This window comes from Xenopus tropicalis, chromosome 1 (genome assembly GCF_000004195.4).
Source record: "Xenopus tropicalis strain Nigerian chromosome 1, UCB_Xtro_10.0, whole genome shotgun sequence".
NCBI classification, from domain to species: Eukaryota; Metazoa; Chordata; class Amphibia; order Anura; family Pipidae; genus Xenopus; species Xenopus tropicalis.
In genome coordinates, this window is record NC_030677.2 from 179,888,068 (window position 1) to 180,032,246 (window position 144,179).

The 144,179-nt window shown below is 38.4% G+C and overlaps 2 protein-coding genes across 2 annotated transcripts; one reads left to right on the forward strand and one right to left on the reverse strand.

The window, feature by feature from the left end:
* The first annotated feature begins 17,440 nt into the window (after positions 1-17,440).
* On the forward strand, positions 17,441-24,353 carry ccnh (cyclin H). The gene is given in 9 exon segments (NM_001016256.2): positions 17,441-17,558; positions 18,442-18,564; positions 18,908-18,981; positions 19,506-19,716; positions 20,292-20,455; positions 21,110-21,180; positions 21,894-22,005; positions 22,876-22,936; positions 24,013-24,353. Coding segments are annotated over 9 exon segments (972 nt in total). The 5' UTR covers position 17,441; the 3' UTR covers positions 24,052-24,353.
* Positions 24,354-25,649: 1,296 nt separating this feature from the next.
* rasa1 (RAS p21 protein activator (GTPase activating protein) 1) lies at positions 25,650-71,221 on the reverse strand. The gene is given in 25 exon segments (NM_001113831.1): positions 25,650-26,393; positions 27,708-27,842; positions 29,041-29,118; positions 38,258-38,346; positions 39,604-39,671; positions 40,113-40,199; positions 41,483-41,598; positions 43,128-43,270; positions 44,981-45,140; positions 45,285-45,457; positions 46,362-46,438; positions 49,645-49,802; positions 50,312-50,389; positions 51,818-51,905; positions 52,588-52,744; positions 54,388-54,508; positions 54,599-54,677; positions 55,256-55,406; positions 57,074-57,126; positions 59,183-59,214; positions 59,590-59,707; positions 60,248-60,318; positions 60,427-60,562; positions 61,087-61,239; positions 70,927-71,221. Coding segments are annotated over 25 exon segments (2,841 nt in total). The 5' UTR covers positions 71,163-71,221; the 3' UTR covers positions 25,650-26,309.
* Positions 71,222-144,179: the final 72,958 nt, after the last annotated feature.

A 144,179-nucleotide genomic window follows, 5' to 3' on the forward strand; every position in this document is an offset into this window, starting at 1 on the left:
CCACCTCAGTTCCCCCCTTTAAAGCAGAATATACCTGTACTTCTTCCATAGCATATGGCTAGTAAGCATTTGATTCATTTGCACACTGTAACTGCACTGACTTCTGTCTATCACTGAAAAATAAAAGATTCTGGTTCGATTCGCTGTGGCAAACCACACATTTTCAAGATTTATTAAGCAAAAAAAACGAGAAAAAAGCAAATGTAAATCAATCTGAAAACTTACAAGGTGATGTAGAAGTCAATGAGGCTCATTTATTAACACTGGGCAAATTTGCCTGTGGGCAGTAACCTATAGCATCCAATCAGTGATTTGCTTTTTCCAACTATCTTCAAGTAAAACAATGAATGCAACAATTTGATTTGTTGCCAAGGGTTACTGCCCATGGGCAATTTTGCCCAGTATTGATAAATGCCCCCAATGACAGCTGTCCTTGTTGAAATTGTAGCTGTTTAGTCAATTTTTTTTTAGCTTTTATCCTTTTACAATAATAACAGTTATAATGACTCCTTCTATGAAAAGCCTAAATATCTTCATGTAGAAACGCTGATGTTCTCCCATACAGCACTGTTAGATGCAACATTAACATGTAGTGATAAAATAGATTGCAATAACTTCCATACAGATTATGTGCGATTTATGTACTAAATGGTGACATTTATGTGAGCACTATTTACTAACGTCATATTTTTATTTGCATTATGCAAGTGTTCTACATCTCTTCGTGTTTATGATTATGAGTTTTAATTCTGCATTTTGGTAGTTACTCAGACATACAGTACTTCATATCTCAAAGTATTCCTATTATACTAAGCATGACCTAAAGCAACACAGCAGGTGTCAGCTTCCCACATCTTAATCCCACTTAATGCGATTTGCTAATCTGTAACTGTAGATTCTAAAATGTCAGAGTTATTTTTTGCTGAAGTTTTCACAGTAGCCCAGAGCAACACACTTAATTCCCATTCCCCTTTGTTTGACATATGTATATAAAAAATGCACAGCTTGGGCTATACATTTAATTTTCCTGCAGATCATATCATTCAATAATAAAATATTGCAATATCATTTATTCATCAGTGCACAGGTTTTCCAAATTAGAACCTTAGCCATTATTTATTATAAAATGGGGAATATATCTCAGCAGCTGTGGTGCACTTCAGTTTGTCTTGATTTATTTTTTGTTTTATGTATTAAACTATTCTCAAAATCATAAATCCAGAAAACAAAAAAAAAAGAAACAACGTAGTATATTATTACTGTTTGGTACTATGAACAGGATACCCATGTACATTTTTCTAACCTCCAGTATTCCCATGCAGTTTTATTGCTTAATTCTTAAGCAAAATTTCTCACTATGTCCTGTAACAGAGAAAACTTTGGTTTATATGTAGTGAGCAATGTAGTGAGCAAAAATCACAAATTTAAATTTGAGTTTCTGAAATTTGAATTTTTGAGACTTATTATGCGCAAAAAATCTTTATTATAAATATTCTTCATCATGTAGAAGAGTTGTACTAGCAAAATTCAAGCTATCTTTCAGGTTTTTGAGATTAAATTGAAATTTGGCAGACACTGAAAATTATGGGTTTTTCAAATTTCAAAAAAATTGAATTTGATAAATTGACCTCCCTCCAATGCAAAGTGAATTCACAGTTTTTTTTTTTACTTTTTAACTGCAATTGTGGTTTTTGCCTTTTTTAAAACGTGACAATTGCTAAAACTGCCTTGTCAGGGGTCATTTACATCTGCAAGTGTAGTTGCAGTCCCACAAATTTTCTTAAAGCTTCATGTCAAAATGCAATCTGCACTCTGCCCTGCTCAGTCCATCCCGGCTCCTGTTCCGAAATGAGTGCCCCTGCAACTATTGGCACAGAGGAACCCTGGAGCTACCACCACCTCCAGAGTTCCAGAAGTGCCGTGGGTAAATAAGGGCAACACATTTTCACCTAACGAATAGGATGTAGAAGTCACTTGCACATGGAACACCAGAAATTATGTCAACCGGAATTCTGTGCAGTTGTGTCAAATTTGCAACAAATTGCAATTGCTGTAATTTTGATGCATCGGCCACAATTGGATCAGGTGAGAATTCTGGCAGCAGTATTTAAGACAGACTGTAGGGGGGTTATATAGAAGTTAGAGAGGCCCGTTAGTAGCAGGTTACAGTCAGAGCATGCATGAGAAAGGGACAGATATTGGCAAAATTTGGTAAGAAAATGTGACAGTGGTGTTAATATGGACAGAAAAGAAGAGAGAGAAGTCACCCCCAAACAACGTGCTGAGTTGATAGGGTTAATGAGCATGCTATCAATAGAGAAAGGAAAGGGGTGTGGGTTTGAACCCGAGTACATTTGGGCTGCAGGGGTACAAATGAGTCAATGGTGAAGGCTAGTATGTGGTTGTACCGCTAACCAGGGTATCAGGATCTGACATCTACTTAAAGGAGGAAAGACTGCACCTGAAAGAGTGAGCTAATGCCGGGAGGTCTATGTCACGTGGAGGAAGAAGCAGGTCGGAAAGGAGAATGTGAGACAGAAAATGTAACCATATCATGGTCAGAAAGGGGGAAGAGGACACTGTTAAAATCAGAAAGGGAAAGATTTTTAGTAGATTAAACCCAAAAAGTGTCCATCCTTATAAGTTGGAGTGTTTGTCCACTTCTGTAATAAACAGAAATGAGAGATGTCAATTCAACAACTTGTTAAACTGGTTCAGATCATTTGTAAACTTGTAAACAATCACTTTGGAACAAATAACCTTTGCAAATGCTTTCCCGCCGCAAATGCTCTGCTCCCCCAAATGCTCTCCCCTAAGGATATCTTAAATATAGGCAAAGGAAAACTGGGGACTGCTACACACAGATCTGGGGAATCACAACTGATTCTAATTGAACAAACAGCAACCTGACCACCCGGCTGTAACAGAGGGAGCAGAGCAAGAGTGTCATATGTCATAGTTATAGCATTTTGTCAGCAGGAACTAATGGGAATGATGTTTGATCTCTACAAAGAGCTGTGTAATATGTTAGCTGAATATAAAGCAAAATAATCACAATGATCATCATCTTCATATCATGAGAATATTGGCATGTGTATCAACAGTGATTATTTTCACAGAACATACATAAATTCTAAATACAAAACATTTTGAAATAAAATCCTTACCCTATCTATTTAATGTACAAGTAAACACAAGTAGAATTGGTGCCAACAAAAAAGTGCAGTTCATTTAATAAGATACAGGCATATGGCATATACTATAGCAAAATCTAAATGGGTAACATTTATCAAAATGTGAGATTAGAGCTCACCACAGAAAAACTCGCCCCTTTCTATTCATTACTAGGAGATTTTTTAAAGCACATTTATCAAATGGTGAACTGTAACTTTCACCCACTGATAAATACACTTCTAAAGATTCCACAGGAATAAATAGAAAGGGTGAGTTTTTTGTAGAGAACTCAAATCTCATATTTTGATAAATCTACCCCAAAGATATTGTGTTAATATTATTTTTCAAACAGGTTAACCATTGAAATATATTGTAAGTAAGGTAAGCGGTGTCCTCTAGTGGCAAAAGAACCTAAGTACCAAGCTCTCATAGATACGTGCAATTTTTCTTTGGTTGAATAAATACATATTTAATAAGAATATTGTGAATTTACTCTATACTTGATTTACTTTGATATTCTACCCTACAAATTAAACTTGTTTGGTCTGTGTCACAATAATCTCTCTCTTTGTTGTCCTATTCATAATTGGCAATTGGTACCTTACTGGTTTATAAATTATAAATTGTTATCCATTTTACCTGCCAAATACTGGTGTAGTTTCATATCTATTTTTGTTTAATATTTAGATATAGTTTCTCCAGGTACTTATTTTTTATATTATGATCTTTAACGTAAGAACAGGTTTACTGATTCATTTTCTCAGTACAATGATTTTTAGCTGATAATGTTTTGAGTAATAAAATATATTTTTGTACATCTCTCAAACATACCTATTAATTGGAAAAAAAAATAACTTTAAAGGGCCCAATTTTTTAAATTTAAAATTACAATATTTTTGCCAATTACTAAGTGACAAAACTGCGAAAAAAGTGTACAAAAAATACACCATCTAAAAGTTGTCAAGGTCATGTAGAAGTCAATGGGAGCTGGAGCTGTCATAGGCGCTTTTTTGTGGTCCTTTTACTTCAAAGTATTATTTGTATTTTGGGGGGAGCAATTTGTTCTATTTAAGATAAAAAGTTCATAATTCAAGGATTTCTCTTTTTTTTTATGAATTTTGGCATCTATACTACACAAATTGGAATTCTGATAAATGGGTCTCCATGTTACATGAATTTACTTGCATCTACATTTTAATCATTAAAAGATAAAGTTGATGATAAAGTGAGAACAGCCAAGGAGTGGGGGACACGAGTGGACAAGGGCGGGGTGTAGGAGAGTGTAGTGGGTAGGCTGTGTGCCCACCAGTTCCCTGGTTTTGCTCTGATTGTATGATTTTCTGCTGGTTGTATGATATACAGGTTATTACTATGCTTTTTAATGTTATAGGTGTCCACAAACTGGATGGCAAAAGCACTGATTTCTCTTACAGTTAATGTACTTACTGCTCAAATCTTTTAGTTGATTTTGTATGTATGTATATTTTTTTATATAGAGAGCTATTTGTATGCAGCACTGTACAGAGGAACAATAAATTAACAGAACAAACAGGGGTCAATACAATAATAGATACAAAATTCAGTTACATTAAAGATTAAGAGCAAAGTGTCAAAGAGAAAAGAGGAAGGAGATCCCTGCCCCATAAATCTTACAAAGAGCATAACGTACAGACACAAATAGGAGGATATTTAGTGCTGCAGAATACAGAGTCTCTGCACTATAAGTGCCAGAACTGGGTCAGGTGTTATGCAAGTGTTCCAAGAGGGAGTTTATTTCTGAAGAGAATGATGGAGGATTCTCTCTGGAGGAATTCAGGGGGATGGCATTCCAAATGTAAGGAGCAGCAAGGCAGAAAGGTTTAAGGTAGGAAACAGCAATAGTAGTGGGGGGGTGACCAAGCACTTGCAGAGGAGGAGCAGAGGAGTTGGCTAGGAACATATGGAAACACAAGAAAAGAGATGTAGTGAGGTGCAGAGGAATGAAGGACTTTCAAGGTTAGGAAAAGGAGTTATTATTTGCTTTAAAGACAGCTGTGAATAGAATTTCAGCAGGGAAGGGAGAGGAGGGGAATTCTGGCAGCAGCTTTTAATAGACTGTAGTAGGGGAGAGCCTGAGTTAGGGAGAACAATTAGTAACAGGTTACAGTCATCTAAGCAGGATAGGATAAGAGCATGGATGAGCATCTTAGCTGTTGCCTGTGACAGAAAGGGATGGATTTTGACAATATTGTGTAACAAATAATTTTTGACAGTGGTGCTAATATGATCAAAGAAAAAGAGATTTTAACATGCCATCAACAGAGATAGTAAAGAAGGAGAGTAGAAAAAAAACACCCATTGACTCTAATGCATTTGGTGCAAGAAAAAAATTCTTTAAAGAAAAAAAAAACAGCCTTTCACTTCAGTGCAACGGGTGAAAGAAAAATTAAACAAAATTAAGTAAAAGAAAAACACCCCCTGATTTGCAATTTTTTTGCCAAAGTGAAACTGGGCAGTTTTGCTCATCACTAGTATACATCCATTTATTGTACAGTGCTGTGCAATATGTTGATGCTTCAGAAATACATGTTATTAATACTGATAACAGGATGTTGAGTCCACCGCCATCGAATCCAAAATTGCGAGGCCCATGGCCACGATGTGAGACGTGGTGCTGGCATGTTAGTTTGGCACCAAATTCAAAATAAAAGGATGCCAAGGACATTGCCTGAATATAGGTCTGTTTGGGTGCGCCTAAATTACTATTTTTACTTGATATTCTGGTTCCTGACTTTCTGCTTTGATTCTGACCATGCTGATTGCTGTCTTCACCGACTTTTGCCTGAATATGACTGAGCTTTCTTACCCCATTGAATAACATGAATTGTACTATCTGAACCCAGCTTTCCCCTTGGTCCAGAATTCAACCCCAGTAAGGGCAGTTGGGCCTTGACACAGGACTGTAAGACATGCACCTGGGCCGAAATTTTCCTATGCAGAGGGGATTATTATCAACAGCAAATGACAGTTACAAAGGGTGTGTCTGGACAGGTACGTCCAACATTCATTGTGACAGAAAGTGATTAGTTAGTCTAATACTTACAGAAGAACACAATATTTTTGTTCTGAACCTTGACTCACAGTTTGTTTGTTGCAAATGTTCCAGATATATATATAAAACTGTCCCCAATCCCAGTTTTTTTTTTTGAGGATTGCAGACAGGATTCTGGAAGAGAATGAAAACAATGGCTTATCCATGGTATGTAAAGTAAGCCTGAAAAATCATCATCATTTATTTATATAGCTCCAGTAAATTACGCAGCGCTTCACAATACATTTAAACAAACAGGGATCTAAAAAAGTTTAACAAACAAGAGTATACAGAGTAACAATAGAATCAGAGGGCCCTGCTCACAAGAGCTTACAATCTAGCGGGGTTGAGGGTACATTGAAACAAAAGGAATGTGGATACTGATTGAAGCTTTATGATACATATATAAATTGCAGATCTTTCAATGTATGGTCAGCTTAAGTGTAGATTTAGTAAATTACTGCCCATACTGCACAATCCATAAACGCCCTACCCCAGCAACACCTACCTATGTGCCCTGCTAAACAACAACACAGCCAGCCTGTAATTCTCCCCATTTTCTCCTTCATAATAGTCTGATCTGTTATAAATCTGTTATAAAACAGGTACCTAAACTTGGGCTCTATGTAATGTCAACTTGGATGTTTATACTAAATAGAATTTTCAGACAGGGCCTATTCTTATCAGACAGCAATTCATTGTAATGGAATAATAGCCTGCCTTGGATATTAAAACAAACCCTGAGTGTAAAACCTGATTGTTTTCAGTATTTCATTATTACAATTACTAGGTTTAACAGATAAATATAAAGAGTTAGAAATATGATGCAAATAATATCAGTAAACAAAAAAGTAAAGTGTTTATAATTTCTTCTATTAAGTTGTCCAGCATGAGTAAACTGCATACTTACATTCAAATTGGGTTAACAACTTGTTTCATACTGAGACTTCATTAAGGAACCTTCAAAAGTGAACCTGATGGAATATTTATGTCCTGCATTAGCCCCTTCGCTATTGCTCTGTCCAATAAAGATAAAATGTAATTTTTGTAATCAATATAATTTCAAATGAATCTATTTCTAGATCCCTAGTAAAAGGTTGGATTTTCTGTTGTTTTTATTCTTTATTTATAGAGGAAGGTGGTAAAGTTTATCATAGTGAACATTTTAAATGTTAAAACTCTTAAATCGGTATGACTTCTACTTGGGTTAAGTGCTATATAAAGAAAACAGATTGTAATTGCCCCTTATAAATTCAATGTCATTCTAATAGGAAGTAGCTTGAAGACTTCAGGTAGTGGGGAGCAATTTGCTACATAGCTACTCATTTCTACTGTAGCATAAACCTAATCACTGCATTCATAAGACAAATACATATTTACCCAGATTCATAGGCCACTAAAAATGCATTGCAGTTAAAATTTGGGATTTAATTTTAGCATTGTACATCCAATACAAGCATGCAGAGATCAAAAGTTCATAAAATATTATACTTTCTTGGCAAAGACCATAAAAATAATAACAAATTTAATAGAAACTAGCTTAGATAGTATATAAAAACCAGGGGTGCTGCTGCCATGAGGTGAGTTGAGCACCCCTGAAGTTACCTGTAGCAGAAAAAAGCCACTCCTGATAACTTCAAAATTCTGATGTTTGAATCAATATTTTGTCTATCAAAGTGCATAGAGCGCTATTGAGCTCTCTGCATTAGCAATATAGCCCTCCCATGGCCCCCACTGACACAAAAATCTAAGCATGGAGGCGTGGGGGGGCAGCATTCCCTAGGCCGCCTTGGGGCTGCTGTAGGGGCTGAAACATCCCTGATGAAAACTGCACAGCTTAAAGAACACAGAAAGTTAAAATCACTCTTCTCTTTTGTTAAAAAGCCAGTGTTTTGCTTTTTAGTCTACTGCGCATGTACACCTGCCAAGAAGAGGGAAGAAAAAAAAAAAAAAGTCGCTCCATAGTGCCAGTGCAGGTTTATCATACAATAGAAAAATTACACAACCTTAAAAAAAACAAACAGTGATAGCAACTTTACAATTATTTATGTAAGAGACAAAAGAAACCACAAGAACTATAAAAAAATATCCACACTATGAACTAGATAAAATTTTAGCAACTTTTGCTGGAAAAATTCAGATGAGTATGAGCCATATACACTGCGCTGTATATTAAGCAGTGTTGACAGATGTTTTAAAGACAAAAAATATCGACACACCATTATGTTTGGCCCAACAAATGACTTCCCTAGAACAAAAGAATCTTTATCTGCAAAAATGATATTCTTAAATAAAGAAGGAAAAGGAAATCAGCCAAACAAGACAGAAATAAATAAACTGTATGACTCAGGCACAATGTCCCTAGATAATCCAACAAGACTACTCAAACTAGTGTTTTTCAACAATGCAATACATTTTGCACTTTGAAGGCAGGAACAATATGACCTACAATGGGTTTGACATAGTGCTAAAAAAAGACTCAACTGGCAAACAATTCCTTGAGTACAATGAGCGCCAAACAAATACAAGAACCGGAGAGAATAAAAAATACATTTGTCCGATAAAATCACGAATGTACAGGACATCAGAAATCCCCCAGAGAGATACAATAGCTTCATATAAAAAATATAGAGATAACCGCTCCGGAAACCTGTCTAATTCACAGATCTCATCAATAACTTAATAAAACATTAAGAACAAAATATATCTTGTCTTCATTATTCTTAATAAAGTTGTTATATACACATATTAGTAGGGCCTGCAGCCTCGTGCTTTTATATGGTCATGGAACTCTCAGGTGACTTATAATGTCTTCATAAATTACAGTAGTAGGTACATTATCCACTATATATATAACAAAGGACTCAGCACTCACACCCACCTCTCGCTTCAGGAGGAATCCTCTGCTATTAGGGTGCCACCAGGACTTACTGTATGTGAGAGAACCAGGGCAAATGTTCTGGGCAAGCAAGGTCAGGAAAGGCAGCAATCTTCAAAGTCAGGAACAGGCAAGGTCAAACACAGAGAAATCAGACAGGAAACGCATCCAGGAACTTTAGATAAACAGAACCTACGCTAGACGATGAGAATATGCACAACTGCCCATTTGTATATTTGTATTTTTGCCCTACATGACATCATTGTACGCGTGTCAAACATAGAGGGACGCACACCCGAGTTTGATGCAGTGCCAGGGAAGACGGAGGGCATCCCCGCAATCCCACTAGATCACCAGGGCTAGGTACTGTTACACAATGGTTTTACTTGCATAGTAAAAGATACAAGAGAAAGAAGGTATAGCATCTTTGCTGCTTGAAAAAATCCCAGGCCAAGACAGGCTGACTGCAGACTTCTTTAGGGAGCAATTAATACCTGTGCTCCTAAAGGTATTTTTACCAAAGTCCTTAAGGGAGCTTTAATAAATGTTACTGTCCAAGTGTTATATATCATTCCAAAAGAAAAACTGTTAACTATGCTACAGTTTAAAACACAGAGAAATACTTGTTAGGGTTGGATCAAGCCTTTGACAGGGCACAAAACAAGAACCTGTTGGCTATTTTGGCCATGTACATTGTCTCGGGTCAGTTTATTCGTACTGTTTTGTGCTTCCTGACACCAAAGTTTTTGATAAATGGGGAAATATTGGACTAACCAGTTGTAAATGTAATAAATCAGTATATAGCAAACAAAAAAAACAAACAAACATTGAGAATAAAGTAACATAAACATTTGTATACATTTTTCCCTAAAGACACGCATTAGCTGTCTTCCACTAACTTTACATTAGAAAACACACACATAATACATAATTCTAGAAAACTTGGGAATTTGGTGAGAGAATGTGAAAAGAAAGTATGAATAGAAAAAACCAGAACAATATAATGGGGGCTGAAGTACTTCATTATAAAGACAAGAAAAATTAGGTAAACGTGGGTTTGCGAGATAAGCTAAGAAATACAATTAGTGAAGCTGGATTGCCAAACAAAACATCTACAAAAGCTCAGTAAATAATAAATTTTGTTTTAATTTCAACTGCATTACATTTTAATTTTCATAAACGACTATAAATTCTTTTAATCACATGTAGTAACTAATTAATGGTGTAAGTCTGTAGAGCATGAAAATGTTTTATGCGTTCATTACAATATGCATCCAATTGATAATCTCACACACTCGTAACAGCCGAGTGCACAAAGTGAGAAAGTTATTAACATTATCATGTTTTGGGGTTTTTTTTATTGTGGTTACCCAATATTACTTACTTTGCAGGACAGAATAGGGCATGTATTTTCCCCCTTTTCAGGGTTTGCAGAAAATCCAGTTTTTCAGTTTATGGCCGACATTAAAAAGGAAATTGCAAGATGCTCTCATATAAATTAGTTAAAATGGCTTGAATGCAGAGATGACTACACAGGTAAGATATCAGTGATGCAATGAAAATAGTAATTTCTTTTTATTTAATATAATAATTTTCATAAAATAAATCTGAAAAATGCAAGACTCTAAAATAGTCTGAATTTTTAAAAAATACACCTAAATATATAAAACTGTAGATCTTGGGATTACTATGGCCTTGGGTATTATGCTTAGATGTCATGTAAGAGCCTGTAAAAGACATTAACGGAGTCTGCCATCACATCACCTGGCAGGACATTTGAAAAATTCTGTTAAACAAGTCTAAAGGGGTGACCTCTTGTTTTGTCCTCATAAGGAGTAATCATGTTCTCTTGCAAATGCAAAGAAAACAACCCCAACTTTCCTCATAGTTTAATTGTTTAAATCTTCTTACCAGTTTAGTTGCACATCTCATTAATATCCTCCTTAAGTACTAGGGCCCAAATTGCTCTGCATACCCAAGGTATTACAAAGCCTTTATATAGAAGCAAATCCATGCTTTCAGCTCTCAAATCAATGCTCTTTTTAATTTAAGAGCAAACTCTATTTGCTTTGGTAGCCATTGAGTGACACTGCCAATAGTTGTACAGTCTGTTGTCCACAAATGTGCATTACCTTGCAATTATCAACATTGAACCTAATATGGCAATTTGCTGCTCAGTTCTGAATCTTTTACTGTATATATTTTTGTATGATATGTACAAATACTATTTTAAAGGCCAATATTCCTTAATTTAATCAGTTACCTTTTGTACTGTACTGTATCACATGCTTTATCAAGATCTAAGTAGATTTCACAATTTTTAGGTATCTGTTCATCCCCTCATAAAAGGCAATTACATTTGTCTGGCAAGATCTTTGTGTGCACAACCATGCTCAAACTAATAGTATTGTGACACTGCAGATGCCAAACTCACTAAATCACATCTATATGTGCATTTTGCAAGGCTTTTTGATGTTTATATATGAACAGTTAATTTGGAGCTTTATCCCTGTTGTACCACTATTTTTTCACCATTGTGCCTGGTTTACCCACCTATAAAGTAAATATGAATGACTTTGGAGAGAGGTCAAAACATAACCTCTTGTATACCTCTTGTATACTGAAACTTGGCACATAATGGAGTCTAAAGCTGAGAAAGTCTTACGGCAAAAAACCCACACCGAAGTACCACTGTGAAAAAAAGCTGTTAAATTATGCTAAAAACCTAGAATAACATTGCTAAGCAGTAGAGGCATATCATACGGATGCACTTACATTTAAGACAAACCACATCATTGAAAATGTAGCTAGATGAGCAGTATACCGGCAGACCTCAATGTCCCCATCATTACAATAACTGGTCATGCAGGAGAAGGACAATGCTCATTTCGGATGTCACTTTTGGTGACTCAGAGGTGGAAGTAGGAACTACGAGTGCAGCAGCTAGTGTCCAGAAACATCCGGATCCACCGATGAACCATTCACAACAGCACCATTCTCCTGTGGTTTAATAATCTCAAGATCGCAGACCGACAGTGCTAGTCTTCCTTCCCTCCAGGAGAAGGAGTGTAAACACTTCTCAGATGTGGGAAAAAGAAGGCTACAACTAATACTAACTCCGATCTTTAATCTGTCTCATCATTAACTCAGAGGTAGATATACTAAAACTCTAAATTTTTCTGACTTCTATTTTTTTAAACTCTGAATAAACTAATTTTCACAAATGTCAGACATTTATCAAAAAAAATTTTTTCGAACTGTGTGTATTTTTTGCAACTTGTTAATTTGCGTGACTTTTTCATAATTTGCGACAATTTGTGCGACAAAATCATATTTGTTGCAATGAGTACGAAAGGATTCATTAAAGCTTCGTTATCATGACTTTCCTTGGGCCAGGTTGGAGCTGAAGAGTTCCATTGAGTCCTATGGGAAGCTTCCAAAATCATGCACAGAAGGATCAAAGTTAGAAAGGTTTTCCTGCCATTTACGATCGTTCAGATACGAAAATTTTGTGACTTTCGGAATGCCATTGCGATATTTTAGTGACTATTACGATTTTTAAGTAAGCATTTTCGTGACATTTCCGATCATCAGAAATTACCGTATTTAATCTGAATTTTTCCCATTTTGTGATTCGAATTCATACTTTGATGAATGTGCCCCTTAGAGTAGGAGAGTGTTCTTTGCTTTCTAAAGGGGCAAGTTTTTTTTTTATACCTACTGTATAACTTGACAAATTCAAATGGTCTGTTGAAAAATATAAACTTGTATGAAAATTACATCAATTGAAGGATTTTGGGGATGGCATTTCTGAATTTGGATACTCTTCCTGGAAATTAAAGGGGAAATATGACCACAGTTCAACTAATAATAGCATTTAGACATTTTTGCAGACATCTGATTATAAATTATCCCAACTTTTGATACATTTTCCAACGGTACATCCTAATTTAGATGAAAGAAAATACATAAATAAAAAATGACAGTTCTATAGTAATCCAGCAACAAGGTTGTTCTAAGGATCTAGTGGGTGATTTTAAGCCTAGATTGAATGATGTTTTACAAAATTCACTAAATGCAAAATGGATTACACAATTTTCTATCTGCCCTTATTTCCTACCTGCCCAAAGTACATAAGAGTGTGTTGAATCCACCATGATGGCCCTTTGTGTCTTCAATACACGGTCTATTTTATCCTTGTGGAATGTTTATTAATTTTTCCTACAAGACTCAGTGGGTGCCTTACCATTACCGCTGGTATCTACCTAGTAGATTAAAGCAAGTATAGATGTAAATAATTTATACATATAATTCCCCATGATAAGGGCATAGGTGCAATACATAAGATTTTGGCAGCCTCTAGTTGATATCCAAATCCCCTGTCCTACTGGGCCTGCCATAGAACTCCCCACCTGCTAAGGCATCCCTACTAGTATGGGACCAACCTTCTTTTACACATAGATTATTAACATTACTTATAGTCTAGGGACTTACACCTCCCTGAGAACTTTTCTACTCTTTAGAATTTTGCAAACTGTAGAGCTAGCCTATGATAGAGCAGGAACCTTTTAGCAACACTGCCAAATACTGTGCAATATGAGAGTCAGGTACAATTGGAATTTCTTGGATAGTGGCAATTTCAAGTTTTATGGTTGCCCTTAGTCTTTGTGGGAAATAATTTAAAATAAGAAAAATGAATAATTACAACTGTTCTGAAATGGGCAGAGGAGACTGCCAAACACAAGGGTAAGTATGCCCACTGGTGCATACCAGACATCTAGTCATATGAGGCTCTTGTTACATTGTTTAGCCCAGGGGTCATCAACCTTTTATACGTGTGAGCCACATTCAAATAAAAAAAGTTTTGTTGAGCAACACAAGCATCACAATAGTTCCAGTGGTGCCAAATAAGAGTTTTGATTGATTGGCTACTTGGCAGCCTACAGGAGTCTCTGTTTGGCATAACACTAGGTTTTTATGCATCCAAAACTTGCCTCCCAGCCAGAAATTTAAAAATAAGCAATTGCTTTGAAGCCACTGGGACCAACATGTGCTCACAAGCCAATGGTTGGGGATCACTGGTTTAGTCCATCATTTGTTTTATGAGAATAGATGTAACTCACACGTAGGCACTGTTGGACTGTGCTGGCAGGACACAAGGAAATACCCGGTGGGTCCTGGTAACCTCGGACCGATCCCTGTCAGTAACTTAGGCCCTCCAAACTCACCACCTAAGATGACACAAGTAAAAGAATATAACGTGCTTGCGGGTGGGGGGGGGGGGGAGAAGGCATGCCTGAGGAGTTCACAACTAGGTTAGAAGCCCCTCTTTAGTGGGCCCAGGACACTCCAGTCTAACACTGGTGCTGTGCTTTTAATTTAGTTTTTATTAGCTTTATAAGATTATCTTTTGGCTTTACCTTACTTTATAATGGCTCCTGTGGCTGCATTAGCAACCCTAGTGTAACTGGCAATTTTTAATTAGATTTTTATAAAAAAAAAAAAAAAAAATGCACATTAGTGCCAACACCATGTAGATAAAAAAAAAAAGAGGAGTTAGTGATGCTTACCCCACTTGTGCTACTCTGCACTGACAAAAAGGTGCTGGTAGGCTATATTTTTGGGGGGGGAGGGGGGCTAGCCTCCACGGCCTATTTCTAAGAAAAGTATTTGTGGAGCCTGCACCCTCCCTCTCTTTTTCTAACTGCCACACAATTTTCTGCAACCAAAAGGCAACCAATCCACAGATTTCTGGCAAATCTGTGTATCACTACACCACATGCCAGTGCCATTGACATTGTCATTGGGCAGGTATGATTTTTTTTTAAAAGGTTTTTATTTTGCATTTTACAAACACACACAAATAAACAAAAGAAAAATCAGATAAAATAAATTGGCACTTACATCATCATTAAGTACAATTGATTACATTATAAACTTAGTGACAGTTTTAAGGTTAAACTCCATGTAATATCCGCTCGTCAAAGTACACCAGAGGTTCTGCGTGGGTTAATCATCTGGTAAAGATATACTGGGGTTGGCATCTAGCCAGGGTTCCCATATTTTCTGAAATTTCCCACGTGCACCCCAGGCGTTGTATGTCCAGGTTTGCTTTTTTAAGGTTTTCCCCCAAAATCTAACCTAAGGTGGGCAATATTGATCAAATTGCAACGACGGAGATGGGAGCAGATAGAAGCAGACGGGGTAAGGACTGCATTAATGAGCCTATGTGGTCCCCAATCCAACTAAAAACAATGAAACTTACCCCATTGACACCTGTCCGATTTTTGGCCAGATATCAGTCAGGCAGGGATCCCCATACGTTGGCAGATAAGCTGCAGAATCGGTCTAAAGGACTAGAATCGACAGCTTAAATCTGCCACTGTATGGCTACCTTTAGGGGCACATTTACTAATCCACGAATCCGAATGGGAAAAATTCGGATTGGAAACAAACATTTTGCGACTTTTTCGTATTTTTTGCGATTTTTTCATCGGCGTTATAACTTTTTCGTAAATTGTCGCGACTTTTTCGTAGCTGTTACGACTGGCGCGAATTGTCGCAACTTTTTCATAGCCGTTACAATTTGCTCGTATATTGTCGCGACTTTTTCGTATTGAGCGCTCGTAAACGGTGGGCAAACCTTTCAGACTTTGCATGATTTTGGAAGCCTCCCATAGGGCTCAATGGCACTCTGCAGCTCCAACCTGGCCCAAGGAAAGTCTCCCATAGGGCTCAATGGCACTCTGCAGCTCCAACCTGGCCCAAGGAAAGTCTCCCATAGGGCTCAATGGCACTCTGCAGCTCCAACCTGGCCCAAGGAAAGTCTCCCATAGGGCTCAATGGCACTCTGCAGCTCCAACCTGGCCCAAGGAAAGTCTCCCATAGGGCTCAATGGCACTCTGCAGCTCCAACCCGGCCCAAGGAAAGTCTCCCATAGGGCTCAATGGCACTCTGCAGCTCCAACCCGGCCCAAGGAAAGTCTCCCATAGGGCTCAATGGCACTCTGCAGCTCCAACCCGGCCCAAGGAAAGTCTCCCATAGGGCTCAATGGCACTCTGCAGCTCCAACCTGGCCCAAGGAAAGTGTCCCATAGGACTCAATGGCACTCTGCAGCTCCAACCCGGCCCAAGGAAAGTCTCCCATAGGGCTCAATGGCACTCTGCAGCTCCAACCTGGCCCAAGGAAAGTGTCCCATAGGGCTCAATGGCACTCTGCAGCTCCAACCCGGCCCAAGGAAAGTCTCCCATAGGGCTCAATGGCACTCTGCAGCTCCAACCCGGCCCAAGGAAAGTCTCCCATAGGGCTCAATGGCACTCTGCAGCTCCAACCCGGCCCAAGGAAAGTCTCCCATAGGGCTCAATGGCACTCTGCAGCTCCAACCCGGCCCAAGGAAAGTGTCCCATAGGGCTCAATGGCACTCTGCAGCTCCAACCTGGCCCAAGGAAAGTCTCCCATAGGGCTCAATGGCACTCTGCAGCTCCAACCTGGCCCAAGGAAAGTCACGATACTGAAGCTTGAATGAATCCGAAACTTTCGTACTCGGCGCGATGGCTACGAAAAAGTCGCGACAATTCGCGCAAGTAGTAACGCTACAAAAAAGTCACGACAATTTGCGAAAGAGTCATAACGGCTACGAAAAAGTCACGACAATTTACGAAAAAATCGCAAAATACCGATCATTACGAAAAAAACGCATTTGGACACTTTTCGGACATTCGTGGATTAGTAAATGTGCCCCTTAGTCTGCTCGGGGACCGCATCGTAACAATGAAACAGCCCTCGCTCCTATCTCTTTTCATTTGATGGTTCAGTCAGCCTCATACCATTCACTTTAGGTGGGAATATCGGGGAAAGATGAGCTCATTGGGCAATCTTTACTAGCAACCAAATCTTATAATGTATGGCCACCTTTAGTTTAATAAGCTTTGTTCAAGAATAACCTACACTGTCTATACACAGTATATAGCATTGCACCCCACCCTCACATGGAGACATGAGTTTCTCTCTGCCAGTTCTGCCTAATTAAGTGCCTGCTCTCCTCCCACTAAACACTTGGGCTGATTACTCTCTCTGAGGCGATTCTCAGTCAAATCCCATTCCCATCTGGCTGCAGAGAAAGGAACCGCACACGGCACAAGCCATACACCTTCTACCCGCCCGCTATCACCGAGTCACACAGTAACACTAGCAGCCTATTAGCAACCTACTCCTTTAATGGCGCGGTGCTGTGACGCATTCCTTGTGCGCCAGTCAGGGTTAGGGGTGAGGTAATATTTCTGCGCGCCGTGTGTGGGACTCTTTCCCCGGGGGAGAGCCATGTATCACAACAGCACCCAGAGAAAGCACTGGACCTTTCTGAATGATGACGAGCCGCAGCGCCTGCGGGCCCAGGCTAATGCCAGGTATCGGGCCAAGATACAGGCTGCGGAGAAGGTAAACGCAACCGCCATGACACTAAATGGCACTGCCCACTTATATCTGAACACTGCATCTCAGAGTTTTACTTCAGCAGGATTGCTACAAGCATCTTTGTCTTAAAAGTTTACTTATTTTACTTACTGCCAATAGTATTGCTTTCAGCTGTTCCAGTCATATATTAAAGTCACAAGCACAACATAGGTTTGCTCACATGTTGTTGCATATGGGATGTTATGACTGGGCCGTAATCCACTTGTATTATGGCCCAATCATAATATCCCATATGCAACAACATGTGAGCAAACCTATGTTGTGTTCGTAATAGAATATAATTATTATATTATATAGAGTATAAGTGTAATGCTCATATCCACATTTATCGTATAACAGGGTTAAGAAGACCTACAGGAATATTTCATTTTAATATTTATGTTGCTGTTACTTTCAGGCATATGGGATGTTATGACTGGGCGGTAATCCACTTGTATTATGGCCCAATCATAATATCCCATATGCAACAACATGTGAGCAAACCTATGTTGTGTTCGTAATAGAATATAATTATTATATTATATAGAGTATAAGTGTAATGCTCATATCCACATTTATCGTATAACAGGGTTAAGAAGACCTACAGGAATATTTCATTTTAATATTTATGTTGCTGTTACTTTCAGGCATATGGGATGTTATGACTGGGCGGTAATACACTTGTATTATGGCCCAATCATAATATCCCATATGCAACATGTGATCAAACCTATGTTGTGTTCGTAATAGAATATAATTATTATATAGAGTATAAGTGTAATACTCATATCCACTTTTATCATATAACAGGGTTAAGAAGACCTTCAGGAATATTTCATTTTAATATTTATGTTGCTGTTACTTTCAGGCTCGTGTCTCTGAAATATTTAATCTGGAAACGCATGAGGAATTGGTCATTTGCAAATACTACGAGAAGAGATTGTTGGATTTCTGCAACGCTTTCAAACCCACAATGCCAAAATCTGTTCTGGTGAGTGAGATTTCACGAGATAACCATTTTATTTATAAAGCACCAACATATTCCCCAGCGCTGTACCTTGTGTAGATGCAGAATCCAAGATGGGGAGCTCCTGTGACAACTGTAACAACTTATATCATTACTACTATAGAGATGCTGAAACTTTAAGCCAGTACAGTCAGTTTATAATATAAAATATGGCATTTCTAGCCATATTCATTTTTAGGGTTTAGTTCTCCTTTAAAAGTGCAAACTGATAAAAGTCCAGCGAGTCCTTACAAATACTTGAGCTGTAAATTGCTGCAATATGAATTTGAACAGGCAATATTGCCTTATGTTTTTTTTTCTCTTCCAGGGAACAGCCTGCATGTATTTTAAACGCTTCTACCTCAACAATTCAGTCATGGAACATCACCCAAGAATAATAATGTAAGCATGTGAATGTCTTGGAGGTAATCTGGAGATAAGGTGCAGTAACCCACAAAATATCACCTGATAATATAGAGAAGCTTTATTTTTGCCCATTTTTTTTTTTATTTTCTCATAAATATCAATATGTGATAGGGAATGAAACACATGTGCAGTATTGAAGCAAGGAGGGAAAGGAAGGGAGAATACCTTTTTAAAGATGGCAGCCTGTTCTAGAAAATGTGAAGTGATTAGGTGAGCCACTAAACAATAGGAGGACTATTGGGCTGTATGCTTTTTAAATTTTGACTTGCATTCTCCTTTAAACTGTCTTCTCAGCAGGCCTGTACTAACCAAAGATTGGCCACACTCAACTTGTATTTTGCTTACTTTGGCTACTGCTGCTGACTTGTCAGGGATACAGGTCTCTGTAACGAGAAGGATTTAAGCAGTGATTGGGTTAAACAAGATGTGCACTGGCGCTCTGGATATTTTAATATGAAGGATTTTAGCATTTATTTTCAATGTTTTCGTGCTTTTCTTAGGTTGACCTGTGTGTTCTTGGCTTGTAAAGTCGATGAATTTAATGTATCCAGTGTCCAGTTTGTCGGCAACCTAGGAGAAAACCCGCTTGGCCAGGAGAAGATTCTAGAACAGATCTTAGAATATGAACTGTTACTGATACAGCAGCTGAATTTCCACCTTATAGTGCACAATCCTTACAGACCTTTTGAAGGGTTTCTAATAGATCTAAAGGTAAAGTAACACACCCACCCACATATATGCAGGAATAAATGTAAAAGACAAATATAAATATTACCCATAGCCTATTACAGGATTAAGTTGCACATTGGAATATTATGCATGCTGACTTCTACTATTTATATTAAAGGGGTGGTTTGCATTAAAGATATCTTTTAGTATGTTATTGAATGGCCTATTCCTAGCAAAAATACTATTTCTCTGTAAGGCTACAATTTATTGTTATTGTTACTTTTTATTACTTTTCCTGCCTTTACGTCCTCCTTCTATTTATATTCCACACCACTTCCTGGTTGGTAGGGTAAATAGCAATAGTAAAGGGTAAATAGAAGAGCTGCTAAACAAAAAGCTAAACAAACGAAAAACTATAAAAATAAAAAATGAAGACCAAGTGCAGATTGTCTTAGAATATCACTGTCTGCATCATACTAAAAGTTAATTTAAAGGTAAACTGCTCCTTTTAAAGTGCACTCTGTTGCATTATTTCAGCCATATTCAGTTATGGTTTAGTTTTGGTTTAATAGTAATTATGTAAAGTTAAATTTTTATATCATTTTTTTATTTTTAAGACTCGATATCCAATGCTGGAGAATCCAGAAATGTTGAGAAAATCTGCCGATGAGTTTCTCAATCGTGTTGCATTGACCGATGCATGTTTGCTGTTTGCCCCATCAGTAATAGCCCTCACGGCTATCTTATCAACTGCCTCACGTGCCGGATTAAACATGGAAAGGTAGCTTGTCAAAAAGTATATTATTTTTATTATAGTTTGTTTTATTCAGGATAACCAAATCATTCATTATCACTTATATGATATTTGTGTGAGCTGATGGCAGATGTCCAGTACTAGTAGCCCCTAAATTTTGTTTGTTATTCCAAATAATTTAACATTTACAAAAAAATTAAAACCTGTTTTTCTAAAGACTTGACATATGTATATTGTACTAAGCACAGAGACAGCATGGTCTTATAATATATCATATATTTGTTTCTCTTTGATGTTGCTAAAATGATCTAGCTTTTTGGAATTGCTAAGTGCTATTAAGAGCAACAATTTGCTCAGACCTGAACTAGTAATGTTGCAAAGGAATGTCACATGGGGCTCAAGTTTTTTTTTTTTTTCTATAAATCATATTACCACTGATGAAACTTGGTGTGTAGCGTGTGCTTCTGTATTCTGTATGTATACTATACACACCCTAGCCCAATCCATTTCCTCTTAAGATGTATGACTAATGGATACATCGGCCTTAGTAACCCATATGTGGCTTTTTGTACAACTTGTAGCCCCTGTGATAACCTTTTCTCTGCTACTCTTTGAAGTAACCTGAAAATCTGATCTAATTTCTGAAATATTGTACATCTGTTATTTTTTTTTTTTTTTTAGTTATTTAACAGAATGTCTCTCGCTAAAAGAAAATCAAGAAACCATGTCACATCTATATGATGGCATGAGACGTAAGTTTTTATTTCTAATTTACTTTTATTAGACTATACTGCTTAAAGTTTTACAGTGTGCATTTCCCTTGTGCAAATATAATGTTTCTTTCTGGATACATTGTTTGTTGTATGTATCCAATCATGAGCTTGATACACCCCCAAACAATGTAGGTCTCTATAAAAATATATTGTGTAAAACAGCTCATATGTAAAACCCTGCTTCATCTAAATAAACCATTTTCATAAAAATATACTTTAGTAGTTTGTGCTATTGGGTAATCCTAAATAGAAAATTGCCATTTTAAGTGCTAAGGGCTGCCCCCTGGGATCTTTACAGCACCCACAAACAAGCCAAGGGCACACATACATGCTAGGTCACATCAGCCAATTAATGGAAGGAGTTCTGCCTTTTACTCCCACACTTCCTCCTGTTACAGTTGGAGCTGCATTATTTCCTGTCAGGTGACATTATTTCCTGTAAGGGAATGGACAGCCCATCACTAAATGATGGATCAAGAGAAAAGATGTAAAAGGTCAATATTTACTGATAAAATCTTTAGAAGGGGAAAAAAAAAAAAGTTAGCAGCATTCCGTCTCTAGTCAACATGATGAACATCTACCGTACAGTTATGGTATGAGTGTGCCTTACTGGAAGATGGGGGTTTATTCATTTTGGAAAGCTTTGCAACCAGTTATGCTGATAATTAATGCAATATATTTTTATGATATAGGGCTCAAGATACTTGTGAGCAAATATGAACCTGCCAGATCTGATGAAGTTGCAGTTTTAAAGAAGAGGCTGGAGAATTGCCATAGTACTGAAGTCACTTTAAGTATTAATGCGTAAGTTATAATTCGCTGATAGCATAACATAATCCTATGTAATAATATTTAAAACGGATCTTATATGGCCTATAAATAAACTTGAGGTGTTGCAAATGTTAGAGCTAGGTCTTGCAAGAAAGATTCTTCTGTCCTTTGCCATATACTGCTGATTATCTGTTTATTTCCAGAAGTGAGAGATTGGCTTACCCAAGGCAAAGCATTATAACTCAAGTCTTTTAGTCAGGCCAATGACGGAGATATTTATTCACCCATAAGACAAAGCGAGTCTGACCTTACCAATTCTATAGTGTTTGTTTGCCACATATTGTGGCCAGTGGCTACTTTCTCTCATGTCTCATTTCCTTGGCCAGAACAGGAAGGCCAATGTGAGTTTAAAGCTCGTCAACCCAAAAAATATTTTGCATAATAAAAGAAAACAATTCTAAGCAATTTTCCAGTATGAATTTATTACAAATTGATAGTGTTTTAAAAGTTATTTGTAAATGTAATTGCCAATTGAAAGCAGCATTTGCTGAACTCCTGGTTATGACTTTAAACAATGTTGCAAAAGCTGGCTTGTGTTACATTGTTGCAAGAGTCAGAGCCACCAGGGCAGAGAATAGGAAAGGACAGACAAACACTGCTTCTAATAGCAGTTAAATATACAAATAACAAATGTATATTGCAAAGTTGCTTAGAATTGTTTCTTTTATTAGGCAAAATTTTATTTTGGGGTTGGCATGCCATTTAACATCTGGGCTTCTCTCCATTGCTAGTACAGTGTACAGTTTCCAAACATGGTTTTTATACTGATATTAGTGCTTATACTATACTGTTGGCTAATAACTGCAGCAAGTAAAGCAGTTTTTCTTAAAATGTTTGTTTTAGACGGAAGAGAAAAGGCTATGAAGATGATGGCTATATATCAAAGAAACCTAAAACAGAGGAGGTTGGTATATTGCTTCCTCATAATGTAGATTTCTTTTCATGAAATACACCTGGAATTGTTTTTTAAATGAACAACATTCATTTTTTGCTGTTTTAAAATGGACATTTTTGTTTAATTAACATGGTACAGACATGAGCATCCAGGCTGTGGTTTGAATGATACTGTATTTAAAGCAAAAGCGCAGAAAAGTTATAATTTGCATTTGTGTAATTATTAGAAAATACAGTTAATTAATAGTTTATGTAGTATCCTGAGTGCAGGCAGCATTCACACAAGTCAAATTATAGCAGCGGCAATTCAGCCTACTTAATCTAGAAAACCTGTTCTCATACCTAGAATTTTCTAATGTGACCAAAATTCCTGTACATGAAGATTCCCCTGTGGGTTATGCCTCTTGTCACTCTTTAGTGTAAACTAAAATTATAGTGGAATACCTATGATAATGATGCCCAAAGTATACCCATTGCACTTACCTTTGCCTTCTGCTGTGCAGTACAACTTGCAGAAATATCCAGTGCAACAAATGCTATTTTACTAGGTTACTGGCTTAAGTCACAGCCAAACAAAAGCAGTATTATCCCTGGGTGTGGAGCATCTGCAGAGAATTGTGGTATCAGCATAGAAAATCCAGTGCTGCATGCAGAGATCCAAGAGAATCCCAAGATAGGGGCTGTGATCTGCATTGTATAATGTACCAGTCCTGTTCCCCTCCAAGATAAAACCTGCCAATGGACCACATCAGCATCTTATCGGCCTGTGTATGGGGCCCTCAGACAGGCCTACCTGACTGATTTTTGCCTAAAAAACCTGGCAGGGGAGGACCACATTGCCTTATGATTCGGTCCTCATGCTGATAGCTTGTCAATGGGATCTGATATTACCCACCTTATGGTGGGCATTTCAGGAAAAGATCTGCTCATGTGCTGCCTTCACCAAACACAAATCTTTCAGTGTATGGCCAGATTTTAGTTGTTCTTTTGCCTACTGTAAAATATATTAGCACACAGCTACAAAGTATACCAGTAGTATCTGCACCACTGATTTAAACATCTGTACGTAAATCTTTGTCATTGCAGGAAGAGTGGACTGATGAAGACTTTACAGATTCTCTATAGTATGACTGTGGGTGCCATTGCCTTATCTATGAATCATGCTCTGGCTGCAATATGGAAAATGGACATATTGTATAAATACTTGTATATAGTGTGAAATCCTCCTGGAGAATGTTCATTTGTACATGGAAGCTGACCAAGGTGGACCACAAAACTTTGATTTTGGAAATCGAAAGAAGTGTTTGTTTAAACAGCTCGATGAAGTCCATGTCCATTGTTTTTCTATGAAAATAGCTCTGTAAATTATATTTTTATAAATGCAATACAATAACTAATAAACATGTCCATACCTTATACCCCAAAAAGGGGTGCACTTATTTTGAAGTGACTGACTGAAAACAATTTTAGCAATTCATTATTTAGAAAAGTTTTTTTTTTTTTTTATTAATTACTGAAATTTATAGGAGTTGCAATTTTGTATTGAGATCTCGAATTGGGCACTTGTTTTGGCTTTTACCCCATGAAAAGCACCATACTGGATGAGGGCGGATTTCTTAAACAATAGTTGCAAATATAATAAAGCACTTCAGTGTTATATGGATTATATCTATCATGCTCTGCCAATGATTCTTGCTGTGCACTCAGTAAATTCAAAACTAATAATCATATGGATTCACAAAATCGATGAATTCCCACCACCAGTGGCCATTGCATAGCCCTAAACAGCTCTCGTTATATAATAACTGGTTTCGTTGCTTTGTTATCCCAATCCCATGTGTTTACCACTGCTCAACATTTAACAGCATTTTATTCTGTTCTGAAGCCTGGGTGTTAAGTACATTTTTGGCTTTCCACACTCCCATTAGACTCCTGGTAGAGAGTAGGGTTTTTTTTGTCCTTTTTAGTTCACGCCTCTCTTAATTTACAAATACAGGAAGTCATTTATGTAATGGTCATTGTCATAGTTCTAAGAACATCTAAGAGACAAAGTTTCACCCTATCTAACAAGAACTTTCATCAGGTATAAGTAGAAGAGAGCCTACCCTAACTGGCCTATAGATAGACCCCCAACCCCAGAGTTTGGGCAATGCTAAAGTAGGCCTTTGGGCAATTATAAAATGAGAGTTAAAGCAAAACATATGTAACCCTTTGTACTGGCTGCTCACTCTGGAGCCAATCGGGTGCCTCCCCAGTCTGTAGCTAGACTGGATGATATCACAGACTGAGAAACAGGGGACAGGGTTCTCTGATCTCCTACACATATATTATATATTTCTAGTAGCTAGATGACGAGATAATAAATGATGGCAGCCCGCAGTGTACAAAACTGTTCTTACCTTAATAATTTACACTACTCTTCACAGCTTTTAAGATGATATCAGCTGCATTGTGCATAAGGGTTCTATATACAGCAGTTACGTCTCTGAAGCTATTTATGCTGGTGGGAGCTACTTTACAAACTTCTTGGCTGTACAGAACTGGCTTCCAAAATATTTAGCCTACACCCTCTATGGTCTGATCAAACCAGGAATCATCTCTTTGCACTATAACATTTTTTAAAAAATGCAATTCTTCCAAAGATTTCAGGTTTTCTCAATTTTCAATTGACCAAGCCAAAAGAACAGATATTTAAACAAACTGTTTAATGCATGCACAGGAGAAACATTCATTAATAAATTTATTTTAAATCAAATTATTTACTGGTGTAAACATTTTACAAAAAGCTTTTACATTTTTTTTGTTTCCTTGTTAGGTGTTTTTGTTGGAGAAATGTTACCATAACAAAGTGGCACAAACATAATAAACTTTGCTTTCCATGAACTTAATATGATCCCAGAAAAGACATAACAAACAAGGTATAAAAAAAAAAAGAGCATTTGTTCTTTGTCAGTTTTAACAGTAAATTTATAAACCATGGTGGCTGAACAGTCATAAAAGAAACCAGTTAGAAAGAATGGTATAAAAATAGCTTGTAATCCAGTTAGAAATGACTGATCCCGACAGGTTTTGGATGTACTCACTTTGGCATAATACAAGGAAATGTGCTATCGGTCATCTTCTCGCATTTGGCTACGTGAAAGACGACTCGCAGATGAAGGCTCAGAGTCGGTGGTCGTCAGTTCAAAGTGTGAAAAGTGCAAGTGGGTTGCACCGATAGCTTAACAATCTGCCGCCAGGTACTCACCAGCAGAGGGATTGTTGCAGCACAGTCCAACACATCGCTTAGGATGTGGCTAATAGATGCCGTTTTTGGAAAAAGCAGAAGGAAGTGACGTCAAGTCGACGCTTGCCGTATCCATGCGAATATCTGCTGCCAGCTGCTACCTGGTGTTGTTAGATACACAATACTGATTCTGTTTCTGCTGAAGAAGCTCTGTAATCGCCAGAAGTTTTTTTAGAACATGCTGTAAAGATATAAAATACACATATGTTTAGACATTGAGATATTTTTAGTTACACTCAACCACGGCTTCTTTTAAAGAAAAAAAACACTTTTTTTCTATTTTTAAAATGACTCTTAATAATGCCCAGAATAACATCTTTCTCCCTGCATTCGATTTCTACCGCACAAGCAGCTCAACTGCAGCACTTATAGCTACTTCCTAGTCTAGCATGAAGCTCTGCCTCCTTTTCTTTGCAGCTCTTTTTTCTCTATCTGTGGAGATGGTTGATTTCCATTGGAGCAGAGGCAGCAAGCGTGCACAGGTTCCTCTCTGTCTTCACAGAGAGAGGAGAGCTCAGAAATGGCAGCAGAAGCTTCACCATATACTATGAAGTAGCTAAAAGAACTTCAGTTGTGCTGCTTATATTTTAGAAACAACAGCACACTGAATGCAAGGAAAATTGTATTTTGGGTACACTTTAGGGGATATTAAAATTAAAGATGTACTTTTTCTTTAATATAGCCAAGGAAATAAATTCTATATAGACTACCAAAAAGCTGTTCATGTGATGTTCATTTCTTATTAGTTCTTACTCTTTCTATGCTACCACTGCACTATTCTATTCAGTCAGCCTGCAATGAAAAATGCTATCTGCTTATTGAGACCACTGCTCACGGCACTAAGAAACAGCGGTAACACTGTCACCAACCTTTTGAAAGCTACCTACTTTCCCAGACTTGGCTCCAGTCCCTTACTCCTGGTTCTCTCTATTGGTCAGTCAGGTAGCCACATTACAAGCATGACCAAGTGTACAATTGGGGTAAAAATTAGGCTTGCCAGAGATTTTAGCAGCAACCTATAACTCTGGAGCCACTGATCATTTTGACACAAGGTTTTTTGTTGGTGATGTCTTCTGATGGTGCATTTTCTCATCAGCTTCTATTTGCCAGATAGGTAACAAAAGTTGGCTATAATGTGCAGCTTAAACTTTCTCAATTTTATTGCTTTCTATTAATCCTCCATTATGATTTGCGATTTTCAAACTGCTTGCTAAAGTATTAAAGCCTTAGCAACCAGCTAAAAACTTAGCAACCGATTTCCTCCAGGTGGGGTAGAATTTTGACAGTTGCCTAAAATAATTGAATAAAGAAAAAGTCCTGTGGTCTCGCCAATATGAGCACACTAAAGTACTTTGCAGTTCTTTACTCTTTGTACATCAGACCATAGCTTCGTTCAGCACAGTAACCTTCCCATAAAATGCTATTGCTTGGAATGCTAGAGTGTATGCAGAGCTGTGTGTGTTCTGAGTACAATAGCATATAAAGAAGCAATTACCTGTTGGGCGCCTCGCTCATTGCTACTGGTCCTAAGTTCATCAGAGTGGGCGACACACATTTCATGTAAAGCTGCCAGGTTGCGGGACAGGTCAGTTCTAGAATGCTCAGTAGTATCTGGGAGTTCAGGCACATTCTGAAAAATTTTTAGGAAGACAAAGAAAAACATAAGACACTATATACATAACAGTAAATGGTAACTAACCAGCCATGCATTTGTGCATGTCCATATTTATCTGTATTTCTCACATTTCAAGAGAAAAAATACCTCCTTTTGCGGAAAGACAATCCGAACTTCCAAAAATAAATATACATACATACATGAGTTCACTAATTAAAAGGAAACCTCTGACTTTTTCCATGGTAATATGATTGATTTGGGCCCTTGAGTTGCCTCAGTTCCAGAGAATCTGTGCACCACTTACTCTGCAAGCAAAGGGACTTCAAGTCCTAGAATCTATTACTTCACAATGAAACAAGATGAGGGGGGTAGGGGGTTAATGACTGAGCTCAAAATCAGTTGGCATACAGTTCCTGTGAGTCAGGGGCAGACTATCATATCATCTATAAAAGCTGGAATGAGCGTATGTCTAACATAATAGCCAGAAAACTGCTTCTTTCAGCTCTCTAACTAGCTAACTAACTCTCTAGTTAGTCGGCGACTTGAAGGGGGGACATTATTGTTCACTTAGTTTGCTTTTGATCCTTAACACGCAGGTCATATTCAAAGGCAAAGAGTTATGTCTCTCGTATAACCCCCAATCAAGAGCTGCAAAGAAGGAAGCACATCCTATTTACAAAGTTTCATTTTTACACTGAACTATTCCTTTAAGTTCAGGACAGAGTTTTAGGCTCCCATGCATACTGTCCAAACAATAGATGATGTGGGTTCAGTCTTTTCTTTAAAGATATTACAAGATAAAAAATGAACATGCATGGTTATTTCTACAGAGTCTAAAAACTACGTAAGTTACACCCAACCTCAAAAGCCTTCCAGATAATTATTATTTCCCTTTCCTCCATAAAAATAAAGCCTGGTATATGATGGTAACTAAGCTGAATGAATCCATATTGGTGGCAAACAATCCTATTGGGTTTAATATTGAATTAGTTTTTAGTAGCCTTAAGGTATGGTGATCTAAATGAAAGAAAAACCCCTTATTTGAAAAACTTGAAGTTCTACATTATTCTTCATTCATGATAATAGTAACCTTGTCATACGCTTCAGGTGGCCCAAAGGCTGAAACTCCAAGGGTGGCTTGAACCGAAAAGGATCAGCAACTACTAACGTGAATAGAAAAAAGGGACTCTATTACCAGTAAAAGGTTACTTACCCCAAGTTCATCTAAAAACATGATCATGCGCTGCTTGTTGTCCTTAATAAATGGGTTGACTCCTTCCATGTACGGCTCCTGAAAAGGGAAACCCAAAGGGCAGAGATGCTTTAATATCTGCTGTATAAATTGTTCTCTGTACAATTTTCAAACATGACTCTTTAGCAGCTCAGTAACAGGGAGAACTAAGTCCTTTTTTACACACTGTAGTTGTAAAAGAATTGTGCCTTGGGTGTTTCAGGGCTGCATGATATGGAGTGAATGCAATTGCATTGAAAGGAACAATCCTTATCTAGAGCTTATATAAGCCGGGTAAATAGGGCTTCAACTGGACATGCATATAGCCTATTGCTTTAAAGGGGTGGTTGACCTTTAAGCTAACTTTTAGTATGTTATAGAATGGCTTGTTCTTAGCAACTTTTCATTTGGTCTTATTTTTTTTTATTTGTTATAGTTTAAGAATTGTTTGTATTCTTTTTCTGACTCTTTCCAGCTTTCAAATGGGGGGTCACTGAACCCGGCAGCCAAGAAACTATTGCTCTGTGAGGCTACAATTTTATTGTTACTATTTATTACTTATCTTTCTATTCAGGTTCTTCTCTATTCATATACCAGTCTCTCTTTCAAACCACTGCCTGGTTGCTAGGGTAAATTGGACCCTACCAACCAGATAGCTGCTACAATTCCAAATTGGAGAGCTGCTGAACAAAAAGTTAAATAATTCAAAAGCCACAAATAATGAAAACGGAAGACTATTTTCGATCTGTTTCAGATCAGCACTGTCTGCATCATACTAAAAGTTAATCTAAAGGTAAACTACCCCTTTAATTAATATATCTATAGTATTTGTTTCACCGAACCATGCATAACAATGACACTGAAAACACCTTACATTTTACACCTGAAGATTATGTATACAGTCATTAATGAAAAAACATTGTTAAACATGGGGGCAGTAAGGTTTCCTGTACATTTGCTTTTAATTATAGTTATATCAAATTCTTCCATTCATTCTTATCAGATTAAAAGGAATAAAGAAGGCAGCTGGTTCTACCAACAGTTACAAAGCTGGCAAATGTATCCCCAAAACTCACTGCTAATGAAAGATACAAGAAGAAAAGCAGAATGAAGCAACAAATCCAGCTGCACTGTCAGACAATATCACAAGCCATACTGTAGGAAGCTGCAGGATTTAAGCTCATACAAACACACAGTGCCCACAGGACTATTTGAAGCTTTACACCATGTTATACACACACAATAGACAGAATACACTACAGTGCTTATATGTAATAAATACTTATGATATCTTCTCTCCCCACAGTTAATGATCAAAGTGACTGTAACATAAGGGAAATTCCACACCTGTCAGATGCAGATGGGAATACCTCTATGGACTGGATGATACAGAGGATTAAAGGGGCTGTTTACCTTTAAATAAACCTTAAGCATGATCCAGAGGAAGATATTCTGAGACAATTGCAATTATTATTTTTTTTTTTTTTTTATTACTTGAGGTTTAGAATTATTTAGCCTTTTGGTCAGCAGCTATCTGGTTGCTAGGGTTCTAAATTATCCTACTAACCAGGCAGTGGTTTTTATGAGAGACCGGAATATTAATAGAAAAGATACATTACTAATTATTTATCTTTCTATCAATGTAACTGTAAAATTGTAGCCTCAAAAAACAATAGTGTATAGGCTGCAGGGGTCAGTGACCCCCATTTGAAAGCTGGAAAGAGCCAGAAGAAGGCAATTTATTAAAAAACTATAAAAAAAAAAAAAAAAAAATTAAGACCAATTGAAAAGTTGCTAAGAATTGGTCATTCTGTAACAGGGGTCCCCAACCTTTCCTACTCATGAGCCACAGTCAAATATAAAAACACAAGCATCATAAAAGTTCATGGAGGTGCCAAATAAGGGCTAAGATTGGCTATTAGGCAGCCTCTATGCACCCTATCAGCTTACAGGGGGCTTTATTTGGTAGTAAATCTTGTTTTTATTTAACCAAAACCTGCCACCAAGTCAGAAATTCAAAAATAAGCATCTGCCTTGAGGCCACTGGGAACAACATGTTGCCCATGAGCCACTGGTTGGGGATCACTGTTCTATAACTAACAGTTAAGTTAAAGGTGAACCAGCCCTTTAAGAATTTAATTCTGCAGAATGGGGTTTGTTTTAAGTTCAGTCCCATATAAAGTAAATACAGCATGCATTCGCCTGAATAAGTGGGTGGCATTTCTGAGTATCATATAAAGTGACGGCACGTAATAGCAAGATGTTGTTAGACCCAATGTCACAGCAGGTTCAGACAAAGTAGCCTACTTATAATCAGCAATGCTGAATTCTGAGGACTACAGAGCACTATTATGACTTAACATCTATAGGGTTATATAATAAGTTTGCCCAGGAGCAGTAACCTATAGCAACCAATCAGCAGGAAGCATTTACTGGTCACCTGTTTAAAAGCAAACATTTTATTGGTTGCTATAGGCTACTGCTAGTGGGCAAACTTAGTGCCTTATATTACATAGGGTGCTAGTATCTTCTGGCATCCATCCTCTGAAACACAGCATTTGGGTCCCAGTGCAAGGCTACAATGAGAGTGGCAAAAGAACAGGATGCATGAACTGCACTTACAATGGAATGAAGGTCATGCAATGGCAAGTGCAACAGCGGTTACCGGTTAAGATATAAAAGAAACTTATTTTCTTACAGCTCCGGAAGAAAAAACGCAGCTTTGTGGCACAGCGGCAGCTTGTCCCTCCCGTGCCAACCAGAATGAAAGGAATTGATATTAGACCGCATTAAGTACAAGTTATGTAAGCCCTACAGATTCCCAATTGCCCCTCCAACAGCTTACAGCAAATTGGTTATTATAAATGTTAAATATAGGTCAGAGATCAGCATTAATAGATAGATTTCATTTGACATGTTATCAGTATTTGCAAGACTGGAAGGGAAAGTAACTGAAAAAAAATGAATGGGTTTTGTAATTAAACATACTGCACTGATAACAATTGAGTATTTGCTTAAGAAGCTGTAATGCTTAAGCCACGCAGGGGTGATTCTTGGCCTGCAGATAAACGTGAGCCAACAATTAGCCCCATGCTCTGATCAGCTTTCAGATGTGCCTGCGCACAGTAGATTTTGGTGCCAAAACGCAAGTATGAGTTTCGGCACCAAAATGTGCTCTGTGTGTCTGCACCTAGGCTGGCGCGGTGGCTCAGGGTGGAGTCACATAAAAAAAACTTTTTGGAGTGTAGGGGCTGATTCTCAGCTTGCAGGCCAAGAACCAGCCCCATGTGGCCAAAGCCTTATAGAGCTATATTAAATAAGCTACTATGTTGCCACAAGGGCTGCAAATGAAAGTCCAATAGGGCTGTATGGCAGTTGCAGAGCAGATAAGAGATAACTGCTGATAAACAGGGGTCAAATGTCATACATAGTTTTCATATAAAATAGAACCAACATATATTTTATTTGTAGATGCTAGACAAACAGATATCATTTTTTAAATGAAAATATGACATTTTTATTTATGGTGTTACTAGCCCTTTAAAACATGCTACAGATTAAAAAGTTGATTTTATAAATAACACACATATAGACACACTTTTGGAGGCAAAACCTATTTCTTTTTATGAAAAACAAAAAAGAAAAATATTAAAAAGGTCATTATTGCCCAAAAACTTTCATGTCGTGTGCTTAAGTACAGGGAATGCTTATGCTGGCATGGTTTAATGGTATTTCTCTGTAAATGCTATAAAATGTAGGCTTCCTTGCTATGAAGGTTTTATTTAAGTTATGACCCTGTTTGGCTGGTCACTCTTGGTTGTCAAACCCCTTATAAGAGAATATGAGTTATTATGGCTTGGTAGCTAAGGCACAGAACCTGGGAAATGGGGAGCAAAAAAGGAAATCATTATACATTCACCACTAACATTACAAGGCAATGGGAACATTAAAGGATAAGAAAAGTCTTATTTACCATGGCTGCTACCTACAATACTGCTCCACCAACTTGCCAGAATTTGTCCATTCATACTTACACCAAGCTATGCCTGCGCAGAACAGTAAAACTAACCAATTGTGCATGTCCACATCTAGATTGTCTGGTTAGCGCGGCACAACACAACGAAAAGCAGTACACCATAAAATGGTTTAAAGGACAAGGAAAGCCCCAAAACCCTAACTCTGACAAACATTAGTCCACCCCTGCTCAACCAAATCCCTATATTTTGGGGGCAGAAAAAAATTACTTTTAAATGGACTGGCCATACATAGTATGTGGCGTCTTGCATTCACTGCTTGTTCTTTCTGTGCGTGTGAGATTACAGACATCACATTGTTCCTGCGTTGGGTTTATGCACTAACCATCAATGAAGAGCAACCAAGCAGACAGGTTTTTCAAAATTAGGGGCATCACCTTGGAAATGATGACACCTGAGGGAGATTTACTAAAGCTTTATTTTTTCAGTTTATATAATATATATATATATATATATATATATATACACAACCATTTTTGCTTATTGCATGATAACTAACATAAGTATTGTTGAACCAAATAAAAAAAAAAACTAAAAACCTCTTAAACCATGAAGCAAAGAAAATCTTCTAATTGTAAAAGGGACGTCTGCCTTTGACTTCTACATGATCTCAACAGGTTTTAACTGGCGTATTTTTGCATTTGCAATTGTTGCAATATTTCCACAACAAATTCAGGTTTGAGTTTTAGTAAATGCAGTGCTAGCTACTGGGTCACAATGCTGCCTTCTTTGCCAGTTAAAAGAAAAAAAAGAGAAAAAAAGTTAGTTATGGGATATAGTCTGACAATTTCTGGGAGTGAGGAAAGATAGCTAGAAGGAATATTTCCAAGCAGAGCAAGCTGTGGGTACAAGTTACTAAACTTTTGTTCTTCAGTTTTAAACCTGTAACCCTGCTTGCAAGAACATGGAGATATACAGTTAAACTATGCCAGCATTCTGCTCTGTACAAAGTACTACTGAGAGTATAGAGATTGGAGAAGACTCTTGCATATTCAAGCAAGCCTAGGTTAGGTTGGCTTCCTTAGCTCCACACAGAGAGGTAAACGGGCATGGCAAAAACAAAAAAAAGAAAGAAATATAAAAATAGAATAGTGCAAGAATAGCAGTTAGGGTGATGGTTTATGTCCCACTTAAATGAGTTTTAAAGAAAAAAAAGTGTAGGCACAATGGGATATCCATCAAAATCTTCCCTTGCAGAGGAACACCAGTGCTAAAATGCCAGAGATTGTGCCCACAGAGTGAGGAAAGGATTCAAAAGAATCTTGAATTAAATTAGACTACAAATGCCAGTACTAATAAGTTTTATATACCCTAAAACAGAATTAAAGATTTTAGAGTAGGCTCCGTCTATAAATAAAAGGTGGTTCTCCCAAATGTGCCTTGTTGGGTTACTACTTTTTGTGGCTTATACTGCTGCTTTCTGGACTTACTGATAAACTTTGGACTTCCAAAAACTGCTAGGATCAGTACAGTCTCTGTGGAGGAGAGCTAATACTTCTATATTACTCTTTTCTCAAATAGCACAGCTATGCACATCTAACTAGCCATGCATGCCCAGATGGTCAGGTACTAGTCAAAATTGGCCATGTATGTCCAGCTTAGCTTAGGATCCAGGTATAATCTGTATTGCATCTAAAAAAAGAAATGAAATAACGTGCTAGACTAATAAATTTAGACTACCATGCTTGTGGCATGCAGTTTTTTCTCTGTAAGCCAAATTCCTTACATGATGAGAGATTGAGAATCTGTTGATTCTGAATCTGTTGAATTGAGTTCACTGTAATGGGCAGTTTAAACAGGCAGACTTACACAAAGCTTGCTGGTCTCTGCTGTCCTGTTGTTTTAACAACAAACCAGGGATCTCTCCTCTGTTAAAATCTATGTTGGAGGGCATGAACTGCTCATTTGTTTCTCCTTATTTTCGGTTCGGGTTGAAGACACGCATGCATGTTCTTTGGCAGAAGGGGAACTTATGTCTCAGCCATTAAAGGAGAAGGAAAGGCTAAGTCACTTGGGGGTGCCAAAATGTTAGGCACCCCCAAGTGACTTTAATCTCTTACCTTTTACCCCGGGCTGGTGCCCCTGTTAGGAGAAAACCGCACCAGCCCGGGGTAGCTGCAGCCAGCATCTCCTCTTCCTTCTTTGCGCGCTTGTGCATACTCAGTAGAGTGAAAAGCCGAACATTAACAAAAAAGACGGCTTTTCAATCTACTGTGCATGTGCCGGCCCAGGGATTTTGTTAGAGAAGGAAGCACTCGCTGCAGGTACCCCAGGCTGGTGCAGTTTTCTCCTAACAGGGGCACCAGCCCAGGGTAAAAAGGTAAGCGATTAAAGTCACTTGGGGGTGCCTAACATTTTGGCACCCCCAAGTGACTTAGCCTTTCCTTCTCCTTTAAAGAGGGTAGATACAAACTATGCTGATACAGTTAAACTTTGGGAAGCCAACAAAGGATTTGCTAAAAAATTATAGTGTGTTTCACAAGAGAGGCTCAATAGCAATTATTGGGCAGTAAATTGTAAATTACCCTTCTAAAATCAGTTAAAAAGTCTATAATGTTTCTGAAATAACCAAGTTACTCTTCACTATCCCCTTCTCTGCAATCTCTCTCTCATCATTCCCTCTTCATGAAGGGGGGGGGGGCTCCCTTTACCTAGAAGATGTACTAGAGCTCACTCTTTGAAAATAACCAGAAATACTTTTTCATTCTCTACATGCAGGATTTGTGCCGGAGTCAGTTATTTTTTTAGATTTTGTTTGTGCTGAAGCCAGTTATTTGAGTTAGCACTAATACAACTGATAGGAAATCGAATCAGACTTTCCTGTCAATCTGACGCTGACCTCGGCACATACTCAGAGAGAGATAGTGTATGTATGTATGTATATGTACAACCTTACAATATACAAAATTATACACAGGGAGGACAAATGTTATAATAAATACAATAAATAAGTATAAATACACAGAAATTAAGTGCCATGTAGTATGGGACACAATAGGAAGGAGGTCCCTGCCCCATAGAGCTTACAATCTAAGTTGAAGAGTAATTGGAAAATTTTTAGAAACAGGTGAAAACTTTTAAATAATTATATTTAGAAAGATTATTATTTCTATAAAATATAGCTTATATATTTATAATTTCCTGATAGTTCCCTTTAAATAAAGAAGCGTTAATTTCTGACTCTGTATGTGCCATGTTATAAGACAGTATCTCCTACCTAATGTTAAAACGAATCTAAACACTCTTTGCTTGGCCACATTTTAGTGCAACTTTGTTGCTACACTACAAATCAGCATATATTAATTTAGTGCTGGGCGGTATACCGGTTTAACCGGTATACCGGTTTTAAAAAAAAAAAAACGGTATGAGTTTTAAACATACCGCTTACCGGTATGCGCGCCTCCTGCTGTTTTTCTCCTATTACTTCCGGGTTGCGCCCGTGCGTACGTGACGTCGGCGCGCATGTGACGTCAGCGCGCACGCAACGTCACTAGGACGCATCGCTGGAGCTGGAGGAACCACAAGTTGGGTAAGTTCTGCTGGGGGGTTGTGGCTGGGGTTGGGGGGGGTTGTGGCTGGGGTTGGGGTTGTTGGGGGGGGGGGCTGGGGTTGTTGGGGGGGGTGGGGGGCCACCAATATTTATTATTTATTTTTTTATTTATATACCGTCAAATACCGTGAGATACCGATATAATTTTGAAAAATACCGTGATATAAATTTTTGGTCATACCGCCCAGCTCTATATTAATTTATCAAAAGTTTAAGCAAGGTGTAAACTGTAGTCCAGCAACACAAGGGTTGTAGTCTTAAACCAGTGATGTTCTGTAAAACTGCACGCTGACTCTCCAGAGTTAGTGGCTACATTTCATTTAAAAGAATTAGGGGGTTCACTAGGACAGTTTTATAAATATCCCATTAAACTAAGCTAGCATAAACTCATGTTGATGGAAAAACAATCCTCTTGTAGTAGTCTTAAAATATAGTGCTTCATTTCCAGACTTTTTATCTGGAAAACTTTAATTACAGATTCAAGGAGTTTTCTCCACTCAGAGGCTAACAGAGATACCTTCAGATTGGGTTTATAACCTTCCTCTGGATCAGTTAGAAGTTAGGCAGGTTTTACATAGGCAAAAATGTTGAACTCACCAGCCACGTCTCTTTTCAGACTTAATTGCTATGTTACTATACCTGCATTATCTGTCCTGGTATAATTTAGAGTGTTTTACTTTCATAATTGTTTCAATTGCCATTCTAGGGCTTTCCCTTGAGATCAGGTTTTGCTTTAAAGAAAAGGAAAGTCAACAATCACAGTGCAATGCCAGAAGTTGGTTAGCCCCCAGTGAATGTATTCACTTACCTGACACCTGGGCCGGTGCTCCTGTCAGCTGAAAACTGCTCTTCCAGCAAGCACCACAGAGCAATCCTCTTCCTGCTTCCTCTATCCATGCACAGGTGCAAAAGCACAGTAGAGTGAAAAGTTCAACTTTAAAAGCAGACTTTTGCACTCTACTTCGCATGCGTCGGCCCAGAGATTCAAAAGAAAGAACAAGATCATTCCATGGTGCTTGCTACAAATAACCCTGGCTCAGGGCAGTTTTCTGGAGCCCCAGCCCGGGGTATCAAGTAAGTAATTAAATTTTGTGACTTTCCTTACCCTTTAATATCACCGTCCCTTCCTTTGTCTCTATCCAAAGCTATCCTCCTCGTGAAAACAAATTGGTAGCATGCACAAAACTAAAGGAAGAAGAGCACACACAGTAAAGGCATATGGACTATAGTGTGTAGAGATAGTATTTTAGTGTCTAGCATATGCATACCCTGTACTGGGAACAATTAAAATGCAAAACACTGAAAGTCTTTGCATATTTTTCGTAACGAAAAGATGTATTTTAGTTACTATTAAATCATAAAGGAATTTAAGTCATATTGCTTAAAAAATTTACAGTAATAACTAAATTCACATCCTGCTCAACAGACTATCTACTTACATTTTTAGGGTGGTACAAACGGAGCAGAGAATTAGCTCAAATGCAATCCGTGTGTGCAAATTAATTCATTTCAGTGAATGGAGAACTATAGTATAATGTGGCTCCAGAATGTACCATATTTTTTTTTTTTTTTTTTTTTTTTAAACAGGCATGCTTTCCATCCCCACCCTGCTTACTTTAGCTCCAAACTCAACCAAGTTGGCTAAGTTCTGCAGAGATTTGGCGACCAGCGTCAATGTTCTTGCAGCAGTTGGAGAAGGAGAATCTGTGAAATACCAAAACATCTATAAATAAATGTATGAAACCAAGCTTAATCAGAAATACAAAAAATTTAATAGATCTATTAAACGCTCTGATAGCTATGTCTATGTAATTTGTTTTATAGCTTATCACTGTCATTTACTAATTCTACAGGTGCATACAATAACCACCAGTTCCAATGCAACTGAGAGATGCTAAGAGCAGAGGGGGGGGGGGGGGGGGGTGTTCTGTCCACCAGGGGTACTTAATGGCCAAAAGGTAAAGATGGGACCATAAAGGCACAGAGAATTCCAGGCTAATATACTGATTTAGCATTACCTCTCTCACAGGCACAACTCATAACCAGCTTGAATGCACCCAGGTCTTCTTCAATTTTCTTGATCTCCCCCAAAACTTAAGAAAAGACACAGCTTGGGTTGGGTGGCATGTGACCACCTGGCAACGAAAAGGCCCACTCATTTACTTTCTGAATTCTATCTGTCTGGGCCCTTTGAGCTCCTATAAACCTGTAGGTCTCAAAGGTACCAAAGAGCCTACAGCCACACTACAAATTAAGCATGTAATGATCAAATAGTAATAGTAATAATCAAAACCCCCAAAAAAGGATAAAATGTCAGATACTTATCACCAGTCAAATCAGTAGAGTTATTAATTGGAATTTAATAGGACTTCAAAGCACAAAATATTTACAAAAGTAAAAAAAAAATTACTCTTTTGTCCCTATTGTCACAAACAGCAAATGGCCTATGAGGAAGTAGAGGTTCAGTAGAATCCTGGTTTTGTAAATCCAGGGAGAGCCCTTGCACAATGTGTTTCTGGGTTGCTTCCTCTGCAGAGACTAACTTGGGAATGGCAGCGCTAGGGCTTTCCCCTGAGCAGGGATTCTCTCTGAGGGGGGTGGCAGTAGGGGGCAGAGAAGGACCGCTTGCAGCAAAGAACCATAAAACAGCAGAAGGTAATAAGCCTGCAATGCCTACCCCCTCGGAACACACACAAAAGAAAGACAAGTTTTTTTGGGGTTTTTTTTTTTTTTTTTCAAAGTACTAAATATGGTTTCTAAAAGCAGCCCTAACATTAAAGGCCAATTTGTATGCATTTGGAGCCACCTGTACTACTACCCATACCCTGTATGTCTTGCCACTGTTTCGGGAGGAAGTGCTATTTCTTAGGTTGTAAACAGGCAATTTTTAAATTGAAAAACTTTATGGTTTAGTTAGAGATATGATACATACATAATTTTGCAACTTCAGTTTCTACTTACCAGATATGATATTAAACATCCTTGGATTAAGGATAGCTGGACAGATTAATCGCAGAAAAACAAAGCCACTTAGGGGAGAGAGGAAAAAATAAGAACAGTGATTGGCTGGTTCAACAGACTAAAGACATAAAATGATTTAATTTTTCCTAAATCTATTTTTCAGGTTATGGAAGTATTTATAGATCTTTTCCATCAACATTTCATCTAATGAGCAATTAATATACTAATAAGACATGGGTAAGTGTTCCTTATCTAACAAATAAAACATATGGGTCAAAATGCCCTTAATTGCCTTTTACTGCCACCTACAATGTTTGTGTCATGTTAATTTATTAGAGACTTGTGACCATGTTCATATGCAATGCTTTAATCCCAAACTGTGGGACTGTGTGCACTCTTGCAGTCACATACTATGACTCTATGAAGCACTGTGTACATGTTGTGTTACATATATATTGATTACAAGTAAATAATTTGGTAAAAACGCTTTAGTAATAAAGCCTACTTACCTTACAACCCTTGTTCTCATTGTAGCATTAGAAGGCCACTTTTGTTGTACAGACTTCTGTAAGCACCCATAGATGTATCTCAGTGTCCTGTTTTAAATAAACACTGTAACTCAATAACATTTTGTCTTACATAAATCATGGGTAACAATCTACACTGACCCTAGCAAGATCTGGAGTATGGAAAAAAAACAAAATGCACAATTACAAAGTAAATTTAAGTGAATGCTAACAGCTAACCAAACAACCACTCACTCTTAAGATGGTCATACACAGGTAAAAAAAAAAAAAAAAAAATAGCCAAAAGAAGCAGATCTTGGATCTTTATTAAGCCACCAATTCCAATTTGGGGAGAACTCATCATCTGACCACCAGGCTAATAACCTTACCACATGGGGGGGGCAATGCATATCCAACTGACCAAACCCTGGTCAGATACTGATACACTTTTCATCTTGAAGAGGTTGTTCACCTTTGAGTTAACTTTTAGTACGATGTAGAAAATAATATACTGGTACAATTTGCAATTGGTCGTATTTGGCTTGTATTATTTATAATTAGTTTACTATTATTTTTTCATTATTATTTAAATTTTTGTTTAGCAGCTCTCCAGTATGGAGGTTTTAGCAGCTATCTGGTTGCAAGGGGCAAAATTACCTTAGCAACCAGGGATTGGTTTGAACAAGAGACGAATAAGGGAGGACCTGAATAGAAAAATAAGTTAGAAAAATTAACATAACAATAAAATTGCATTCTCACAGCAATAGTTTTTTTGGCTGCTGTGCAGTAACCTCCAATTGAAAGTTGGAAAGTGTAAAAAAAAAAGGCAAATAACTATAAAAAATAAATAATAAAGACTAGTTGAAAAGTTGCTTAGAATTATACATACCAAGGGGCACATTTACTAATCCACGAATCCGAATCACAAATGGGAAAAAATCGTATTGGAAACGAAAATTTCGGAAGATCGCAAATATCACAAAAATTTTCGTGCAAACGTCCGATAAAGTTGTGCGGCGCCCGAAAAAGTCGTGCGCCGTACCAAAAAGTCGTGTGGACGCCCGAAAAAATCTGCGAAAATACGCTCGGAACGTTCGCATGAACGCTCGAGCGTTCGTGCTTTTGTAAATGTGCCCCCAAGAGTTAACCTAAAGGTGAACCATCCCTTTAACTTGCAAGCTCTCTAGAATGATTCTACTTCACGGATTACTTTATATTTAATGAGTTGGAGGTATTCTTATTTCTGATACTATAATACATTGCTTAACAAAAAAAAAAAAAAGCAAAGGGCACTTGTACAGTGAAAGGAATGAATGCCAGGAAAGAACAAGGCAAAAGACATCATTTTATTTTAGGTTAAAATTCTTACTTACGGAGGGAGTATTTCCGCTGCCATAAAGATTTTCTCTACTAGCTCGGAAAGAAGGATCAATAGGTGTTGCAAATTAGCATTTACATCTTCGTTTTTTTCCAACTTTGAGGGGTTTAACTTTAAACATAGGACAGACACAGCACAAAAATAAAATGACATACATCATTGAAGTCTCAAACTGTGCATGCATACTATACTTTTATGTTGATCTAAAAAAAAATAATGATTCAGGTATAGGATCAATTATCCAGAAATCAGTTACCCAGAAAGCTCCAAAATATGGGATTCTCAAATAATACCTTTTACTTCCTGATAACTAAGCTTTATACATCCAGGTATTAAAACAATCCTATTTAGTTTATTTAATGTTTAAAAGAATATTTCCAAAATTATTGGATCCCTTATCCAGAAAACCCCGGGTCCTAAGCATTCTGAATAATGCATCCCATTCTTGTATTATGAATAATAATTAAATATTTAAAAAAAAATATCTTAGTAGCCCTTCAAACAGGAGTTTCATGTACTATTGATTGTACAAAGTGAAATATAAAAGTTTTAAAAAGTGCACCTAATAGTCTTAAATTAGTATCCTCCAGCTGGGCATAAAACTGATAGGGTACCACCAGTAGTTTGAACTACAGACTAAAAAAATAAATAGGTTACAGACTGACAAGAAAAGTTAGCTCTAACAAATTAGACAATATAAAACAAGCCTCAGAATAAATTTGTTTTCTCATTACCAATGGTCCACTGACCCCAGAGGCACAACAGAAATGCAAATAATGCCAAGATCACAAAAAAGGAAGAACTGCAAACTGCCTCAGCACAACAATGTCTACATCAGACTAAATGTTAATGTTAAGGAACTTGCCCTGTTTATACATTTAGAATGCAAAATAAAACAAAAATACATTTTCCATAAAACTACTGTCATAAACCAGTTGTTCTTATCTGCACTTTTAAAAGAAATATTTGCATATATAGCCTGGTACCGATCTATTTTGTGGAAACCCGTTATCCAAAAAGTTATGATATAAAGCAAGTGCCATTCTTCATAAGTTTCTTGTATAAATGTTTTTAACTCATTTGCTTTTTTCTCAGTAATTAAAGGATAAAACGCTAAAAGGTTTGTTCCCTTTTAAACTAACTTTTAGTATAATGTTCTGAAAGCATTTGCAATTGGTTTCTTTTCTTTTTAGTGTTTTTTCAGTTGTTTAACTTTTTGTTCAGTTGCTCTCCAGTTTGGAATTTCAGCAGCTATCTGGTTGCCAAGTTCTTGTTTACCTTAGCAACCAGGCAGTAGTTTGAATGTGAGACTAGAATATGAATAGGAAAGGGCCTGAATAGTAACATAAGGAATAAAAAGTAACAATAATAATAAATTAAGATCATACAGCAATGCTTTTTTTTGCTGCCAGGGGTCAGTGACCCCATTTGAAACCTGAAAATATGAAGAAGAGGAAGGCAAACAATAAAAAAAAAATAATAATAATAATAAAGACCACTTGCAAAGTTGATAGAAATAGAACATTCTATAAACATACAAAAAGGTAAACTTAGAGGTGCAAAGATCTAAGTGGATGCTACTGGTTACTAGACCTGGGTAAGTTATATTAAGTAATTATAGGCTGGTATAATATGCTCACCTCACAGGATTGCTTGCTCTCTAGAATTTTAAGAATTGTGTCTTTCAGAGCATGATGAACAAATGGTGTAGCGGTAGCTTTCATGTACTGTTCCATAAGTGTGCTTGCCAATGTTGTTGCGCGAAATAGTGTGGTGGCCTCATCTGAAAGGAAACTTTACATTACTAAACAAAAGGCACGCTAGCCATCAGACAAGAAAATATTTCATAAACCAATGTTTATATTACAGAATCGATACTTTTTAAAGCCACACAGATAAGAATTATCCATATTTATTATGTTGTTAGAGAACAAAAAGAAGGGAGCATTCACAGTTAGCCCTACTGAATGAGTAACCGATGGGGGCTTGTGGGTCATCCTCTGCTTATACAGTAAGCCAACAATGCACATAACTCTTTTACCAATCTTCCTTTCCATTGTGCAGAACTTAGGCTGGTAACCAAGTACCAAGTGGATAGGGCAGGTTTCCAAATGTCATGTTTTCCCCAGTGCTGTACACTAGCTGTTGCAAAACAGCAGCTTGGAGGTCATCTGTCTCTACCTCTTCAACTGGAATGTCTCATACAGATGGAATCTCTGCACAAAGCCTCCCCCCTTTGTTTTCTTTTTGCTTTTGTTTATAAAATGATATGGCCTTACAAAAGCAGCTTTATCCAACAACAAGAAGTGCAATATGGCTATGGCATTCTTTAAAATGTAACTGTATATGTGACATGAGAAAGTATTAGGCACAAGTGTTTATGCGCAACAATACATATGGGCAATAATCACAACAAAATCCAAAAATCAGGCAGATGCCCGAGTGCATGTAAAAAAGAGAGAGAGAGTACTGCGCTGGGGAACACTGGGACATCAAAGTTTTATTTAAAAAAAATCTAACATTTCCACAACAGACAGAGTCTGTGCCATATAAACAATATATACCCTAACCAAAAAATGGTCCCAAAATGGGCCACATTAACCATAAAAACCACTGTAAATGAACATAAAAGTAATTATAAAGAAAAACATGAGTGAAGATCTAAAGAAAGGTAGAAAATGTAGGATAATCAAACAATGAAACAATGTTACTGGTTGTGAAAGTTATGAAGAAGTGTAACAAAACATGGTGAGATGGTGAAGTATAGTATAGATCATAACGCAGGCAAAAGGACAAACGCGTATTAGTAAAGCCATGTCTGGATCACCTTGGTAAGTAAAAAGGCAGAAAACCCAGTGCCGGCGGATCGCCTACAGAGACTGAGATGAGCATGTTACCTAAGGTCAATTTCTTTCAATAAAACTTTTGCTTTTTTTACCCAAAGTCCCAGTGAGTGCGGTTCTCTCTCTCTTTTAGGTATTGTAGTCCATCATATATTATAGCCATATACCCTATTTGTAAGTGCATCTGACTTTCTTACTTCCCCTTATACAATTATTACTCTCTTTTTCTCATCTAATTTCTTTTAGCCCTCCGTCTCTAAACACTATCTTTTAGTTACTTACTGCATACTCTTACCCCAATCTGCCAGACTAATAAGGGGCCTCTAAATGTGCAACGGCGATGCCCAGTTTTTTCTAGTGGTCAGGTTCAACCTCAAGACTACAACAAACCATGCAATATTCTGTCACATGTTGCAAATAAGAAGCCTGTATTTGAACCAAAATCTCTTTAAAGCAGCAAGTTCCTCAAAGAAAACATGCCTCTATCTTATTTTAATAAAAAAGGCATCATAACCTATTTAATTAGAATCCAATGAAATATCACTAGCTCAATGTTAATCAATATTTTAAGATGAGTTTTCCCATATTCACCAATTAGTGCTTACTGATGATTATTTCAACAGATTGCGCAACTGTCTGGTCTTACATACCTTCCATACCAATCTCTCTGTCATTTAGTGTTCGTAAAAGTAGCGACTCCATTTTTTCATGCAAAAAAATCCGTAACAAAATGCTGGCCAGTAGTGTTCGATCTTGTCCACACACATGTGATAATGCATTGACGACATGCAATTCTTTTTGCAAAATTAGCTAGAAGAGAAATAGGTTTGTTTTTTTATTTACTAGTGAACTAATAGCAGATAAAATTAAGAGAATTCAAATACAAAACAAAAAAATGCAATCAAGGGTTACATTCCAAACAAATATATATATATTTTCAAAGTATGCAAATACCTCTTTAAACTCTGTGTACTCTTCCTCTGGCATAATTTTCTCCATTGAGTACCGTGCCCGGACACGCAGGGATCCTGGCTCTATACCTTTTAGAGGTATATGGGAACTAAGTTGGAACCATTCATCTGTCGTCTGTCCTTTCTGCAAACGACTTAGCTGACAGCGCATGAACACTATATACAAATAAAAACAATGTTACTGATTTGCAGTATCTAAAGTGAGGCACTTAAAGCTACAATGACACTACCTATAACGGACAAAAATTATGTCAATATCAATAACAAGGGATTATTGTACAGGTATGGAACCTGTTATCCAGAACACTCAGGAACCTGGAGTTTTCTGGATAAGGGATCTGTCCATAATTTGGATCTCTGTACCTTAAGTCCAATAAAAATATTTTAAACATTAAATAAACCCAATGGGAATGTTTTTCCATCAATATGGATTCATGCAGTTCAGTTACAGGTTTAGGACCCGATATCCAGAACGCTCGGGACCAAGGGTATTCTGGATAAGGGTTTTTTTCCGTAATTTGGATCTCCATACCTTAAGTCTACTAAAAAAATCAATAAAACATTATTTAAACCCAATAGTATTATTTTGCATCCAATGAGGATATATCTTAGTTGGGATCAATTACAAGATACTGTTTTATTATTACAGAGAAAAAGGAAATCCGTTTTAAAATTCTCGATTATTTGATTATAATGGAGTCTATGGGAGACAGGCTTTCCGTAATTCTGAGCTTTCCGGATCCCATACATGTACCAATAAATAAAAGGTACTTTTGAATTATTAAAAAGAACAAAGCAATCATTATTAAAAATTAAAATTTGTTTAAATTGGGAAATGGCCTTCCCATAATTCTATGCCCGCAGGGGGACAGCCCCACATTTTGAAAACTATTGCTCTAAAATGGTTAAACTGTATTTGCAAACCACCCATTTAAGGATTGCTATGCATCAGTCTTTTACCAAAAATGGAGAAAGTCAGTTGAAATAAAATGGATGCACATATCTCTTTAGGCTTTGTTTTAGAAATCCTATGACAAATGTGAAAGACAGATAAGCTTACATATGTCAGGGTCTTTACTCTTCTTTGTCTTGTTGCTTAAAATGATCTCAAATCTGTTGATATCTGGTGACAGGTCACTAAGAAAAAACATAACACATATACAGGTTAAATACAGGTTTTCTAGCTACAATTCTGTAGCCCAAACTATATTTTACAATTATGCATTATATTAAAGGCACACTGTCATGAGAAAACATGTTTTTTTTCAAAATGCATAAGTTAATAGAGCTTCTCCAGCAGAAGTAAAATAAGTAGAATAAACAGTACACCATAAAAATCACGACAGCATCACTTTAAGCAAAATAACTTTGCATACTGTAACTAGAACAGCATTTAAATAAAATGGGTATATTGGCCTCGAAAACAAAAAATGTGGGACAAACCAATATTTGCCTGGAAGAAAACCATTATAAAGCATTATGAGGCATTTTGTCTATTTAGCAGTATTGGTTCTCCCAATTTTCCTTTGATGTTCCAGACAGGAACCCTTTCTAATGTTATTCTTAGTTTGCATATGGGCAAGTTTCTAACCATCTGGTCCAAACACACTAAGGGGGACTAAAAGCCTATAAGTTAAGTCTGCTCCATAGGCTTCTTTCTAAAGGGCAAATAAAAGGTAAAAAAAAACTTAAAAGGGTTGCATCTCTGAGCCTTTTTGCAAATTACATTCATTTTCTATTTGAAATGCAAATAACAGTTGCTATTTGCATTTTAAGACCTCTAATACCATATGAACTGGGAGTCAGCAACCCCAGGGTGAACTGAATACAGAAAGTGCATAGACAGAATCGCTGACATTTTCAGCCTTCAAAGAAAGTTGTTGCGCCAAGCCTGCCTAGCATTATAAACTGCCTAAAACTGGGACTCAGAAACCACTTAAAACAAGATGAATGTAAATTGCAAAAAATGTAAGGAAAATTATTTTACACCTAATCGTATTTTGAGGTTTATATACCCTTTAATTTACATTGAATTAATTTTGCCAACAAGAGCAAATGCAATACTTCTTAGCAAATGACAGGCTATTTTGCTTAGGCTGATCACTGATTTTTGTGCAACAATTCGAAAAAATGTCAGACATTTGTGGAAATGAATTTTTATGAAAAATATGAAAAATGTTTGAGTTTTATTAAATCTGCCCCTAGGGTTAAATTTGGTTATTTTAAGTGAACTAGTGTTTATATTAGTGTGCTTTTTAATATTACAGGGAAACCTCAAATTTACATACCCTGATTTTACGTTTTCCTCATTTTACACTGTTTCTGTGGTCCCACCAATAAATAATGCATGATGCACTTCTATGATTTTCCTAGATTTTACAACATTTCTGGTCTTTAGAAAATATAAATACAGCAGGGAAAATAAGTACTGAACACATCAATATTTTTCTTAGTAAATATATTTCTAATGGGGCTAATGACATGAAATTTACACCAGATGTCGACAACAACCTAAGTAATCCCCACATGCAAAGAAATCAAAACTAGTAAGTCCATAAGTTAAGTTGTGTGTAATAAAGTGGAATGACATGGAATAAGTATTAAAACGTGCTGAAATCTGTCAGTATTTAGAAAGCAATCCTGTCCCCTATCAGTACAAATTAATATCAGCTGATGGCCTATAAGGGCTCTGGCACACGGGGGAGATTAGTCGCCCGCGACAAAACTCCCTGTTCGCGGGCGACTAATCTCCCCGAGTTGCCATGACCCGCCATCCCGCCGGCGAACATGTAAGTCGCCGGCGGGATGATTTCAGGAAATCGCCGAAAAAGGAAATCGAGCCGCCGCGTCTGCCATCCCGCCGGCGACTTACATGTTAGCCGGTGGAATGGCAGGGGTAGGCAACTCGGGGAGATTAGTCGCCTGCGAACAGGGAGTTTTGTCGCGGGCGACTAATCTCCCCCGTGTGCCAGAGCCCTAAAAAGGTTTCTCATTACCAAGGTATCACACAAGAAGCCTCTCATGATGAGTAAAAGCAAAGAGCTCTCTCAAGACCTTCACAACCTTATTGTTGCAAAACATACTGATGGCATTGGTTACAGGCGTATTTCTAAGAAAGACCTAAATTAGCAAGTACGGTTGTTTCAAAACAAAGATAACAATAAGTAATGCTCTTAACCGACATGAATCCACTGCTGTGAAAAAAAAAAAACTATTGAATTCTGGGAGAATATAGTATGGTCAGATGAGACTAAAATTGAATCTTTGGATGTCATTGCACACACCATGTTTGGAGGAGAAATGGCACTGCACATCACCCCAAAAACACCATACCAACAGTGAAGTTTGGTGGTGGGGGGTGTGGGGCGGTTTATCAACATATGGTACTGGCAGACTTCGTATAATTGAAGAAAGGATGAATGGAAAAATGTACTGATGCATTCTTGATGAGAATCTGCTGCCATCTACCAGGAAAGAGGGTGGACATTTTAGCAAGACAATTATTTAAAACACACAGCCAAGGAAACTCTCAACTGGTTTCAGAGAAAGTAAAAAAATCTTCTAGAATGGCCCAGTCAATCGCTTGACTTGAATCCAATTAAAAATCTATGGAAAGAACTAAAGATCAGAGTTCATAGAAAAGGCCCCCGGAACCTTCAAGATTTGAAGACAGTTTGTGTGGAAGAACGGGCCAAAATCACACCTGAGCAATGCATGCGACTAGTTTCTCCATACAAGGAGACACCTTGAAGTTGTCATAACCAAAAAAAAGCTTTTCTACTAAGTATTAAATACATTTCAGTAAGCGTGTTCAATACTCATTCCCTGTGTCATTCCACTTTACTACACGTAACTTAACTTATGGACTTATTTGTTTTGATTTCTTTGTATATGTGGAGTATTTAGGTTGTTACTGACATCTGGTGTAAATTTCATGTTAGAAATATATTTACAGAGAAAAATATTGATGCGTTTAATAATTATTTTCCCTGCTGTATTTATATTTTATAAAGACCAGAAAAAATCATGTAAAAACTACGAAAATCATAGAAATGCATCATGCATTATATATTGGTGGGACCACAAAAAACATTGTAAAATGAGGGAAAATGTAAATTTGAGGTTTCCCTGCTTTTTTATTTATTTATTTACAGCGAGGAAAATTTGCAACATGGTCAAATTTTCCTTGCTGCAAATAAATAAATAAAAAAGCAAAGACCAACTGAAAAGATGCTAAGAAAAGGGGTATTCCAAAACATACTAAAAGTTAAACTAAAGATGACAAACATAGTAAGCATTACGGTACAAGTTACCAAACAAAAACGAAAACATTTCAAACTTACTCAAAGAAAAACTCTTCTGACCAAACAGGATTTTGACCTTCACGGGCATGTGTTTTTGCTACCTGAACACTGTTAAGTTGGATATTACAATAAGGACTAGTAAAATGTTTCATTGGGAGCTTATGAGCTTCTTCAACATGCAAATTAAGGCTGCTGACCTAGGGCAGAAAAAAAGACATATTGTGATATTTTAAAATGATTTTAAAAGAAAAAACAAAACATTTGAGAAACAGCATTTGTAAACATCCTCTACAGTTTACTGTGTATATTGTTACAGAGACAGTTCATGCTGGGACTTTTACCAATTTTTACAATTTTATCAGAGGGCTTATTAACACAACCAGTTGTAGAGTATTGCCGTCAATGCAAATAATATGGTACTCCAGTTAAAATTAGAATTGCATATACTGCAGCTACTAGTGATGGGCAAATCTGTCCCAAATTTGCTATACGTGTTTAAGTCAATGGGTGACTTTTCCCCACTGCAACATTTACCGCACTACTTTTTAAAACATTTTTGCAGCCATTGGAGTCTAAGGGAGTTTTTTTGCAGCAAAACCTGGCGAAAAAATTTTTGCTCATCACTAGCTGCTACAATAAAACTGTTAAATTTACACCTGACTACTGCAACAAAATTATGAACCACTACCAAACAGCTCGCACTCACCTGGCGCAGACGCTTATTGGATGGAGACTGCGTTATTTTGCGTAAACAGCAAAAGGCCTGAAGAGTTCTCATCCAGTCCTATTACGAAATGTGGAAACAACTTATTATATTTATAACAGGGTGTAGTAGATTTGAATTATTTTGTAAACTAAAGTTGGAGTGTTGACTAAGAGGATACACAATACAGTATAAAATAAGTACAATAAAGTGCATAGAAAGTCAATAAGATTTGCATAGAATTAAATGCCTCAGGGCAAGGTCACACTGGGCGGATTGTTAGCTGGCAGATAATAATCGGCACCTAAGCTTTTCTAGTTGTGCCTGCACCCGGAAGCACTAAATCCGCACGGGAGCACGCACACTCAGCCTTGACAACAAACACAAGACTTGGCGTTTGTTAACAAAAATCGGCAGTGTATGTCTGCACCTAGGTGGATTCAATAGATGAGCCCTGTTGTTACATAAAGTATAACAATAAAAATAAGATTTACTTTAAAAACCAAAATGACTATTTTTGCTATCTTCCAGCAATCAAAGTGCCTTTTCCATTTTATGAAAGCACTTTTCATTAGAGGTCAGGTACTGAAATCATTACAAAGTGAACATTAAAGGAGAAGGAAAGGCCATGTCACTAGGGGGTGCCATAATGTTAGGAAACACTCTCTCACAGCTACCCCAGGCTGGTGCGGTTTTCTACTAACAGGAGAACCAGCCCAGGGTAAAAGCCTAACATTTGGCACCCCCAGTGGTTTTTACCTTTCCTTCTCCTTTAATAGAATGCTGGCAGAATGTTACTACAATACAATAGAGCACCTACTCACCAGTGGGGAAATGTATCACCAATGGAAAAACGGTCGCAACGGGACCAAAATGGCGCTTAGCATCAAATTTTGTGTTTGCATGACAAAATAAACTAACAATAACTTGTGACAGAATATTCGCGATAGCTAATTTTTCAGTTTGCGCACGTGCGCAGTGAATGTAATAAAACATCTTAAAAGGGGGGCGGAAATTCTGATGGGAGGGGAGGAGCAAAATGAGCAGACTCCTTTGTGCCCCTGCCCTGACCAGACCTTTCTGATAAAGCTTAATTAGTTTTTACCTTTCCTTCTTATTTAATGAAAAAGGCACAGTCACAATTATGCCATCATCAAGCATGTGTTAAACATTCACATTGTTTAGTGAACAGTATTACATTGCGTACAGCTCTAAACATTTGCAAAAACGCAATTTTACACAGCACTTGAGATTGTTATTACAATCCCCCTCTTCTCAAACAACAAGACAAAACAAATAGAGCTATATATTTATATCTAACAAACGTCCAGAGGTGCACTCCCTCAAAAATATATTTAATGCCTGGGTGTCAGTTACATATGTAATCAACAGTTCCACAAAGTACAGCATTCAACAGGTGTTAATTGGTTCAGAAATCTGAAGTTTCAAGTCTCTCTGGACTTTAGCTGTAGTAAAAAAAAAAATAAAAAAAAGGTAATGTGTACTTACCTCAGCTTGTTCTGGAGTATCACAAGCAAAATAAAATATGTAATGTTCTTCACTAAAGTGCTGAACAACAATCTGAAAACAGTTTGGCCTTTAAATGGGAAACAAAAAAGAAATGTTTATTTTACAATGTACAACTTTGCAATGAAATATTTATTTTCCTGCATTTCATGGCGGAAGCTGGTTATGCCCTTTACTGCATTTTTTTTAAAAAAAAATGTATTGATCTCTGTACTGCAAAAAACACGTCAGGAAATATGCCACTTAATTTTTAATATACATATTAATCATTTAAATACACAGATGGGGAAGTATATCTACTCCTGCTAAATGATTTAACCTTTGGTATCCACAGTGCAAGTAAAATAAATTTGGCCCCTTACAGGTATTTTAATCCTCAAATGGAGATTTCAGTTTAGCCCATGATTAAATTTAAGTAGAAAAATACAAAGTATAAGGCCTATCTGACAGTAATTTCAATACTGGTTTCAGTGGATAGCTTCTCTCAGTTTCTTACTTTTGGGGACATTTCACATCACATATGGGTTCCATCTACATTGGCGGTTTTTGTTTTGCATATATAACATGGGCATAGATCATTTGATGCACTGAAGTCCTGCTACATAATATCAAATATTAAATGTACTATGTGATTTTTCCCAAATTTCTTCCAAACTTGGGGATATTTTAATGGAACTGACAGAACTGGTTCAGGAATACATATGTTTTACTTTCACTTGCAAACGGGTGAAAGTCCAAACAAATCCTCTCACCTGCCAAACAGGCTGTCGTGTACTACATAGACAGAACATACACTCAAATCAAATAATCCTTTGGGCTTTGTGGCACGCTTTTCACTTTCAAAAAAAATTAGCTGAGCATCATTGCCCTCTAGGATAAAATACAAGTTTTTCCATCTTTTTCCTTTGCCTGCAAAAAAAAGATGCATAAAATGAAACAGGATATGACAGATGGAGAACTTTTCTTCAAAACTTTTTTTTTTTATCATTGATGCATTTCAGGCAGACTGTGCCCATTGCAAACAGGCCTTAATTTGTATCATATACTGCACTGTGCCAATTTTCTCTTAAAGGGGTTGTTCACCTTTGAGTTAACTTTTAATATGATGCAGAGACTAATATTCTAAGACAATCTGCAAATGTTATTATTTGTAGTTTTTTAATTATTTACATTTTTGTTCAGCAAATAAGCAAAATAATTCAAATAATTCAAAAACTATAAAAAAATAAATAATGAAGACCAAATTAAAAGTTGATTAGATTTGTCCATTTTATAGCATACTAAAAGTTAACTGAAAGGTGAACCACCCCTTTAAAGGTAATGACACAAGGGATGTTTTGTCTCCAACAATAAATCTTGGCTTATGCGGGTGACAAAACATCCCTTGTTTTCTTTTCACCAGCTAAAATATGAGATTTATTCAGGGCAACTAGTCTCCTTGTCTGTCATTACCCTAAGAAGGAAAATGCACGGATGACGTGCTGCACAGGTTTCATTACTGAAGACATTTAGGGGCTGTTTATTAATGCTTGAGACTCCTGGCTCAAGCAAGTGGCTACTGAAGTCTTGTGTAAAGTCCTGAACTGTGTGGTGTCTGTATAAACTACCTTGCACTTAAGCCAACGTGCCCCTTCCCACTGACAGATCCAAACACATAGGGGCCCATTTATCAATGTACGATTGGATATGATTAAAAAAAATTGTATTTTGTCTAAGTTTTAGAACTGTGTGTATTTTCTGCATTTTTTTTGTTAATTTCCACGACTTTTTCGTACTTTGAGACAATTGCTGTGCCAAAAAAAATGTATCTGTCGCAACGAGTACGAAAGTTTCAAAATTAATTCAAGCTTCGGTATCGTGACTTTCCTTGGGCCAGATTGGAGCTGCAGAGTGCCATTAAGTCCTATGGGAGGCTTTCCTTGGGCCAGGTTGGAGCTGCAGAGTGCCATTGAGCCCTATGGGAGGCTTTCCTTGGGCCAGGTTGGAGCTGCAGAGTGCCATTGAGCCCTATGGGAGACTTTCCTTGGGCCGGGTTGGAGCTGCAGAGTGCCATTGAGCCCTATGGGAGACTTTCCTTGGGCCAGGTTGGAGCTGCAGAGTGCCATTGAGCCCTATGGGAGACTTTCCTTGGGCCAGGTTGGAGCTGCAGAGTGCCATTGAGTCCTATGGGAGGCTTTCAAAATCATGCACTGAAGGATCAAAGCCAGAAAGGTTTTTGCGCCATTTACGGTGTTCAGATGCGAAAATTTCAGAACTTTCGGATCACACCACAATATTTTTGTACGACCACAATGCAAAATTTTTGTGCTTTTAACGCACATCAGAAATTATCAGATTTAATTGGAATTTTTTCTATCATACTTTTAAATGTCCGAAATTCAGACTTTGATAAATGGGCCCCCTAGAGACAAGAAACTGCAACTCTCCTATTCCCTAAAAACAAAGTAAGAAACACCTAATGACAATGAAGAAAAGAAAGAACAAGTTACATGTGGCACACTGGATGTAAAATAAGCTATAAATAACCACCTAGTCATAGTTAAAATACTCACTCTTCTTTAGAAGATATCCTTTTTTGACTATATTTTTATAAAATGCATCCTTTGTTCTTCGTTTGATTGTATTGTAGATTTCTTTGCCATCCAAAAAATCATTCAACACTTGTTCTTGATGCTAACAACCATTGGAAAAAAAATCATATTATTATATTTCCTATCAGGAGTATTTAATATAAAAAGCATTCCCTTTACATGCCAAACCTACCTGCACTGGAACAGGCTGCTTTAGGTAATAACCTTCAACAATTTGTTCTTTTCGATAATGATCTATAATGTCATCAATGCTGTTTGAAAACAAAAATATACAATTTAATTTCCTTATGTGGCAACAGCATTCTGCTGTAAAAAAATATGGCAATATGGAAGAACTGTTTCAGTTAGAAAGATTACTTACTAGTAAAACCAGTTTTAGTATTTTTTAAACTATTCCTTTCACTTAAGCTTTGAAATTTCAGTCTGAATGAAGCTGTAGTAATCAAACGATACAGGGTAACAAGACTAAAATATAACAGGCACCTCTTCCTGTATAAATTCTCCCACAGCTTTACATGATCAGTTCTGATGTAGCAAATCTATAAGTAATGTATTAAAGACACTAACAAACCATGTCAGTCATCTGTTTCTCTTTCATCTCTTTCCTTAAGTGCAACACTAGAAAACAAATCATTTTTGCATTATAGCTTATACTTGCCAATACTGCAATTTCCTGCCAACACGCCTGCATTTACTTCTACTGAATATTAATGGCCATTAAGTAATATGTTTAATGCAGCTAAATGATGTTAAGAAAATTGACTCAAATGTCTACACTCTATATATTTGTCATAATACAGTTTGAATTAAAAAAACAATTCCATATTACCTGTTATAGTACCGACCTCCCATCATGAACTGATTGTTTGCTGTTGGACATATTTTAAACCTCTGTATGTTTTCATTGGTACGGAAATACAGTGAATAATCACCAGGTGTGTTGTCTGATGGTCTCACAAGAAAACTGCTTATCCCGCCAACTAAAAAAAAAAAAATTTAAATAATTAAATACAGGTATCGGACCCCTTATCCGGAAACCCGTTATCCAGAAAGCTCCGAATTACGGAATGCCCGTCTCCTATAGACTCCATTTTAATCAGAATTTTAAAACTGATTTCCTTTTTCTATGTAGAAATAAAACAGAACCTTGTAATTGATTCCAACTAAGATATAATTAATCCTTATTGGATGCAAAACAATCCTATTGGGTTTAATTGATGTTTTATTGATTTTTTTAGTAGACTTAAGGTATTGAGATCCAAATTACGGAAAGACCCCTTATCCAGAATACCCTTGGTCCTGAGCATTCTTGATAATGGGTCCTATACCTGTACTATAGTACTTTGCTTTTGAAGTTCACTAGTATCACTGAAGTATATAAAGTTATAAGTAACAAATTGTTTAAGGACAATGGAACTTCTAGCTGATTTTGCCACATTTTCTTAATAGTCAGAACATCTAAAATAATCCTCTCCTAATATCAGGCAATCTGGTTTTAGGAGAACAAGTAGGCACTGTCACCAAATCTCATCCCTTAAGGGCCTTTAGGCTGAGCCCCTTCTTCCACTGCTCCCAACACCCCAGGAGTCTGTAACAAACCTGACTTTATGCATATAGAGAAGGAAACTAGTTCTTAAAGAATAAGTTAACCTTTTTTTTTCTATTAATAAAATAACTCTAAACAGCTTCCCAGATCGCCTGCCTTTGTCCCTCTGTTCTTTCTTACCTGGTTGCTGAGTTACATTCTGCTCTATTCCACTCCTTCCTTGTTCAGAGTGAAGCTCCGCCCCCACTTCCTGTTCAGGTCTCTCACTACACCGACAACTTGTCGGGAGAGGAGAGTCCCTTCTGCGCATGCCTGGAGGCAGCAGGAGCCAGCCTGTGTATGAGCAGGCTTTTTTTTTCCAGGAGGGTGGGGGCTTCTGCTCCTTCTGAAGACTTTCAAACATGGCACATGTGACTGCAAAGCAGTCACTTAATCCACTGGACACAGTGGATTAAGGTAGTGTAAAGTGTAGAGAATAGTAGTCTAAGGCTAAATATATGATTTGTTTTTTTAACATTTACATCTCCTTTAAAGACCACCCCTGAACCCACACTGACAAAACTGTAGGGCCCAGTTACGAATGCAATCACAACGCTATTCACAAAGCAATCGATTCCAGAAACTGTGACTGAGGTTACTTAGAGGCCCATTTACCAACATTTTGATTTTAGTGGTTTTAAAGTTTTTGAAACCACAAATTAACTCAGATTCTAATATAAAAAGAACAAATTAAAGTGCAGAAAACCTAAATATATTTTTTTCATGTGCATTAAAAAAAAAAATCTCTAAAACCACAAATTAAATAAAGATTGTTACAATTCGCCGAGGTCACTTTCATTAACTTCTACATGACCATGACAGCTTTAAGATGGGGTATTTTTACATTTTTCATAATTCTGATGCATTATAAATGGGGGAAAATGTTTTGTTTTTTGTGCAAAAAAAAACACAAATCACAAGAAAAAACATGCAACCATTGGTAAATCTGCCCCGCAGAGACACAACGAACCTCTTGAAACTGGCTTGTGTAATGCAATGTAAAATCCATGTTCTATGAACATCCACACTGTGATGCTCAATTACAATTTACATATATTTTACCTGTCATAAGAAGATTATAAGCCTCTTGCTTGGAGATTTTTCCATGGAACCATCTTTTCACATGCAAAAAAGGAAACAAAATAAAAATCTATACCAGTTATAGAAGCAAATGTCAGTACTCCTCTATGAGTTTATGTATCAATGTATATTTTTAAAGTGCTACTTGTGCACACAGCTCTGTACAGTAGCATAATACTTTTACAGAGAAAACAGAGGTCAATGCAATAAAATAAAACATACATATACAAATTACAATTACATTCAAGTTTAAAGGGGACCTGTCACCCTAAGAAATAATTCCAAATCCTGTTCTATCATGTTAGTCAAGCAATAAGCTTTTCTTACACTATATAAAATTATTTAATTTTTGTTTCTTTTAGTCTTGGAATTCATAATCACAGCAAGAAGGCAGCAGCCATTTTGTAGATACTATTATTAAGAGTGCCAATTATTACATTATATATATTATACAACAACGCTGGCTTGCAAACGTAAGTGTAAAATTAGTTAGTGTAAAGTGGGCGAGGACAATGTATGGGATCAGTTATCTGGAAACTCAATTTTAAACAAATAATTCAGATTTTTTAAAATCATTTCTTTTTTCTCTGTAATAATAAAACAGTAGCCTGTGTTTGATCCCAACTAAGCTATAATGAATCCCTATTGGAGGCAACACAATCCTACTAGGTTTATTTAATGTTTAAATGATTTCTTATGATACTCAAGGTATGGAGAGCTAAATTACAAAAAGATTCCTTAACCGGAAACCCCCCAGGTCCCAAACAGGTCCTATTCCTGTACAGGTATAGGACCCGTTATCCAGAATGCTCGGGACCAATGGTCTTTCTGTAATTTGAATCTCCATACCTTAAGTCTGCTAAAAAATCAATAAAACATTAATTAACCCCAATAGGATTGTTTTGCATCCAATAAGGATTATTTATATCTTAGTTGGGATCAATTACAAGGTACTGTTTTATTATTACAGAGAAAAAGGAAATCAGTTTTAAAATTCTGAATTATTTGATTAAAATGGAGTCTATGGGAGACGGGCTTTCCGTAATTCGGAGCTTTCTGGATAACGGGTTTCCGGATAAGGGATCAGATACCTGTATTAGCAAAAAGACCAACATTTGACATTAATGTCAGGTCTAGGGAACCAACCACTTTAAAATATTCAAAATAGCTTAGCTGCTATGCAAATAAAGGCCCTCGAGCACTTCTGGAACTGGAAGGAATATAAACTGTATTACAGCTTCTGCAGAAAACACAGTTTTTAACAGCGCTGGTATATAACAATATGCATACAAAGCCCTTTCAATATTTTTATGCTAATTAATCTAAGAGATCAATGGAAAAAAATTCCAAGCTGCCATCTAGCCTAAAGCTTCTTAACCTTTTTCTTTAAGGACAAAGTTAAGTCAATGAAATTAGGACCCAAAATTAGTTTTGAACAAGCCATGTACCTCACTAGAATTACTCATTTATGTTGGAAGAAACTTCACAATTTTAGGGGTTCATAACAGCCCACTCTAAACAGCATGTGGACCCATTTTTGGTAACTGACCGAAAGGTTAAGAATCTCTTTCACAAAAAAAAAAAAAAATCCTCTGTAGATTAGTATAATTGAATGCAAGTGCATCAGTTTCATAGAACATCAGATGCAATGTGTAATAAAACTTCTATATAAAGGAAAACAAACAAAACAATGTACAGAGATAAAGTGCACCTATCACCCCCATATTGTTTCCAGCCCCTGCAAGCGCTAGGCTACCCGCACTGGGAGGGAGCTCTTGGTGTGGGCGGCCATGTCGTTTGGTGCGCATGCGCAATTCTCACTCATTATGGACATGCACCTGACGTAGGAACAGTGGATGTGACTCATCCTCCTACATCACACACATGTGCATATAATGAACGACTTGTGGCACTTGTTAATTATGCACAAGTGTGTGTCACAACATGGCTGCCCACACCAGTGTGACTTGGTAATATCAAAAAGTTACTGTATAACACACAAGCGTACATGTATTAAGAGCAAGTAGCCTGTAATGCGTGTGTGTGTGTGTGTAGGCTGCAAAGCTAAGAAGAAAAAACGTTAAAACTTACATTTTGCCTTCATGTGGATCTTCTTCCCTCCCCTTAAAATAAAACCAAAGGATACATATTTACAGTTAGTAATAATTACAATCCATTCATAGAATGGTGTATGACAAATAATTACTGGTATTCAACTTTATTTATATTTTTTAGTGAAACTGTGAATTCTAGTGCTTAATATTCAAGCTTATAATTCTATTTATTGCATGCACACATTTTAGAGTTCAGAAAGCTTCTGTGAGAATATCAGGCCTTCCTTTTTTTTAATAACATCCAGCTGCACGTTGAGACGATTGCATGTATTTTCACAAATTGGACAACAGAAATTTACCACTGGTTACTATTAATGCAGTTTGTTCTGTGCTGATAGTGGTTGCACACTAAGAGGGGATATGAGAAGATAATATGATACTGACCACTTCTTTCACCAAGTCTTCAACAATAAGTCCCTGCTCATTAGTCCGTAGATTGGTAACCCATAACCATCCATCTTCTAATTCATTATGGACTATAAACATGTCTCCTTTCAAGAAACTGCAAAAGAGAAAAAAACACAGAATAAAGGTGTCTGCATAGTAAGCATGTGTTGTTGGGAAAAAACAAACATTATGCTTGCAAACACTGCCTTTAGTAAAAGGAATAAAATGTGTGATTCCTAATACTACTATATTCTAATACATACACACCTGCATGGATTAATAGTAAAACAGGCAGACCAACTACAAAACAACAATCTCAATAAACGATGGCAGGACACTGCAGAAAACCTGATACAATAGCCTAAGCTAGCAAAACACTAGCTAACACTAGAGTTGACATTTTCCACTTTTTACAGTTCTTGTCTAGTTTATCAAGATCAAGATCTTTTTCAAGACTGATTAATTAAACCTAATGCATGTGTACTAGTTTAGCTGGGAAAAGCGCCTGATTATTCATGTTACATTGCACCACAATGTACCATATGTTTCTGAATACAGGACACATCTAACCATGAGATACATCGACAATTTAGACATTAAGGGAAAAAAACCACAAGCAGTATTTCATAGAAACCATTAGCTATGCAAAGATTACCTGATTTCATCTGTATCAGGCACTTTAGTGTAAGGAAGAATGGCTCGCACTCTCCTCCTGTCTTCAACAGGCTAAAAAAATATGAAACTTATGGTTTATGTACAGACAAACACCAAGCAGCTTGAGAACCATATTGATTTAACATTAACATTTATTTAGGAACAGTATGAACTACTAACTTCCGGCGGTGCAACAGGAAACAGTAACTTTTCTTCTTTCAGCAAACATGATACATGACTATAGTATCCTATAAGGTCTGAGAGTGATGAAAATCTTCTTCCACCAATATAGAAGTCACCACACATAGCAATAATCCTGGAGAAAAAAAATCATACTCATAAAAAAAAAAAAAAATTACACATATAATGACAACCATTCTCTTTGGGTTTATATGTGTATGTTATTTTATAGGGTAGGGTATTTTTAAAATGGCAGATTATTTAAAGTCAGTTACATATGATTAAATCCATGATGTAACAAGAGTAAACATTAATAAGGCTGGACATTTAAACTATGGTTGCAGTTAGGACACATTATACTTAAAAGCAGATTTGATATCTTAATGAGCTACATTATCCAAGAAAAGGCAAATAATATCTACTGCACTGTTTTCAATTTGATGTTTGCTTTGCTTCCTTAGTTCTTAAATGGGCTACAGTCTATTTCTAAACCAGAATAATCCAAAAATGGATACATGCACAAATTCTATCAGTCCAATCTAGTACAGATTTATAATCCTATTGTCATATTAAACCTTTGCTGACCCTCAGCATAAGAATGTATGTCACACTGGTCCACAAAAACCTTAATTGAAGGCAAGCCCTCTACCATTTACTTACCTAAAGTGTGTAACAACATTTGTTTTACTAAGAAAGGAAAGTACAAATGATCCTGGCCTTCGATCACTTTCTCTAATCAGATAGCTTCCAGTCCTGCTAGCTTGATAAAGGCGTTCCTCTGCAATAGTTCTATCCAGTTTTCCATGGTACCACCTGAAAAAAAAATGTAATTACTATAAGATACTATAACATACGCACAAGAACTTACCTATGATCACATATCTGGGAAGAAGCAATTTAAGGTCAAGGAAAGTTACAATCCCTGGGGGTGCAAAAATGTTAATAAAAATAAAATAAAATAAAACCCAAAACTGTTCAATGTGGACTAATAATCCTGGCACTTATTTACCAATGCATATTTCACATACTGTTTTTAGGCTATTATTTGATAAGCATTCCCACTTCTTTAACTCCAGTCCAGGAGACAGCCAATCCCCCAAAAAGTATGCAATAAGGCTGTAATCAATCAAAACTAAATCACACTGCTTTTTATGCATCCTAAGCCTTAGGTTCAGAAGACAAAGGAAAAAAATCAATTGATCTATTTCTAAAATTGTCTAGAATGAAAAGACTACATGGAACAGGTCTACACCTTATAACCAAACAAATAAGGACCTCTCCTCACATATACCTGCTTTCTCCTACAGTACTGAATTAAAGAATTTCAGATCTAACATGATTTTTTTCTATTCTGCATGCCACTTAAATAAAGAGATCTGCTCCATAATATATTAATAAATGTTTAAAGCACAACTGCTTTTTACATACCCCTGACACATATATACCTGACACAGGTAAAGTAACTTTTAAAAAATGCATGCCTTTTCTAGTTATTCCCTCCAGTGGACCTTTATGATGCCTAGTTTATAAACAGATTATTCCAGTTCGAACCTGAGTTTAAAGGGACATACAGCTTTATTTCTAAGTAGTGTATTCACACATATATATTTAGTTACATAGTTAAAAAAGTCAAAAGAAAAAAAAAAGTCCATAAAGTTCAAGCCCTCCAAAAGAACTGAAGCGCACATGTATCACTCACAAACAGACCTCTCATATATAAACTGTATATACAGATACATTTGCTAAACTGTCGCTCCCAAGATATTATGCTTGTCCAAGAAGTTACCCAAGCCAATTATAAAGGCATTAACAGAATCTGTCTGTCACAACATCACTGGCAAGGGCATTCCACAACCTCACTGCCCTCATCATAAAGGGGGTGGCGTCTGGTGCGCTGATAATTTTTATGGGAAATATAAAACATCTGTCTATAACCACCTCTAATGTACTTAAATGAGAAAGAAAGGTAAAAACTAAGTAAGCTTTATCAGAAAGGTCTATGTAAATACAGCCATAAGCACTCACAGAAACGCTGCACTGACTTCTCTGTAAAAAGATTTCTTGTGTCTGTTTTCCTCTGCCGGAGACACGCAGCTTTCTGCTTCCTGCTCTCTCCTGCTCCCCCTCCCTCAAGAATGCTAAGAGCTCACCCCCCCCTTAGGAATGTGGATCTGAGCCAATCAGCAGGAAGCTGACTCATAGGGGCACATTTACTAATCCATGAATCCGAATCCTGAATGGGAAAAAATCAGATTGGAAACGAACATTTTGCGACTTTTTCGTATTTTTGCGATTTTTTTTCGTTGCCGTCGCGACTTTTTCGTCGCTGGTACGATTTATTTGCGAATTTCTCTGCACTCTCTCCAGCTTCATTATTTTCATCTCAAAAGAAGAAAGATAAAAAGAGAAGGGATGTCTATAAGGGCAGTGGTACAGGGGGAGATTAGTCGCCCCGCAACAAATCATCATTGTCGTGGGTGACTAATCTCCCGGTAATGCCATCTCACCAGCTAGAATGTAAATCACCAGTGGGTCAGCATATGCCCCACTGCCCGCAGTCGCCCGAAGTTTTCTTCGGAGGACATCGCTGCGACATGTATGCCATCCCACCCGCAATTTACATTCTAGCAGGTGGGATGGCATTGCAGGGAGATTAGTCGCCCGTGACGACAAAGTTGTCGCGGGGCGACTAATCTCCCTGTGTACCACTGCCCTAAAGGTTAATATTTACCTCTAAAGAGAAATTCATAAAATTACATAAAATTGTTAAATACGTCTGCGGTATATGGTAATAGCGTTGAAACACAGAATTAGAAAACACTAAAATTGAAGGATGCTGTAAAAAGACTAAAGCACTAACAGGTAGTTGAGAAAGTTCGGTTTTTGTTGTCAAGTAGTACTGTGGAAGGTTTTTTGCGGCTTTAAAACAAAGGGGAATAAACATATAGTCTAACATAAGTCTCCCACTGGCTATATGTGGTGGAAATCACATTCTGTGAATGATTGTAAAAGCCACACAAAAACAGCCATATCTAGTACGTGTGTTCCTACTTACATTTGGCATTCACAAAAACCCATTATATGGCCATACTATTGTAGTGGTATACTTAGAATGCAAAATTCTGTAGCCACAAGATAACATCAATTATGCTTGTTCTGTCCCTCCTGTGAACTTTATAAAAGTATTGGGCCTGCAGCTTTTAAATCACATAAAAAAAGTGAAACGGTACAGTAGTATAGTAATGCATGCTCATCTACTGCAGTGTTTTTCAACCTTTTTTGGGCAAAGGCACACTTGTTTCATGAAAAAAATCACGAGGCACACCACCATTAGAAAATGTTAAAAAATTTAACTCTGTGCCCAGCAGCAGTGCCCCCCTAGTACACTGGTGCCCAGCAGCAGTGCCCCCCTAGTACATTGGTGCCCAGCAGCAGTGCCCCCTAGTACATTGGTGCCAAGAGCAGTGCCCCCCTAGTACATTGGTGCCCAGCAGCAGTGCCCCCCTAGTACATTGGTGCCAAGAGCAGTGCCCCCCTAGTACATTGGTGCCCTGCCTACGGCACACCAGGCAACATCTCGCGGCACACTAGTGTGCCGCGGAACAGTGGTTGAAAAACGCTGATCTACTGCACAATGGTATACAGGTATGGGACCTTTCACCTAGAATGCTTGGGGCCTAAGATTTTCCAGATAAGGGGGTCTTTTCCCTAGTTTGGATCTCAATATTGTGAAGGTGGTTGCCAGGAGCAAAATCTTAAAATTGTGAATTATTTTATTAAAATGTAGTCTATGGGAGATGACCTTCCCATAATTCAGAGCTTTCTGGATAATGGGTTTCCAGATTACTGATCCCTTACCTGTAATAACTCAGAAAGCTGATCACTAGTCCCCTCTGAAAGAGCCACGGCAATGTAAACCCCACTCCCTGCTAGCAACAACTTTTCTTTCAAGTGAATGGGAAACAGATGTTCTGGCTCATACAGTATTCCCATTAACTCAGGTATTGTGCATAATCACAGAAGTCAGTACTTCTGAGTGATATTTGCTTAAAGGAAGTGCTGTGTGCTGCAGAAAAGCTGTTTCCCATGAACATGAATGAAAATCAACTACTTTGTCTTTTTGCAGTTAGCAATGCCTATAAGACAGTTTGCCAAGTTAGAAGTTAGAAAACAAAAGCAAACATCTGGCTGGTTGCTGTGGGCAATATCACCGGTTATAAATATGGTAATAAATATGCCTCTATATGTGCTATAACGCCCCAGTTGTGACTTTGTTGTTGTGTATAAATGTGCAGGAGTCAGTCCATTTCTTACTCACTCACAGCGGACTCATGATGTAAAGTGACAAGAGAACTATGGCAGTTGCTCATGTGTCCTCGCAAAAGAACCCCCCATAATGAAGTGGGTGTTTAGCAATACCGAGTGTCATCTGAAAATACGAACGGACCAGGCGCTTTTAAAGGAATGCTGTACTGAGAATAAGAAGTGTTCGCTTTGGCCTGTAAACATGATAGAAAATATTCTGTTTGCATAAGCAGTCAGCCGCCCACGCACGATTTCACATTCATGTTTTGCATTTTACCAGCCGTAAAAGTTTGCAGTCATTCGGAGCAAGTTTTTGCCAGCCTTGCACACTGCTTGGTGTAAGATTATTGTGAAATGTATATTCACTGTAATAATGTGATATAGTTTTCATATTTTGTTAATTAATAATAAAAATAATATTTGACTCTAGGAGAAGAGACAGTCTAATTAGCTTATCACCTGGTTGTCTGGTCCAAATAATAGGAGTCATCCTTCATTTACATTAAAAAAGGGTCTGGCTCACTGGAACCAGCATTGAATAGGAGTCTATGAATATGCAAAATCAGTTAAGGTGGCCATACACCTTCAGATCCGCTCACTTGGCGATGTCGCCAAGCGAGCGGATCTTCTCCCGATATCCCCCACCTACGGGTGGGCGATATCGGGAGAATCCAGGCTAATATGATCGTTTGGCTGCTAGAATCGGCCCGTGTACACGGGGACCTTTAGTCAGGAAGGACAGTCATTTTGGAGACGCAGACATGGAAAAAGGAATGCCCACTGCACCAGAAGAAATGCACTGGCCTGTGGTAAAAAATAGTGTAGCTATTGGTTCCATAAGTGGAACCTTTATGCATTAGCATACACTATGGCTGAATGAGACTTCCCAGGAACCATCCACTTATCCATGAGGATGTCAAAAATTACATTTAAAAAAACATGAAGTTCCCACATACTATGTCGTGCTTTCCAAAAACATGGGGCACAATGGTCCTGCTTATCTTATGATCTCTCCCTCATGTGACTTTATGTTATGACAGAACACAGAATGCAACAAAATGTTTCAGGGATCAAATCCAGGAGGTCAATGGATCCTTTTTGTAGCTAAAACTTTGGTTCATTAAATGTGCATTACTCTATATAACCAGATTTTAGCATTCTATATGGTAAGACCAAATGCAAGAAAATATGTACCTAAGGGTTTTTACTGGGCTTAATTCCACCATCTGTTTAGTCCAAAATGACATGCCCATTTGATCAGACTGCAACTTTCCATGGTTTAGCACAACTACACAGCTGATATTTCACCAATCACATTGCATTATTCTATATATTACAGAACTACTGAGCAGCACATTGAACAAAACATTCATCTAGTGGGGTTTCAATGGAGCCAAGTTTAAAACTAACATCTGTTTACCCCAAAAACACACAGCTCCCATCTGACCAACTACTCTGCTGAGAACTAGTTAGCAGCACATTGTGGAAAGGACAAAACCCGCTCCTTGTTGTATACAATGGCGCTGAGCTTCAATCTGCCATCTGGGTACTGCAAAGCAATTCCCTGACAAGCTAGTGCATTCTTGCACATGATTTAATTACAAGTGAAAGGGCGTTGTGATTACAAACATTTTACCCCCAACAGCGGAGCGACATGAGGACATCAAGCCTCAACTTTTACTTTTACAGTTAACGTTTGCTACTTAAAGACAAGGTTAACCTTAAAGGAAATGTCAACCCCAAAAATCATTTTTTGCCTAATAAAAGAAAACTTAATTCTAAGCAACTTTGCATTATTATGCAAAGAATAAAAATTATTAATAGCAGTGTCTGCCTGTTCTTTCTATTCTCTGCCCTGGTGGCTCAGACTTTTGAAACAATGTAACAATCGCCAGCAGATGTTACAGACCTTGCTGGAGGAGCCTGGCACTTGCAACACTGTTTAAAAAGTAATCAGGAGTTTAGCAAATGCTGCTTTCCATAGCAATTACATTTACAAATAATTTAAAGCACTAATAATTTTTAATACATTTATATTGGAAAGTTGCTTAGATTATGTTTAGGCAAAAAATTATTTCTGGGGTTAACATGTCCTTTAAAATTAACTTTTGGTTTCACGGTTTATGATTGTGTAACTGGTGTTTTTCTGCTTTTTTGTGGTTTTGAATATTTTCTTTCTTCAATTCTGCATCTCTCTTGACCCAAAAGTTAAAATGCAATCAGGTTGCAGAGATACCCAGCAAACAAGAACACTAAACTAAAAGTTTATGAATGGTATTCCACCTTTCCCTGTCTATTCTGCCAGGGCCTCTGCCATAGTAAGTATGGGAAGTGGAACTAGGTGAGGGAAAAAGTCACCTCCAGTGACCATAAGCCTTAGAGCTAAGCCACGTGGGGCTGATTCTCAGCAAGCACCCCTACGCTCTAAAAATCTTTAAGTTGTGCCTGCACCTGGAAACATCTAATTTACCTGGGTGCAGGCACACACAGCATATTATTTTCATGTGTAAATAAAATAATGCTTCAGGGGGTAACATCCCTATGTGCCCATACATGCACCAATATTATGGTATGAAACGTACAATATTCTGTGCGTGTATGGTGGGTTGACGTGGCGTTTAATGTCGGCAAAAGCTTTGGGATATGTTGTTTCGTCGCTTGCCAGGGTGATGCCCTAACATCGGCAGTAGGTTAATGCTAAATTGTCAGATATTAGTAGAATTCTATTGTTTCTACCTGCATATCTGACAATTCAGTTCTTAACATTAGTAGAGTGAACAAACGATCTTTCCTGCAACCAATAATCACAGGAGAGATTGTTGTTGTAATTTGTATGGCCACCTTAAGGCCTCGGAAAGTAAAACAGATAATTCTGTCAGAACTTATCTTCTGGGTTTCACTGCCACAGCTGGATTCTACCACACCCAAGAGGTAGTACATGCATAATGTTCTGCCCCAAGGTAATAGCAACCTGTTGCACATTCTTAGGGCTATACTGGTTGAACAAGTAAAGTCATCAAACAGCATGTTGAATCTATGGCATTATTTGCAAACAGTTATTATAACCTCCCCGTGTCTGTGTGGTTTCCTCCAGGCACTTCTATAATCTGATATCTCTTCAGAAGAATATTTTTTATGTAACTTATCCATCACAGAAAACATTACAGCTCTGCAATTTACTCTTAGGGTAATGGTACAACGGAAGATCTGTCGCTGATGGCTAAATCTGCGCTACATACAAATCTTCTGAAAATGCTTTCCCACCAGTAATAATGTAAATCACCAGTGGAGAAAACAAACATGTTGCTTTGTTTTCCAAAGTCGCCCAAGTTTACTAGCCAGGCAACATCAGAAAGCCAAAGTGACTTGTATGTTTCCCAATGGCGATTTACATTATTTCCAGTAGGAAAGCATTTTTTTCTCCATGTGCCGTCACCCTTATAGGGTATGCCAACCAGAAATCAAATTTTGCCTAAAGATAAAAACAAAAACATTTGTAAAACAGTGCTGCACCAAAAACTGTTTTTTTCCCATAGTGAAGGAAAAGGTAATATTAAGCAACTATACAATATACAATGAAACCATTAGCAACTATTAATTAATGCTATATGTACATGTAATTGCTATTAATAGCAGTCTTTTTAAATCCCTTTCTGTTCTCTGGGTCTGACTTTTTAAAGAATGTACCAGGAGTTAAAGAATTCAACAGGAGTAATATCTACCCTAGGCGGCAGATTCATCAAAGTAGGAGTTCGAATCCCGAAATGGGTAAAAAAAAAAAAAAATCGTAATAGTCACAATATAGTAACAACATTCCAAAAGTCACAAAATTTTCATATCCGAACGATCCTAAACGGTGGGAAAACCTTTCTGACTTTGATCCTTCTGTGCATGTTTTTGGAAGCCTCCCATAGGACACAATGCACTGCAGCTCCAACCTGGCCCAGGGAAAGCCATGATAACGAAGCTTTAATGAATCTGAAATTTTCGTACTCGTTGCAACAAATACGATTTTGTCGCAATGTACGAAAAAGTTGCGCAAATTAACAAAAAGTTGCAAACAATACGCACAGTGGGGCGGGGCAGACTCTGGTCGGGAATATTTCTCGACCCGCACATCACTACTGCACTGGCCCAGGGTATTTCTGCAGAAACTCATCTGCCAAAAAAAAAAAACCCTGGACTGGTGCAGTTTTTACCAAACAGTAGCTCCGGCCTTGGGTATCAGGTAGGTGATTATTAACACTGGGGGGCTAGCTAAAATTTGGCACCCCCAGATTACATGCTTGGTGTGCTCTAGGCAGCAGTTTAAACACTAAGGTGTCGGGGGGGGGGGGTTTGCAAGTAATCAAGAAAATGAGGAGCATTTGTCATAGCAGCTGATGCTACAGGGCTGATAGTTAAATCCTTATGCAACTTGTTTCTGAGCTTACATGTAATGAGAATCTAAATTACTAAACAGCCTTGTATTGTGACTTTTATATTCTATATATACTGTGAGCTGATTCCCACAATCAGGTAACTGACAGCAGCACAGAGGACATGGTGTGAATCAGTAAAAAAAAGACAGGGAGCTAATAGGGGCCTATTTAGAGGCACAGGTCTTCACTCCTAAGGGGCTGTCCAATACATCCAATACATAATGTGCAGCATTTCTAGTCTACTTACTGTATGCGTTGAGCTTTATTTCTCCTCTAAGTTAAGCTTCTCTCAACCAAAGTACCTTTCTTTCCCTCTTTACAATAACAACACAGAACAATTATGTTTAAAATTACAAGGAGCCCGACCAAGGGAAGAGAAAAGGAAAAACACAAATCTGATCAAATGAGGGGAGGGACTGAGCAGGAATACACCCCAAGAAATGAATAGGTGCAAGCAGCCACAAGAAAAAATGGGAGCCAAACTGGGGGATATATGGGGAAAGTATCAGACAACAAATAATAGAACGAGTAGTTGAAAAAAATGGACTAATAAAAATAAAGGGTGCAGAATAATCCCTATCATCGGGCAACAGGAATGGGAAAAAAGTAAACAATGAATGGGGGGGGGAGGCGCAATGTCAGGATAGAAATAAAAAAATGATACTGATCAACTGTGCAGGCCAGCCTAAAGCCCAAATCTTGGGGTGACAGGAATAAATCTGCCCACTCACTAGCGTATCCCCAATTACTATTATTTATATACTTGCAACTACTTGCCCAAGCCCTGTGGTGATGTCAGAAAGGGGCAGGTAGCGAACATATAAACAATGATGGCTCACTGCAGTGGGAGATGGTACAATCAATGGAGGGGCAATTCCCAGGGTTTTGCTGCCAGCTGAAAACTGTGTCTGTGTCAAAATGGCCCATGCCTACTGTCCTTAGCTTATCAGGGCCAATATAATATATGTAAATAAAGTGGGATAGAAGGTGGGGAGGTATGGGAAGTGGGAGAAGGTAAACAAACAGTGATAAAGGAAAGAGAAATAGGGGGCCGGACATGACTGGGCTGGGTAAGGGATCTGACTGGGCTGGGTAAGGGATCTGACTGGGCTGGGTAAGGGATCTGACTGGCTGGGTAAGGGATCTGACTGGGCCGGGTAAGGGATCTGACTGGCTGGGTAAGGGATCTGACTGGGCTGGGTAAGGGATCTGACTGGGCCGGGTAAGGGATCTGACTGGGCCGGGTAAGGGATCTGACTGGCTGGGTAAGGGATCTGACTGGGCTGGGTAAGGGATCTGACTGGGCCGGGTAAGGGATCTGACTGGGCCGGGTAAGGGATCTGACTGGCTGAATAAGGGATCTGACTGGCTGGGTAAGGGATCTGACTGGGCTGGGTAAGGGATCTGACTGGGCCGGGTAAGGGATCTGACTGAGCCGGGTAAGGGATCTGACTGGCTGAATAAGGGATCTGACTGGCTGGGTAAGGGATCTGACTGGCTGGGTAAGGGATCTGACTGGCTGGGTAAGGGATCTGACTGGCTGGGTAAGGGATCTGACTGGCTGGGTAAGGGATCTGACTGGCTGGGTAAGGGATCTGACTTGCTGGGTAAGGGATCTGACTGGGCCGGGTAAGGGATCTGATTGGCTGGGTAAGGGAAAAGTTATACAGCAAAGTGTTTGGGACCCGGGATAAGAGAACACAGTGAGCGCACAGAAGGCAAAAGTAGTTAATTCGGGCACCGCATTCTGGTGCTGTAGAACTGGGGTACCCACTGGTTGGTCGGTGGCGCACTGAGTGGGATCTCCACCTCCTCCTCTTCATACTCTGGTCCGTCCACGGAGTCCGCCTCATCTACTGGGCCGAGTATACCGGACATGAAAGGGAGCGGGGGTAAAGGCAAGGAAGAGAATACCTCAGGCGCTCTGGACAGCAACGGGGGACTGGAGGCTGCCAATGTCGCCTCGCCACCTCCTGTCACTGGGCCGAGGGAACTTGGAGCCGCAGACATACCTCCGCGCTGTCGCTGCTGGCGGAAGTGCAAGGCGATAGGTTACTGTGCGCCTTCCCCGGGACCCAATAAGCGCAGCGGGGCCACTTCCGCCCGGCAGCTTAAGCCCAAGCCAGCTCTTAGATCAGTGGCAGCTTCCGCGCCGCTTTCCGACTGTTGTCACCTAAACAGGGCTCAGTCCGAGCACCGAGCTGCCTCCGGCGGGTGGAGGTGAAGTGCGCAGAAGCGAAGCATCCAGCCCCTGACGCGATTCTTCCGCGGGAGCGCGCACAAGCTGGTTGGCTCCCAGGGAACGAGCGCGTCCCAAGGCCTCACGGTCTTCGTGTGGGAATGCGGCCATAAAGCTGCCGAGCTACCCGCCAGTTCCCGGCTAGCAGAGGGGTGCTGGCTGTGTTAGGTTAATAATGCGGCCATAAAGCGGCGGTGTGCTGCCTCCCTACCCGCTAGTTCCCTGGCAGCACTCAGCGCTTCAACCTTCCTTCTGTGTGGATTTACCTTTGTTACATAGAAAATGTCAGGCAGACCAGCAAGTACATTCCTGTGTATTTGTTGGTCTGCCTGGCTCATATTTTTCCAGAGTCAAAGAGCATTTTGTTCTAGTGATGTGCATACTTCCCAACATGTCTCTATTGATGGCACCCTCATCAACCCTGTCGATTCAGCGTGTTGTTTGGGGTGGATCTTTGACTCCAGTCTCTCCTTCTCTGACCATACTAATACCACTGTCAAAACCTGTCACTTTTTCCTGTGCAATATTGCCAAAATTCATCCATTTCTTTCTACTGTAACAGCCAGGCTGCTCATGCACGTGCTCATCCTATCCCGACTTGACTACTGTAACCTGCTACTAACCGGCCTCCCTAACTCCCATCTTTCCCCCCTACAGTCTATATTAAACACCGCTGCCAGAATTCTCCTCCTCTCATCCAGGAGAGTTCAGGCCCTTCCCCTGCTAAAGGCCTTATCGTGGCTTCCTGTTAAACAAAGAATATCTTACAAACTTCTTCTCCTAACCTTCAAAGCCCTCCATTCCTCTGCTCCTCACTACATCTGGTCCCTTGTGTCTCCGTATGTTCCTGGCCGACTCCTTCGTTCCTCGCAGAGCAATCGTTTGGTTGCGCCCCCCCCACTTCTACTGCCGTTTCCCACCTTAAACCTTTCTGCCTTGCTGCCCCTTACATTGGGAATGCCCTCCCTAATTTCCTCCGGAGAGAATCCTCCCTCAGTCTTATTAAAACTAAAAGACTACCTTTTGGAGCACTCGCACCGCACCTGATCTGGGAACTGGCACTTATATTGTAGTGTCACCCACTGTGACCTACAGCACTTATATTTGCCTACTTGTGTCTGTAAGTTACCCTCCCATTTAGATTGTAAGGGGGATTATAGCCTGAATCTGAGGTGTTAACCATGCAGGGGGCCAGTACTGATACCATTTAAAGCTTACACAAAGGTAAGCCATCAAAGCAGTCAGACAAGTCGGGGGCCACACAGAGGGGGGTCGGGGGCCGCCAGTTGGACAGCACTGCTCCAGTATGTTGGGGGGGAAGAAGAAGTGGCGGGATGTCATCCCAATGCATTCCATCTCGAGGTCTACCAGAAACTTTAAAGTGATCTACTGGTAGACCGTGATCTACCTTTTGGGCACCCCTGTCTTAGTATGTTGGACTGTATGTGGCAATGCCTTGTGTTCAGACAGCAATGTGTTGTATATTTAATCACTATTTTTTAGAAAGCTTGAAAAATAGGCACCTTTGTATCTTTAACAACCGGTTATTCCGATGTTGTGTGTCCCCCCATTCTTGCACTCTAAACATTATTATTAGTCCTTTTTGTTTTTCAACTACTCCTGTGCCTCCAGTAAGCTTCGCTTATATTACATTGTAACATTTGCACTCTTGGTATAAAATGGAAATATTTAAAACCAAATGAACACCAGTCCCTTTGCCTGATTGTAGATTTTAAAGGACAAGTTAACCCAGAATTTCATTTTTCGCCAAATAAATATACATGTATTACAAATTTGTAATGGTTTTTGAGGTATTTGTATATATAACTATTAAAAGCAGTGTTTGTCTGTCCTTCTCTATTTTCTTCCCTGGTGGCTTGGACTCATGAAACAATGTAACAGAAGGCGACAGACCTGTCTTCCTGGAGGAGACTGACTTTTGGAAAATTGTTTAAAAAGAAACAACCAGGAGTTCAGAAAATGCTGCTTTCAACAGAAATTACATTTACAAATAACTTTTAAAGCAATTACATTTTTTTTTTTTTTTAAATTCACATTGGAAAGTTGTTTAGAATTACGTTTTCTTTTATTAAGCAAAAACGTATTTTTGGGGTTGGCGTCATTTAACTTATTGTTGCACTATTATCCTGTATTAACTCTTCTATCCTGACACTTGATTTGTTCCAGTTTATCTGTTGCTTGCACTGACCCATGCCTCATATATTGCTACAGTTCTTGCCTAATCCTCCTGGTAACTCGCTGTTGGACTGCAGTTTCCCTAGGCCATTTGCAGATCCACCAGGGCAGCTGAATTCCCAGCCAATATGCAATAGAAATCCAGACTTGGCACAAGTCCTGATAATGTTCTTGTGGCAAGCACTAACTGGGTAAAAGATGACTTTGTGACAAGATTTGCCTACTTTGCCAGATGACTAATTACTCTCTGTGTTAAGGGGTCACTCATTTTAGAGAGCAGCATTGATGGAAAAAAAAAAAAAGTATGGGACTTTCAACCATTATTTACCCAACATCAGAGACCCCTGGTTCCTCCTTCTGCACTTGACTTTTAACAGAGGAAAAAGATTCGTAGGCCACCCCTCAGCATATAGAGAATGTATCAGTGTCTTCAATAAATAATCACACTTCTTATTCTCCCCTTTCTGATTGTGGCTTATACCTTGTTCCAGGGAATATGTCCCAATGTGGATCAACCTGCACAACTTCTTCTACAACCCAGACTATGATAGAGTACGTTAAGGACAGTGTACAAATGAGTGTTTATTTGGTTATTTTTCTCTCGTGCTGTGGTTTGCTTCTTTTCTCCTTGGCCTTATATCTATTAGAGAGAACTTGACAAAATCACTACTCAAAATTGTATCATCCAACTGTTTGACCAACTTTAAGGGCAAAAGATTTTGTCCAAGATTGCTCTACATGTAACCTCACTGGCATGTCTTTATTTTTGCTTGTGGAAGATATGGGTGTAGTTATCCCTCTTAAAATTATCCCCTCAGCTATCGTATAAGATTGAGGTTGCCTGGTCTTCTATTTCTTCTGACAGCCTTTGTACATACTGAGTTTCCCCTGGCCTTCCTTCCTCTTGGCCTTCATTATGGATCTACCACCTTCCAAACATAATATGCATGATTATCATTTACAATAGGAAATTTTAGAGGCACATTTACTAGTATTCGAGGCAGGAGACTTAAATAATAGTACATTTGCCACCTAATTTGTTTCCATGGAGATGGAGATTGCTTTGTAAATCCATGGAAACTACACAGTTCTCCTCAGTCTACCACCCTCAATTAAGTGGAGCTGCAGATAGGGGTCAATTAAGTTTTTTTATTGTTTCTCCTACAGACTCCAACATTTCCTTTTCTATATGTTTCTCCAGCCAGTGACAATGTTGCTTATTTGTCTGCCATCTTACTTGCTTCTAAGAACTTTCTATCCTATTATTAATCCTGCTGCAGTACATCTTTAGCTAGGTCCAAAGATGTGTATCCTGATGGTTTTCATGTTTCCCTTGTCAAGTTTGTCATTTTTACCAGGTTTCCTGTCCAAATTCCCAGTATTGGGAATCGGCAACAAGTTGAGAAAATGATTGACTGTGGTACAGGTATGGGACCCCTTATCCGGAAACCCCTTATCCAGAAAGCTCCGAATTACGGAAAGCCCGTCTACCATAGACTCCATTATAAGCAAATAATTCAGAATTTTAAAACTGATTTCCTTTTTTTATGTAGAAATAAAACAGTACCTTGTAATTGATTCCAACTAAGATATAAATAATCCTTATTGGATGCAAAACAATCCTATTGGGTTTAATTAATGTTTTATTAATTTTTTAGTAGACTTAAGGTATGGAGATCCAAATTATGGAAAGACCCCTTATCCGGAATACCCTTGGTCCCGAGCATTCTGGATAATGGGTCCTATACCTGTATTTCCAAAGTGTCCCTACAATATGTTATCTACAGAAAGGGCTTTGGCAACCAACATGCTTGGTTTAAAAGCTATGTCCATGCCTTTCACCAGAGTTTTCCTCAGAAAGCTGGCAGAAGGAGTTCTTTGTGTAAGAGCTCATTAACGTAATGTTAATTTTTTTGTACTTTTTTTTGCTTTGTATTTGCCTAATGGAAATATTAAAGAAAAGATATAGCTTCAGAATGAATACTTAACAGATAATTTATATCATAATCATTATACAGGTTTATTATAATTGCCCAAAATGAAGTTTCCAAGGGCTAATGAGTCTGATGTCAGTTGGGGTGTAGCCATTAAAACAAGGCTGTTAACTTTACTAATAGTTTGTTCTGACAAATTCAGTAAATTCAGAGCAACCAAAATATTCCCTTGCGGTAACATTTAAGTGCATACTAAGTGACCATTTAAGTTTGTAATGCCACAGGCTGTGTCTAAAATGCTGAGGATTAATAATAAAAATAAATTGGGTAAATTGTAATCCACTTCACTGAACTACATGGTATATGAATCCTGAAGACTCAAAACATATGTTCTGGCATTCTACCTCATGCATGTATTAACAGTAAATGCAACTGACTAATTAGCCAGCTTGTTCTGTTGTAATTCTTATGCTAAGTTTCTGAGTCACTGCTTTCTGGTCTGGGATACATGCAATTTACAAATCATTTGTAGCACTAGAAACTGCAGCTCAGCTTAGCCAGTCTACTTTAATTTATGTCATTGCTGAGCTCAGCTCAGTCATATGTCACCGCTGCTCATTTCCAACACATTGCCTTCTCTCTGCATAGCTCAGCTTTGTCATCTCTGAGCCCTGTAACATTGCACTCAGTAATTATAACTAAACTGCCTCAAGAGTATGCTCTTATATTGACTGTTTTCTTCTACAAGAAAGGTTATCTTTATAGATCAGGTAAAAGGTGGTGAAAAGGCTACGTTCTCCATTCTTGTGAGACTAACTAAAAAAATTGGCATCAACCCAAAGGATAGCGTTTCATGCTATACTGCAGTAGTGCCTTGTTGTTCCCATAAAATATGCCAGTTATTCACTGTACTTCACATTCAAGGGCCAGATGATAATGATAATTTCCTCCATAGATGTAAGTGGAGCTCTTGAGCAGTCCAGAGTCATATCTGGCCTATGTGCCTCCAGACTCGGCTGTATTTAATGGCATTAATTTAACATCTCATATTAAACAGTACCATGTATTTAGATGATGCACTATGATTATTTTCTTTTTGTCCTGGGGTCCATAGAAATAAAATAATGTCTGTGATTTATCCAACTTGCCCTTTTCTATGCTATTCTGTTTATTAATATAACTATTCCATAATCTCAGGTTGTACCAGGTCTTACTTTGGTGGCAATCACATTCTCCAAGCCTAGGGGAACATGGTTCCAAGTTGCTATAATGATGCAGAAAAAATGCATTGTTAGATACAGTATATAGACAGAGAACTGTGAAGTTGATAACAGAATGAAATAATTGCATTCAGTGCCGGACTGGGGTGTCCTGGGCCCACCGGGGCTGCCATATCAAGGGCCCTCTACCTCAGCCACAGAGGCCCCCAACACAAACATGAATCATCCCCTCACCACACCCTCCACCCTAAAGCGTACCACTGAGCCACACAATTCCCCCCCAACATTCACCTTCAAGTGGCACTGTTCCCCCAATGCATACCTCCAAGCCACACTGCTCCATCCCCAACAAGTACTCCACACCACTAACTTCCTTGACACTTTCTGCAGTCGGGTGTACCCACAGGCCAAGCAGCAGGTCTGAGGTGGTGGGGCCCACCAGGTTTTCTCCCATTGCCCCGGCAGCCCAGTCCGACTCTGATAGCATCAGCATTTAGGTTAGATTGGAAAATTAAGCACATGAAATAGGGTAAACAAATAGTAGGTAAGTCATGGTTATAACTATTATGCTGTAGTAATATAACATCTAAAAATCCAAGGTAAAGCACATGAGGGATGCTCAGCCTGATAAAGAAAGAATGTACAATCTTTTCATATCAAAATGTGCAGAGTACACAAGATCCTATACTGCTGATAGAGCTGTGGAGTTACCTGAAAAGTTGAGGAAAAAATACTTTTCATTTAAGCTACCTCTATGAGAGTGGAACATTTCAAAGACTTAACACTGACATTTCCAATTTACTACAATGCTAATGCTTGGCAACTAACTGCTATTTGTTACATACCAATTAATTACATTGTTGTTAATTGAAGTTGAATTAGCCTTGATGTGTCTATCAGCATAAAAAGTATTCAATATACACTTATACAACAACCAAGTTAATTGGGGAAAGTAGCAATAAGGCTATTATTGGTTAAACTGTCTATCTCAAGAAAAAAATGATTGTGTATGCCCTTTATGAGGGTGTGCTGTAATACAAATCAGTATTTTGCAGTGAGAAGATGTCTTGCTTCTTTGACCTTAATACATCTAAGAACTACATCTATTAAACATTGTCCTTTAAGAAATATTCCAGTTCTAGTAACTAATAAAAACATACCAGAAAATATAACCTGCTGGTTGGTTGCAATGAGTTACTTGAACCAGAGCAAACCTGCATTTATCGTTACGCTGCCCTAAAATGTTTTATTTGCTGAATGTCACCTAGTATATGGTAATGCATATGTAAGGCATAGTTTATTTATACAACCCCAGGAATGGGAGTGTATGTCTCTTCTGTCTGCTTTTTGACATGTGTGGTCATTTCAGTGCTGCCTTAGCCCATTAGGATTTCAGGCTGTATGCAGTGGGAGAATTATTACTAGCGAATTACCTAATCCATAATGTATAACTTCAGCTCACACAAAGCATGGCTGAATACTAAACTAGATCATAAACCTGCATTTTCTAATCTGAACAATGGCATCAGTATTTCAGTATCTGTGTGTAAAGTTTACATTTGGTTCTGTCTTATGCTAATAATTTGGTCAAATCTTGCAAAAAATAAATAAAGGGAGGCAGTGTATCTTTTTATGTAACAAAGACACAAACAACTGCCCTGTAAGGCAAGGTAAAGTAAACATGCAGTTAGAAACACCCCTAAAGAGACAAAGGAAAGACATGCAGCTGGAATATTATTGCACATAAATTGCTTAAACTTTTCACTGCATGCTTTTAAATAGAAATTATTATATGATTAGTCTTTAATCATCAGCCCGTTAGGATCAGCTTATAAGACAGACAAACATAATTTTCTTTGCTTAATAACTTCTGATGACCCCTAAGCTTAGATTCTCAACAACTGCTTAGACCGCACTGAGCATGTGAGTTTCGCAAACACTTCTAACAGAAATGTCCATTATGTCCAGTATGGTCACCCCCTGGAACAACTTTAAAGGACTGGATTATTACTACTATAGAGATGCTGAACCTTTAGGCTGGTTCAATAAGTTAATTATATAAAATATGGCATGTCTAGCCATATTCATTTTTAAGGTTTAGTTCCCTTTAAAAGGAAATTATACCTTCAAAATGAACACTTAATTGACATATAATTAATATATATACTGTATATATATATATATATATATATATATATACATTTTTTTTTTCCCCCTGAGCCACCATTTTGTGCTTCCTCATAGATGACCCGGAATACCCTTGGTCCCGAGCATTCTGGATAAGGGGTCCTATACCTGTACTAAAAAATGTATATTTTTATGATGGCCTATATAGATAAAACAGGGTTTTAGATATGAGCTGTTCTATGCAATATATTTTTATAAAGACCTACATTGTTCGGGGGTATAGTTTTTCTTTAAGACATTAAATGGGTCTTTCATCCATAGCAAAAGAAAATATAATTTTAAACAACTTTACGATGTACATTTTCACTGGTTTAAAAAGTTATTTGTAAATGTAATTGTTGAGCCTGCACCTGGGCCTACACAGTGGAACGAATTTCTGCGAAACTCCTCAAGTATGCAGTTATGGGCAGAAATCTGCTCCTCGTGCCTGCACCCGGACCGACAACCCAAACATTTTCTAATCCACGAACGTCCGAAAAGCGTCCAAATGCGTTTTTTTCGTAATGATCGGTATTTTGCGTTTTTTTTTCCGTAAATTGTAGTGACTTTTTTGTAGCCCTTACGACTTTTTCGTAAATTGTCTCGACTTTTTGTAGCGTTACGACTTGCGCGAATTGTCGCGACTTTTTCATAGCCGTCGCGCCGAGTACGAAAGTTTCGGATTCATTCAAGCTTCAGTATCGTTACTTTCCTTGGGCCAGGTTGGAGCTGCAGGGTGCCCTTGAGTCCTATGGGAGGCTTCCAAAATCATGCAAAGTCTGAAAGCGCCGTTTATGAGCGCTCAATACGAAAAAGTCGCGACAATATACGAGCAAATCGTAACGGCTACGAAAAAGTCGCGACATTTCGTGCAAGTCGTAACGGCGACGAAAACATCGCAAATAATACGAAAAAGTCGCAAAATGTTCGTTTCCAATCCGAATTTTTCCCATTCGGATTCGTGGATTAGTAAATGTGCCCCTAGATCTTTAAAACCTTATCCTTGTCTTCTAGAAATAAGGCTGAAAAAACTAATATCATATCTAAAGGATATGCAAGTTTCACCCCTCAGTGTTCAGTGAATTTTATAAATTTCAATAGATTGTAAAGGAAATGATTTTTGTACTTCTGCTACACAAGCTGTTTGCACAGCCATAAAATATATTTAGTAGAAGATTTACTCAAATGTGTAACTATGGGTGAGTTAGCAGATATGCATATTATTTCTATGTGCATTTCCAACGCTCTGGCATGAAATGCAATTATTTCCTAAAAATGATACATCATGGAAAAATGTTATTTATGATGGTTTTGAAGCCATGATGCTATTGAACTTATGGTCATAACTCAGCCATTTACCACTGTTTTCCATTATAAGGTATATTAAACCTTGCTTAATGCAATAAACATTCCCAGGCACTGATTATGTTATGTACAAGTTGCTGAACCGTACTATTTTTATGCTTTGGTTTTCAGGACTATGACAGTTTTAATTATTTTCAAAATTGCATCTGTGGCATGCTGAACATTTGCTATTCAAATAGGGCAAAAATCTCATTTTTCACTGTAAGAAATTAATGATGACTACTCACTGGGTATTGTATTCAGCATATTAACCCATCTGGTTATACCACATTTTTTTTCACCCTTAAATCCGTTTAAATTTAGATAAAAGTGTGACATAAAAATTTAGCACCCCATGCCAAAATTGCCAGTATGTATTTATTTATTTTTTTTGTTGTCCTATAGACTTATTATAGATGATTGTACTCTATTATTACTTTTAGCTCCCATTGTCTCAAACTCTCTGTCCTTATTTTTCCTTAATGTCTCATAGCCCCTAATGGAAGCCAGTTTTGACCTTTCCCCTTTTAAACCACACCCATGGTTTTACAAGAGGTTTTAAGACCATACCCAGTATATATATATATTACACACCTTAGGAACCATATAATGACTATTTGGAAATGCTAACAAACTTCCAGAACAAACCCCTGCCAGGTTCACCTCCCACAGGCAGAATAGGGCAGTCAGAGTATGGCACACACAGGCAGGGTAGGGCAAGCAGAGTATGGCACACACAGGCAGGGTAGGGCAGGCAGAGTATGGCACACACAGGCAGGGTAGGGCAGGCAGAATATGGCACACACAGGCAGCATAGGGCAGGCAGAGTATGGCACACACAGGCAGCATAGGGCAGGCAGAGTATGGCACACACAGGCAGCATAGGGCAAGCAGAGTACTGCCTGTGTGTGCCATACTCTCCCTGCCCCACCCTGCCTATGTGTGCCATACTATGCCTGCCCTACCCTGCCTGTGTGTGCTATACTCTGCCTGCCCTACCCTGCCTGTGTGTGCCATACTCTGCCTGCCCTACGCTGTCTGTGTGTGCCATACTCTGCCTGCCCTACGCTGCCTGTGTGTGCCATACTCTGCCTGCCCTACGCTGCCTGTGTGTGCCATACTCTGCCTGCCCCATCCTGCCTATGTGTGCCATACTATGCATGCCCTACCCTGCACATGTGTGCCATACTATGCCTGCCCTACCCTGCCTGTGTGTGCCATACTCTGCCTGCCCTACCCTGCCTGTGTGTGCCATACTCTGCCTGCCCTACGCTGCCTGTGTGTGCCATACTATGCCTGCCCTACGCTGTCTGTGTGTGCCATACTCTGCCTGCCCTACCCTGCCTGTGTGCCATACTCTGCCTGCCCTACGCTGTCTGTGTGTGCCATACTCTGCCTGCCCTACGCTGTCTGTGTGTGCCATACTCTGCCTGCCCTACGCTGTCTGTGTGTGCCATACTCTGCCTGCCCTACGCTGTCTGTGTGTGCCATACTCTGCCTGCCCTATGCTGTCTGTGTGTGCCATACTCTGCCTGCCCTACCCTGCCTGTGTGTGCCATACTCTGCCTGCCCTATGCTGTCTGTGTGTGCCATACTCTGTCTGCCCTATGCTGCTTGTGTGTGTCTCTGGCTGGCACCCTCAATATTACCAAGCTTTATAATCTCTTACCTTATCAGGCCCTGCTACACACTGGTAATTCAGATATCTGTTCACTTGCTTACACTCACTTAACATTGTTTCTTTTTTTGAGGTTTCTTTTGTAAACAGTTCCTTTTTGCTTTCTATGTTTTGTTTTTTGAGGACTACATTTTACTTAATATTAGTTTTGATAATGCGTGGGAGGGTGTAACATCATGATGACATATGCTGGGGCCAAAATCTGCACTGGGTATTTAATGGGGGTTGGGACACTGGTAGGTCTGCCTTTAGAAAGGTCTGAATATTTGGCTTAAATGTTGATTTTGCACCAATAAATACGGATATTGTTTCAAACAATTGCTAAGAGTGCTGGATTTATCTGTTGGATATATATATATATATATAGTATACAAAAGACTCCTTTAAACAATCATTTTGGCATAATGTCTCCTTTTTCAATCAGCAATGGTAATTGTGATTTCTTATCAATATATATCTAAATTATTGGGTACATAGATAAGAGTCAGAATACTTGATATTACTTTGAATTCTGCACTGTAAAACAGCATTCATAAATTTGTTTTTAATAAGATCTTGTGTTTCCCTCTGTTTTATTTAGTGAAGCTCTCATAGCCTGACAAGGATGCTCTATCCATTTCGCCTTTGAATGCTTTCCCACTATGCTGTGCATTAAAATTTTAAATGCTGAAGAGATGACATCAGGATGAGACTTACTTTTCTCTATTTCCTGTTCCTGAGAGACCCAGAGCGGTCAGTGTGATCATGTAGCTAGTTATATATAATGTAGTAAGTGACACGCCAACCCATGCTGTGTAAAGGAATAGAGAAATAATGCCTTCCAGAGAAATGGGAGAACATTCCTTGGGAACCTGTAGGCATTTTATACAAAGCTAGTCTTTTTTATCTCAGCTGCTGTAATGAGCAATTCCCACTTGAATATATTTGTATACTGACACTTTATAGAAACTATATGTATACATATTATTGCCATTAATACTATGATTCCGACTTTATATTTTTAGCTTTGTTTGTACTGACTGTATGTCTTACCTTTCAGACATTTAATATTTATATAATGAGAGCTAGAAGGGTTTAAAATCCCATTTATGTAGTGAATAGTCTTTTTTCGAGGTTTCAGTAAATTCGATTGACTATATAAAAATAGAATGCCCTTGTGCCACCATCACCAACACCCCACTTCTTTCTCTCAGCGGCTTCATCTGAAGAGCCTTGGGCACTCATGCCCACTCTGATGTTGTGACGTGTGTTATAATTACACATTAAATGTATAGTGTCAAGAAGATCTGTGATTTCAGAATCCCTGGGCTGAACACCTTTTAAACTACCGTATATACTTGAGTATAAGCCGAGTTTTTCAGCACCAAAAATGTGCTGAAAAAGTCACCCTTGGCTTATACTAGAGTATATATATTTGGGAGGTCCTGCCATTTGGGAAGTACTTGTATGTATGTATATATTTATTTATAAAGCGCTACTTATGTACGCAGCGCGTGCTTCAATCTAACTCAGGTCCCTTTGGATGCAGACGCGTATGCACGTACGCAAGCAAACACGCACGTGGGGTGGTGTGCGCGCGTGCTGATGGTTGTTTCTAGGTTTCAGCAGACTCATGCGTGTTTTCTTGCGTACGTGCATACGCGTCTGCATCCAAAGGGACCTGAGTTAGATTGAAGAACGCGCGTTGGAATGAATCACTGATACCAAGGGAGCGCACACAGCATAGGATTGAAGCGTGCGATTAAACGCTGGGAGCGCACGCAGGGGAGCGAAGACAGCAGGACGGGAGCGCGTACAGGGAAGTGCACAGCATTATGGCAAGTACTTCCCAAATGGCAGAGCTTCCCAAATCTTTGTTAATTTCTTCTTGTAATGTGATGTTGCAAATTTCAATCTGTTATTCTCTAGAGCATTTTCAAATTGAAAAATGCTAGTTCCCTGGCTGCCAAGTATTTCCTTATGAAGTGAAAGGAAAATGGTAGTGGACAGTAAGACTGCCAGTGAATATGTACTATGTGATATTATATGAGAGGTAGTGATGTGCGGATTGATACTCAGTATGGCAGCTTCCTTAGCCTTCCCAAACTGACAGTTAAAAAAAATAATAATAATAATAATAAAAACTATGAGGCAAACTTTTCTCTCTCCAACTCCATGCTGTTTATGTATTTAACCTAGCCCCATAGTAAAAGGTATGAAGGTATGATCCAATCACAATGGTACCGTTGGCGCGTTGACATCCTTACCCCAGCAGTTTCACAACAGTTCACACTTCCAGTCATGTACTTTGAAGGATTAACACCTTCATCAATGAGAATCTTGGTACCATTGTGATTGGATCATACCTTCTTACACCTGTCAGTTTCAGCAAACACCTAACTGAACAAGTTCAATGGAACCATTGTGATTGGATGTCTGTGACTCTACTACCATCAAGAGTTTAAATACCGGGGAATTCCCTACCAGTCATTTGAACTGAAGAAGCCACTCGGATGAGTGGTGAAACGTTTTCAAGAAAAACTCAGAAAAGTCCAGTTGTTTTAGACTTAATTCTACTAGATACTGTATATCATGCCCTGGATGAATGAGAATCTTCATAGACATTTAAAGGCAGCACAACCTACTTTTCACTGCCCAATGTAGGTCTGTCTAGTATAGTTCTGGGTGCATCCTTTGTCTTGTTCTTGACCTTAGCTTGAAAACCATAGGTCCCACACATTCTGGATAACAGGTCCCATACAGGTATGGGACCTATTATTCAGAATGCTCAGGACCTGGGGTTTTCCGGATAAGGGATCTTTCCATAATTTGGATCTCCATACCTTAACTATGCTAAAAAAACATTTAAATAATGAATAAACCCAATAGGATTGTTTTGCCTCCAATAAAGATTAATCCAATCTTAGTTGGGATCAAGTACAAGGTACTTTTTATTATTACAGAGAAAAAGGATATTATTTTCAAAAATTAGAAGTATTTGCTTATAATGAAGTCTATGGGAGACAGCCATTCTGTAATTCAGAACTTTCTGGATAACGGGTTTCCAGATAACAGATCCCATACCTGCACCTGTATTTGGTTTTGCATTACAGTTTGAAGCTTTATGATGTGCCCATTGGTGTAGAGGTAGCACCACTGGAAAGTACTAGTAGATGTGGGAAATGCTTCCATCTGATCAAAAAACAAATTCTCAGCATGTTCTTACCATATAATACAAAGTTATGCCAAACATTTTAGACATTATATTCACAGCAAATACAAGTTAACATTATGATTTTCTTCTTATTGATTTTCTTTTTTTTATGCCTAATAACACAGGCGGAGTGAAGCAACATCACATGCCACAGTTTAGTGTGACCATATAATCACTAATAGAAATGCAATGAGGAATGACAGATACAGAGTTTTGCGATCTATTCAAGGTTGCTTTAAACTGAATGATATCAAATGCAGTGAAATGGGAAAGGTTATTAGGAAGAGGGTGAAAGAATCTGATTAATGTCATATTAATACAGAACAGATGTCATTTCCTTGCTGGCATTATGAAGAAGTGTAGTGAGACTGCTTCATATTTCATAATCAAACAACTGGATATTGTCTCTGATTACATAATTTCTGGGTTTTTAATTTTAGACAAATGCTTAGGCAATGAAAATTTGCACAAAAACATAAGTGCTGAACATGACATATATTAAAAAGATAGCTTTTGGTTCCTGCTTCTTATTTAGAAGACAAACACTAAGCAGTTTTTTACCACCCACACAAGCATCCTTAATGGAGAACTAAACCCTAAAAACGAATGTCTAGAAATGCCATATTGTATATACTGAACTTAATGAACCAGCCTAAAGGTTTAGCACCTCTATAGCAGCAATGATCCAGAACTTCAAAGTTGTCGGGGGGGGTCACCAAAACGAAACTTTGTTTTGTATGTTTATATTGGAGTGTATGGCCAGCTTAACTTGCTGCTTACCTTTTCATTAGAAAGTCTTTTTATTAACAGGTTCAATCTAAAAAGTGAAGATGTTGCTGCTGATGCTGATGAAGTAAAATTCACTTTTAAAACTGGAAGTTAAAGTGCATTGTTAAATAAACAGCCACACATTGACTGTCAACTGGGAATTGTATTAAAGGAGAAGGAAAGGCTAAAAAAGAGTTAATCTCAAGCTGCAGGCATACCTTCAGTTGTCTCAATAGTGCCCTTAAGTCTCCCCATATTTCTCCTGTTCAGAAGATCAGAAGCCAAACTGGAAGAAAAATCACTGAGCTGTGTAAAGAAAGTTCCCATAATGCCTCACTCCTGCACCGAGACCAAGTGAACTAGTTAGTTAGACTATTAGTCAGCTGTCTGATTGGTTTCAAAGGATGCAGTGTGTCAGCAAATTAGTAATTAGGGAACTTGTTCATAGGTTTTAAAGCCCTTTATAGCCCATTTACTGAATCCTTATAATAATATATATATATATATAATAATACTAACATTGTTATTAGTAGTAGTACATTGGAAGTAGGCATTTGCTGTCCTTTAAATTCCGCAAGGTGGGAAAGGTACTTTGAAATTTCTCTCTGCAGGAAGAATGACCAAACATCCATGTATTTGTAGCACCCCCACCCACCCCTTTAAATAATGGCCTTATGCCTTAAAAATGGGTGTTGGTTTAGGCTGTTTCTCTTGCTTAAAAGCCACAAGCGAGGGAGGATTAAGCCTCTGGAACCAATGCTGTGGTCTTGGCAATCTCTCTCCCCTATAAAAGCTAATGGAGGTGGAGGACTTACTGAAACCAATGCCTAGGTCAGGAGACACTTATCCCAAGAAATACTACCATGCAGTGAGGTGCCAGCCTTTAAAAATATGACCAAACGTAAATAGTTAGGACCCCTATATGGGGTTTACCTTGACATGGTTTGTTGGCTTGTCAATTTTATGATCATAAATACATAACTAAAAAACCCTGTTTTTGTAAATACATGACCTTGCATTGATACTAAATGACTAATGGAGCAAGGGACCAGGGATTGTGCATTGATCAGTCTCTTCTCTATTGTATGTTTGTAGATTTTACCAGAAGCCAGTTAATCTGCATGTATGTTTTTGGAATGTGAGAGGAAACTCAAACAGACTCTGGGAGAACAAACAATCTCTTTTCAAATTGCATCTAGGCCATAACTGAACTCAGAACCCTATGGCTGCAAGACAGCCCTGGTAACCACTTACTCACTTTTCAAATTTCTATCCCTTTAATTTAATTATTATTAAAGAAATGAAAAAAAAAATTCAAAACTATTCGGTTACATAGAGTATTTTGAGATTAACGTGCTCTCCCAAGTTTCCTTGTTATCAAACCTGGCAGGACTGTTTTTGTACAAGAGGGAAGTAGCGTGACATGAGCAACAGGAAATTAGTCACGCAAGTCATATTATTTACTCCAAATTAAACTCTTCTCTGCATTACACAAAAGTACACATTTTCTTCGGGCAAAACATTTCAGTGTTTACAAACTGGAGCTTGAGCTCAAACCCTGCACGATCTACGCTGTAAATAACCATCAAATACATTCTAAGCTGTAAATACACAGATAAACCCAACTGTAAAACACTTTTAAAAGTGAAAAGTCCCTCAACTATCATCCATCCCCCTGCTGTATGCTAACCCCCCTTCAAAATGGGTGACCATGGAGGAAACACTTATCACTTTTTAAATATATGCAGGTGCAACATTATTTGAAATCTAAATTTAATGATACAAACACACCACCTTCTAAGTATTTAGAAACCATATGCACTAAATACCCATATTCTAAAGGGGTGCTGTCAAAACTATACAATATGCTATCCTATCCTTACCATACGTAAAAGCCTGGGAAAAAGATCTTGGTTACTCATTAGATGAAAACGAATGGTTTAAAATATGGGACCAAGTAGCACACAGCTCAATTAATACTTTCCCGCTTGAAGCGGGATATAAAGTTTTATTACACTGGTACTTGGTCCCAGCCAGACTTGATAAAATAAATAACCAATACAATCCACAATGCTTTAGAAATTGTAGAGGGGACGGCACGGTCTATCATATATGGTGGCAATGCCCCAGGGTATAAAGATTCTTTACCAGGGTCCACAAAATGATATTCTCAGTAAGTATAAATCTAAATCACCAGAATATGCGTTACTGGGGAATAAAATTCCTAATGTAAATAAATATGCAAGGATGTTGATAAAACAATTTTTTACCGCAGCCAAATTAACAATAGCTAGATCGTGGAAATCCCCATTCTTGCCCATATTACAATTAAAAAACAAGGTCAACTGGATGTATGTTAACAAAAATTAACTAGCATTCTTAATGACAAGCAAGAACAGTTCCAAAAAGTGTTGGCTCCCTTGGTACAATACTCCTCCCCCACTACCTGAACCATGCCTTCCCCTCATATATGACACAAAATAAAAGGAATCCTGGAGGCAGGAAAGGGAAATGGATGGGAAAACTTAACTGAAAGTCCTACAGGACATAGGGAGTCAGGAGTGAAACTGAAACAAAAATGAAAATTTATAGGTTGAACCCAGATCCCAGAGAGGAGTGGAGAGGAGTTAACCCCATCTGGTTTTGTTTGGTTTCAGTTTAACCAATTATAACACTATTTTTCTTCTTTGTATCCATTTTTTGACTTTTATTTTCTACTTGCCGGCAAGTCGGGACTCTGAAAAAACAAGACCCTCACTTGCACACACTCCCTCCTACCTTCCCCTCCTAAGCTCCCTTCCCCACCCATGTTTCCCTCCCCTAAAGAAAGACAATTAAGAATAATATTTGATTAACAACTGTATAATTTATTGATGTAATCATACATAACTTTAAGTATCATCCAATATGCTGTTATGTAACATGTTATATGTTATTCTCAATAAAAAAGTTAAAACTAAAAAAAAAAAAAAAAAGTAAAGTCCAAGCCACATGTCCAGATAAAGTCATAACCAAAACTGCTTCCTAGCATCTCTACTTTCAGAACCACTGCAAATGTTTAGGCCATGCTTCAGAATAATGAAAAGATTTTATAGTTATAGTTCTCCTTTAAAAAATAATTTAAACAGTAAATAAACCCAATAGGATTGTTTTTCCCCCAATAAGGGTTAATTATAGTTTAGTTTGGACCAAGTACAAGATACTGTTTTATTATTACAGATAAAAAGGAAATAATTTTAACATTTTTGACTATAACTATGTACAGTAACTTAATTATAACAGAGCTTATATTAGATGGCCTTCCCCTAATTCGGAGCTTTCTGGATAACAGGTTTCCGGATAACACAACTACAGGGTTTTTCTGCACAGCCCTATGTTTCCCAGGATAGCACATAAGTAGTGAAACTGCAAATGTAAATTATCCTGTATGAGGAGAATTAAAGAAACTAGAAGGGCTAATGATTGTGGGTAGTACTGTAGTATGACAGCCCTCTTCTCCTTTTTGAAGCTACTGCTAGCAAGAGCCTTTAAATCCCTTAGTTCTGATTTTTATTATTGTTAGGCTCCATAAATAAATGGGACACTGAGCAGCCCTCCACCAGCTGCTGTGACTTGTTCCTCAGAGATTTTGTTGGGCAGATGTCCTCCAGCTATTGGCCACTCGCATGAACGGACACATGAAATGTCTGCTACATCTAGTGCCACCTCCTTGGCATCTTTGAGACTCCTGTAAGTCCTTGGAGCTTCCTGTACCTCTCCATGGGTTGGCTAGCTTTGGCAGTCCTTAATGAGGTACGATCACTGATGCTGATATGCAACTGTTGCAGCCATCAGCCTGATCTGGGTTGTGCTTGTGTGTATTAGGAAAGAGTTACCATATTATGAATATTAGTTTGAAAAATGACATGGTATTTTTGATCACACTTACTTCACTGTTGCTTTATTGTTCCTTTTTCATTAAAAATAAATATTTTCTTCCCTGCTTCAGTTTCAGAAATAAGACAGAACTGTTTTAGCATTATGCTTTGTCCGGTGTAGAAATGGTTTGTGGGCAATACTTCCTAAATGTGACGGGAAAAATAATTATTTAAAAAATCTGAAGTGGAACTTCCAACCCTTATCATTTATTCTGGTCACCTACACAGTGTGCAGGGAATGCTGGAATCTGTACAGCACGTCAAGTAGCTCACTAGCATCTCTCTAGAATGTGGAATGTTGAAAGGAATAATTTGAAGAGGGTCTGAAGAGATTTGTGTACATGCATTTTTTACAGATTAAATACTGTAGTGATATAGATTGAAGCTGTTACTCTTCTCAACATGCCATGATTTATATGGTGGATAGAGTGTGGTGGTGGTGTAAATCAGCATTCTCAGTAAACATAAAACCCCAAGGCTCTGAAGGGGTTCAATCTCAGCATCTCAGCACATTGGGAATAGAAACAGATGTTTGCCTTGGGTTTTGAGAGGAACCATTAGCCTGACTTCATTGGGAAACCTGTTTACCAATATTTTGCTTTTAGAGTTTTTTGAAACCACCAAAATACTCATGTCTCTAAATTTATGAATGTCTAGTCATTTATTAAAAGATCCAAATAGAAAAAGCAGCCTTACCAGGGTTGTAGTCCAGACCAAAGAGAAAGCTAAATTCAGAAAATCTAGTACGCGACATCCAAGGGGTTAAGCAAGTCTCTTAGCCGAATTCAGGCAAAAGTTAGTGGCAGGCAGCAGTCAACGTAGTCACAAACAAATTAGAAAGTCACGAACTGCAGATCAAGCCAAAATAGTAATCTAAACACACCCAGGAACTTCACAGTGAAAGACCTATATTCGGGTATTGAACCCAGGTCTCTGGCATCTTTTTATTATGAATTTTCAGCTAAAACACAATGTGATGATGCCATGTGTCAGCGCGTCACATAGAAACACGCCAACGTAACTTAGCAGACATGCAAACTGCCATCTTGAGACAGACATATAATTGGTGGTTTTAGAGGTTTTAGTATTTTTCATTTGTAAGTACACAAACATTCTTAGTTTTCATATATTTATTTGTTTTTTGGGAGGGATTTTTCTTTTGTGCTTTTTATATTAGGCTGTTATAATAAATTAATGGTTTCAAAATCCGCTAAAACCACTAAAATCAGAATGTTGATAAATGGGCCTCCACTAGTTGCTGTTGGAGATGAGGATGCTTCACCTTAATCTTAATTGATTCCTTGCTACGATTTGTAGCAGCTGCTGAACAAGACATCCTAAACAAGAATAACAAGAAATAGGTTTTTTGCCCCTGTACACAAAAATGATATCAGCAACCAGAGTGACCAGAGTCCCCACTAAACACCTCCCAAAGCATAAAGGTGCAAAAAGTGCCAACAGTTAACCAACAAGAGAAAATGCAGAAAAAAAGTATCCATCAAAAGAAAATTCCTGGCTCATTTGTCCAAGGCTCCTTTCCCAATCATGCTCCCTGCTCCACTGCTTCTGAGGTTTTCGGGTGATTATTCTATGCTTTTCAATTAAAAGTTAGGATTCACCAACTGCAAGCATACTGGCATAAGATTCTAGAAACCATAACATACATAACCAAGTTTACAATTAAAAAAGACGAAATCTCTACCATACTACTAAACCTAATTCCCAAGAAAAACTGTGTAATACCTGACATACTTACCCAACACCTACTGAATGCAGCAAGAACCCTTATCCCTAGACACTGGAAAGCCAAAGAACCCCCCACATTCCTAGAGTGGGTATACCTAGTTGAAGAAGTTAGAAAACTCGAGGAGATAACCTTCACACTCCAAAACAACAGCACAGTATATAAGAGAGTGTGGCTAACATTTATCAACAACTTTCATACACAAACCCGTTGACATAAGACCCTATAGAACCACTACTCTACAAACCAACAAGTCCCTGTTGACATGTTTTATTTTTTATATGCTTTTTCTCAAATGTGTTTAAAATTAAAAGTAAAAACTTTGTGTTACTCCTGACCTCACAACCTGTTTGTAAATGCAGACCATTTCAAATGTCCTTACCCTAATCCCTTCTTTTTTCTGTACCCCATTTTCTCTGAAAAATCAAAAAATAAAGAATATTTAAAAAAAAAAAAGTTAGGATTCAGGTGTACATTACCAATATCCATTCAAGCACCTGTTACTGTAAGTGACCAGGTGAGTTTCATTCATAGTTACTCCCAAAAATACAGACAAAACTGTCATGGCTGTGTAGTGACCACTAGCCCAAAATACATCACTCACCATCCGTCCTAGAATCTCTTATGAGTTTTGTGCTTCAGTGATTTACAGTATATTTTCTCTGACGTCCAGGTACAGGTATGGGACCTGTTATTCAGAATGCTCGGGACCAAGAGTATTCCAGATAAGGGGTCTTTCTGTATTTGGATCTTCATACCTTAAGTCTATTAATAAATCAATAAAACATTAATCAAACTCAATAGGATTATGTTGCATCCAGTAAGGATTAATTATATCTTAGTTTGGATCAAATACAAAGCAAGTTTTATTTTTACAGAGAAAAAGGGAATTAATTTTAAAAATCTGAATTATTTGATTAAAATGGAGTCTATGGGAGACAGGCTTTCCGTAATTCAGAGCTCTCTGGATATTGGGTTTCTGGATAACAGATCCCATACCTGTACTTGATTTTGCAAAAGGAGTGTTCCTCAATGGACAAGTCAGTACCTCCTAGAAAAATTCCATTAAATACGTATAGTCAAAAGTAGCAGAAAAACAAATTGTAGCAAATATACTGACCCTAGTTAAATGCACCCAAAAAATATTAGAACATAAATATTTTTTTTCTAACATTCTCAACCCATTGTGAAAAAAGAAAAATACAGTGCTTTGCTATAAAGTGATATTTTTTGCTGTTATGGATCATTGCCTTCTTGAAATATGACCCCCCCCCCCCCAAAGGTTTGCTATTATGCTACTATCTTACTGTAATGCTATATTTGTGTTATTCATTTTTTTTTTATAAAATCATATCTGCTCTGGTGATGTTACAAAATGAATGTCATGGCTGCTGTAAGCCCAGCGGTTATTGCATTAGCCACTCATGGGATGAGATCACTGCAGTAGGAAGGAGTCACCTGCAGAGTATAGACATTGATGTCATCTTGTGTTGAAAACAGTAGCACTTAAATGTATTAGCCTACAGTCTGCCTCTTCAATCACCAGTCATTTCTTGTGTACGTTTGTGTGTGTTGTTAAACCAACAAATATACAAAATTTAGTTCCAGTTGATTGTTTCTCTAATGTGAGCCCAACAAGAAATGAGAAACTGGTACATGATAAATATTTGAGTATCTAAATCAATGAATAAAAACTATATATCCATGAATGCATTTCAGAAAGGTTTCATTCCAAAGGATAACAATAATAAAAATACAACCTACTCCTACATCCAAAGTTTTCTGTGAAATTTAAGATGGCTTAAATGGGACATACACACCAGGTATAACTTATTGTAAAATAGCTCAGAGAGCTCTTCTAAGCACCTATATAATAATAATATAATAAATAATAATTGTAATATTGCACTATTTTGGTACTGCACTGCTTATTCATTTAGTCATTTTACCTTACCACTGCACTGATTTTGTGTTGCACAGTTCTGTGCTGGAATTTTTTTTTTTTAATTTTATTTTCTATTATTATAGTAATTATAGTTATGTATTGCACCTTTTTGATCCAGGAGGACGATATTTTGTCCCACTGTGTACTTGTAAGTATATTGTTGGGATGACAATAAAACTCTACTTACTTACTTACTTACCTCCTGCTGATCTAGCTGACTACTTTGAAATAAAAAGAAAAATGTAACATAAATCGACTGTCCTTAGCTTTCATCCTCCATATTTCACAATCTCCTGCACATTTCATTTCAATAAGGAAAGGAACATCACAGTGCAATGCATTGTGGGTTATGTAGTTCCTGCACATTGTCTGTAAGCTGTGGAGACATTGTTACAATTTGCAACATCAATGTTTTAGTCCCTCCTCACCTGCCAGGATTTCAAATAATGCAGAAAGATTTCAGCATACAAAAATGTTCAAAATATTCATACCAGAGTGACATTCCACCGCCATCTTAATTTCTATTAAGGGATATTTATAAAAGTGTTAATTAATGTACTTTTACCCATTGACAAATACAATGTTAAAATCCCATAGAAATTAATACAGTGCAGTAGTATGTGGCAATCACTGTTTTCTACCTCTGTTACAGTTGTAAAAACAGGGTAGTTGGCATTGAGGAGCCTGAAGAACAACCCAAGGCTCAAGGTTCACTTAATCTGCCCCTGTGAGTCAGGCAGGGTTTGTGGGGTGGATGTTATCACAGCGGAGGTGGTGGTCAATGGCTGCGGGGGCCCTGACTTTAGCTGCTCTGGTGCCCAAGTGTTCCCAGTCAGACACTGCCCCAGCCCACCAGGTCCCTGAAGTATTGAAGAAACACAACACGGCTGCAGGCCCGGATTTGTGGAGAGGCCACAAAGGCCCGGGCCTAGGGCGGCAGAAACCTGGGGGCGGCATGCCGCCCCGCCGCACTAAAATCTTTTAAAATTTTTGTTCACATACGGAGCAATGGGGACTTCTCCCCACTGCTCCGTATGCAACTTTGGCCGACCACGCATGGGTGCGCGCAACCCTACCCCCCGCGCTCTTCGCACATTGCGCATGCGCACTCGGGGGGAGGGGGGCGTGCGACTGGGGGCGGCCGGTTTAGAAATCCGGCCCTGCACGGCTGCAATTTACTAATTATTGATAGACCATCATTTTCCCCCCTACAGTGACAGAAATAGGGAGTAAATGATAATCATTCAAGGCTATAAATTAAGTTTGGGCTTTAAATACAGATACCTGAAATTTTACATTTTTTTAACTATATCATAACATTGTCTTTGCATGAACTTTATAATTTTGCCATAAAAGTATTTGTCTAATGCTCTATACATTCCCTATCTGATCCCCCATGTTCCTCTATGAGGGGGCTGCCATATTTGTGCCGCAGGAGGCTGTTAGCATTAGAAGCTGTAACTGACAGGTTGGGAAGGGACAGTCAGGTTGGCAAAACAGTCAGGTTTAGGTACTTCAAGTAACAATTACAGCCCTATCAGGAAAAAACAATTAATATGACTTATAAGTAACTTTTCATGTACATTAGTATTTTGAAAGGTAGTTTTTTTGTGTCAGTATCACTTTAATTTGAGAAGTACCTTTAATTAGGTTGAAGTATCTTGTAAGTTACCAGGGGCGGCAAACAAGTTTTAAATAGAAATTTGTAGTGTTGCACTAGCAGAACTGAATGAAAATGAAAATTCAGCTCTTAGAGAGGCGGCTCCCTTCATAAATTACTGGCGTGTCTGATTGAACTATTATTCCTATAAACACATATTTCTAACATGTCTTCGCTGTAAATGTATACATTTGTAGGGTTATTTATCAAAATTTGTATACTTTTTATATTTTTTCCTACTGTGAATAACCTTGAATTTAAAAAAAAAAGTGAATGTTACCTTATTTATTTAAAAAAAAACCAAAAACCTGTATGCCTAAAATATCAAAACAATTATCAAAAAACAACTTAAAGAAAAATAATTATTTAGGCCCTTACAGGCTACACAGATCATATTCTGGATCCAGTACTATAGCTTATTAGTTCTTGGCTCCTGGCTTTAAGGCAGTGCAGCTTTCAGATTCTTTCTATATATACATTGGGCTTCATCTAGTGGTCATATAAGGATACTGAAGTTCTCAGGTGGGAATTCTGTTCAGAAATGTACTAAATATTTATATGCTTACTTCCCATCTTTGTCATATTTATTCATCTTATTTCAAGCTTACTACCCGTCTTATGTCTGTTAGTAACCAATTTGTACTGGCGTTGGTAAGCTAATAAATCTATGCACTCTGTTTTCTTCTCTTGTCTACTTGCAACCAGTTGGTAAAAGCAAGATTTCTGGGTTGTGAAATGCTGGATAGTTATCAGTCTCCTCTAAGTATCCAGATGCAATGGATGCACCAGGCGGGGCACAGCATATTTGGTGGAAAGTTTCTGGTGAAGTAATGTGATTTTCCACAGACCCCTTTTCACTCCATGTTGGGCAATGACCGCTATAGCTAGGGGTAGGGAGTAACAAGCAGCAAGAAGGGTGCAGGGTTGCTAGGGTACTCTTCTACTAGCTAAATAACCCCGAAAAATAAAAAACACACTAAATGTTAATATAAAGGTAAATAAAATTTCTCATACATAGGTTTGCCTTACAGAAGGGACAGAACTAGGGGTAGGCAGCCATGGAAGGGGAGAAGGGGGTCTCATAAACCCTCATTTGCCACTGCTTCCACAAGCTGGCGGGGTGCCTCTCAAATGTGCACTCCCAACACCCCCACTGCAGTGTCACTGAGCGCATGCATTGTGGCGCTGTGGGGAGTGGAGGAGCAAACATGTGAGCAGCGCTGGTTGGCCGGCTGGGTTCATCAGGTCTTTTCAAAGGATTGGCTTTGACTGGCCATATTTAATACTATAGTCCTAGCACATACATTATAACCACAAAATCCCTTTTTATGATCTTTTTATGCAGGAATTCTGTATCAATAAAAATATATTAAAGGGATGGGCACCATTAGTTGGAGTGACCACAACTGACAAATGGTCTTTATTGGTGAACTATATTGCACTAAAATTAATTAAATTAATTTCAGTGTGATCTGCTCCATAACCCTTCATTCCAATTCGACAAAAAATACCAGGTATCTATTTGTTCTTTGCATGCACCTCTGCTTGCTGTTGTAGCCTCTTCAGGAGGGGCATGTTTCTCCACCCCTATGGCACAATACCGGCTGGCACCAGCGCATATCACTGCCCCATGGAATCCTAGTGCCCTTGTGCACCTCGCCCACCTCACTGACTGCCCTCACAACACACATATAAGCGGGACCCAACAGGAGCGTGTATGGCATGTCGGCAAGTCGACCGATATCGCAGGAAGCTGCTGATATCGGACGACTCGCCGATCGGACCAGTTTGAAAATTTTGATCGGGCGCCATAGAAGGCGCCTGACCAAAATTCTCCCTTCAGAGCTGAATCGGCAGAAGGAGGTAGAAATCCTATTGTTTCTACCTCCTTACCTGCCGATTCAGCCCTGAATGGTGTGTGGCGGATCTTACGATGTTTCGTGCGACCGATGGTCGTACGAAACATCGTCAGAATGCCACGTGTATGGCCACCTTTAGGGGCCCATTTACTTACTCACAAACGGGCCGAATGCGTCCGATTGCGTTTTTTTCGTAATGATCGGTATTTTGCGATTTTTTCGGAAAATTATCGCGACTTTTTCGTTACCAATACGATTTTTGCGGAAAAACGCGAGTTTTTCGTAGCCATTCCGAAAGTTGCGATTTTTTCGTAGCGTTAAAACTTGCGCAAAAAGTTGCGATTTTTTTGTAGTGTCAAAACTTGCGCAAAACGTTGTGCCTTTTAAGTTTTAACGCTACGAAAAAAGCACGACTTTTCGCGCAAGTTTTAACGCTACGAAAAAATCGCAACTTTCGGAATGGCTACGAAAAACTCGCGTTTTTTCGCGCAAATCGTATTGGTAACGAAAAAGTCGCGATAATTTCCGAAAAGTCGTAAAGGCGCCGAAAAAATCACAAAAAATACGAAAAAGTCGCAAAATGTTCGTTTTCCAATAGGAATTTTTCCAATTCGGATTCGAATTCGTGGGTTAGTAAATCAGCCCCTTAGTGTCTGAGATAATGTATCCTCTAGTCACCGGACTCCAAGGTGACCTTTAATACCCTTATCATTTTTTTAGGGGGTGCTGTTTCCTTTATTCCTTGATAAAGAGCTTTCTGTTAAAAAGCTCAGCCTAATCCCCTCATTGCTTTCGAGAACACTCACAAATTAGTTTAAAAAACCTTAGCATTTCCCAGAATTTCAAACCATCTTCTAAATGTCCCCAACCCCAAAATGATAATATTGGTGTCACCGTCTTTTGTTTGCTTCTACTGCATTCTTGTTTGTTGTGAATCTGCACTAAATACATTCTAAATACTCATTCCAAATACATTCTCTGCCTAATTGCATATTTAGTAGAATAATATTGTGACAAGACAATATAAAGCAAGCATTTAAAACAACTAACAAGCAGTACAATATACAAATTAGTTTATATGACTGCAGTAAAATTAATTATCCTGATTATACTTACAATTACTTTAGCTGTTAGACCGTATATATAGTTTATTAACTCAGTCTAAATTACTGTACTGAAAATGATTTATATAATCTAATATAATTAGCTATATTTGATAAAACAAAGGCTTAAGAGTAAATAGCCCAGAGGCTCCAAATCATATGAAGCAACCAAATACGACCTTCCCCTGTGCGAAATGTACATTAGTAAATCATCCATCAAGGCACTAGGTGGCACTGTTGTCCAAGGGATCATTAGAATGAAATTAGGATATTCGAAATATCTTCCTTTATGGAGGTAGCATTGAAATTCCAAAGGCTTCTGAATGACAGACACTAAAGCCGCAAATGTGGCATCACATTTTGTTGCCTTATTAGTAGTAAAGAAAATTGGATTTGTTTTTATTTTGTGAAATTAAGAAATGTTGATAAAGAGCTGATAAGTTCAGGTTTTGGTGATACTGTAATAAACATGAATTATGGTCACATTTTGTTGTAGAATTTAAATTGATTTGCTAGCAGGGCTGCATATTAATGGTTTCCAGGTTGTGTCATAAATACATATCATTGGCAGCACCCACTTTTCCACATGTGGTTATAGGGATGGGTGCAGATTCTTCAGCATAGTGGATCAGTTCCAAACAGAGCACAGTGAGCAAAGCAATGTTTCAAGGTGCTTTTGGCTCTAAAAGCTCAAGACAATTTAAACAAAAATGAAGTGTTGCCCAATGTGCATTGCTTAGGTCTGTCATGGCAGAACACAATGAAAGTCACAAGAAAGCATAATTAGGTTTATTGGAACAAACAGCTCTGCAGGGCTTGTGATAAAGGAACACACTAATGTTTTCCTGCTGAACTGTGTTACAATGCTTTGTACAACTGATTAAAAAAAAAAAAGTAGGGCTTGGAATAAAAAATGATGCCTGGAATATTCCATCACTGACTGTTTTGGGCTGGCTCTGTCCTTGCCTGTAACTAAAACTAAAGCATGACTATGACAGGAGATAGCAAGAATGTGTTCAGACAGTGTAGGACTGTCTGGGGCCCACCAGTGAAATTTGATTCAAGGTCCCCCTTATACTAAAGTAGGGGAAGGCTGCTGAGCAGTGCTGTGTTGCCTTTGTGACTCGCGCAGCAGGAGTAGAAGCTGTTTCCACAACTTGAATGCTGTGTGTTTTTAGTGGCAGCCACAACGAACTAGCCATGGCCCTCCAGGATTTTCCCCAGCATCCCAATGGACCAGTCCAACCCTAATTGGAAAACAAAGAGGTTTCTTTATATTCTTCAAGCTGATTCAGTATCAACTTTATGGAAACTAGAGAAATCAAAGACTAAGGCATACAAATAACAAAAATGGCCTGTCGATGAGAACTAAACCCATACTTTAGGGCCCTTGCACAGTTACCCCTCTCTTCTTCATAACAATATCCCTCAGAAATGGCATACTCCTCTATGGGTACCACTATGTCCAGTTAATTCATTTCCCTGACTCTTTGGCACTGAATGGCAACAAGGAACATGCACATTGGATCTGTTCCTAGCTTCTGCTGCACACAACCATATAGCCACCAACAGTATGTGACGTGACCAGATATGGCATCCACCACAGATCTTCTCTTCCAGTTTCAGCACAGGGTGGGTGGGGGGGGAGTTCTTGTTGTTGAGGTTGGGTATGGTTAAAACATAGGTTTAGTTCTCCTTTAAAAAGGAGGGAAATATAAAATGACGTGTGACGTGAGAGATTAGTATGTGGTGCCTCAAGTTCCTGGCATTTATTCAGTAGTATTTGGCAGGAGACAACCCTGCTGATCATTTCTTCCACCACAACCAAAGCCATGGCTGCACTGAAGGCTGAATGTGGTGCCAGGGAATAGTGGAAACAAATGGGTGGGGTGGCACTGCAATAAAACACTGTCAGCCAAAACACCGCACTCTCATTATTTTCAGCAAAGATGTCCTCATTTTACACACAACTTTTTTTCTTTAAAGCCAAAGTTATAAAAATAGGAAATATGCTGAGGGACGTCAGCTCGGGCAGTTCTAAAGATCTATTCATTTAGGCTGGTTCTAAAATCAATATTTCAGGAAACCTCTGCAAAGCAGGACTCCGATGTGCTTGCCTGAGCCCAGTTCAGCCACTACAGAAGAGCTTCTCACTGGTAAAGAAAAACGTGCCCTGTTTGTATGAAAATAAATGCATTTTTCATTTATTTATTTTTGGATTTTGTTTTTATTTACTTATTCTTAAGAAAAAAAAACTCATATAGGTAGAGTGTTTTGTGTCTTGTAGGATTTGGCTGTATTATTAAAGATATTTAATCTTAAATGTATTGGGAAATGTTAATTGTTGTGATGTTGTCTTGATGGATGTGGAATTTAATTACATACATGTCATGTTTGCTCTGATGAAGTGCCGCAATACTGACAAACTCTGTGAACTGTTTATACCCCCAGAACAGTGTTCATACTGTGATGTCTGATAGATTTATTCTTCTGATTCAGCCAGTGTTATCTACACGGTTGCCTTCACTCATAAATGATGTGGAGATTCACATCATTTTGTGTTTTGATTTGTATCTATCTGATATTATAGTATGTTGTATCTACGCAGTTCTAATCTAAATCTTTCCACTGACAAAGATTGATTTTGAAGGTGAACCAAACAGTATTATACATGATAGGAAACCTACAGAGGAGTTTCCGCTCAAACCACAACATCCATACTATGGCTTGTGAATGGTGCACAGTTGAAGTGGCAGTGTGCATACTCACAGCACTAAGGAGCCATGGACAGGGAGTCAAGCGGCCAGAAATGGCCAAGCCTGGCACAGATATTATATGATAAGGTATGGAGGACTGGGGCCATATTCAGAATTGTGTGGTTTAGGAAGGGAGCACCATATTTGGAATAGTGATGAGCGAATCTGTTCCGTTTCGCTTCGCTGAAAAATTCGCGAAACGGCGAAAAATTCGCAAACAGCGAAAATGTCGTGCAACAAAAAAATTTTGTCGCCCGCGGCTATTATTTTGTCGTGCGGCTATTCTTTTGTCGCCCGCGGCTATTATTTCGTTGCACGGCTATTGTTTTGTCGCGCGGCTATTGTTCCGTCACCCGCGGCTATTGTTTTGTCACGTGGCTATTGTTTCGTCGCCCGTGGCTATTGTTTTGTCGCGTGGCTATTGTTTCGTCGCCCTCGGCTATTGTTTTGTCGCCCGCGGCTATTGTTTTGTCGCGCGGCTATTGTTTCGTCGCGCGGCTATTGTTTCGTCGCCTGCGGCTATTATTTTGACGCCCGCGACTATTCTTTTTTGACGCCCGCGACAATTTTTGGACGTGCGGTGAATTTTTCCGCTGCAAATTTTTTCATCCGTTTCGCGAAACAATCCGCCAATGGTGAAACGCGGAAATTCGCAGCGAATCCATGCCTGGCGAAATATTTCGCCCATCACTAATTTTGAATAACAGCTGAGTATTTCAAGGCGGGGCATGTTAGAGCTGTTCCCAAGGCCCCTGATTGCACTGTGACAAAAAGAAAAATACAACTGGTGTGCCACAAAATGTGAAACTCAGTAAAGAGGCTCAATCACAATGGTGTAGGTTTCTCTGGTGCAGTATAAAGAACACTAGGTGAACACCTTTTTAAACCCCAACTCCACCAATTAATTCATGTGATAAGGTTATGTGATAAGGTTACCAGCTCCATCTAAAGGCCAGGTATAGCAATTGCATAGCAATAAAACAAAAAGCGGAGCACCACTGAAGATAAAAACAGTCTTTTATTCCATATTTCTTGAAAGGCACAAGTACATCCCTTGAGAGGACTTTGGCGCTTGACGCGTTTCGTGGCCTCCCGCCACTTCCTCAGAAAGCTATTTGGATTTTTGGATCCTGGGGGAGAGGATCCGCGTGCAGCACACTGTTTCAAGCGGTAAGTGCTCCCGTGTACTGCCTAGTGCTCTCTATACTTGATAGCAATTACATACAACAGAGCAATTAATGGATATTACCGCAGGGTCTATCCATATAACACCAAAAAATATATATAGTATCTTTATGTATCCAAAACGTTACTGATACCATCTGGTAGTTCATTGTCCATTGTAAAAGAGTCCATATGTAATCTGATTGCACTGCTCTGTCCCCCTCCCAAAGAAGAGCACACACTGACTGTCAGAGCGAGTACTGGCTATTTGGTGCACACACAACTCTATGTGCGTGTCACTACACGTGCACAAAATATCCAGGGAGCACTCTGATAGTCTTCTGCTGGTTCTCCCAGTTAACCAGGGCCCGAACTAGGGGGAAACAAACAAAGAAAAAAGGAATGTGTCTCTTGTAAGTGCTACAAGAAAATAATGGACCTGAGAGGTAGGGATGTCCAGTTTATCACATTTTTTATGAAACATGTTCTTTTAACCATAAAATTCTAGAGGCATTTTGATACAACATGAAACATATTTAGTTAACTAGATTAGTTTATTGTGTAAAGTGTAAGGTATTTGCTTTTTTAAAGTATTTTTGTGACCGCATTTTGTTAACAGATTTAATCAAATAAAAATAACAGAATAAATAAGGAGACATTTGTGCTTTTTTAAAATGTGAGTTTAGTTGAGGGTTGAAAAAAAAAACAACAAAATTACACAAATACGAATTTTAATAAATCTGCCTCTGAATGTTAAAGGAACAGTTCAGTGTAAAAATGAAACTGGGTAAAATAGACAGACTGCGCAAAATCAGTCAGTAGCCAATCAGTGACTTGAGGGGGAGGACATATGGGTCATAACTGTTGAGTTAGTTTGCATTTGAATCTGACCTGTGTGCTCACAAACTAACTGAACAGTTATGTCCCATGTGCCCCCCCCCTAAAGTCACTGACTATCTAAGAGGTTAGAGAGCTGTAAGGGAGGAAGTAGTGTTCTGGCTATTATGTTAGACATCTGCCCACTCCAGCCTTTATAGATTACATTTTTGCCTAACTAACTATATTACAAACATTTTTTATTTTGTGCAGGCTATCTATTTTACCCAGTTTCATCTTTACACTGAACTGTTCCTTTAATATCCAAATGGAGATAATTCTATATTATCCAGCACATACAAGATTACATTCACAAACAGAGCCTAATCTGTATTAAATATGGATTCCGTTTGACCTGAATGCTCAAAGTGTGCAGCAGATGAATGAAATTAATCGACTTTACATTATTTGTTTAATCATTTCATTCAGTTCTGAAAGCTGGTCATGGCTTTCCCTCGACAACTGCGATTGTATTGTGGAGAAACTTTAAATGTATTATGTATATTCATGAGTCCATGACAAAGCAGTTCATGAGGGGGATTAATTAGTAAGTGAGTGTTCCAAACCAAAAACCATTAAAACACTACATATTAATTAAAATATAATTCATTCTGTTTAGGCAAAAGTTTGCTGAATTCGTCTTACAAATCTTACACTTAAATTGCCTAATTAGGAGAAATAAATGTTCTATGCCGTAGGTACTTAGAAACCAATAAACATTAGGCATCCGTTATCAAATTATTTCTTCATTTCAATTGCAAAACACAAGTTAATTGTCATAGTGTAATTAGCACACAAGCTGATTAATTGTCTATTCAAATTATACACAATCAAAGTGAATATGTTTATTAGGGAAAGGCGTTCAGTTTCACTTGACATGTTAATGGATAGCACGTTCCCATGCCACAAAATAAGACAGAAACATTGTTATTTTCCCATTTGCCAGCTGTAAACAAAACTATTTTTTTTTTGGTTTTTACTTGTTGCTATATTTTAATGCATTGTCATAAAGAAAAGTTGAAGTAAAAGTTGAAGTTATTGCCATTTTATTCCTTTATGCTTCAGGTAAGTCCCATTTAATTGCCTTGTAACTGGGGATCAACAAATACCTGCTTGTTTGCTACTTGCTGTAGCTCAACACACTCTAGGCCTCTATAACTACCTTGCCCAGGCTGAATGATGTCCATTGTACCAGTTGAACTCTGAGGTTCTGCTGCAAGATAAACAGAGCCAGGCCCAGACTGGGCTTCAACCCAGGCCCTGGAATTTCAAGTAGACAGAGGCTCAAACACCCCCCCCCCCCGCACACACACACACACAGGCCTAATAAATAGTGATTGTCTATGGCATCTTACAACAGCCTCTCAGTTTGCCAGTCCGGGCCTGGACACAGTTCTAATTGCACTGCCATTTGCCAGTGCCAGTCCTGCTTTTTTTCTAAGTATGCTTCTAAGCACCACAACATACAGAAAATGCATAATCAGGGACTGTGTAACCTTGGAGCAGGAGTACTAGGATAGCCCCTCTAATGATGTATAAGTCTGGTGATTCCAAGGAAGGGGAGGAAATATATAGCTCTTACACCATTGCCCTTCAAGCAAGATGGAAGGATGTGTATCCTCAGACTGGGGTATTCAGTAAAGTCACGTTAGAGCAAGTGACCCTGTGGACAAGGTATAGTCAGTATTAATGTTAGATCAGGCAGAATGTAACAAAGGACTAAAAGACAAGTCTTATTAAGTGAGCAACCTAAAGCTGCTCCAATGAATGTGATATTGGTTTAGAACCATGGTGATATACACCAGCCTTGGGAACTAAGAAGCTATCCTTATGTGTTAAGTGATCTGGCGTGTTATAGTAGAGTATGCCAAGGGTTTATTGAGTTAGTCAAAACAGACGTATGTCTGTTTTGACTAACTCAATAAAACCTTGACATATTGTTTATATGCAAATGGGACACAATTGTGCTGAAAATCTTGCAGGCAGAATGACATTTCCACCACTCTGCATCATCAGTGGTATTTCCCAGGATTTCCCAATGTCAAGGACAAGGAACAACTTTAGATGCAAATGAATGGCGCCAATTTGCGCAGTGACTGCGGCAACAGTTGTGCAATCACTTGCACTTAATAAATGTGCTCCGTTATTGCTGTGGGGTGGAAAAGCCTTTGAATGATGCACCAGTTCAGATCTATCTAGAGCAGTGTTTTTCAACCTTTTTTGGGCAAAGGCACACTTGTTTCATGAAAAAAATCACGAGGCACACCACCATTAGAAAATGTTAAAAAATTTAACTCTGTGCCCAGCAGCAGTGCCCCCCTAGTACATTGGTGCCCAGCAGCAGTGCCCCCCTAGTACATTGGTGCCAAGAGCAGTGCCCCCCTAGTACATTGGTGCCCTGCCTACGGCACACCAGGCAACATCTTGCGGCACACTAGTGTGCCGCGGAACAGTGGTTGAAAAACGCTGATCTAGAGGCATGTGGACCTCCAAGGGGTTTTTGAACTACTCATGAGCTCCACTGACCACTTTAAAAGACATCATTTTATTACGAAAACATAAACCCCAACATATAGGGGCTGATTTACTAAGACACGAATTCGAATCCGAATTGGAAAAATTCCGATTGGAAAACGAACATTTTGCGACTTTTTCGGCGTCTTTACGATTTGCGCGAAAAAAACGCGAGTTTTTTGTAGCATTACGACTTGCGCGAAAAAACGCGAGTTTTTCGTAGCCATTCTGAAAGTTGCGCAAAGTTGCGATTTTTTCGTAGCGTTAAAACTTGCGCGAAAAGTCGCGCCTTTTTCGTAGCGTTAAAACTTAAAAGGCGCGACGTTTCGTGCAAGTTTTAACTTTGCCAGATTTTGCGCAACTTTCGGAATGGCTACGAAAAACTTGCGTTTTTTCGCAAAAATCGTATTGGTAACGAAAAAGTCACGATAATTTCTGAAAAAAATCGCAAAATACCGATCATTACGAAAAAAACGCAATCGGACGCATTCGGCCCGTTCGTGGGTTAGTAAATGTGCCCCATATTATTGTAAATAATTGCCCTACTATAAGGACACATCTGGACAGCAATGCCCATTTCTTCATTTCACCCTTCAATCTCAGGGACAAGGAATGGTCATAGTGTACAATGAGTCTTCTAAGTACATTCTTGTACATACACAATTAATACCTCCTCAAAATGTCCACTATGTTGCACTTACCTCATAAAGAATTTTTTGTCGGGGCAGCTATTTTTAGAATATCTATATCACTGATTCATGTCATATAGATATTTTGGAAATTCTTGAAAAATGGATGAACATCTGGAAAGGATAGCTATATAAATTCAATATTAACCATACACCCTTTTTTCTGTTCTCATCAGGAACTATATAAGCTGAAGCTGTATAACAGGAATAAATGTTCATTGTGGACACAGAAAAGTTCTCCGAGAGAGGCTAATAAAGTTGCTCTGTTGCCAGCGCAATGGCTCGTTGCATTATTTATAATATGAGGGAAGAAGTTTGCAGCAACATTGCTTTTCCAAAACCCTGCAGTTTCTGATGCGCTCTCTTCTGTCTCCCACAACTTCTACTTGCACTGTCAGCTGAATATGCCCAAAGTTATTGTCTTGAAAGATCAAAGAAACAGAGCTCTGAAATCATTTTAACTGCAATTGCTTCATGTCATTCAATCCCCCCAAAATCAAAAGAAAATACAGGAGCCTATTTGTAAAAGCAAAACTTTGGCAGCCTATGGAAAAGGCAGAATGAAATTCTTGTTTCAGGCAATGGTTGTCAGAGAGGAATAAATGTGTCTTTTACTGTAAAATTCTTGTCTCATATGATGTTAAAGTATTATTCAGAGGGCTCTTTGGTTTTCAGGGATATAATGGTTCTTGACAACTTTGCCTTAAAGGAAGCAGAGCACATTCTATTTGACAAAAAAATAGTACTGAAAAGCCTGTCTGTCTTTCCACCATTTAGATCGACTGTTGTGGCTCCAGTGCAGCCCTTTCTGCAGCATTTCTGGCACTGTCCCCAAGCAGCACTTCATTTGTTTCAACATTTCTCTTAATTTCTGAAAATCAGCTCTCATCCTGCAAGATTATATTTTTTATATGCCATACTTGGTTAAAGGCCAAGGAAAGCCCAGTTCACTAAGGGGTGACCAAATGTTGGGCAACTAATGAATAAAATAGCTATGTATGTTCCCCAGGCTGCCACTCCTCTTTGTACAATTACACTGGCCCAGGGAAGTTTGAATCACAGCTCTGCGGCACAACATTAACTTGCTTTTCCAGGCATTCAGATTCTTATATATGCAGTTGTGTGACTTGTTGTGTGACTTACTTACTTGTGTGAATTACTGCTGTCAGCACTAATCTGAGTCTAAAGATAGGGAATTGGGTAAGCAAGGTAAGATGGCAGGGCATTGATTGTCCTTTAAGACTTTTTGGAACTCAATTGTTTAATTCTTTATTCATCAGTCTTTCCCTGGATGCTAACATGAGAGTCACAAGTGGCAGACCATGGCCTAAAGCTGGCAATAGTGCCTAAAGCTGGCCATACACGGAAAGATCCACCCATTTTGCAAGGTCGCCAAATGAGAGGAACTTTCCCTGATATGCCCACCTTGAGGGGCATATCCAATTGTTCAGTGCACCAATACACTCCTTGTCCTCATGGGATTCTTAAACATGCCCAACATCTGGACAATTTTCATTTTGATATCAGTTGGGTAGGCCCATTTGAGAGCCAAATACACAGGCTTTTATCGGCGCCTGTGTGACCATCTTTAGGCTTATATACAATGATGGATGTTAACACTGTTAAGTCTGTACTTCCCCAACTTATGACTTTGAGAATACACTTGTATGGTGGTCATACGAATACAAAAAGGCCTAGACTGGGATTCAAAACAGGCCCTGGCATTGCAAATACACAGAGGCCCAAACAGCTCCCCACCCACCAGCCTAAAAAATAGTGACTGTCTATGGCATCTTACAGCAGTCCCTCACAGATCACCAGTTCAGACCTAAATACTAAAATATGATGTATTAAGACAAATATTTGGATATCAGAAGTGAGAGTTTGCGGTAACATTATCCCTAAACTAGGGCAGAGGTATTTCAATAGTGAATTCAGTTGTCGCACTACTGGATAACAACAGGGAATGAAGCATCATGGACTCGAGCCCCTATAAAAAGTCAATTGAGTTGTACCTAAATTTTAGCTTCTAGTTCAACTATAGCCTCAGAACCATAATAGCTGATGCATTTAACAATAAAAAAAAGTCTTGTTTTGCCCTAGTATCTTCTTATATATGTAGTTGTACATATAGCACATATTGTGGCAGATTTATCATAATGTGAGATTAGAGCTCAGCACAGAAAAATTCACCCACTTTCTACTCATTCCTATGGAATTTTTAGAAGCATGTTTATGAATGGGTGAAAGTTAGAGTTCACCATTTGATAAATACACTTCTAAAAATCCAATAGGAATGAATAGAAAGTGGGTAAATTTTTCTGAGCTATAATCTCTTATTTTGATAAATCTGCCCCATAATCTGTGCATACCATCCTTAGCACAGCTCATAAAGAACATGTGTAAAGGCCAAGACGGATGTGTCTTGCAAGTAGCCATTTAAAGGAGAAGGAAAGGCTAGTAAAGAGCTAATCTCAAGCTGCAGGCACACCTTCAGTTCTCTCAATAGTGCCCTTAAGTCTCCTCATATTTCTCCCATTCAGATGATCAGAAGCCAAACAGGAAGGAAAAACGCTGAGCTGTGTAAAGAGGATTCCCATAATGCCTCACTCCTGCTCCAAGACTAAGACCCGCTACTCAGGAAGCGCATGCGAATTTAACATACCCTGTGAGCGCGCTTTCAATCTTACAAAGCAGGGTAGAGTAGGTTGCGCTCGTGTCTAGGGGAGGGAGAAGGTTCACGCATGCGCTTTTTCTTACGCGGCTCCATGTTGGACTAATTTAAATATCCAACATGGCAGCCGCAATAGGGGAAATAGTTTTAGGGTGCGAAATAGGGGAAAATAGTTTTAGCGTGCAGGCGATACACAGGGTATCAAGCTAAAAAAAAGGTAGCGATCAACTACAGGGACATGAGGCCTTTCTATTTAGAACTTTCGCACTTTACATCCTTTCCTTCTCCTTTAAGCAATCCCGGTACAGGCCTTTTGGATTTATAATTTATTTTCTGTGCTGGAACAATTTTTTCCAGCATGGAAGATAATTGTCCAAATCTGTTCTCCCTGTGGGTGTTAATGCACTAATACCACCCCAAAGGAAATCGATGTGTTTGACTGCTCGAAGCAATCATCCTTGTCAGGTTTGAAAAATGTGTCAACTTATGAAAACTTTCCTGACAGTCAGGGATGTATTGATAGACCCATAAGCAGATCAAACTGCTGGCAGTCCTTTTGAATTTCCTAGTTCGATCTTTTAAAAAGCAGCCTCTTAATATTTCTCTGTCATGGTAACTTTCTGCTATCTCTGAAGGAGGTCGGCGGCAGCTTTCTGCTTTGGAAAAAGTACATACTTATCTTATCTTAAGAATTTTTACTAGTTCGGCAGCTTGGATATAAGTCATTGTGCAGTATTATTAAATATAGTAAATAAATTAACCCAAATGTGACAGATTTCATCCGTTTTTATTAGCTTAGCCACAAAAGTCCGGTGAAAAGAAAAACAAGTTGAATTGTATAAAACGTGTAGGAACCCAGACAATCAGCCAGGACAAGTATACTGCTGTGACATCTGGGAAATAAGATAATGTAGTACGAGCCAGACGAAAATATTATGACTGTGTTATGAAAAATGAGGCTTTTCCAGCATGGGAATAGAATCATTGTTTTAAATCGCACCTTCCACCTTGCAATATTGCAGATGTTGTCACTGATTTTTAATGTTGCAAAATATGTAGTGGAAAAATATTTTCTTTCATCCAAACAATATTAAGGCTTCTGTTTACTGAGGTGCAATAGACAGCAATAATTACCTGCGCCAGAGCAGGCTTACTAAAGTGCCAGTACTTCTGCCACTGAGCATTCTCTGCTGCACCTATATGTTATCGCTTATTATTGCATTCAGTCTACATAAGTTGTCTTGTAATGTTTACGAAAGATTTACAGTGAAAATTAGTGATTGTACTTGAGAAGAATGATACTTATAAATGAGTGAATTAAGTTTAATTATTATAATGTGAAAATCATTGATTCCTGGTATTACTTTTTCTCCATAATTATATTTAATGATACATTCATAATTTTCTAATAAATACTATTTTATATAGACTATAATAAACATTGTGGCCATTGCCAGTGGCACCAAAAAGGCATACGCATCACTAAGTCACCCAAAGTTTCCTTTGCAAGCAACTTAGCGCTGCATATGCCTTCCCCCTGATGATTCACATTATTGCTGGTGGGAAGGTATTTTGGGGAGATCAGTCACCCGTAGTAGCAGAGATTTAACCATGGGCGCCTAATCTCCCCATGGGACATCACCCTTAATTTTGTTGAAAGAATATTGGCCCAATAATGGGCAATGGTTTATAGACAGACCATATAAACCTTAGTAAACAGATGCCTAAATAAGCAAGAGAAATAAACAAGGATCTCACTGGCATACACAAGCATACAAACCCCCAAAACACACATTTTACACCAAAAATGAAAAGAATTAAAAATGAAGTTTAAACATGTTTTTCAATTAAAACTATCCCAATGCCTTACTAATTCATCTAAACCCAATCTTCGTTTAAGTACCCATAATATATTAACAACAGAGATGCTGACAAGCATAATGGCTTTATTCCTTGCAGTGTTTAACATAATTAACCATTATTAGGGAAATTTTAACAAAGCTCACAATCACTCTAAATTGATCCTAGGAGATTATAGTCTGCGTTGTAGCAATATTTACCCACAAGGTTTAGACGCTGGGAGGATAATTGCATCTACATTTACACATCTTGGTGCTGGCACTCATACCACAAATTTGAATACAAAAGCATGACATTTTAAGACCTTAATATTAAATACGGCCCCAGATCTAGTAGGCCTAGAGTTGCTGCTCTTTTAGTTTATCAAGTTGGAATAGATAGTAATGCTAACACAGATAAAATACAAACAAATACATTTTATATAAGCAGTAACAGCCTGCTATAATGTGATATGTCAGAGGATGTATAAAGGCTTACTATATTTAATTGAAAATGAAATAGAAATAGTATAGTAATTTGTACAATATGATCTGTTTCGACACCCAAGGAAGAAATATGAGTGTAATTCAATTGCCCATCAGCTCAGATTCCTCTGTAGCCTCGGGTAGAGGCTTCTTTCCCTTAGCTAGATAGGCTCATTTTTCATACTACCTCTAAACAGAATAATTTAACTTGCTATCATTGAACATGTTTATTCTCTGCTGCTTGTCTACTGTTCCCTTTCTCTTCTTTTCTTACTTTAAAATAAATATATAATCACTGGATTATATCAATCAACTGGACCAATGTTATTATGTATATGACTGTTTATTGTACATAGTTATTTCTTGGTCATGGGCAAGAACTAGCTCTTGGCATGTCCTACTGTTTTGCAAGGAAAGGACTCCTAATATAAACAGTAGGGAACCCTATTGGGTTGGGAAATTCCAACAGGATAATTTATGCACCTTGATGGAATAGCTTTTCCTTTTGGCCAAAGTAAGTATTTAGTATCTCCTGTTCTATGTTAGATAAAATTTGTGAAAGCACATGGCTCTTCCTCTTTGGTCTCCATGTGCTGAACAGGATGGATGTTGTTGAGGAAACACATATTAACATATTAAATCTTCCTCAGGTGATTAACTGTACTACATGATTACTACACCTTGTATCTCATATGAAGATCTGTTATTTGTTCAAGAGCCTCCATTTCCCCCTCACAACATTGTGAGAGACCAGCTGTGCGAGAGGCTCATAGTGCAACCATATACTGCCTTAGGAGTAGCCTAAGGATTGTTTAAAGGAACAGTAACACCAAAAAATGAAAGTGTATAAAAGTAACTAAAATATAATGTGCTGCTGCCCTGCACTGGTAAAAGCTGTGTGTTTACTTCATAAAGTCTACAATAATTTATATAAATAAGCTGCTATGTAGCCATGGAGGCAGCCATTCAAAGGAGAAAAGGCACAGGCACATAGCAGATAACAGATAAAACACTATTGTATTCTACAGAGCTTATCTGTTATCTGCTATGTAACCTGTGCCTTTTCTCCTTTTTTCTAGCTTGAATGGCTGCCCCCGTGGCTACACAGCAGCTTATTATATAAATTATAGTAGTGTTACTGTAGCAAACACACCAGTTTTACCATTGCAGGGCAACAGTGCATTATATTTTTATTACTTTAAAGCTCTTTCATTTTTTAGTGTTACTGTTCCTTTAAGGTCAAGATAGGGTTACACACACACATATATATATATATATATATATATATATATATATATATAGAGAGAGAGAGAGAGAGAGAGAGAAAGAGTACACATATAAGTTATGTTGAATAGAAAGGAAAGATGCCTCCTGTTGGACATAGAAATGTGTTATGCTATATTTGGACTTAACATGATGCTGGCTTGGAGAAAGGATAATGAGATATTCCTCCAGTCCAGAATAACTTTAATATTTGTTCAATAGAAGTTATCCTTCATTCAATCCAAAAAGATGTAAATATGCTATACAAGGCTATTCACTTGTGGAAGCAGTAAATAGTGCTCATGGCTTTGACACTACCTTTTTTATATTAACACCTATTTAACACTTTAACATATTCATAGATACATATCTTTCAAGAGGTTAGATCAACAGGTGCAAGGAGCAAGTGAGAACTAGCAAGTGAGAATGAGCATGTGGTTTTAGAGGGATACCTTCTGCTTGTGGCATAAATTGGGTCACTTTACATTGCAGCTAAAACCTGCACCTTGCAGTGACTGGCCATCTCCCTCCCACACAATATATTTATAATTACTGTACATATTATCTGAAGTTAAAAAAAAAAACATTGTCCATCAACTTCAGATTTTTCCCTACCTAGCTTCTAATTGTGTGTCTAATCTCTCTTTTCTAATCTACCAATTTCTTTCACCTGATATAGGAATGCCCACTCATCCAAAATTACTGGAATAGAGTGGTGATGTACCTCTCAACACATCTCTCAGTCCTTAGAATACTCACTCCAAAGATCTGTCTCCTGGACGTAGTGGGTGACCTAGTCCCACTAAACAAAACTAGAATACTGTGGAGATCTGTCCTATTTTATGCCAAAAAGCCAGTTGCCATTAAATGGAGGAGCACACTGGCATCCACTGTACAAAAACTAGATTTAGTAGATTTAGGCCTAGTGCTACTCCCCTCCTACTGATCCTTAGGAACAGCATCAGACATATTTCTATGGAATGTAAGCAGCAAATGTAAGGTTAGCTGATACCTTTAATTGGCTAACTGAATAATTAAAATTGCAATTTTTCTAAACACCCAGGCCCCTTCGTCAGGCCAAATAAAAATGAAAGCTGGAAAGGCACAGCACATATACTGTTAGATCGTTGAAAAAGGTTCATGGGCAATAAACTAGGAGGTTACAGGTAGATAGAGATAACTTGTAGAGATAAAAAAAAGTAATTAGGGTGGGCTGTAAATAGTCACATAATGTGACATAGACCAAAACAGAATAGGGTTGGGTTTATTAGAGAGTGCAGAAGTAGGAACTGGACAAGAAAAAGTGAAGATGCAAGATAAGGGTCCATTGGATGGGATAATGAATGGATCCAGATCTTATCCACTTCACAAGGCCACAACTGACTGTAATAAATAGACTACAAATGGAATTATGACCTGTAAATACAAGATAATATTTCGGCCCAGATATTGATAATGCCGGTGGGGGGGGGGGGGAGGGGGGTGAAATATTATCTTGTCCTTACAGGTCATTGCTATCTGGTGGAAAAGTCCTTGCAGTATTTTCTTAAAAGCATTGTTAAATATCAGAGATTTGGCTAGTAAGACTGCAATGTCACATGCTTCTTCTGTATATATTTGCCATATAAATTCATGTGCTGCTTTTTTGACTGAAGACCTTCTCTATATAGCTTCCTCTAGATGACACTGAAAATCCAGATAAGAAAATCGAGGTGGAAGAAGTAATGTAACATTATTAGTAAAGTGCTGAATCAGCCCCGGCCAATGCACCTTACAAAATGAAGTGACCTTGCAGCGATTTCTCTTGGAGACCCCGAAATTGCTTGAATACATATTGCAGACTGGTGCTTCAAATCACAGCAAAGTCTTTTCCTTCCTAACATCCAATTCTGGTTTCCACAGCATACGCTCAGGTGTTTATTGGCATGGAAAATGACCTTGTCACTCCCTATTTACTATATCTTCCCCTGCCCATGTAAAAAAGGTATAACCCAGAGTGACTTATTCATTAAAAGTGAAATAGAAAATCTATCTAAACACTGCCATGATGTACAAAAACACATCCCCCAGCAAGACTTCACATTACTCTGTCACACAGACTAAATAGTTTTATTCTGAAAAGAAAAACAGGAAAAGATTTTTTAACTGAAGTGATTTAAGTTGATACTTTGCATTTAGAAAGCTCTTTTAGCCCCCGTAATGGAAGCGCATTTCAGAGATGATGCTTTAATGAAAGATTCAATCTTTTATGGTACATTGAATTTTCACAGTTTACAAGAGGATGGACAGTAATTTTACGAAGCTTAAATCCTTCGTAGACCATTTGACTCAGCAGACTCTTTATAAATTGCTGAGCTAAGGAAACATGTATAGTTTCTAGAGATGCCGGGACGAGTAAATGGGTTTTGCCACAGGAGAAAATAAATGTAAAAATCTTGAAAATGTATACCTTTCCTTTTGTTATCAGGCAAAGAGCCTTTATACTGGACTTCATTTCCAAATAGAAGTGGATTAAACATAAGACAGAGCAGCTTCTCGCTGTTTGGCTTCTGTAAACAGTTCATTAAATAGGAGTTTTTGACATGGAACAATATAAATAATGTAAATAAGCCATAAAGTATGTTAAAAATCACTCTCCAAATGTTTCAGTTTCATTGAAAATATTTGAAGATTGTTTCCATTGTATGCAGGATTGTAATTTGTCCCTTATTGGAACATAAGTGCCCAGCAATTAAATCACTTTGCAGAAAATTTGCGCGACTGCAACTGTGATAGCGGACCTAAGTGACCCCTACTTTCTGCAGTTTAAAGTAGGGATACAACAAATCCACTTTTTTTTCAGATTTGGCCTAACCCCAAATCCTTTATAAAGGAGTCGGGCGAATGCCGAACCAAATCCGAATCCTAATTTGCATATGCAAATTAGGCTACGGAAAGGTTAAAGGTCACACACGGCAAAACATTTTCAACTTACGTGTTTACGTGACACAAAAAGTCACGGATTCGGATTTGGTCTGGCCAGGAGCATGGATTTGCCCAAAACCGAATCCTGCCAAAAAAGGCCGGAACCTGAACCGAATCCTGGATTCGCCTTTACATTAACTTTCAGTACTGTCACAATCTCCCAAAGGAGACACCGTGGAGTACCAGGAAGTTGGGAGCCTGAAGACTGGGTAACCAGGACTATAACCATATACCACAGGACTGATGTCAGAGGCCATGATGATCAGTGTAAGGAACTTTAATAAACGTAGTGAAGAGAAAACAAATAACAGTGCACACTATGGATATACACACTTGAATAATTGAAAATGGCAGGCAGAGACACAATCCAATTCAGGCCAAAGGTCAGGGCTAGCAGCAATCAAGCGAAGTCGAGGACAGGCCATAGGTCAGAAACGGGGAATCAGAGAACAGGAGAATGAAGGGCACCGGAGGACAGGAACAGGGCAGAGAGCAGGAACAGGACACAGAATCTGGAGCTTGGAACCAGAAGGGGGTCACGAGAATAATACCAAAGGAACAAGGGAATCAGCGGCAGGGTCACAGGAACAGCTTAATGACCAAGCAAGGTGCAATGGTCAGGGACAGGCTTATAAAGGGTCATGATTACAAGATGGGAAACACACGAGTATAATAAGGTGGGCGGAGAAAAGGGAGCAGACAGAATACCAGAAGAGAGACAAGAGAATTAGTCAGAATCAGCCTAAAATGCCTCCAGTGGCTCAGGAGGTAAATGCATGTTGCCAAAAACACATCAAGCAGTGTTTGAATCCTGACAAGTACATTATAGAATTCCCTATTCCTAGCATCTTTGGAGTTGGTTTCCTTTATTCACTTTGTATAGTTGTTTAATTATTTGCCTTCCTCTACTGCCTCCTTCCAGCTTTTAAATGGGGCCAGCAACCAGATAGCTGCTGAAATCCCAGACTGGAGAGCTGCTAAACATAAAGATAAATAATCGAATAACCATAAAAATATAGGAAATGATGACCAATTGCAAATTGTCTCAGAATATCAATCATCATCACACTAAAATTGAATTTAAAAGTGAACTTTAAATGGTTTCTCCTGGGGATTTTGGAGCTGTAATGCAGTCCAACTTAGCATTATAAATCCTTCCCATTATTTCTCAGATATTTTTCAGATATGGACCCATACTCTCTCTGAATAACTTTGGGAATAAAAATACTTTCTCTAAGGGGAAATGCATAAAATGTATCAAGGTACTAAAACACTACAGTGCTTTGATCTTTAACAGCTCCCGCCGCCTTCAGGAGTTAATGGAATTATTCACTTTTCCCTGCTCAGTGCAATATTCATTTATATACACATTAGATAAAGCTGGCATGGAAGTTTGAACAACTTGCAGCCAATCAGAACTGCCGGCCTGTGGCTACTAATGCAAACCATTCATCATACAGCAATGCATGAAATTGTGTTAGCCTTATAAACTGTGTAAATAAAACAATTATCCATAAATCCTGTTTGGTGGTTAAAAGTAGAATGTCTCAGTGGTAGTCATAAGGTGGCAAATGAAAAATAAGGTTTCCTAATGCCAGCTATGGGTGAGACGATGTTTAGCCCAATGTTAAGACATTGCAAAGATATGCTTCCTTTGATTAATATACTCTTCGGGCGTTTTAGAATAGGCTTTTTACATTGAATATAAAAGCCTCATCTAAATGCTAGGATTTTTTGCCAAGTTTGTTTTAATGTATGTCCCCGGATACCAGATGCACCTCCTTTGTTTTATTTATGTTGTTCCTACAAATTATCCCTGAGGAAGCACCACTCATAAATATGCAGGTAGCATATTGTTTTCCACACCTTAGGCTTTATACAGTGGCCATAGATCAATTGAACAAAATGCTAACAAATGACCTACCTTTTGGGCATCTTGTGCCATGTGTATAATTTAAAAGTCTTACCAGCCTTGCAGAGAATTCTCTTCTTCTAACACATCAGATCCCAATAATAATTATCCTAATTCTTAATCATATGTTTTTACTACCATAACCCATATCTTATAAAATATAGTTTGATGTCTTATTGTATGCACCTTGGAACTAGTAATATTTTATTGCTTAGTTGCTTTTTAGATCATCAGTTTGCACCAGTTCTAATAGCGGATAACACCCTATGAGAACGTTTGCTTTCATACAGGTGCAACATTTGCAGATAACTGGCCACTGCTTTACCTACAAAGGAATTATCTTTGAGCACAAATGAGTGCAAAGTTGCAACTTTTTCGAGATTTATTATGCATTTATGACAATTTCAAAACCCGAAAACTCTCTACCTAAAACCTGCCGAGACCATGTAGATGTCAACAGCAGATGTCCCTTCCCTTCCCCGGAAATTTTTTCTCTGCTCTGAACTTTTCAAGTTTTTCAGATTTTTTTACCCTGGTTTTGGTGTGACAGTTCAAAAAAGTTGCAGTTATCGGCTGCCAGATCGAAAAAGTTGCACTTTTTGTGACTTTTCTGCAACTTTTTCCTGCATGTGCTTATTCACTTTGGATTTTTTTTATAAATGTCTCACATTCATGAAAACAAGTTTATTTGTGGTTTCAAAACATAAAATGAGATAAAGAGTCTGCTCATAATTATATGTTAACCAAAAAAGATAAACATACCATACAATCATTGCTTCCTGCAGATGTCAAGGATTTCCCATTACTGCACAAGATTTTAGGTTTCTTGCTGTCTTCGTACACAACTTACAACTGACAGGTTTGTGTTATGTCTCCAATAAATTTTCACAGGCGAGAGAAAAATACTTAAAGTCTATTGCACGCTCTGCTGCTTTTGAAATATGCCTAATGCAGGGTTGCCTAGGTTTCAAAATAACCCTAAACTGTAGTTTTGTGAAGTTTAGATGATACTACTAACATTTGTTTCGCTATTTTTTATGTTTGTACTATATTCAAGTTATTATTTTTTTGAGGGCTGCTGTCATCAGAGTAAAATGCTTACTTATCCTTAAAAATTAAGGGGCTTATTTAATAACGTATGTAAGTTACCACTCAGTACAGAAATACCAGTGTGAATTTCATTTCTGGGCTGAAAGGGTTTAATACAGTGCTGGAAATAGTTGTAAAAAAAATGCTAATCCAATTTGGAAATCAAAGGTTCAGAGGGGTGTTTATGAATATTCTCATTCATCTGGCTCATAAAATATAGTATCTGGTAGAAATAAGTCTAAAGCCACTGGACTTTATGAGTCCAGTGGCTTTAGACCTATTTCCACTAGATAGTAAGTCAGAGGGTTGTTAGACCTCAGTGATGTTGCAAAGCATTGACACCAATTCTGATTCATGTGCATAGGTGATGAATATTGAAGGTTCAGGGAGATGTGGAGGCTTATTTATCAAAATTCATATTTTCATATTTTTTCTTACTTCAATTAAATTTAAATTAAAAACAAAAATGTTACCTTGTTTATTAAAAAATACAAATTAAAAAAAGCTTTTAGATGCTTGAAGTTTTACATTTGCGTAAAATGAATGTTGATCTTCATCTACTGTGACCATTGGTCACATATAATTATTGTTATAGTCTCTCCAATGGAAAACAATCTATTGGTTTGTCACCTTTCTCTTCTGCTCATGTGACTATTTCTTCGTCCTTTCTGGTCACGGAAAAAAAATCCAAGGATCAGTGGCAAATGCACTGTATGTATCTGGGTAAAACTGTCACTAGGGGTCATATACTGAGTCCCAGACACAAGAGCACACAGGGACACTGGCCAGTCAGATCTGTTCTAATAGGGCATACAACTGATAATTACAGATAAAACAAGTTGTACAGTGCATGGGAAAGGGTCAGATTTCTCATCTTGTTCAAACTGTATCCAGTGTTCCTAGAAATATGGCTGAATACTTATTCCTATGTGATATCCAATCAGTTAATTCCCATTTTAATGGGCAGAATTAGTAACTGTTGAGAAATTTCTCCAGGCTGGTAATTTAATGGTAAATTATTTCTCTCTGTAATGCATTATATTTGCTCTGGCTGGATTCCTGGTCTTTTTATTGGAATCTGTATTTCAGACAATGAATATAATGGCACAAAATTGCAAATCCACAGTAATTTATTGAATTTGTTGCAAAATTGAAATCCTATCTACATCACTTTGTAATGCGACATAAAACACAATTTTACATTACCAAAACATTATCAGCTTTTGTCTGTAGTTCTAGTTATGTAGCAGGACTGAGCCGAGCTATAAAAATATCAGCATTACATAGCGGGTCAGGCATTTTTGTTTCATGACATCTGGCTCATAGCAGATCAATAACTTGTGGAATTGTTTCTGTGTATACATTCTGTGATTATAACCTTTTGCCTGGTCCTGCGCCTCATGGGAAGATGCCAATAATATGGCAATATGCCTATGTTACATGATTGTGTCGAAAGAAAAACTTGCCCCTACAGTAAAGGATTCTAATGGAATATTGAGGAAACAATAACCTGTCATGTCGAAGGCTTGTACATTTCTATGTGGAATCATTCAGGCTATGACAGTGTGGACTAGGTACCAGTATACTAATAAAGGTCAGTAGCATAACAAGAGGCCTGAAGGCCCTGGTGTAATATTATCCATAGATCCAAGGATTTATGCACCATCCAAGAACAATGCCCCTAGTCAACAACAACATTTTCATTCCAGCTGTTCCATACACTAATATTTCTGTGATAATGACACATTCAACACGTATCAGGACCATGTCGCTATGACAGCTCTGTAAAGACAAACTTGCCCCTACACATTGCCTCTCTCCTCCCTGCTTCCCCACGGACCCTCATTACAGATCCACTAGCAGCTCCTCTTCCTGATACCCCAGAAGTTTATTCCCGGCTGGGGGACGCTGGTGAAAGTGCCGATAGGCTGAGGACAAAGGTAGACCAAACCTCCAGCCAATTTGGAGTTTGGCCTGCCCTCAAAATGAAGAATTGACTGTTGGGACATTGAGGAAAAGAGTTGAGTCGGACTCAGGTCTGTAACAGGGAGGAACAGGGTTTGGCAGGGAAGCAGAAGAGGTTTTATTCAAGGGATAGTGACACATTTCTGATAAAGGTGGAAAAGTGTGACTAACCCTTTAACCTCTGTATATGTGTATATTCATTTCTCTAATGCAGTTTTCCTAAATGCTAACAAAATTAGCAGGCCTGTCACCATTCGACACCCCCCAACCCTCTTTGCATGCACACAGGTTTCACTCATGGGGTCAGGAACACTGGGAATTAGGCATGCAGGAGATTTAAAGAGCTATCAGTTTTCCTGTGCATGATCAGTGCTTTGGAGTCAATTCAGGTGTGACTGGGCGGCATGCTGCCCTAAAATCTTTCTGCTTCCCACAAATCTGGGCCTGAAAATTAGCAAACCACCAATTTGAGATTTTTTTGCTGCTAATATTGTGGGCAATTCCGTGCTGCCAGCGACAATGTGCTGTCTCTATGGCTTCATACATACTTTTTCAGCGCTTACAATACATACATGAGACCGTCCTACTGTGCTTCTGGCAGAACACGCTCATTCCAATAAAGGGGACATTTTTAAAGATAATATAAAATAATAGCTCAAAGTAAAACCAGCCTCATATTCTTTATTGTCTACAACAATGAAGTGGTTTTCATGTCTCCTTTAAATTATAATCCCCTGTAGTGTAAATTGTTATTATTGGCTTTTGCTTTAGTCGCACGGACTTCTGGCAGTTGTTCAGCAAGAAACTGGCGATTTCATGTGATAGGTATCCAGTTTACAGACACCTGTTCCTCCTGTCCAAAATAACAGACTGAGTCTTACTTTCTTATTTTTGCCTGCCAGGCATATCTGAGTCAGAAAGAAAACCGATATTTTGCAGCTCCCAGCTGGGCTGTTGTTTTTGCTTTGATAAGAATGCACAGCAAATAATACACTGCTCTAAATTGCTCTTGCAGGTTGTTATGTAAAGCTGTTTCGCTAGTCCTATCCGAGCGTGCAAAAAAAAAAAAGAAAGAAAAGAAAAACTGCCTGTGCTCTTTTGGAATGCTGTTTCGGAATATTATGTTTCATTTTCATATCATTTGTACCTGCAGATAATAGAATGGTTATTAAAGAATTGTATATTTTTCTTTCTACGGCTCAGTACATAAGGAAATATCATCACAAATCTCATCATACTCAAGCCACTAGAGCAATAGCACAGGACCTGATATAATCTTGGTACTGCGCTCAACACTTTAAATAGAAGCACTTATTACCTCCCATTTGTCTTGTAACCTCCCCACTCACATTTGGGGTAGAATTTCAATTCTTTTTGATAATACAGAATAATTTCAAGTTTTAATATTATTATTATTTTTTTTATTACTCTTTAGCTTTCACTCCAAGCCAGTCCTCAATAGAGATGATAGAGATGAATACTTATATCCCACACAGTGAGCTGTTGCTTTAGAGAACTGGAATGAGCCTTTCTGTTATGAAAAGTTTTGTGGGAGGGTACAGAGTGCCGAGAGCTGTAGAACATAGAACACACATAGACCATCATTAAAATCAAAAACCAAAATGAAAGAAATACAAATGTTTTTCAATCTCCTAACAGTGCCCATAGCAACTGCCCTACTCACCCACCCCAATTATTAATGGTTCCGCTCTTTCATATAAAGAAACTTACCTTTTATTGTGGAAAACAAGATTTCGAAGTTATCATTTACCTTGTAAAAATGTCACGCTCTGTCTGTTAATTGCACTATTTTATGTAACTCCAAGCCTAGAAATAAAAAAAACTTGGTGGCATAACTAAAGTTGTTCAACCTTTAAAAATGCTTTGCTGATGTAGAAAAGTCACTTAAAATTGCCCTAGCTTTTCGGAGAGTTTTGTGCTGTTAAACAATAGCGACTATTCATTCTGGGTGGCAAAGAATAGAGGTCTAGCCAAACAAAACACCTATGAACCTTTAAGCAATTCAGGCACCACAATTTTGTATTACAGCAGAGATTTTAAGTACATCAGCCCTGTTTGAAATTGAAAAGCTACCATGTATTTAATCCACCACATCTTTTTTTCCCTTTCCAAATTACTTCCTTAATACAGTAGAGGTCAGAGCCGGCAATTTATGTATTGAAAGGTCGCTTTGTTTTTCTGCAGAGTTCCAGGGCTCGTTTTTCTGTTCCACATTGAGGTGACATAGTCTATTGATCCAGGATTGTCTGTGAGCTTTTGTATATTTTGTTTCGAAAGTCTAGCAAGGTGAGAAAAATAAATGTGCAGCAGCCATGCCATTGTCCCTAGCTGCATTATGTGTTTCATTTGAGGTAAATTCAGCATTTCAAAGAGTTATCTCATTTTAATGGGCACATAAAACTAATTTAATATTAGTTAGTTTCCTATTCTGCTTACGTGCCACACATCATAGACTGGCTGTAAAGGTCATGACTGCCAGTGCCATAGACATTATATTACATATTTCCAAAAGTGGCATCACATGAACTACGATAGAGTCCTGTGTGGAACCGATTTTTGAGACCCGGACCCAGGGCCCACAACCCGGATCCGCATTTTTTACTGCCTTATCTGCACCCGATCCATGACCCCCTGACCACCATTAAAAAGTAAGTGCTGTTGCTGCAAACCGGAAGTGACATCATCAGATGTGGACAAGGGTAAAAAAAAAAGTTTAAAAAGATGTTTCAAGGAGTAAAACATAGATAATGTAGGTAATATAAGATAAGAAAATAAGACCTGCCAACTGACCCGCCAACCCGCTTCTGAAAATCCTACACACAAACCCCAGGGTACCCACTTATCAATTATGGTGCCCAGCAGTGAAGGTTTTGTCATTTGTAGACTTCCATTATTGACTTCTAGCTCACTGGCCTCACTGTATCCCAATCCTAATGCAGTAGGAACCTTAAAGTGCAGTGACACACATCTTTAAATGAACTGAACACACATGGGCATTATAGCTGAAACAGTTGCAGTCCATTATTTGGATCACCATGCCTCAAGGCTAAAAATATTTAAACATTGAAAAACCCAATAGAATTGTTGATTTTATGTCGATTTATGTAGCTTTTTTGGATAATGGGTTTCCAGATGACAGATCCTATACCTTAATTATAATAGTTAAGCTGCCAAGGTGCACATTAGTGTATCCATACTGTAATATGGTTTTTCAGTGCCTAATGTTCTAGCTATGGAATGAATAACTGACAGTTTTCCCAAGAGAGTCCACATTGCTGACGATTTGTATTACATGGCTACAGCTCCTTGTAGATTGTAAGCTCTTTTGGGCAGGGCTCTCTTCACCTCTTGTATCGGTTATTGATTGCTTTATATGTACTCTGTATGTCCAGTGTATGAAACCCACTTATTGTACAGCACTGCGGAATATGTTGGCACTTTATAAATAAATGTTAATAATAATAATAATAATACAGCTAAAAAGGACAACTTCCTGTCTTTGAAATAATTCTATACAGTGGGTACATACAATGTTCTATTACAATGTATCATATCAGTAAACTTTACCCATAGGGACATATATATATATATACACATATTTATTCTCAAGGTGATGGCTAGCATCTATTCTAAATAGGTTATGTTATCTACAGTGTGCCCTATTTTCTGTATAGCATCCATCTTCGGCCGTATACTAACATACTATTAATATACTATTAAAGCTGCTATTTATACAATAGGATTGTTGGATGCACAGTGGCTGTGATGTGAATAAATATTTAACAAGCAAAAGCTGCTTAGAGACTTGAGTTCCCCCTTACCTTCTTTGTGTAATTTATTTAAGGACAAGGTCTAATTGCTTCTAAAGCTTGCAAAATTATCCATATCCGCCAACAAATGTCACAGAATCTGGTTTGTGTAAAATTCTCCATACGCAATGCACTTTCCATTTTCATGGGTATAAGCAGCATGACTGTTTGCAGAGGGACTCCAAGTTTGCTTCATCTTTGCATCTGGAGGTCTTGATTTTAAAGGGTAACAGTGCACTACTTTCTCTCTTTATTGATTTCAATGAGTGTGGCTGTGTGTGCAAAATATATAAATAGGGATTTGAACTGAAATAGCCTCTGTATGCCTGCATATGTAGGGGAGACAATTGCTGCTGGAATATGGGTGTTGCACCACATTCATAAAAGTTAATAACGGGATAAGTTTGTATTTTGGGGGCATTTCTAATCAAATGGAACAATGATCAAATATTGTGACTGTGCTGCAAACACATTATATGTACTATATGTCATCAGGCAATATTAATGTCTCAACCCTTTCCCTGCCAACAAAGTTGAATCTATGTTCTTGAAAGAAAGTTACAGAGTACCAGTAATGTAGAGTCTAGGTTTCCAGGTTATATCTTAATCAATGGGAAAAGTAAAGAAAGTCCTACTCGGCCTGTTGTGTTCCCACAGTAGATGGACATTAATGGACGCCTTAGCATACTTATACCTCAAGAATCACACGCAGACATCATTTTGATGGCAAGACGGCAACGATGCAATCCGCACTACAAAAAGTTTCAAAACAATAGTGCTTGATTTCCATTGAAGCACAATTGTGTGCCTTTTGCTGCATCTAAAACAATTTTGCCAGGCACATCCTAACTCGCTGCTGCAATTATGCTGTCATTCTGGGGAAACATTCTGCATTGTAGGTAAATAAACATGGCAATTTACATCCAAATTCCACTTTGAACACTACACTTGCGCTATAAAGTTTGGGTGGTGACTGAAAGCTGGAGTGATTGCAAGTTGTGTTTCTAAGTATATGTTTGTGTAGCACAGATGGACAGACAGACAAGTAAACGTCTGTGTGTAATTATGTAAATAAAATGATAGACAGATAATAGGTAGACAGACAGATAGAAAAATAGATAGATGATAGATAGATAGATAGATAGATAGATAGATGAACTTCTTTGTGTATTTGTGTAGATATACAGATAAACTGACTAAAAGATAGACAGATGGACAAACAGATAGATAGCTAGATAGATATAGACAGACAGACAGATAGATGATAGATAGATAGATATAGAGCGATAGATAGATAGATAGATAGATAGATAGATAGATAGATAGATAGATAGATAGACTGTAGATAGATAGATAGTGACAGATAGATAGATAGATAGATAGATAGATGTAGACAGATAGATAGATGATTGATAGATAGATAGATAGATAGACAGATAGAGATAGATAGATAGATAGATAGATAGATAGATAGATAGATAGATAGATGATAGATAGATAGATAGATAGATGAAAGACAGATATCCATAGATCATGCAGTGTAAGTGTCTCTATGTCACACAAAATTCTTTATGATTCAGAAAGTAAAAGTAACAAAAAGTTTATATATTTCTGTTGTGGGACCTACAGTAAACTGCACAGTTCACATTTATTGCTCCCCACTATCAGCTGTAAATTCAGAATATTTATATCCATATATAGTGGGCTTGCCAGGAGCACTTTACCAGGGGCAAGATTAGTGTCCCTCACAGGAGTGGGGAAGTACTGAATGAGCTATATAGTCATAAAGGGCATCAGGTTCTACTGTCTGCTGCTGAAACTGGGAATATCTAGCACTGTATAAAGCTTCTTGTGCATTGATGCTCACATAAAACTCTTCAAGAACAGAAAAAAAGAGCACTTTGTTTCAAGGCTTTAATCGCAATTGCTTAAAAAATGAAACTTGAACTCTTTTCTCTTAAGATAAGGCACTGTTATTTGAAAGGGTATGGCGCGACCTTCATGGCTGGATATGTAGGTTTGGTTTTTGGGAAGCTGATTGAACAAAAGATATAAAAGCTTGTGCTCTTTTCCTACCACTGGGAAATCAAACCTCGTCTGCCGCCTAGGTCAGTGATTCAGTTCAAAGAATGTTACAAGTATTATAGTACTATGAAATTAAAGACAGCTACAGTTTGGGCACTTGTGTTTTCTTTTTCCTGTTATCAGCCTCTCCTTTTGAGCTCTGCGCTGTTTGCTGCGGGTAAAAGACAACTGGCTTTCAATTCAAAGACGATCTTGGCACATTTACCTGTTAGGCCAAGTCACTTGTGCAATTCAATCAAATCTCCCTTGTCATGGGCAACTAATCTCCCCGAACTTCCATCCCACCGGCGAACATGTAAGTCGCCGGTGGGATGGCACATGCTGCGCAGGCGATTTCGGCAAATTGCCGAAGTTGCCTCGCAAGGCATTTTCGGCAATTTGCTGAAATCGCCGGTGGGATGGTAGTTCGAGGAGATTAGTTGCCCGTGACAGGGGAGATTTGTCGCGGGGGACTAATCTTCCCATGTGCCAGAGCCCTTATTAGGTAACTCGTTGAGTGTTCTGGCAGTGCATTGACATGCATATCTAGAAAAACCAAATAACATAGTAAGTCAGGCTGAAAAAAGACACATCCAGCCTTGAAAAATATCAACCTGTTCATCCAGAGGAAGGAAAAAATAACCCTTCTGAAGACTCTCTAATTTGCCTCAGGGGGAAAAAATTCCTTCCTGACTCCAAGATGGCAATCAGACCAGTCCCTGGATCAATTTGTACTAAGAGCTATCTCCCATACCCCTGTATTCCCTCACTTGTACTGAGAGCTATCTCCCCTACCCCTGTATTCCCTCACTTGTACTGAGAGCTATCTCCCCTACCCCTGTATTCCCTCACTTGTACTGAGAGCTATCTCCCATACCCCTGTATTCCCTCACTTGTACTGAGAGCTATCTCCCATACCCCTGTATTCCCTCACTTGTACTGAGAGCTATCTCCCCTACCCCTGTATTCCCTCACTTGTACTGAGAGCTATCTCCCATACCCCTGTATTCCCTCACTTGTACTGAGAGCTATCTCCCCTACCCCTGTATTCTCTCACTTGTACTGAGAGCTATCTCCCCTACCCCTGTATTCCCTCACTTGTACTGAGAGCTATCTCCCCTACCCCTGTATTCCCTCACTTGTACTGAGAGCTATCTCCCCTACCCCTGTATTCCCTCACTTGTACTGAGAGCTATCTCCCATACCCCTGTATTCCCTCACTTGTACTGAGAGCTATCCCCCCTACCCCTGTATTCCCTCACTTGTACTGAGAGCTATCTCCCCTACCCCTGTATTCCCTCACTTGTACTGAGAGCTATCTCCCCTACCCCTGTATTCCCTCACTTGTACTGAGAGCTATCTCCCATACCCCTGTATTTCCTCACTTGTACTGAGAGCTATCTCCCCTACCCCTGTATTCCCTCACTTGTACTGAGAGCTATCCCCCCTACCCCTGTATTCCCTCACTTGTACTGAGAGCTATCTCCCCTACCCCTGTATTCCCTCACTTGTACTGAGAGCTATCTCCCCTACCCCTGTATTCCCTCACTTGTACTGAGAGCTATCTCCCCTACCCCTGTATTCCCTCACTTGTACTGAGAGCTATCTCCCATACCCCTGTATTCCCTCACTTGTACTGAGAGCTATCTCCCCTACCCCTGTATTCCCTCACTTGTACTGAGAGCTATCTCCCCTACCCCTGTATTCCCTCACTTGTACTGAGAGCTATCTCCCATACCCCTGTATTCCCTCACTTGTACTGAGAGCTATCTCCCCTACCCCTGTATTCCCTCACTTGTACTGAGAGCTATCTCCTATACCCCTGTATTCCCTCACTTGTACTGAGAGCTATCTCCCATACCCCTGTATTCCCTCACTTGTACTGAGAGCTATCTCCCCTACCCCTGTATTCCCTCACTTGTACTGAGAGCTATCTCCCCTACCCCTGTATTCCCTCACTTGTACTGAGAGCTATCCCCCTGTATTCCCTCACTTGTACTGAGAGCTATCCCCCTGTATTCCCTCACTTGTACTGAGAGCTATCTCCCATAACCCTGTATTCCCTCACTTGTACTGAGAGCTATCTCCCCTACCCCTGTATTCCCTCACTTGTACTGAGAGCTATCCCCCTGTATTCCCTCACTTGTACTGAGAGCTATCTCCCATAACCCTGTATTCCCTCACTTGTACTGAGAGCTATCTCCCATACCCCTGTATTCCCTCACTTGTACTGAGAGCTATCCCCATACCCCTGTATTCCCTCACTTGTACTGAGAGCTATCTCCCATAACCCTGTATTCCCTCACTTGTACTGAGAGCTATCTCCCATACCCCTGTATTCCCTCACTTGTACTGAGAGCTATCTCCCATAACCCTGTATTCCCTCACTTGTACTGAGAGCTATCTCCCATAACCCTGTATTCCCTCACTTGTACTGAGAGCTATCCCCCCTACCCCTGTATTCCCTCACTTGTACTGAGAGCTATCTCCCCTACCCCTGTATTCCCTCACTTGTACTGAGAGCTATCTCCCCTACCCCTGTATTCCCTCACTTGTACTGAGAGCTATCTCCCCTACCCCTGTATTCCCTCACTTGTACTGAGGGCTATCCCCCCTACCCCTGTATTCCCTCACTTGTACTGAGAGCTATCTCCCCTACCCCTGTATTCCCTCACTTGTACTGAGGGCTATCCCCCCTACCCCTGTATTCCCTCACTTGTACTGAGAGCTATCTCCCCTACCCCTGTATTCCCTCACTTGTACTGAGAGCTATCTCCCATACCCCTGTATTCCCTCACTTGCTAAAAAGCCACCCAGCCCCTTCTTGGAGCTGTCTAATGTATCAGCCAGCACGACTGATTTGGGGAGTGAATTCCACAACTTCACAGCTCTCACATTAAAAACTATTTCCGAATATTAAAATGGAACCACCTTTCTTCTAATGGGAGTGGGTGCCCTCGTGTCTGCTGGAATCACAGAAAGGGTACATTTTTTACTTGTATACACCCCACTTGATGCTTACTAATGACCATTGCACCAAATCCAGCATTTGGTTCAGAATTTGGCAAAAATTTGGTCTTTTTCAGAAGGATTTGGCTGAATTTTTCATGAAGGATTAGGGGTTCACCCAAACCCAAAAATAAGGGATTTGCATCCCTACAAATGACACAAATAAGGAACTAACATTTTATTCAATTATCTGTTTTACATTATATTTTTCAATTTGTGCATAGAGGCTTCACTTACTATAAAACAAACAAAAAATACCCAGTAAAGGCCTTAATGCTGGTGTATCTTTACATTATGGTCTTCAAATTGTGTGGAGAGAAAGAGCTGCAGGCCCTCACTAAGCATTTAATCGAGGAAGAAAGTTATAATCATTGGGGGTGGCAAATATTATGCACCCTCCCCAAGTAATTACAATCACTTACCTGATACCCTGGGCCAGTGCGTCTCTTAGCAGAAAACAAAACTGGCCTGGGAAACTTCTGTGCAAGCACCACAGGGCAATCTTCCTGCACTTTTTCCCTTCTTTGTACCAGACACTTTAACTTTTACTGAGCATGTGTCAGCCCTGGGCGCTAGAAGAAAAAAAAAGTAGAAGAAGATTGCTCTGCGGTGCTCACACAGAAGTAACCCGAGTCAGTGAACATTTCTGCAAACAAGAGCACCAGCCCAGGATATAAGGTAAGCTTTTAAAATCCCCAGGGCATTGGCTAACTTTTGGCACCCACCCATTGATTTAAACTTTCCTTCCACTTAAAATTGCAATCTGACCTTCCCCAGGCGAAAACGTTAGGAGCTTTTTCCTCAATTTGGCCACCCACATGGACTGATGTAGACCTGTGAAGAGCAAGATGACTGCATCTATGCCAAAAGGGATTTCAAAATCTACCCAACATATATCTAGCTGACCCAACATATATCTAGCAGTCAATCATTTTAGTCCCATGCATAAGCCAATGAGCGAATAGGTGTGGCCAAGTCATCAATCAATGTTAGCCTGTTTATGACCAGCAATTAAGAATGTGAGGGATTTATCTTAAGGTACTCAAGGTAAATATGATAGAAAGTATCTTAATAGTTTAAGTGAAAGGCCTTTGTAAAGATTCCATGAAAGCAGTTAATGGATAAAATAGGAGCTAAAAATTAATGGGAGTGTGAAGTATGAGCAAATTTAGGATATCCAAGAAAACAGTATAAGCTCCAAAGTGGCTTATGAGTGGTCTTTGAGTCACTCAATGCAGATTGTTTGACCACTGGGTAAAATTTCAATATCCCTGGCAAATGGAAGTGTATTATACTGTAATATTATACACACACAATACATGTAAATGTAACTTTTTTCAAAGTTTTTCTATTCAAAGCATAGCGCCATACTACATAAATCTGTGCTCATATACTTTCTGGAAGCAAATTTACAGTTATGAGTTTAGTTTAAAGTGAACCCATTTTAGTGCTTACAAGACCTTTGCTGTAATAGCTGCCTCATAAGAACAGTGGAGAAAATGTAAATGGAATAATCGTATATATTTTCTCCAAAAATATTGTCTATTCCCTAGCTTTAGCATGTACCATTTTTCCCAGTACATGTATTTTGCATCACGTTTAATTACTTTTTTGTACCAAACCAAAACCATTGCAGCTCAGAGTCAGAGAACAAATGTATTTTCTCTGAAATAGCTTAGTTGTGATGTTTTCTTTCTATATTTCTTGTACCAGTGCTTAGTATAGAAATTGCAACAATCCATTTTTCCAGCTACAAAACATCAATGTGAAAGATAATTGTAAACCAAAACTTAGATTACTTCTAATCAGTTTCTTCTCATTCTTATTCACAAGATGAAATGGATCAATAGAAAACTTTGGATAAATGGGACAGGAATGCAAGATAAGAGTCATCAGCACTCATTTCAGCTTCTGTCAAACAAAACTGTCTGAAATAAACGGAAAAACCTGTGAGTGGAAATGGAGAAACAAACGAGGGAGCAAATGCTCTTTGTGGCCACATACACCTCCAGGTTTCCAGTCTATAATGTACAGTGGCACGTGTGTCTACAATTTAGGTGAAACAAATTCTAATCAGCATTTTACAGATGAATAAATATGCCCAAATGGCTGAAAACAGAAAGTCCTCTCTTCAGCTGAATTTGGCAGTCTCTAAACAAATTAGGGCTCAAATGAGCCTCAAATGGAGTTGTGCTGAAAAAAAATAGCGATGGGCGAATTTTTTTTGCCAGGCATGGATTCCCTGCGAAATTCTGAATTTTGCAATTTTCAAAACTGCCACAAAAATTTGCAGAAAAATCCAGTAGCACACTGAAGATGCAAGCCGTGAAAAAATTGTATTTTATTTGCCCAAGTACATATAAACGAGCAATGTTTCGGGACCCTCTGGAGGGGGGTTTATATGTACTTGGGCAAATAAAATACAATTTTTTCACGGCTTGCATCTTCAGTGTGCTACTGGATTTTTTTGCTGTTGGATATTGACCCCCATGCAAGGTGAGGTTCTTCCAGTATTTGCACCTGATACCTGTTTGGGTAAGTTAACAGAGGGTTGAAGTCTGACTAATGTATATTGTGGACACTGTGACATACTGAATACAAATTCTAATATATATATATATATATATATATATAAAAAGGGGGGGGGGTTATGAAGCTGCACACCACAAGTACTAGATGCTACCTGGGTGCCTGAATAATGTAGCAAATGTAGATCAAACAGGAGAAACGGCACTCTCAGGAATTTTCACAAAGGAGACATCATATGAAGTGAAAAAAGTGAGATCCTTTATTTAGTCCAACGTTTCAGTTCCCTCTGGAACTTTCTCTCTGAAAGTTCCAGAGGGAACTGAAACGTCGGACTAAATAAAGGATCTCACTTTTTTCACTTCATATGGTGTCTCCTTTGTGAAAATTCCTGAGAGTGCCGTTTCTCCTGTTTGATCTATATTTATATATATTTTTTCCCTGAGGAAGAGCACAGTTAGTGCTCGAAACGTTGGATCTCTTTGCTTAAATAAACTTATTATATTTTTGCCAAGTCCTGGTGAGTGCAGCTCTTTTTCTTGCTTTATATTTTTTAGCCAGCACCCTGGGCATTTGAATTTCAATAGGGTGTGCTCCGTTTGTTCTTGCTATATATATATATATATATATGTATAAAAGTACAGATTAGGTGATACCTTTTACTGGCTCACTAAGTAGATTAAAACATGTGAGCCTTTGGGACTACTTAAGTCCCTTCCTGAAGTAGGGACCTAAGTATTCCCAAAAGTTTTTCAATCTACTTAGCCAACAAAAGGTATTGTGAGGAGCGCCTGACAGTGCTCCTCTCTTCTCTGGCTCAGGCACGTGACGTCAGAGTTCACTTATGATAATGCCTCTCGTGCCTCTACTGGAAGATTACCTTTCCTGTGTGCCTATGGTCAACATCCCTAAGGACTTCCTTCTATTCTGATGTACCAGCAGCCAATGGCCATCTGGCCCATATGTCTGCCATCTGGAGTTCCAATCAGAAGAGTTCTTTGGCCCAAAAGAACTATGCAGATAGGAATTATAAATCTTCTCCTCAGTACTCTATCGGGGACAAAGTTTGGCTACTTATCAAGAATATCCATCTCAAGATTCCTATCTTCTTCCAAACCCAGTGGCTGTCTGACTCCAACTTCCTCTTGAGATGCGTATTCCTAATGTGTTTCATGTGTCCCTTATTAAGCCTGCAATCTCTAGCCATTTCTCCTCCGGACAATCTCCTCCTTCTCCTGTCATTGTGGATTGCCAACAAGAGTATGAAAAAACTTGAAAAAAATTCTGGACTCTAGATTCTCCAGGGGCTCATTGCAGTACCTTATCCAGTGGAAAAGCTTTGGTCCTGAGGAATGTTCTTGGTTGAAGCATGTGCATGCTCCTCAATTGGTGTGGGTTGCAGTTCTTCAGGTGGTTTCCACAGAAACCTGGTCATGGTGGGCCATTGCGCCGACAGTGCTCCTCGCCTCTCTGGTGCCACAGCCAAAATGGCGACAACCATGGGCACGAATGCCTGAGTATAGGGTCAACTACCGAGTCTTTTGGGTGTGCTATAATTCCTAATCGACTGATTTCTGACTCCTGATTTGACTCCTGACTACAACTGATAGCCGCATGCCAAAATCTCAAGCCTGGAAACGACTACAGACTTACTTAACCCCTTGATTACCACAAACTGGATTATCTCCTGCCAAGTCTGTGCACCAGCTTCCTCTGTGGTCCTTACTCCTGACAGGTTTCACCTAGCATAATAAAACACACTGAGCTTAATTTGTATCCAGAAAAGCCTCTAACTGAAAGTTGTCTGAATTTACAAAATATATAGAAATTTGAAGGAAAAAAAATAGCTACTGCAAAAACAAAAAATCAAGTGGAATTGTAAGGTCAAGTAGCCTTATGCTACAACAGTTGGCCACAATGTGTCATTCCTTGAGTTTTCCTTCCCAGTGATGTCACATTGTGCCCATATAGAATGTCTTATATTGTAGAGGTTTTATCCCTGGGGGTCTGCAAGTTAGGTTTATCCATCAAATAAGCAACAGTGATCTGTAGAGAGCCATCCAGAGAATATTTTATGTATATATATATATATATATATATATATATATATATATATATATATATATATAAGACTATAGTTATCAGTCCCAATATGGCACTAAAATAGTTCATCTACCCTGTAATCCAGGAGAGTTTATATATTCTTATTCCTCCCTACACGTTACATGTTTTGTTATGAAATGTGCTCTCAAATGCTTTTTAGGAAGCAGGTTCCTCTATGCAAGAAGACAAAGGCAAGGACATATGGTACTATCAACACAATGCTGTATTTCCATGAATGTTCCCCTTTAACATGTGTATGCTCTTGTGGATCTAGTTAGGAATGTTGTATTTCTTTGAGAATCTGCACAAATTGACTCATGTTGGCTTTTTCCTCTCTTGAGATAACATCCTTGTGCGAAGAACATCTCCATTTGAATGTAATCTCTAGAGAATTACAATGCTTTTAGCATCTTTCACAGTTACTTTGCTTGTAAAATGTATATTTATGGATATGGGGTTTTACAGCTCTACAAGGGTGCACTATCTGGAAGCAAACAGGTACTAATCTGAAAACAGCAACCATACAAACAAGACAATTTGATGACACGTGTAGATATATGTTCTATTGGTTAAGCCTTTGGATTTGGTGAGCTATGTTTGTTCTTTGAAGAGCTATGCAGTTGTATTTGCCTTGAGACTTTAGGATAATGGATATAAAATAAATGTTAATTTTGTCTAAAACAATTTAGGTAGACAATGTCAAGATTTCAAAATGAGTTCTTTTCTCTTTTTTTTCACAATTTCGCAGTGTCACAAATAAAAAAAAAATCCCCATAGCCGACGGCAAAGATTAAATAAATAAAAAAAGGCATTGTGTTGATTTAGCTCTTAGAGGATTCATTAGCGGCCGCCTCCACTAGAATTTAATTATACTGAGAGGATCATTGTAAATAATTTGGTTTAAGGTATGCAGCTGTTAATTCAAATAGAAATTGTTTAGCGGAATATACCTGATTGCTCACCCCGGAGTCTATTACTCATTTGCTGCTATGAAATATAATTGAACTATAAGTCTGATTTGGAAAGAATTCTTATGCTGAAGCATTTGCTCATGGAAAATAGTATATATTTTATATCTGATGTAACTCAAGTCATTTCAAGGTCAGTTACTTTTCACATTATTAATAATAAAATTTACAGTTAAATTCTCCTTATTCTGCTTTTTCAGTATGTGCAGAGCCCCAGTCCCACCAAGTTACACATTTTTCTAAAGTCACATAACTGAAAGCAGCAGAAACGTTGTTAGTTTAACTTTCTGAAAATATTACTGCACTTCAACTCCAATTATTGTTTCTTTTTGGTTGTATAAATTCGACATGGTATAAATTTGAATTAAACTCAATCATTGCTGTATTTATAAAATGTCAGGATAATGCTTGAATCGTTCTTACAAAAATTTCGAGTTTACATTTGAAAATCCCGAATTATTTGAGTATTGTTACAACTCAAAAAAATCGAGTTTAAACAGACGTTCGTTTCCATGAGTTTTCTTTATTTTTCCCAAACAGGAAATGCTCCAGCAGCCATTTTAGGAACATTGGCACTCTTGGAAAACAATAATATGTTTAAGTTTCACTTGAAACTGTGTGAAACTGAAAACAATGAGGGGATTAACTTTCCCTTGAAAACGTCTGAAATAGAAAACAAAGAGGTGATTAAGTTCCCCTTGAAGCTGGGTGAAACTGAAAACAATGAGGGGATTAAGTTCCCCTTGAAGCTGGGTAAAACTGAAAACAATGAGGGGATTAAGTTCCCCTTGAAGCTGGGTGAAATTGACAGCAATGAGGGGATTAATTTGTCCTTGAAAATGTGTCAAGGACTGGCTGTCACTGACTATTCTATTTCTCTACTATTCCAAGCCTCTATAGGACTCGACAGCTCAAACCTGTTATTTTTTTTTTTTACAAAAGAAATTTAAATAAATATTAATAAATCACGAATTATGGGAGTTTTTTTTCCAAAAAACTTGAATTTTTCATGGGAACAATAAATAAAAAAATTGAGTTCTGGCGAAAACCAATTCATAAATCTCAAAATTATCTAGAAGTAAGAAAACATCTGACTTTATCTCAAAATTGCTTAGTAAATGTGCCCCTTATTGTGTATTAATAATATGGGAAGAAGACTCCCTGGTAATCCCTGGTAATCCTTGGTAATTCATGTGATAACAATTCAGTTCTGGATTTTTTTAAACCTAATTCTTCTGAATGGTAATATGTGGTGTCAAAAATTCTCAAAGGGAATCATTATCACCCTAATAACATAGAGTTTGGCTTATCTGCAGCATGGTGAGCCATGTTTTTGGGGTCTAGCCTGTACATTAGAAATCCCTGATCTAGGTGAACCTTGGGTGGTGTAAGAAAATAATATACAGGTATAGGACCCATTATCCAGAATGCTTGGGACCAAGTGTATTCCGGATAAGGGGTCTTTCCGTAATTTGGATCTCCATACCTTAAATCTACTAAAAAAATCAATAAACCATTAATTAAAATCAATGGAATTGTTTTGCATTCAATAAGGATTAATTATATCTTAGTTGGGATCAATTACAAGGTACCGTTTAATTACTGCAGAGGAAAAGGAAATCAATTTTAAAATTTGATTTGATTAAAATGGAGTCTATGGGAGACAGGCTTTCTGGATAAGGGATTTCCGGATAAGAGATCCCATATCTGCAGTTGATAAGAACAGAGAAGTCAACTAACCCATGTCATTAGGATGCTAAGGATCCAGCCCTAAATTTTATTAAACCTAAATTCCAATTCAGTCTACGGGCTCTATTTATCATGCTGGGCAAAATTATTTATAGTGGGAAAATCTGCCTGATCACTGTGTTTATGCACTCAATGTGTGCCTATATATTTATGCTGTAACCCATTCAAATAAATGGTGAGTTTTTCTGTGGTGTGCTCTAATCTTGATTTTGATAAATTTTGATAAACCTGACCCTATGGGGGGAACAAAATGCCAGTGAAGGAAATAGTTGTAGTCCTGGCAGAAGAGGAGCGACTACTGTTACATTTATAAGTAGTGATGGAGAGCTGGGAATTGTAAGAATCGGCAGAAGCTGCTTTCAGTTGAAAATACATATACAGATAACTCTACAGTCATTGAACATTTTTAATTAATGTATATCGGAAAGTTGTCTAAAATTACATTTTTTATTTTACAAATGTCAGTTTTTGGGTGGACATTCCCTTTAAGCCAGCCATAAACAACCAGTCTTCACAACAGGTCATATAGATAGTCATAAGGATTATGAAGCCCAAAACAAAGTGGATTCTTTACAGGGCAACTTTATTTCCTAATGCAGAAGAAGGGTTACAAATCTACAGACCACTTTAATAAAGGCCCATTATATCCATGATCACTGTCTTAGACACGCAACTACTTCTGCTGCTCTAATTATGCACCCCAAGGGAGTTCTGATTCAGTTAAACTGGAATACAGGTAATATATACTCTCACTCCACTCTGTTATTGTTCCTCAGAAATTTGTAATGATGGAAGATGGAGGGCATCGTGTCATGGGAAATTGTCATTGCAATAAACATGCTCCCAAACTGCAGTATATGTTATATTATATAATGCCATTATTTTTCACAAATAGGTTTGTTCTTGCTTATAACAACTCAGCCATGCAGAGTGCCAATAGTGCGCTGCAAACTGCTTACATAAATCTATTGGTGACAGTGTGAGTTTGCAGCCAAAAACAATGCTAGTTTGATGAACTTGCATAGAAATCATTATATAGTTAAACAACCGCTAGCAAAACAAATATTTATTACACATTCACTTCTTCTTACAGGATTTTGTAGATATGGAGAAGTCATTATTCAGAGAGCTCAAAATTATGGGAAGACTCTCTCTCCCATAAAAGTCCATTCTGAGCAAATAATTCTAATTTAAAAAAAATGATGGCCTTTTTCTCTGTACCTTGTTTGGATCCTACTGGGTTTATTTAATGTTTCAATGATTTTTTGCACACTTGCAGGCATGGTGATCCATATTGCAGAAACATCCATTATGCCCACGATCATATATCTGCATAATAATTGCAGTCCCCCTGTTGTCTGCCCAGTTGCAATACCCATGGCAGCAGAGTGTTGTACGGTGTTAGGCATGGGTCAAAACTGAACTTTTGGTACTACTTAGGCAGGGACTTATGTAGTCCTGGAAGCTTGCACTTTATAATCTAATTAGTTAGCCAATAAAAGGCATCACCTATTCTATATTTTCTGCATTTCCAATACCCTCTGACCCTGGTTTGTCTACTCTCTGCCCCAATACCTACGTTTTCTGTCTCTAAACCTTGATGAAACTCTTAATCTAATGATACTGTGGCAATCTATAGGGCTCATTTACAAGCATAGTATGCAAAGTGCAATTTCGGGAACAAATCATTTTCTCCCAGATTTCCAGCATAATGATGCCCCCAAGGCTAGCTGTGCATTGTGCAATTACATCCACTGGTGGTGGTTCCACGGTTCCCCATGTGTCAATAGGTGCACTTCTGCGTGATTCATCTGAATAGACCAGGCTGGTGCAATTACCTTTTGGTGCCAGCAAGGGGCAGGCTTGGACGCATGGGCCTTTAATGAATGGCATCAAATAATGCAACAACTGCTCCCATTTTTGTGTGCTTGCCAATTTGTTTTGGTCTATGCTACAGGGTCATGAAGAAGTAAAATACACAGTACATGCATAACGAGTTATGAATGACTCATTATAATAGTAACAGCAGATCTGAGATGCTTCAAGGCAAAATCATCCAGCTTCAGTACAAATATTTGTAATTATTACTTCATAAGTGGGGCAAAATTACGTTTCTTTATAACATATTATTTCTTAATGAACTCTAGTTACATTACCTTGGGCATTTTTACAATTTAGAAAATATCATCAAATATTTCAGAAAGAGCTCAGACAGTCTCTTACATTGGCACGCAAAAAGCTTGCTTAAAAGCCTCATGTTGTAAACAGTACTGAGTATAACATAAAGTGGCCATTATTAACAGGCTGCAGCCTTCTTACTCTGACCTGGTATTTAAATCATTGGCCATTTAAAATGTTGTTCGTAATTACATGTACATAGGAAATCCCATGTTCAGTGGTATGTATATCAGCCAATTTGAATTTTAGGATGTCCCATAAGAGAAAGCTCATTCTTTTGAACTTCAGGTTAAAGATTAATCTGTTAATAAAGTGTCATATTTATACATTTTTAGCAAATGCACATTGTGGGATATCAGGAAATTTATTCTTGAAAGACCAACTCATGAGGCCTCTTTCTTTTTGGGCTTAGCTTTATATCCAAGGCCCCTGTTATGCGCAGTTCACTCTTGACCCACATTTTTTCATCTCACCAGATACTGTAGCACAAGTATAATAACGACAATAATGTTATAAAAAGTTTGCTCCAGACCTAGTAACCCACAGTCATCTATAATAATGCTAGGACGCCTTTGTATGCATTTATGCAGTTTGCGTGTTTTACCTGCAGCAAACCTGTGCACATAATGGCAAAGAGGTTACTCACATTACTATATTACCCCCTCTTTTCCACAGGTGATCCAAACACCTGTACTGGCTTAACCAGCCTCAGTGAACACAGTCCCTGGTATTCTACACCACATTTTCTCTGTCGGTGGGAGGCAATAAATCAAGGTGTTTTATCTCCCGGGTTTTGTTGTGGCGACAAAATGCTAGAATATGCCTTGCCATATCATTATATAGAGTATATAACCTATTGTACAGCGCTGCGGAATATGTTGGCGCTTTATAAATTAAATTTAATAATAGTAATATATATTTATAGGTGTTGGAGCAACAGATTCTAACTTTAAACATAAAACAATATTTCAAAATCTAGATTTGACTCTATTGCTGCTGGAGATATAAAATGTTACTGCAATATAGCGGCACTTTTCTAGTAAACTACAAACAATTATTCAGTAGGAAAATGTCTCTGGAGTGATAATGAGCTCAATGAATTCCTTTGCTGTTCACCCGCAGATATACACATTTATTTATGTCCATGTATTTATGGTGTCACCATACATTTTAGCATGGCATACCGCTAAATATTGCTTGGCATTTGTTCCAGAAACTAAACACCCAAACAAAGTTGTTTTTTCTTTTTTTATTATTTTTTGCACAGACCTATCGCCTTTAGGTGGCAGTATTTACTAGCTGTGGAATCACCAAGGACAATGTCATCCTTTAAAAAAAGTTATCTTTTTATTCATTGAAATTCTCTGACTGTATAATAAGTAATCCCCACCTTAGTGTGGTTCCATATAGATCTACAACGCTGCTTTTGCACATAACATACACTATTTGCAGAAATGAGCAAGATCAGATAGAAAAAGGCCACATTTTGTTGTATCCTACAGGTATGTTCATATCAATCCGGGAGAGAACACAATATTCACTGTTTATTATTAGGCAGCTAGCTTGTCCTTGAAAATTTCATTCACATCATCAATGTATATTAAAAAAGATAGAGTATGAGCTGTGTTCATTCCGACTGGCTGTTAAGTCCTACAGCGGCAAAAGAAGAAGACAGTGGGCAGAATAAAAAGTCGCTCTATGGTATCTGCAGAATCATGCCTTCATTGCAGCTTGTAATTTCAGAAGACAATGTAGATTAAAGTACAATAACCACTGATCCCGACTGCTGCCAAACAGAAGAATGTTAGCCAAACTCACAAACAGATGGTGAACATTGCAGTAAAAACGATGAAAGCGGCATTAACTCTGCTTCCACATTTATTGTTCTGTGGGTTACAAATTTCTGTAACTGCAAACCTGCTTAACCAAATGATATTGTATGAAATATAGTCAGATTGGGAAGGCAGCACAGAAAACATGGCGTCTTTAGATTTATATGCAACAGAAGTGATTCTGTATAAGAAAAAAAAAGAAATTCTATTTACATTTTAAGCAAATTGGTTTATAGTAGCAAGGGGAAATTGCACATTGTACACTGATAACAAAATAGTAGCCCTAAGCGGTTTGCAGATCAATCATTAGTGCTGAATGCTGTGATTCCCCCCCTGAACGACCAATTTCTGTATAGTTTTGTTTGCTGTCAGACTGCATTTTGATGCTCATCATGTCCACAATATGAATGTTGATTAGTACAGCAGGAGCCAGAGGATTAGTTTTACCATAGAATGCAAGCAATATGCTCAGCAGTGCCCCCTGTTGGCTGCCACCTGTAGTCCACCAGCATATCTTCCATACTATAATTGCTTGTTGCTAAGGAAATGCTGACTTGAGAGTTGCCAGTTACTGCTACCACTGCATACAAGGCTTCATAGGCAACACAAGGGGGCACATTTACTAACCCACGAATCCGAATCTGAATTGGAAAAATTCCGATTGGAAAACGAAAATTTTGCGACTTTTTCGTATTTTTTGTGATTTTTTCGGCGCCTTAACGACTTTTCGGAAATTGTCGCGACTTTTTCGTTACCAATACGATTTGCGCGAAAAAACGCGAGTTTTTCGTAGCCATTACGATGCGCTCGTATCTTGTCGCGACTTTTTCGTATTGAGCGCTCGTAAGCGGCGGGCGAAACTTTCAGACTTAGCATGATTTTGGAAGTCTCCCATAGGACTCAATGGCACCCTGCAGGTCCAACCTGGCCCAAGAAAAGTCACCATACTGAAGCTTGAATGAGTCCGAATCTTTCGTACTCGGCGCGAAGGCTACGAAAAAGTTGCGACTTTTCGCGCAAGTAGTAACTCTACGAAAAAATCGCCAGATTTTGCGCAACATTCGGAATGGCAATGAAAAAGTCGCGACAATTTTCCGAAAAATCGCCAAATACCGATCATTACGAAAAAAACGCAATCGGACGCATTCGGCCCGTTCGTGAGTAAGTAAATGTGCCCCAAGGACTACCTTACATTGCGGTGCAGCCCACCACTTAAATCTCCCAAGATATATTTATAACAGCATGGGAAGGGGTACATTTTCAGCAAGCCCACAACAAATATTTCTCCTCCAAAATGTTAAATTACCCAGGCTGACTACTACCATGACCAAACTGAATTAGGACGGTGGAAGCAGAGGACCAACACTGGTGCATAGCTCTCTATTTCTCATTGCTGTACTTTCTACACTGTGTCTACCCGCCACTGGGTTCCCTCCAGTAAAGATCATAAAATTTTCAAAATATTAGTTTAAGGGCTGCTGGGGTCAGTGACCCCTACCCGAAAGCTTGAAATAGTCAGAAGATATAGGCAAACAATTAAACAACTATAAAATATACAAAATGAAGACCATTTGAAAAATTGCTAAGAATTGGACATTCCATGATATATGTCACAAAACAAAAGTTACATTTGAAGGGAAACTAGCCCTTTTTTTCTACCCCGTAAACAATATACTCAGCTTTTAAGAGAGCCAAGTGCTTAACATGCATTTTCTACGTAGATGTTTTCCACATGTACAGATACAGCATACATTTATATAATGGTTTATCTTTATGAAGGGAACAGCTTCAGCATTGTCTGGTCCATCTGAAGATCTTAAATCCTTTTTACATTTGTACCAAAACTATTTACACCTAATATATGATGAAAATAAAGCTTATTCTACGTGTAGCCTTCACATGGTTAAGAAGTGACATTTATCAGTGATATTTCTATATAGCAGATTAGACATTTAGCTAAAGAACTGGGTAATGATATGTCTTCTGTACAACAGACAGTTCTTATTATAGCCCTCCTACATACAAAATGATTGCAAACAATTACAGTGTGTCCATTCACTGTCTTCAGACATTTTTCTTGAGCTGATCCTTATGAAATTATACTTCATATCCCTTCTGTGTTATTGTACGTTGTCAAATTATTCACAGCAGCCTCAACCAAGGAGTACTTATATCAGCTTATCCAGCAGCAAGATGCGTGCGCTAGGCAGTCATGGGGATTCAACTGAGGGGATTCAACTGAGAGCACATTGTCAGTCATCAGAGTAGTATAGAAGCAGTGCTGTGTTATTCCAGTGTCTCTTTATCATTGTCTAATACCTTTACCTAAGATTATTGTTGCCAAAATAAAATGAGTTATCTATTGTGAGCTTAGATTTGCACAGATCTGGGAATTATATGACATCTGGCAGCTCTGGGTCCTTTCAGTTCCCACTGCCCTTTTATCTGTATTAAGTGTTATGCATTAAAGGAGAAGGAAGGGCATTTTGGCATTTTCCTGCCAATAGATTCGCCACATTAGTGCCACCTAGAACAATATATTTATTCTGCAGAAAGCATTGCCATACCTGAGTAAAGAGCCCTAGAATCTTTATCCATTTGCTTAAGACAGCAGCTGCCATTTTAAGCAGCTTCCTGCTTGCAGCTAGCCGTTATAGCTCAGATCATACGTTCCTAAGGGAGGGGGGAGAGAGTTCTTAGCATTTCTGTGGGAGGGGGGAGCAGGAGAGGGAAGAGAGGAGAGCTGCAGATTCTGGCCCTGGGAATGAAGGATCTTTCGGAAAGAGGAAGAACATGTTTAAAAAAAGGAAAAAAGAAATCCTGTGTTTGTTTTGATAGAGGACTCAGTGCAGCGTTTCTGTGAGTGCTTATGGCTGGATTTACATACACCTTTCTGATAAAGCTTACTTAGTTTTTACCTTTCCTTCTCCTATAAGGGACCATTTATGACTGTAAGGGCTGTTGCGGTTATACAAAATTTTCACAGCAGTTAGTCTCACAGAACATAAAACAGGAGCACCAGCCCAGAATATCAGGTACATATTTATAATCACTGGGGGGGGGGGTGCCTAATATTCTGCCCCCCAGTAATTATACCTTTAGTTCTTTTTTACCATTATATGTTGAAATACACAAGTGTGTGACTAAGCAGTAAGACTGTGTTGCACCCTTTACATATATAGTACAATAACAGAGGTAATTTCTATAACCTAGAATTTATATTTACACAAATGAAAGGTGTATCAGAGCTCATAGTTCCTTTTTTATTTTGGGGTAATCACAATTTGAGCTGTTTTCTTTAGCTTTCTTATAAACTCATGACATTACAGCAGCCTCCTCATAAACCATCATTCTTTTCGCTCTCCATTAGTTTTATGTAACTTTATATAACTTTCTACCTTACTTTCTGGTGAAATTATGTTCCCATTCAGCTTCAGTGCTTGTTTCAGTATTAGCCTGACATTTTACCAGCCTCTACTATTATCAATGTGGCATTCTACTTCACTGCTTTTACTACTCCTCAATGCCGAGCTTTATCTTACTGCCACCACACTTCATTCCATCCCATGTTACCCAGAGTTGCATGCATTCAGGGTCTTCTCAACCTGAACA